Source organism: Elaeis guineensis, chromosome 9, assembly GCF_000442705.2.
Source record: "Elaeis guineensis isolate ETL-2024a chromosome 9, EG11, whole genome shotgun sequence".
In the NCBI taxonomy this organism is placed as follows: domain Eukaryota; kingdom Viridiplantae; phylum Streptophyta; class Magnoliopsida; order Arecales; family Arecaceae; genus Elaeis; species Elaeis guineensis.
The window spans coordinates 96,122,408-96,266,586 of record NC_026001.2 but is presented as its reverse complement, the minus strand read 5'-3'; the positions used below and the strand labels follow the sequence as shown (position 1 = coordinate 96,266,586).

At 37.1% G+C, this 144,179-nt stretch overlaps 7 protein-coding genes across 9 annotated transcripts; 3 read left to right on the top strand and 4 right to left on the bottom strand.

Moving 5' to 3' along the window:
* Positions 1-28,978: 28,978 nt before the first annotated feature.
* Positions 28,979-74,007, top strand: LOC105051107 (uncharacterized). 2 transcript variants are annotated; one of them, XM_010931401.4, is made up of 29 exons: positions 28,979-29,684; positions 30,896-31,070; positions 33,539-34,207; positions 35,146-35,289; positions 35,493-35,591; positions 35,695-35,820; positions 37,299-37,361; positions 38,561-38,653; positions 40,920-41,021; positions 44,316-44,479; positions 47,593-47,671; positions 47,816-47,917; positions 49,936-49,992; positions 53,258-53,302; positions 55,397-55,487; positions 58,191-58,273; positions 63,849-63,923; positions 64,026-64,113; positions 64,555-64,627; positions 64,772-64,831; positions 67,493-67,586; positions 67,978-68,076; positions 68,499-68,609; positions 70,186-70,263; positions 70,348-70,515; positions 72,309-72,389; positions 72,772-72,834; positions 72,919-73,008; positions 73,425-74,007. In XM_010931401.4, exons 1-29 carry the CDS (start codon positions 29,503-29,505, stop codon positions 73,533-73,535), a joined length of 3,465 nt encoding a protein of 1,154 aa, XP_010929703.1. In that variant the 5' UTR covers positions 28,979-29,502; the 3' UTR covers positions 73,536-74,007. The 2 variants fall into 2 exon arrangements, with proteins under 2 accessions (XP_010929703.1, XP_073099938.1); XM_073243837.1 differs by lacking the exons at positions 35,493-35,591; positions 35,695-35,820.
* Positions 74,008-74,817: 810 nt separating this feature from the next.
* LOC105051106 (uncharacterized) lies at positions 74,818-77,111 on the bottom strand. 2 transcript variants are annotated; one of them, XM_010931399.3, is made up of 5 exons: positions 76,806-77,111; positions 76,623-76,681; positions 75,708-75,825; positions 75,520-75,599; positions 74,818-75,121 (listed from the first exon to the last, which is right to left on the bottom strand). In XM_010931399.3, the coding sequence occupies exons 1-4, from the start codon at positions 77,054-77,056 to the stop codon at positions 75,521-75,523; spliced, it is 507 nt and encodes a 168-aa protein (XP_010929701.1). In that variant the 5' UTR covers positions 77,057-77,111; the 3' UTR covers positions 74,818-75,121; position 75,520. The 2 variants fall into 2 exon arrangements, with proteins under 2 accessions (XP_010929701.1, XP_073099940.1); XM_073243839.1 differs by lacking the exon at positions 74,818-75,121 and having other exon boundaries at positions 75,387-75,599; positions 76,806-77,110.
* A 1,330-nt stretch (positions 77,112-78,441) lies between these two features.
* Positions 78,442-85,872, top strand: LOC105051104 (protein COFACTOR ASSEMBLY OF COMPLEX C SUBUNIT B CCB1, chloroplastic). The gene is made up of 4 exons (XM_010931396.3): positions 78,442-78,812; positions 79,128-79,249; positions 85,255-85,407; positions 85,499-85,872. Exons 1-4 carry the CDS (start codon positions 78,489-78,491, stop codon positions 85,683-85,685), a joined length of 786 nt encoding a protein of 261 aa, XP_010929698.1. The 5' UTR covers positions 78,442-78,488; the 3' UTR covers positions 85,686-85,872.
* Positions 85,873-86,055: 183 nt separating this feature from the next.
* Positions 86,056-94,784, bottom strand: LOC105051105 (peptidyl-prolyl cis-trans isomerase FKBP19, chloroplastic). Its single transcript, XM_010931397.2, has 11 exons — positions 94,623-94,784; positions 94,434-94,527; positions 91,345-91,452; positions 90,645-90,730; positions 90,517-90,567; positions 90,071-90,151; positions 88,395-88,439; positions 87,400-87,455; positions 86,528-86,603; positions 86,347-86,453; positions 86,056-86,260 (listed from the first exon to the last, which is right to left on the bottom strand). The coding sequence occupies exons 1-10, from the start codon at positions 94,701-94,703 to the stop codon at positions 86,358-86,360; spliced, it is 774 nt and encodes a 257-aa protein (XP_010929699.2). The 5' UTR covers positions 94,704-94,784; the 3' UTR covers positions 86,056-86,260; positions 86,347-86,357.
* A 2,223-nt stretch (positions 94,785-97,007) lies between these two features.
* LOC105051103 (probable beta-1,4-xylosyltransferase IRX10) lies at positions 97,008-102,534 on the bottom strand. The gene is made up of 4 exons (XM_010931394.3): positions 102,159-102,534; positions 98,236-98,624; positions 97,870-98,111; positions 97,008-97,744 (listed from the first exon to the last, which is right to left on the bottom strand). The coding sequence occupies exons 1-4, from the start codon at positions 102,265-102,267 to the stop codon at positions 97,231-97,233; spliced, it is 1,254 nt and encodes a 417-aa protein (XP_010929696.1). The 5' UTR covers positions 102,268-102,534; the 3' UTR covers positions 97,008-97,230.
* A 7,723-nt stretch (positions 102,535-110,257) lies between these two features.
* LOC105051102 (uncharacterized) lies at positions 110,258-113,853 on the top strand. The gene is made up of 6 exons (XM_073243958.1): positions 110,258-110,494; positions 111,222-111,480; positions 111,575-111,611; positions 112,004-112,109; positions 113,172-113,282; positions 113,570-113,853. The coding sequence occupies exons 1-6, from the start codon at positions 110,381-110,383 to the stop codon at positions 113,687-113,689; spliced, it is 747 nt and encodes a 248-aa protein (XP_073100059.1). The 5' UTR covers positions 110,258-110,380; the 3' UTR covers positions 113,690-113,853.
* A 1,642-nt stretch (positions 113,854-115,495) lies between these two features.
* LOC105051101 (cytochrome b-c1 complex subunit Rieske-4, mitochondrial) lies at positions 115,496-118,890 on the bottom strand. The gene is made up of 2 exons (XM_010931392.4): positions 118,590-118,890; positions 115,496-116,389 (listed from the first exon to the last, which is right to left on the bottom strand). Exons 1-2 carry the CDS (start codon positions 118,783-118,785, stop codon positions 115,746-115,748), a joined length of 840 nt encoding a protein of 279 aa, XP_010929694.1. The 5' UTR covers positions 118,786-118,890; the 3' UTR covers positions 115,496-115,745.
* Between the last annotated feature and the right edge of the window lie 25,289 nt (positions 118,891-144,179).

Sequence of the window (144,179 nt, the reverse complement as noted above, 5' to 3'; positions counted from 1 at the left end):
CTAGACATAACCTACCCTGAACAAAGTATTCTCGATAAGAAATTCAGCTAGTGCGGGGGAAGTTGACTAAGGATCCGCTTCAACACCTCCTTCTTGGTGTCAGACAAAACTAGAGCCCTGACCGCCAACCTATAAAGTCTATCCCATGATGTGCAGAAGTCCTAGGATTGTTCGATCGAAATGAAGAAAAAATGTTCCTTCCAATTGTGAACTGAAGAAGAAGCATCTCGAAAGATACCACTGAGGAAAAACATACCACCAACCATTCTCTGTGGGATTCTTCTTTAATGTGAAGGAGGCCCGAAGAAGATGGGAGGTCGGCTCGATCCCGAGGAGAAGGCAATAAGCAAAGAAACTTACGATCTGGTGCTATGAATTCGGTGTGATACTACAGAAACTTATTCTATATAATTTAAAAAATTTCACTATGAGATAGTAAAAGAACAATCGAACTCCGACGTTCAGAGCTTCCTCGTACAAGCCAACTCGGTCTGGATGAGGAAGAGCTATTTTTTCACTCAGAACGGCGACCTCTAGTCTAAATTCTGTGGGGATTTGAAATTTCAATCTGATCATTTCCTAGTCCTTGGAGGTGAGGACAGAATCTACCCTATATGGACCAAAGTTCAGAACCTCGGATCCTTCCGAGGAATAAGCAATGTCAAATATGGGGTCTACACTCCTAATTTCATTCTCCAAGCTTAACATCTTAGGAGGAGCACTCCTAATGTCATCGCCCGAGCTTGATGCCTCAAGGCCCGCACTTCTAAAATCGTTACCTATGCTCCATCGGGAGAAAACCTAAATTCACTCATGGCTAAAGAAAGAGGGACTGACCTAAAAGTGAAACAGTCGAACAAGCAAGGGACGAGAAGTAGAGGAAGACCAACTAGCTCGACTTTATCCAAGCAAGTGTGCAGAATCACCAAAATGCCAGAGTTTCTCCTCCGAACAGTAGAAGTAGTAAAAAGAAAGTTCTGTGGCCCTATTTATAGAAGTCCGAAATGGCTTCGATCTATTGACGATTTACCTCCCATAGCCAATATTCGACAAGTGTCACCTGATGATTGATTGAAGCAGGGCTTCCATGGATCCAAAGAATCGATGCTCCAAATTCAAAGATGGTTCACCTTAGTCGTTCGATTCTTGATGCATGTCTTCAATGAACAGTTTGATCATCTCAGCCTCGACCTCGATTTAGGTACTCTCTTCAGTCAACCTATTTGCAGCTCGATCTTGAGAGTGGGAGATATCTGTTATAGATCTGTACCTCGACCTCGGCCTAAACAACCTCATCACCATTGAGCAAGTTATAGCTAAGCTACAGAAGATGGAATTTGTTGGATTGGACAGACACGGTGATCGCCTAGTATAATTTGTTGGATTAGCAGCAGTTCTTCTTCTTCAGTCTGATCCCTTCTTACCTCGACGGACGATCTAGTTCAAGCCGATCAACTTTGGTTAGTAAGATTCTATATTTTTCAACTTTAGCAACCTATTAGGTCAGTTGTTATCGAGGAAGACCTACTAGTTAGTCCTTACTGAACTATTACATCTGTCTACAGACTCTTCCTCTCCAGATAAGGTAAAACTCCTCACAATCGGATCTTTCGTAAAAAAAAAATCCTCCTCCGAATCTATCCATCCGATAAATCTAAAAATCATCAGGACTCCGAGTCGAATACATCTCAAACTCTTTTTCTAAAATAAAAGCTCCAAGATCCTCCAAAGTATGCAATTAATCAACTCTTAATTCTCTCCTCTCATTGTTCTCCATCTCCTCACTTGAGCATCGGAGGGTCTACACTGGAGCCAACCCCCCAATGTGGATTTGTTTTGTGGGTATTCGGACGAAGCTTCAATAGTGGATCTACATCGGCCATAGCTACTTTGGCGTCCGATCTCAAGTAGGGAGATCGGCAGCAATAGTATATATTTAGAAATTTTTCACATATTGGTAGGATTGAGGCAGGGATGTCCCCTTTCTCCTTATTTATTGTTCGTGCTGATGTTCTCTCTCGATCTTTGAAGGCAACTTCTTGAATTAACTTCTTGATGGGCTATCAATCAGGATAGGGAGGTCAAATTCTTATGCATCTTTTTCTCTTTTTTTTTTTAAGATGACTTTCTGTTACGTACTTGGGCTTCAATTAAGGATGTAGAGGTTTTTATGAGGATTATGGAGGAATACTATTTAGCTTCTGGTCAGAAGGTTAACTAAGATAAATCTTTAATTTGTTTTAGCCCAAGAATCAGGCATCAACTAAAGATTACCATAAAACAGATAATGAGTCTTTAAATAGGATGATTTATGGAGGTTGTAATACCCTAGCCTGTCAACCCAGCCTAGTGGCTCAAAATTTTGATTGCATGACTTTTAAAGTGAGGCTTAAAAAAAAATTGGCTAGTGCATGCTGGGTGGGAGGAACTAGACTCCCAATAGGAGTCCTCTTCCTCGTGATCTTTTAATAGAAATGGAAGATGGGGAGGACTTGGACTCCTCCTCCAACCTTATTTAAAAGAGGCCAAGCCTTCCTTCGAACCCCACCAACTTCGATCTCCTACTATCGATGGAAAAGTCGACTTTTTCTTCTTCTTTAGAGAAGTTTTTCCTAAGTTCGTTGAAATCGTAGATCAAGAATTGTCAGAAAATTAAGTATGAGGTCTGCCTCATTGATTAACCCTCCTCCCTTTCTTGTATGGCCTTTGGAGTGTAAGTTCTAGCTGACAATGCCAGAAAAAATTTTGAAAATTTAATCTATGATTTTTTTATTTTCTTTGATGACTATTGTAGGATTTCAATCACGTCCATTATCATTGACCACCAAATCAGAGACCCATGGCTGTGTTGTGTGGGCCGCATCCCCAACCATCCTTTATTGATCGGCACGGCATCTCCTTTAGATCAGGGAAGAAGGGGATCCAATGAATCCCTTGTTTCAACCCAAGTACATGAGGAAGAAGAAGAAGAAAAGAAAAAAAAGAAAAGAAAGAAAGAAAAGAAAAAAAGAAGAAAAAAGAAAGAAAGACTTTCTTTCTCTTCCTTCGCTCCTCTTTATTCCCTCTCTTTCTTTTTTTTTTTCTCTCCACCATCTCTCTTTATAATTTTTCTTTCTAGAATTGTATCTGTATTTAGAAGTCTATCTCTCTAAGATTGATCTAATGAAGAACTTTATTTCGATAAGTTTGAATGATTTTGATAAAAAGATTCTGATCTATGGTCGTCAGACCACGTGCCGGCATCCACTCTGACTAGATCAATATTACTAGAGTTGATCATCTATAATTTTTACTGAACCATCTGTATACCAATTTAATCATGATTTGATGGAAATCATCTTGCTCAGATTGATCGGGATGTCCTGTTACTGGATTAGCCATCTTCAACCTTATTAATATTTCTCCTCTGATATTATCTCTCCACTTAATTTATAAACTCAATGAAAAATGTTCAGTCCTACTATTTGAATATGATTTGATCTAGATAGTCAAACTCTGAACCACTTTATCAATTGAACAGTATGTCTATATCATCTGAGTTTTCATCTAATATCATAAAATCTGATCTTTATTGATTTCTATTAAATTCTTGTATTTTTAGTAATCTTGATTAAATAAAAATATTTAATCAAACTAACCTCTGATTATCAAATGACATGCCGACCTTCATTTTGACTCTTATCAGATAATACTGATTTAATCATCCTCGATCTCTATGGAACAATTTATATCCTAATTAGATCTTGATCGGATAAAATTGGATGATCAGACTAACTTAAACCATTGGATGTAACTACCATCATCCATTTTTATAATTATTCATATGCTTTTTAATTATTAGACTTGATCATGTATAGAATTATAGATGTCTAGTAATGGGATACTGTGATATGATTTATGCATCGAATATTTTGAAAAAAGAAATTAAAATTATACAGATTTATTAGAATGCATATGAGGTAAATAATACTTTAATTTTTTAGATTTAAGATAAATTATAAAATATTTTTTTGATATGATTTATAAAATAATGTATAAATTTGATGAATGATATTTTGTTATTGAAAATATCTTATTTTGAAATATTATGATGAAGCATAATTAAAAATATTGATCTTGTCATATATTATACTTGATTGATTTTGATGCCATATGATTATGTGTACTCTTATTAAACTAAAATATGAAATATGATTTATGAAAAAAATTCTGATTCAAGATGATTTAAACTCTCAACCTGACTATATAGAGGATCCTGCCAATGGGGCTAATACATTGACAAATAATTAATCCTAAGAATTTATGTCACCAGTAGATCTGTGATATATCACTAGTAGATCAACGATAAATCATCAACAAACCAGCGGTTCAAAAAATTTTGCTATCAGATTATTCACAGCATGCTGCAAGATGATATATAGCTTACCGCAAGATGATACGTGATGTTATGACCTTTTCATAAAGATAATGTAATCATAGCTCATGACTGATGAGAATTTGATAATTTAAAAAAAATTAGATTATTAAAAAAATTAAAATATTAAAAAAAATTAAATTTGACATAAATAATATTTTGATAATGCTATATAATAAAAATTAATTTTGAACTGATAAATTTTATATACTTATTTTTTATAAATAATATTTTTTTTATCTGATTTAATTTAATGAAAATGATCATTGCTTACTGAGCTATCTAGCTCATTATCCTAATTTTACTATTTTTATAGATATTGAGAACTAAATGATATGAAAATATATATGAAAGAGTGGTTAGAATTTGAACTTTGATACTTTTATTTTAGATTAAAAATTTTATTAAAATTGATGTAAGATCTTTTGAATATTATTAAATTTATTAAAATATTAAAGTTAAAATTTAAATTATTAAATTTGAACTTAATTTATTGACTAATTTCTCTACTGTTATTTATGATAGCTGGATGAAATGCCTTGCACGTTTGTGGAGAAAATTTTTTATAAGTGTGCAGCTATTGCCATGACCTCTGATTTATGATCTCAAATTGAAAGTGTGATAGATGTATTTAGGTGTCCCTATAATTGATAGAAGGTTGAGAAGGATAGAATGTGCTGAGATGGAATAATGCATTAGGGGAAGTTGGATGGATGAAAGTCCAAATATCTTTTTATGATGGGTAAAATTACTTTGGTAAAGTTTGTTTTTTCTTTATTCTTGATGTATCTTATAACTAATTGTCATATCCTGATTTGATAGCCTAAGCTGGGTGTATGACAGATGGTTGCACATCCCTAGTGTTTAACCCCATAAAATATGCATGGTATGCCTTCTCATTCATATATATTTATATCAATCCATACTCAGGCAATGGTAATGAAAACAAATCCTTTAAAATATTATTCAGTAAACGGATAATCATAAAGACTAATAAGGATAAATAACACAAAGTCCAAATTAAATACTATTAAAGTCAAAACTAAGTAAATGGCATCTAAAGTTCAATGTTCCTTACTGCTCAATCTCAAATCCTATATGTTCTTTCAGATTGGAAAAAAAAGAAAGAGAGAGTAAGCTTTATGGCTCATAAGTAATTAAATCTTTGAGGGATTAAGTATAAATTAAATTTTTGTTTCAATCATAACAATTTGACAAAAATAAGATGCATGCAATATATTATTTTTTCAATACATACTATGCATAATGTAAAACATAAAATTTTTTCTTAATCTTTGATGGGTATAGCCACTATCAGCCCTATGACAAGGTTCAGAAGAGATTAATCTCTAAATATAAAATATATAATTTATCAATATGTACCAGTGATAAATCCTGTTGGCCGGTTTGAAGGGAACTAACTTGATTTACATAGTCATGATAAATCCCATGATAGAACAAAGAGACTAGCCTTGAAAATAAATGTATGATACATCAATGTATACAGTGGTTAGCCCCATCAATTAGATCCAGAAGAGAACTAGCTTTGATTCATACGATCATGATTAATCCCATGATAGGGCAAAGAGACTAATCTAAAAAATAAACATGCGATACATCAGCGTGTGCCTACGATCCATCTCGATTGGCTAGGTTCAGAAGAAACTAGATTCTGATGTGTGGCAATGATCAATCCTATTGGCCAGACCTAGATCATAGTCTAACTAGAGATTTCTTTCATAATTTCAATAATGATCGGCATACTTATTTCTAAAATATTTTTAAATAAATTTTTATATTATATTTTTAAAATAAGAAAATAATTTTAATTCAAAATTTATACAAGAAAATAATTTTCATAGCCGACGGTACCGATTTCTAATGATAAAAAGGCCAAAAGCTCCTGGAAACAAAACAAAGAAAATTAGAGAAGAATGGATGGTTTTCGGGGTGATGATGCTCCATTGTGGCAGTATGCCGACCATGGAGGTAGTCGAGGTGGTGAAGGATTTTTGATGGTGGACTGATTGGAGTAGTGGGGTTTAAATAGGAAGGGGTTTGAAAGTGATAAGGCTGGCCTAATACCGGCCATTCATTGGTTACAGTCGCCTCCATTAATTGTTTTACTAGCATGCGATGCATACACTAGTCGTCGTTAGGCCTCCTTATCTCCCACAATGAGAGATTCGGGCAAGGGATCACGATTTCCTCTATTTCGATCTTCTTCATTTTTTTTGTTTTGGAGGGAGGGTGAGGGGCAGGCAAGGATTCACAGTTCACACTAATACATCATATCTAAACCTATCTTCTAGAGATATGATAGTTGTTTAAGAATTTCTTGTGGGATTCTCTACAGAGACTGATTGGATGTATTTGATAGCATGGGAGAAATTGTATCAGCCTATTCAAGAGGGTGGCTTGAAAAAATAGCCCTTGCTAAGAAGCAAAGAAATGATGTTAGTCAAGTATGTAGCAGATTTGTTATTGAGATAGATAATTAATGGAGCACGACTATGAGAGCCAAAAATGAGAGTCATCCGGTTCTTTCTTGGTCTCACTCTTGGAAGTTGGAATACTTCAAATTTCTAGAAAAAACTATGTAACTATGCTTCAGTGGTGCTATAAAATATAAGATAGAGAATAGGTAATTATAGAATAATTAAGGTATTAAATGATGCATGGTTAGTGAAAATTTCAATTGCTTACTGATCTATGATAGCAAACTCAGATGCTTTGAAGAATTTGACGGATTGTAAACTCTTCAACCTATGTGAGAGTACATGGCACTCCTCTCTTGTTAAATATTTACTTGAGAGCATCTGAGTGAGTTATTTAATATGCCTTATATGATGGTTTGGAAGACTAACTATAGCTCTAAAATCAAATCTAAAGATTTATATAAAATATTTAGGGAAGCTTTGTTGTTGGATGTCCCTCTTAATATGCAACCACAACTCTTTAAATTTAAAAAAAAAAAAAAAAAACAAGAGAGAAGAGTCCAAACAGAGCCTATTTAATATCGACAACAAAGCCTATGTAGTATAGTTGAAAGCCAGGAGAGATGTGAAAATCAACATAAAAAAAGCAAAGCATGAAAAGGGGCTGCGTAATGGAGAGAAAAAGAAGAAAAATAAAGAAAAAAATATGCTACTTTGCCAAATGATCAAATGGCTAATAGTATCTCAATTTTGATAAAATTTCAGTATGTTGTTCTTAATATCAAGAGCTACAAGTTAAATATTTTTATCTTTGAAAAGTTTCTCCAATAATTATTTTAAGCATCCATATATTTGGTAAGATCTGTCCCTATTATTGTTGAAATCTACTTTATTGGTGATAATTTTTATATTATGAAGGTCAAGATTTATTGATGATCATATATTTGTATAACCTCTAGTTAGGAGTGTAAGTGGATTGGAAAAAATTCAAAATCCGAATCGATCCAAACCGAACTAAAAAAGTGGATAGGATTTTCGAACTTGATTTTAGATTTGGAGTCAATTATTAAAATTTTTGAACTTTGAACTTAGATTTGGATCGAACGTTATAAAATCTAAATCCAATCCAAAATCCAAATTATGGATCCAAATCAAATCCAATCCATTCTTCTAGTTTGAACTTTTAGATTTTACATACACACACACATATATATAAATTAATATTATAAAATAATACTAATATAATAATATATATAATTTACTATATGTATATGTATATATATAATAATATAATATTGTAATATAATACTTATATAATAATACATATATATAATTTAATATACACAATATACCTTAATATAATAATATATATAATTTAATTTTATTAATATGATATGAAAATAGAAAAAGTATCATATATCGATATATAATATTTTTTTTCAAATATACAATAGATAAATATAATATAAACTAAATATAATATAAAATATAACAATCATATTTATAAAATTTTTAATAAATAATTATACATTTAATTTTTAACAATATAGTAATAATTAAGAATAATAAAAAAATAATAATTAAATATAAATTTAATAATAAAAGTAAGGATTAATTACATAAAAATTCTATACTTTTTTAAGATTTTTAATTTTAGCATAACCTTTTAATTTTTTCAATCAAGACATGTGTGCTATCCAATTTGTTACAATATTGGCCTATCATCAATCGATGTTAAAATTTACCGTTAAGATGCTGACGTGAAAATGAGGTGTTAACTTGATAAAAATTTTCGAACTAAGTTAGAATGGGAGTGGTAGTAAGAAGGAAGGATAAGATGCAATGTTGCTGTTCACATCCTGCACTACCACCCATGGCCCTGGGACTCCACCTGATGGAGGAGCTCGTCATGGAGGTAATCCCTTGTGGCCTCAAGGATGGTGAAGTCAAGGATGTGGATCCTGGGATAATCTTTCGTGGCCTTGAGGATGGTGAGATTCACAGTGAAGAGGGCATGCTTGAAGCATGGGGAGAGATCGTAGAGCATTTGAGTGGCTGTCAGTGCTTGGCACTGCAGAGCTTGGCAAACGGATGATGAAGCACCCCAGACAATTGTGATTGTGAAGGGAAGGAAACAGTTTTCCTCCAGAATATCCAGATTGCATCTAAAATTTTTTTTCTAATATTCTACTTGTTTAATGATCAAATTCTTACCTAAATTGCAGCAGAATTAGGGATCAAATTTAAATTATCTGATATAAACCTTCGCGGAGGCTAAATATACAGACCCTCTACTTCGCATGCACGTCAGATGCTGCAAGAAAGTAGGATAAACTCAATCCAATTGACTTCGCATACACAATCAATTGAGAGATGAGATGTGATAATGTGATATCTCACACCAGCAGGTAGGATGCTCAAGAAGGATTCACACCCAAGGAGAGGAGGCGGCAACAAAGGGAGAGATGTAGAAGATGAAGGACCTCTCTCTTCACACACCTCTCTCTCTCTTTTTCTCTTCTCTCAATTTGATTTGTTTGCTATTCTATTCTCTTCTCTCATCCATAGATAGAGATCCTCTCTATTTATAGATAATTCTTATGATCCAATGAGAGGAAGACTCTTTATTCAAATCTGATTTGAATTAGTCTAATACTCATGAAAGAAAGACTCCTACATGAGATATAATTGCCATCACTTATGACATCTACTTTGCATCCACTCCTACACCCACTTGGGATGCCCCAAATAGGCACCAAATCAATTTTTGATCGTACTTCATGAGTGGATATTTCCAGTGCAAGTAGAAATACTCATATCTCATCCAAAACAGGTCTGATTAAATCCGATTTGAAGTCGGTTCGAAACAATTTCGAAAGGCTATCAATCCTAAACTCTTTAGGACTTTTGTACCAAGTCTAATTTAGATTTTGGACCTATTTAAGTTTAATTAATTCAATCTAATATGAAATTAATTAGTACTTAAATCCAATCTTTATATATTCTATGGATCAAAGATAGAAATTGTTCATCTCCGAGATTGAATCTGAACCTCATGTGTAGTGCTAGCTAGACATAGTCAACTCTTCAATCCGTTTGACTCAACTCAATTCTCAATCAAGTTAGTTTATATGTTCAATCAAGTCAAGTACTTTCAGATTGAACATATAAACATAAGTCAATTCCTTTCTACTTTGTCTGACTTGTGTGCATGACTCCATAGGTTCAAACACTAAGTCGGTAGCACAGGAACTAATTTCTGCACTAATCGAGATACCATCTAGCAATAGTTTTCGACGTTCAAATAGGTCGAATTATCATAAAGAAATATTTCAGAATCCATACTTATGGTTATCGTATAATTCATTCTTTTGACCCTAGATACTCTAGGATGGTCTCAGGTTAACTGTCAATCGAGATTGCTTCATCCACATTGTATTTCAATCTTTCAAATCCATCTCATGATTATCCTGACCAAGGTTTTATTAAATTAAAATACAGTGATACATCAACTCTAATAATCTGGAGAGGTCAATACCATCTTAATCCATACACAGACTTCGTAAGTACTTGACTATACCCAGTAGCCTTCTGTCACTGCATTAAAAATTCAGGTAGTTGGCACCAAAGCACAGTGAGTTGCTTGTAAGTCACTATGGTGATCTCAGGTCTGAAAGATATTTATACCATGTATTTCACGAGCAGCTCTTGACAGCAGAATACTTAGTAGGTGAATCACTTATTCAGTGACGATGTACTCTTACATTTCACCTGTATGCCATACCAATATCACCACACTCCTTGGTTAAGAGGACAACCAACCTATATAGTATACAACGACTTTCACTCGATAAACGTCATTGTCCCGTAATGACGTATCATTTAGTCACAAACTTATTTAAGAACTATACGATAAATCCTCTCTTTATCGTACACTAGCATAGTTCTAGAAACTTCATCACAGTACAAGAGTTTAAAAAAGATGTCACTTTGTGATGAAAAATATCAGAATAACTATTATTCAATAATCAATAATTCATATATAAGGATAAACTCAATCATCACATGATTGGTTTTAGGACATAATTCCCAACAACTCCCACTTGGACTAAAGCCAATCGAGGTAGTATCTTATACCCATCTTCTATTTGAAGTCATCGAACTCTTTGATCCCGAGAGCTTTAGTGAAGGGGGAGGCTAGGTTCTCCTTTCCATCGATCTTCTAAAGCTCGACGTCACCTCAGTTCACAATCTCTCGCACTAGGTGATAGCAGTGCAGAATTTGTTTAGTGCGATGGTGCAACTTCGATTCTTTCGCCTGAGCTATGGCATTAAAGCTGTCACAATACAGCAGGATGGGACCATCAATGGAAGGTACAACTCTCAGTTCGATAATAAACTTTCGCAACCACACTGCCTCCTTTACAGCATCCGATGCAGTAATGTATTCCACTTCGCATACAAAATCGATCACAGTATGTTGCTTGGAACTTTTTTCACAAACACTTTTTCCATTCAAGGTAAATACGTAGTCCGACACACTTCTGCTGTCATCATAATCTGATTAAAAATTAAAATCAATATATCCCATAAGTTTTAGATTAGAGTCTCCATAGATAAGCCATTGCTCTTTAGTATTTCTCAAATACTTAAGAATTGCTTTTACAATCTTCTAATACTTCTCATCTGGATCTGACTGGTACCTACTCACTACCCTAGTGAATAGGCCACATCCGATCTTGTACATATCATAACGTACATGATAGATCCCACTATCGAAGCATATGGTATTCTACTCATGCGCTTTCTCTTCTCAAGAGTTGTCGGACAATCTTTCTTGGAAAGAGTAATTTCATGGCCTATCAGAAGATAGTCTTTCTTGAAATTATCCTTGTTGAACCGCTTCAACAAGATGTCAATGTACGTGGATTGGGACAATCAAGCAACCTTCTAGATCCATCCCTATAGATCTTCATCCCTAGGATGTAGGATGCTTCTCCCAAGTCCTTCATGGAGAACTGTGATAATAACCATAGCTTCACACTCTATAAAGTCAGGATGTCATTTTCTAGTAGCATATGTCATCCACATACAGTAAAAAAAAATGACCACAGAATTGGAAGCCCATTTGTAGATGCAAGGCTCTTCTCCATTCCTAACGAAGCCATATGTTTTGATTACTTTATTAAAAGCATGTTTCAACTCCTCGATACCTGCTTAAGTCCATAAATTGACCTTTTTAGCTTGTACACTTTCGACTCGTCTGTGAATGTGAACCCTTTAGGTTGTATCATATACACCTCTTCTTCCAGCTCTCCATTAAGAAAAGCGATTTTGACATCCATCTGTCAGATCTCATAATCTAAGTGTTGCCGACAACAAGCATAATCTAGATGGACTTGAGCATTGCCACAGGAGAGAACATCTCGTCATAGTCAATACCATAACGCTGATGGTAACCTTTAGAACTAGACGGGCCTTATAGGTCTCTACCTTCTCGTCCTCTCCTCTTTTTCTCTTGAAAATCCATTTACACCTATGAATTTTATCCCTTCAGATGGATCAACTAGTGTCCAGACACTATTGACTCCATGGACTCCATCTCAGACTTCATGCCTCAAGCTATTTTTGGGAGTCGGGCCTTTGCATGGCCTCCATATAAGTAATCGGATCCTCATCGTTCTCATCAAGTTCAATAAGATCACCATCCCAGATCAGAAAATCATAGTATCTGTCCGGCTGATACGATACTCTATCGGATCTTTTAATGGTACCTCTACTGGCTCCAGATTCGATTCACCAATCAAATCCAATTCTGTATGTGTCGGTCCTTCCACCTCATGAACTTCATCAAGTTAATTTTACATGCATTAGCTCCTTCACCAAAAATCTTTTTTCAAAAAGATTATCCGACTGCTGACAAACACCTTTTGTTCTGCAGTGAGGTAGAAGTAGTACCCTTTAATTTTCTTTGGGTACCCTATGAACAAGCATCTATCGAACTTCGTCCAAGCTTATCTGTTTTTAAATGCTTGACGTAAGCTGGACACCCCCAGACCCTAAGATGTGAGAGTACCGACTTGCGCCCAGTCCATATCTCATATGGAGTTTTATCGACATACTTTTGGGCACCTTATTCAAAATATAGCAAGCAATCTCTAGAGCATATTCCCAAAAAGATATTGGTAGACTAAAAAAGCCCATTATGGATTGGACCATGTCTAACAAGGTTTGATTCCTCCTCTCAGACACACCATATGTTGTGATATTCCAGGAGGGGTCTATTGTGAGAGAATCTCATTCTCTTCCAGATATGTTAGAAACTCACTGATGAGGTATTCATCTTCTTGGTTTGACCGAAGGATCTTAATACTCTTTCCAGTTTGTTTCTTTACTTCAGCACGAATCGTTTAAATATTTCAAATGATTCTGACTTATGCTTCATAAGATAGACATACCCATACCTCGATAGGTTATCTGTAAATGTAATGAAGTAGTAGTATCCTCCTCTGGCACTTATGTTTATAGATCCACATATATCAGTATGTATTAGACCTAGGACATCACTGGCCCTTTCACCTTTCTTTTAAAAGGTGACATAGTTATCTTACCAAGTAGATAAGATTCACAGGTAGGTAATGATTCACAATCTTCTATCTCAAGGATACATTCCTTGATCAACCTATCAATCCTATTCTTATTCACATGACCAAGCCTACAATGCCAAAGGTAGAATTCACTGACATTATCTATTTGGGACGTTTACTAGGTATGTATATTACATTAACAGGCCGTGATATTATGTATATGCCATATTTTAATTATCCACGCATAATTGCAGTATTATTCACAATGATATCATAAAAATCATCCTTTATTATAAACTTGTAATCAAGTTTGGCCAAAAGACCTACAGAGATAACATTCATCATAAAGGTGGACAATAATGAAATCATCTAACATGACACTACTGGACTCGAAGACAAGCTACAAATTTTCAAGATCAGAACTGAAACAAGGCTTCCATCTCCAATGTTAAGGAACCGCTCGTCCTCTCAAAATTTTCTACTTACATACAGTCTCTGCAACGAATTGCATATATTAATAGAACTTCCGGTATCCAATACCAATATAGTAGTATCACAAATAGAAAAATTTCAAGATGTTATCATATAAATACCTTATAAAGCAACCACTTGCCTCTTTCTCTTGTTCTTTGGCTGTTTGGATCAAGGGTGCTATATAAGCAGGATAATTTTTTTTTCAATGACCCAGCTTTTTATAGAAGAAGCACTTTGCCTGGCTCTTATCAACTTTTGACGGTTTGCTCTGCTTGGATCGGTGGCATAGGATTTTTGTATCTTTTTCTTCTTTCCTTTTCTAGAAGATCGACACCCTGCAGATGAATCTCCCACTAAATTTATTGGCTCCTTTTGGAGCTGGTGATCTTTCTCAAAAGTCTGCAGTAACCCTAGCAAATCATGGTAGTTTACTGTGAACTTCATCATTCTATAATGGCTGAGAAAGGTAGGTAGGATTTTGGTAGCGAATTGAGGATAGCATCCCTGCCTAACTGTTCATGCAACGGAAAGCAAGTTTGCTAAGGTGTTCAATCTGCTCAATCATGTATAATACATGATCGGTGACTAAAGTTTCCTCTCGCATACAGGCATTGAACACTGTGCAGGAGGTTTTATGTCTCTCCGCATCTTCAGAGATGTCGAAGGACTCATTCAACATTTAAATCATCTCCTCAGGCTGCGCATCCTCGAACTTACGACTAAGTTCATCGTTCATAGCTACCCTCATCATGCAACACACAGTCGTGCGATCATTGAGCTACTTCATGTAAGTATCTCTCGCAGCACGAGGAGCATTGGCTGTAGGTTTTTCAGGTGCCTAATCCATAAGGACATACAAAATTCTCTCGTACTTCAACATGATCTTCAACTTTCGATACCAGCTGTCGAAGTTGGATCCGATGAGCTTATCACTGTCCAATAACGAACGGAGGGATAGTGTGTTGGCCATAACTGAAAGAAAAAAATATTAGCCTATTAGTATATAAATTATTTTTTTTTAATCCTGAAGATATAGATTTTAGTCTAAAGATTTCCCATTATTTTTTGTGAATTGGTAGCTTCAACCTCCAACTCAAAAAATTATATTAATTCCTTAGCGAGTACTAGAATCCACACAGACTGTATTCGGGCTCGAATTGGTCGGCCAATCTTAGTCATCCATGGGTAGGTTCACAATCAATTATTTCTTCAAAAACTTTTAGTATTGGATTTTGCCCCAGACATCCCTTCAACAGGCATGTGGCGCCTCCACTGAAAATCCTGGTTAGGTCCAACCATTAACATGACATATCTAGTGCATCCAACAAACGATGTCCAGGCCTGAGTGTGGCTCGATCAACCTAAGCATTGATCTGAAGGTACATCATGATGGTCATATGATGAATGACAATTTCAATACTTAATAAACACCAGACGTGTGGCACCTCCAATACCTATTTGGAATATTGGACTCATTATCACACACCTTAATGGGAAGCAATGATCAAGTTATCTCATAATTTTATCACTTTATGGATCTAATAATTTAGAAGATTTGATTTCATTGACCTGAGAATAAGAGAAGAAGTCGACCTGCAAGCGCAAATCCTTCCACTGACTTCACCAAATCATGTAAAGGATTAAATGCAAGCTGGTCTAAAGACATCAAAATCAGTCATATTGATTCATCTTATTGGCATGGGTCTGCACGAATCGACTAGTGATCTAATCAAAACATAATCTACCATGTTGGCCAGATAAGTAGGATCAGCGGGAGGGATCTGTCCTTAACTCACCGTAGATGCATCTAGGTGAATAGCTCCCAATTAAAAATCACTTGATCAATCTGCTAAACTTACCTTAGACACCAACTAATTAATTAGTTTTGATTTGACACATCAGAAGATTCGAGCTCAACCATGGAGCCATGATCATGGTCCATTTATTAGGGTCAAACATATGAACTTGATCAAACTTTAACTATTAGATTGATTTAGAGAAATACTGATCTAATCTAATTAAACACTTGATTAAATTTAATTAATTTCTTTATTTGATCCATATGTATTCCTAACCCTAGGTCTAACCCATTAAAAGGATCTGATCCATGCTAACCCTTTGCTCATCATATTATATGGTATCTTAATGATCTTCAATTCTCAATTCTAAATTATTCAAGCTTAATTCAAAATTAAGTGTGTGAAACATATGTTTCAGTCTATAGAATAATTCTACAAGGATTTCAAGTGAAGCATACCATATGTTTCAATATATGAAAATAAATTTTTATAATATGTTTAATAATTAAACATACATAAGTATGATCTAAACTTCATTCATATATCTATGTATCATGATAATTTTTAGATCAATACCAATTACATCATATATAACATATAATTCAAATTTAAAATAATTTTATATTTAAATTTTATCCTATTATAATGAATCATTAATCACTTTAGATTTAATCTAAATATATTTATGATCAAAATAATACATAAAAGTCTGTTCACTTTTCTTCTTCATAAAACTGGATCACAGCGATACTTCTACACGTCATAAGAGAACCCATCGAATAGGCAAAAGAAGATTAATATCTTCAATCTCTTATGACCTAACGATCTGGTGATCTCATCAATTTGAGCACTAGGCTACTAAATCTAAAATCTAATTTCATATATAATTACATCAACATGCAATTATTGATAAAACTATTTTATGTCATGAACATATCCTTGATCTCATCAATTATGTTCTTCATCTAATCCAATTAGATATGATGTATCATATACATCATATCAAATCTAAAATTTATCTTATACTGATTATAAAATATTAATTTTAGATTTGATATCAAATAAAAAAATAATTAGATACAAATATGAATGCATAAGGAATTAATTTTTGATAATATCTATTTTCACGCAGTGCTAAATTATGATAGGATTCAGATCTAAATATCCATCAAAATAGATCCAATTTAAATTTGAGATAATTCTTACTTCATAAAAAATAATAAAATTAAAATTTTGTTAAAATAGATTTAAAATAAATTTTAATTCACGTTTTTTTCATCAAAAATTTAGCAACAGCAGAATTCTGTTATAACATATTTAAAACAATCTCAATCAACCATTGATTAGGCACCTCTAATCCAATCAAAATCAGATCAAAAATTTTATATAAATAGATTTAAATAAGATTTAATATCATATAAAAAATTTTAATTATATCTTATATAAATAATCATAAAAAATTTATTTTATATGTATATATTTCAAGCCTGCTCTGATACCAGTTGAAGGAAGGGAACGTTTCCCTCCAGAATACCCAGATTGCATCTAATTTTTTTTTAAATATTTTATTTATTTAATGATCAAATTTTTACCTGAATCATCATAGAATCAGAGATCAAATCTCAAATTATCTGATATAAACCTTCATAGAGGCCTGGATATGCAGATCCTCTACTTCGCATGCACGTCAGATGCCGTAAGAAACAGGATGAACTCCAATCTAATTGGCTTCACATACCCAATCAATCGAGGGATGAGATGTGATGGTGTGATACCTCACACTAGCAGATAAGATGTCCAAGAAGGATCCATACCCAAGGAGAGGAGGCGACAACAAAGGGAGAGATGTAGAAGATGAAGGACCTCTCTCTTCACAGACCTGTCTCTCTCTCTTTTTCTCTTCTCTTAATTTGATTTATTTACTATTCTATTCTCTTCTCTCATTCATAGGTAAAGATCCTCTCTATTTATAAATGATTCTTATGACCCAATGAGAGGAGGACTTTTTATTCAAATCTGATTTGAATTGATCCAATACTCATGAAAGAAAGACTCCTATGTGAGATATAATTGCCATCACTTATGAATTCATTTTGCATCCACTCTCATACTCACTTGGGACACCCCAAATAAGCACCAAACTAATTTTTGGTCGTACTTCATGAGTGGATATTCCTAGTGCAAGTAGGAATACTCATATCTCATCCAAAATAGGTCCGATTCGAATCCGATTCGAAGCCGGTTCGAAACAATTTTGAAAGACTGTCAATCCTAAACTCTTTAAATTTTTTACCAAATTTAACTTGAATTTTGAATCTATTTAAGTCTAATTAATTCAGATCTAATCTAAAATTAATTAATACTTAAATCCAATCTTTCATATGTTCCATGGATCATAGATAGAAATTGTTCATCCCCTGGATTGAACCTAAACCTCATGTGTTGTGCTAGCTAGACATAGTCAACTCTTCAATCTTATTTAACCCATAACTCAATTCTTAATCAAATTAGCTTATATATTCAATCAAGTCAAGTACTTTCAAATTGGACATATAAACATAGGTCAATTTCTTCCTACTTTGTCTAACTTGTGTGTGTGACTCCATAGGTTCAAACACTAAGCCGGTAGCACAGGAACCAATTTCTTACTAATGAGATACCATCTAGCAATAATTTCTGACATCAAGATAGATCGAATTATCACAAAGAAATATTTTAAAATCCATACTTATGGTTATCACATAATTCATCCTTTTGATCTTGGATGCTCTAGGATGGTCTTAGGTTAACTGTCAACTGAGATTGCTTATCCACATTGTATTTCAACCTTTCAAATCCATCCATGATTACTCTAGCTAAGACTTTACTAAATTAAAATACAGTGATATATCAACTCTAATAATTCGGAGGGTCAACCTTATCTTGATCCACACACAGACTTCGTAAGTACTTGACTATACCTGTAGCCTTCCATCACTGCATTAAAAATTCAGGTAGTTCGACACCAAAGCACAGTGAATTGCTTGAAGTCATTATGGTGATCTCAGATCTGAAGGATATTTATACCCATGTGTTTCGCGAGTAACTTTTGACAGCAGAACGCTCAGCAGGTGAATCACTTATTCAGTGATAATGTACTCTTATATCTACCTGTATGCCATACCAGTGTTATCACACTCCTTAGTTAAGAGGATAACCAATCCATATGGTACACAATGACCTTCACTTGATAAACGTCATCATCCCATAATGACGTATCATCTGATCGTGAACTTGTTTAAGAACTATACGATAAATCCTCTCTTTATTGTACACTAGCATAGTTCTAGGGACTTTATCACAGTATAAGAGTTTAAGGAAGATGTCACTTTATGATAAAAATATCAGAATAACTATTATTCAATAATCAATAATTTATATATAAGGATGAACTCAATCGTCATACGATTGATTTTAGGACATAATTCCAACAGATTGCTCTATCCGTGAGTATAGCGTGGCCACCATCATTGCCATGGGCCGTTATTCAGGATCACCATGAGAGTTTGCTGCCTACTTCAGCATAGAGAGATTCATAGCCGCCGTCTCCAGATTTTTATTCATGAGAGTTTACTGCCTGCCATGGTGTCGGAGAGCATCTGCCACAAGGGGATGGCCAAGGGAGGGGAGCAGGAGGTAGAGGATGATGTAGTGGAGGAGGAGGAGGTCGATGAAGGAGAGAGGTGGTTCTGGATTGCCGACACGACCGATGGAGGTGGGGAGATGAGCTGTGGCATTGTCTTGATCCACTCACTGATGGTCACCACTGAGCAGCCCGATGCACTGACCTCACCCTCATTGTCAAGGAGTCTATCCCATCGATCCCATCATCCCATGATCCTAGTATGATCCTACCAAGATAGGAGTCTATTTGTCTATGAAGGTTTTGGATCGATTTCTATTTTTTAGATCATAAAATCATGGGATCATAAGATCCGGATCGAGAGTTTAACAACAATGCTAGTATATATATATATATATATATATGTACACACACACATATATAATATACACTTTGACTAAGGTATTATTATTATTATAGAAAATTAGAAACATAGCATAAAATCAAATTTTTAGTAGTAGTACTAATATAATGAAATATTGAGATTACTAATAGTGCTAGGAGTAGTATTGAGCCTTAGCTGATCATATCAAAGACCAACCACCATCTTTCTTGAAAATTGTTTAAACTTCAAATCCAACAGCTCCCATCAATCTATTTGCCAAAGACCTAGAAGCCAAAAAGCCATCATTAATGTTGCACCCAAACATCACAAGTATCAGCCTCCCAAGTTCCCAATAACACAGGTAGTAATTTCTTAATCTTCTTTAACTCTTCGTCTCTTCTCATTCACTCTCCATGAACTAAGCAATCAATCAAACAACACCTGCACCACCACTACTATTCCTCTCAACAATACATACATTGAGCTCTTCATCTTTCTCTGTCTCTTGCTTTGCGACCTTATCCGATGCGCTGTTCACCTACCACCAAGGTCCAGGAAGGATGTCTCTCATCTGTTAAATCATAAGATAATGTAATCCTTTCATTCTTGCAAAATTTTTTATCTATCTATTTTCAGTTTCTGTGTAAGTCTTTGCAATTTCTATTACAATGTCGCAACTGACACTCAACAAGTCATTAACATCGAAGAGACTCTCTCCAACGGTCTTATCACTTCTCAATCTCCAAGTCTAGCTGACTTTGCACCCCTAACAATAGTAAAGCGGCCCAAGTCTAAGAAAAAGATGAAGGATGATCTGAGGTATGGAATCATTACTGGAAGAAAGATACTACAGATGGGGTAAGGGCTAAATGTACGTATTGTAATATGTTGTACAATTATGATCCTAAGAAAAATAGTACAAGCCTTCTATAGTCTCACATTAATAGATACAGAAGTATCCTTATAACAAGCCTAAGGACTCCAAACAAACACAGATAAATTTTGATCCTCCCTCAAAAGAAAATGAAGGCATAACTAGCTTGGCATATCAAAAGTATGATCCTGAGTAATTAGGAATGCACTTGCATACATAGTGGCTGTTGATGAACTAAGTTTCAAGTTTGTGGAGGGTCAAAGATTTAGATATTTTATGAGTGTTATGGAACCTAAGGCAGTCTTCAACTAGATTGTAAAGATTCAAATCATGTGTTGAGGCAAACAAGATTCAAAGCAAAAAATTGTTATGTCTTGATATGCCAACTAGGTGAAATTCCACCTATATGATGTTAGATACTGCTGCAAGTCTTAAAAAGGCTTTTGATAGTTATGATGAATGAGACCCCTACTATGCAAGTGAGCTTAGAGACAGGGATGGAAATGAAAAATCTGATGAAAATGATTAGAAGAATGTTAGGAGGTTAATTACTTTCTTAGAGAATTTTTATGATCTTACAATGTGTGTCTCGGATCATTGTATGTGACTACTAATATTTTTTTTATGAACTTGTTAACATAGCTGCTCTCTTGAAAGAATGGTTAGCAAGTTTTGGTATGGAATTTTGTATTATGGCTACTAGAATGAAAGAGAAACTCGACAAGTACTAGGGGAATGTTGAGAAAATTAATTTGATGATCTTTGTTGCTGTTGTGCTTGATCCTCATTATAAATTGGATTATGTTGAATGGATGTTGACTGAAGTTTATGATAGTGCCACTATTGTTGTGTTGGCTCGAAAGTTGAAGAGTACTTTAGATGATTTGTTTGAGGAGTATAAGAATTGTCTAATCCAAAATGATATTGGAAAGAAATTTGATTTTCTAATGCTAGCTCAAGTGAGGCAGATAGCTCACAACCCTTATAGAAAATAATTGAGATTTTGAAGACTAAATACAAAAAGCACAAGTCTGGAAAGAATGGCGAAACAAAATCAGAGTTGGAGAAGTATTTAGATGAAGAAACAGAAGCTGATAATAAGGATTTTGATATTTTGGCTTGGTGGAAGCATAATTCTTTGAGATTTTTTGTTATTTCGAAGATGGCTTGTAATGTGCTGGCCATGTCTCTCTCCACAGTTGCTTCAGAATATACTTTTAGCACTGAAAGACATATTTTTGAACTTTTTAAGAGCTCTTTAACTCCTAAAGTTATGGAGGTCCTTGTATATGTTCAAGATTGGTTGCATGCTTCCTCCTTTTCAATCAATATTGAAAAGTCCTTAGAAGATATTGAGAGACTAGAAGAAGATAAAGAAATATTTTTGTTAATTATTGCTTATAGTTTATATGACAAGCTTATATCATTTTATTCTAAAATTTAAATTATTTATCTTATTTATGATTTTTTCATGCAAGATTTATGCAAGATGTAATTATTGGAGCATGCACAAAATTGAGAAAATGGTAGAAGCCCTCTTAAGACTATAAAAAAGTATGCAACTTCACTGACTTTTATGTTTTAAAATTTTTTTTAGAAATATATATACTTTAATATTTTTTTAATCCTTATCCCTTTTTTAGATTCGATCGAAATTCAAGCTAGAAGTCTTTTTTGCTTTTCTTTCTCTTTAGATCATCTAAAAAAGACTTGAAGAAGCCGTTGCTGTGCTCCATGTGGAGATATTGTCCCATGTTGCTTTTTGTTATGTTGCTTATGTATTTCAAGTTTAGTTTTTTTTAAGTATTATAAAATTTATTATATTTTGGCAATGTAGTTTTTCTTAAAAATCTAGAATTTATATTTTTGACATGATGCTATTATAGCATGACTTACTGAGATCTTGGTATTGAAATTTATATTTTTTATTTTTTATCCATTGCTATTATAATATTACTTGTTAAATGTACGGTGATATTGTAGAGTATTTATAAGTAGTATATGTTTCGAATTCATATAATTTGCTTTTGAATTATGATCCAAATTGCGCTCTAATGTATGTAAAAGTCTAAAAATTTAGTCCAATTCAATCCAAATTTTTCGGACTGAATTGAATTAGACTAGTAGAGTATTTGATTCATTTTGGAGCTAAATTTTCGAGTCTAAAATATTTGAGATTGAAGTTAAATTTAAGTACAATCCAATCCAATCTAGTCCATTTACACCTCTACCTTTAGTATTTAGTGAAAATCTGCAATAATCTTATTATTTTAAATAGTTGAAGATTCATATCAAAATTATGATATATTTTTATGGGTTGCTTGATTATTTTTGCTTATTAATTATCTGAATAGATCATAAAGATTATTGTTGCTTTACGATGTCTCATTTAATTGCACAAAGAGGGAAAAGAAGTTTGTGGCTTTATTATTTATAATTGTAGTTTTCCCAACAAAGTGGTTTCATAGCAAGATTATTACTGGTTGAATTCTCTTGTATTGATTAAATGGAAGAACATATCGATGGAAGTATGGTTAAGCTTATATCTTCTAATTATTCAATTTGAAAATCTCGTATGGAATATTTATTATTCTGTAAAGATTTGTATGATCCCATTGAAGGAGATGCTACCAAATCAAGTGAGAAAACTCACAAGAGCAGTAAAAAATAAATAAGAAGATAGTTAGATTAATTACATAATGATAGATGATAGTATTTTTCATCAGCTATAGAGACTAATGCCTATAGTTTATGAAAGAAATTGGAGAGCCTCTATGAACGAAAGATCACATAGAACAAAATATTCATAATTAGAAAGTTGTAAATATGAAGTATAAGAAGAAAAGTTCAGTTGTCGAGCATCTGAGTAGATTTAGAATGTAGTAACTTAGTTGGTTATTATGAAGATGATACTGGATGATGAGTTGTAAGTATTGTTGTTGCTCAGTTTTCTGTCTGATAGTTAAGAAACTCTGATTGTGTCACTCAGTGATTCAACTCCTAATGGTATGATAACATTGAAAATAGTAAAGAATAGTATGCTTAATGAGGAGATCAAAAGAAAAAAATAGGGTGTGACTACATAGTTTGAGGTATTGGTCATAAAAAAAATAGGAAAAGGAGCAAAACCAAATATTTGCAAAATTTTAACCATCATGATAAGTCAAGGGGAGGTCCAAATTTAGAAAAGATATCAAATATTTTTATTGTAGTAAGTTCGGGCACATAGAAAAGGAGTGTAGAAAATTTAAAAAAGAGTAATAAAAAAAGAGATGAAGAAAGGAAGGAAGAAAAGATATCGCAACAGTTGCATCTAATGTTGATATCGCCATTATTTATGATGATGATACTGTAAACTTTAGATGTCATGATTGTACTTAGATTGTTGACTTAGGTACTTCTTTCATATTATTTCTCGAGGTGATTTTTTCACATCTTATACTAATGGTGATCTTGGTAGTGTCAGGATGAAAAATGATGAAGTAACTAAAATTATTGATATGAAAGATGTTTGCTTAGAAATCAGTATTGGATGCCAAGTATTGTGAAAAATGTGAGACATGTTTCACATATCTGCCCTCACTTGATCTCCACTGGAATACTTGATGATGAAGGTTATCACAGCTACTTTAGTGAAAAAAATAGAAGATTACCAAAGAATCTCTAGTGATAGCAAGAGAGAAGAAATCGAGCACACTTTACATGATATAGGCAAAATTATGCAAGATAAAGGTGAATACAGCAGAAGATTCTTCCACTGAATATGACATAAGTGGCTTGGCCACATGAGTGAGAAGGGACTTGACATTCTTGCTAGAAAGAAATTATTTCCTATCAAAGATACATCTTTAAAGATATGAATTGATTGTTTAATTGACAAATAACATAGAGTTGCATTTCATAAATCTCCTCTATATAGAAGATCACATATTGTGGATTTGATTCATACTGGTGTTTGCACTATGGATGCTAGAACTCTTGATGGTGCTTTATATTTTATTACTTTTATTAATGATCATGCTAAAAAAATATGGACTTTTATTTTAAAATCAAAAGATCAGATGCTCAATATGTTTCAGCATTTTCATGCTAATGTTGAAGGAGAAATGGGAAGGCAACTAAAGTATATTCTGAGCAGATAATGATGGTGAATACAAAGGTCTATTTAAAAAATATTACAGAGATCATGGAATCAAACTTGAGAAAACTATTCCTAAAATACATCAATATAATAGAGTTGCTGAGAGAATTAAATATACTATTTATGAAATAATTCAGTATATGCTCTCTCATACTAAATTACCTAAACCTTTTGAGGCGAAGCAATAAAAACTACAGTAGATTTGATCAACCTTTCTCCTTCAGTTTCTTTTCAAGATGATGTACTAAAAAGAGTATAGATTAAAAAAGATATTTCATATGATCACTTGAGGGTATTTGACTATAGGATATTTATTCACATCCCTAAAGATGAGAGATCCAAGTTTGATAAAAAGTTTAAAGAATGTATCTTCTTGGTTTATGCACATAAAAAGTTTGGTTACAGATTATGGGATCCAGTTGGTAAAAAGATTATCAGAAGCAGAGATGTTGTGTTTCTATAAGATCAGACTTTTGAAGATTTTGAAAATTTGAGAAGTTAAATCCTATCACTAAAAATTTTATTGATCTGAATTCAGTACCTCCTATCATGATGAATAATGATAACAAGAGATATGTATAGAAAGATAATGATAAAAAAATTGATGAGCCCATATCTGATAATGATATGCTAGATGAGCATGCTGAGCAAGCTCCTTTCAGAACCATCAGTTGAGTCTCAGTTGAAAAGATCTATTAAAGAGCATCTTTCTTTCCAGAAATAACTATTAAAGAGCATCGTTCTTTCCAGAGATATTCTCCTTATGAGTATGTGATGATCACTGAATAAATCATGAGCAAAAGAGTGGTTAAAAGCTATGCAGGAGGAGATAAAATCATTGCATAAAAATTGTACATTTGAATTGGTGAACCACTTAAAAGTAAGAGTACACTCAAGAATAGTAGGTATTCAAATTGAAGATTGAAGAGAAGAGCTTACAACCAACATACCAGGTTCAATTGGTTGTAAAGAGATTTAGTAAGAAAAAAGATATTAATTTTGAAAAAAATTTTCACTTGTGGTCAAGATGTTTTTAATCTGAGTTGTTCTTGGTTTAGCTGTAAGTATGAATTTGAAGATTGAACAATTTGATAGAAAAACTGTTTTTCTCCATAGAGATTTAGAGAAAAGTTACATGGAGCAACCAGAGGAATTTAAAAGATAAAGCATTTTGTATGCAAATTAAAAAAGGACTTATATGGAGTCAATCAGGCATCTCGGTAGTGGTCTAAAAAGTTTGATTCCTTCGTGATGGACCATAGGTATAGCAAATCACTTCTAATCATTGTATATTTATAAAAAAATTTATGATGAAGACTTTATTATTCTCTTACTTTATATAGATAATATACTAATATTGGCAATGATGCTAAAAGGATTGAAAGCTTGAAAAGAGAGTTGAGCAAATTCTTTACCATAAAGGACTTAGGGAGGCTAAATAAATTTTTGGCATGAGAATTATTCATGACAAGAAGAGCAAAAAATTTTAGTTATCTCAAGAGAGATATATCGAAAAAGTACTTGAAAGGTTGAACATGAGCAATTTAAACCAGTTTCTTCTCCACTTACAAGCTACTTCAAATTAAGTTCTATACAATATCCTACAAGTGAGAAAGATAAAGAAGAAATATAAAAAATTTCTTATACATCCGGGCTGGTAGTTTGGTGTACGTTATGATTTGCATAAGGTCAGATACTACTCATGCAGTTGGTGTTGTAAGTCAGTTTCTTTCTAGTCCTGGTAAGGAACATTGGACAGCTGTTAAATAGATTCTCAAATATCTCAGAGTCACTTATGCAGTCTCTTTGTGCTTTAGTAAAAGTAAACTTATGTTGGATGGGTATACAGATGCAGACATGGCTGGTGATATAAATTTTAGAAAGTCTATATCAGGATACTTGATGACTTTTCAGGGGGAGCAATGTCACAGCAATCTAAATTACAAAAATTGTTACTTTATCCACTACAGAGGTCGAGTATATTGTAGTTACAGAAGCTTACAAAGAATTTTTGTGGATGGGAATTGGACCTAGAATAAGAGAAGTATACACTTTATTATGACAGTCAAAATGCCATCTATCTTTCAAAGAATCCAACATTTCATTTGAGATCCAAGCTCATTGATGTGAGATTTTATTGGTTTGAGATGCCTTGGAGAGGAAGTTATTCTATCTTGAGAAAATTCATACTAATAACAATGGATTAGATATGATGACCAAAATCATGTCCATGAAAAAATTGATTACTTGTAGAGAGAAAGCGGGCTTGGTGAAACCTCTCGCATGAGTCGAGAGGAGAAGATTTGTTGGATTTCTCTCCTCATGTGGGATGACAACTTTTTAAATAAAAAAAAAGAAGAGAAGATCCAAATAGGACTTCAATGATTGGACCTATTTCATATGGGCAAGAAAGCTTTTATGGTGTACGTGAAAGTTAGGAGAGATGCAAAAATTAATATGAAAAAAGCAAAGCACAAAAAGAGGCTATGGTAATGGAGAGAAGAAGAAGAAAAATAAAGAAAAATTATGCTGATGATCAGATGGTTGATCATATTCTAATTTTGATAAAATTTCAGTATATTGTTCTGATATCGAGAGCTACAAGTTGAATAATTTTTATTTTTGAAAAATTTTCTCTAATAATTATTTCAAGCATCCACATATTTGGTGAGATCTGTCCTTATTTATTATTGAAATCTACTCTATTGGTGATGATTTTCTTTATTGTGGAAATCAAGATTTATTCTTTATGATCATATATTTATGTAATCTCTAGTTGATTCAGAGAAGACCTACAGTAATCTCATTATTTTAAATAGTAGAAGATTCACATCAAAATTGTGACGTATTTTTGTGGATTGTTTGATTATTTTTGCTTATTAATTGCATGAGTAGATTGTAGAGATTATTGTTGTTTTATGATATTCTATTTAATTACACAAAGAAGAAAAAGAAGCATACGATTTTATTGTTCGTGACTGCAATTTTTTCCAATACTTGTTAATATGAAGAATGGTGTTTGGGTTTGAAAGATTGATGTGTACCTAAGGGTGGCCTTTTTCTTATGGAAGATTACATGGAATCGGATCCCATACTGGGAAGTGCTTGTTAGAAGAGGATTTAAATTCCCTTATGTTGTGATCATTGTTTAGGTATGTGGTGGAGGACCATCTCTCATGTTCTTTTCCAAGTGCCCAGATGCCTAATAGCGATGGACTCTATCTAATATCTCAACTACATTGCTCATGGATCAGTCTCTCATGTTCTTTTCCAAGTGCCCAGAGGCCTAATAGCTATGGACTCTATCTAATATCTCAACTACATTGCTCATGGATCAGTCTCCTATAGAGGCATTTCTTGGATTTTTGAAGTATAACAGGGATAAACTCCCAAGAAGAGGGATCTACATCAGGGCTTGGTATATGAATTATCATGGCTGGCTTGTCGAAAACAGTAGGGCATTTGAGAATATGATGCTTCCATCAAGATTTATTTTACAAAGGATTGTTGTACAACTAAATGAGTTTATGGACTACTCTCCTCATACGAAACCTTGACAGCAAGAGATATTCGAGTCTCATTTTTAGCTCATGCTACAACTTAGATGGTATTCATTACTTGGGAGCTCTCACTTTCGGGCTCTTTAAACTTAATTTTGATCGTAGTGTAATGGATGGTGGAGCCAGAGATGGTGCTAGTTTCAGAGTTCATAACTATTAGCGGAGCTCAGTTGTTCAAAATGTCAGTGTCTGATGTTGAGTTACAATAACATAAAAGGTCATGAGATATATAAAACTAATTTTGAATGTAATGTATATATTATTTTGGAGGATGATTCTTCGACTCTGATTAGTTGGATATTGAAAAACTCCAACAACATCATTTATTTTCCCCACTTATTATATGGAGATTAGTCAAGCAATGTGTATTGTTCCGCATGATGGATTAGGTGGCATCATTTGCAGCAGATCATCTTGATGGCAAGACTTAGCATGTGATTATAGTCTTCAGATATAGTTTCACAATATTTTATTTTTTAATTTTATTAAAAATATTTACTTTAAATTTATGCGAGTAGTTTGATTTATAAAAATAAAAATAGATGATATTTTTAGAGCATTGTGCCCAGAACCGTTGGATTATCGACTGCATAGATTTCAAAGTGCTTGGAACTCCACGGATCTGAGATGTCAAGGCGAAATCCGGATGATTCAGCAAATTATATTTACTATATTTTATTATTATGACAGGAAGTATGTTTTCCAACTTGGAAGACTAGGACATAGCATGTGTGAAGGCTTTCCATGTAGAAGAAACTAGAGCTCTGGCTTACAACCCGCAAGCCTTCTTCGTGAAGACGTGCTTGAAAGCATTGTTGTTTCTCCTCTTCCTTGAATCACTCCTTCCACTCTACCACATTTTCTATCGTTTCTTATACATCTTTCCATCCATTTTTCTTCACTCTTTTCATGAGATTTGGTCGCGTAATGTGGAAAGAAAAAAGTGGGATAATCTTCTAGGTTGGTCGCATCGATGAAGCGGGGTAGCAAGGGTTTGGCCAAGCATCTTGTGAGATAGGAGTTGGGAATTTGGGAGATTTGAAAATCTTACGCAACCACTTCGATGATGGCCGGCGGTGCTCTCCATCTCTTATGCCCTTTTACTACTTCTCTTCGTCCTTGTCCTCTTCTTCTGGATTCCATGGTGAACCTTCAGTCGCTCCCGAAACCCTAATTTCCGAGCTCTCGCCGAACCATAACCTCCGAGCTCCCCCACGTGCCGGCAGGGAATGGAGTCGTCGAAGAACCGCGCAGGGTCGGGGGAAGACGACGACACGGTAGCCTCCTTCCCCGAGCTGCTCAACTTCTGTGCCAGAGCCCAAACCCTAATCGCCGAGCTCCTCCTCCTCTCCGATCGGATCCCCTCCGAGTTCCTCGATCGCCGCTTTGACGCCGTGCTCTTCGACCTCAGGTGCGCCAGTTTCTGAGAGCCGTTTAATTGCATTCGAACCACCTTTTTTTTCGTAAAATGTCTCTTCTTTCATTTATCTTTGAGTGGATCCTTAAAAAGTTAACATTGGGCGGATTTTGTCTTCTACAAACACGAAATATATGAGTTTTGGTCACTTCCTCTCTCTCTCTCTCTCTTCATTGGCTTGTTTTTCTAATGTATTTTAACATTTAATTTCTCAGCAAGTACATTACTTGTCTGAAAGTGCATAAAATTTAATTTCTGATCTATCATAATATTTCTAGCACTGAAATAATGAGGAATAGTTTTAGTGAGACTGAAGTGCTCCAATTGTTCGTAGGCCGAGACCAAGGGTTGGCTTGGGATTTATTTATTTGCTTGCTGTAATTAGGCTAATTAAACCATGAGGATCCATAGGTGTGACTGACAATCTGGAAATGTTCTTACCTGTTCGTAAGTTATTCTTTTGAGGAGAAAGAAGGAGGGAGGGGGGGGGGGGGTGTTGAGAGAGAACTATTCTGTTAGATTTGAACAGGGATTTCAGAATTTTGTAATGCTCTGCCAGCATGTACGTCGATGGCAAGCAAAGTGGAAGTTAACATTACACTTATGGATGTTGTGGAAATATGTGTCATTGCTCTGGAGCTGGGGGTATTGGGTAGTAAAATTTATTGAATGTCCACCGTATGTACTCATTAGATTGGAATTCAGAAAAAGGAACTTCTGCACTTATAAAATTGCCTTTTCTTGAATATTAACATGCAAAGCAGGTTTCTAGGTCATAGGCTATTATCAGTCAACTAGGCAGTCACCTGAAAGCCCAGGTGCCTGCTCTATGGTTCATGGATAATTGGGCATTGTTTCCATGGATGCCCGTAGCGATGTTGCTTCAGAATAATGGTCAGAGAAAGGATTTTGTTCATCTCTTTGCTGGAAAGGTGGGGTTCTGACATGCTGTAGGAGTGGGGGCAGGAGTATATGTGGCCCATTGGAGGCCCTTTGTAACTCTTCTTGTATTTGGTTGCATTCTAGTTACTAATTCATGGCATATGAGTAGCACGGTCATAATCATCTTTGACTTAAGCGTCCCCCCTTTCTTTTAATAAGAGAAGGCAACAAAGGCAATTGCCATTTTTATTTTTTACTTTGTGGAATAAGACATCTATTCTTCATTCAGTTTGAATGTCTTGTTTCCAATTTAATATTCTTAGGTATTTTGACTCCCCCAATGATTTCGAGTCAAGGATTGAAGGGAATGAGGAACTGGAAGCTCTTGAAGATTGTCTTCGTGAATCTTGTTCTGCATATATGCAGAGATTTTTTCTTCTGATGAATGGTGCTGTTATTTACCATTTGGAGCTACTTAAATACCTAAATGACCTTCAGGTATGCTCTTACTTTATCCTGGATGAGTGACAAAAACCTTCCAAGGGCATCGGCAAGCATATATTTTTTATATTTGGAATCTATAACTGTTTCTAGTCACCTATGGCTTTAAAATTGCTTGCTGTGTGATCCACTTCATCTTATGATTCAAATATGTAAACTTTGAACTGGAACAGAGAACCATGGTTTAATTGCTACTTGATAGTTTGATCGGTAATTTCATTGAGTTTCATGTGCCTGCTGGCTAAGTAAGCTCCAGCCAAACAATACATTTGGTGGAAGCGAAACTTATTGCCAGTCATGCATTAAATTTCTCTCTTATCAATACATGAATGTTCTTAAACTTTTGTCCTATAAGAATTTTTCTTCAGAACTTATCGAAATTGTTTATGATTAGACTCAGCAAATAAAAACTGCTGAACAAGTGTGTTGGATGTTACTGAAGATGTGAATAGATCATATTTTTTAAAGCCACATGCTAGATACACTTGGAGTTTTAGAGATATTGATGAATAATGCAAGAGAAGAATTGCAAGGCTTGTGATCTAAACAGTAAAAACTTTGGATCACTCTGATTTAGGAAAGCAAGAATTGGTCATATAAAAGTAGAGATCTAGGCTAGTTTTAGGAAATTTTAGATGCTACCTGCTGTGCCCCTGTAAAATGTTGTAAAAGAATCTGAAATACCTTCTTCTACCTGCTTCTCTTCTTTACTGTCTTCAATATTCTTCTTATGCACTTTAATATTGTTTTATTTTAATGAATCCTAAAGTTTTTTTCCCCTCTAATCTTAGTTACTGTTGAGCCTTAGAAAGTTTAGGAGTAGGAACTAAGCAATGATGGAGGTGAAGGACATCTAACACCTTAGCCCATCTTTTTTATGGTCCTTATCTCCTCTAGGTTGGTGGGACTGGATAGGAGTCTGAAGTGTATTACCTCTAGGTATGTCATTTTTGTAGGTTTAGGCCTTTGTGTAGTTGTTGGCTCCACCTTCTTTGTAGCAATGTTAGCAGTGCTGGTTGTTTTCACATATTGTTAGGAGCCTGAATTGTGTGACTATTTGGATCGCCATTTATTGATCCAACCATTGATTTTCAAGCTTTGATATAGGTGATTAAAATATGTTGCATTTGGTTGGCAAGTTGCAACCTCTTGGAATGCCATTTTTCATTTGAAGTGACCTTGCCCAGTGCTGCTGCTTATGATGCTTTCCTTTGTTATTTGCTTTATGCTTCCTTGCCATGATTAAACAATAGGACCCAAGTCAAATTTGTGATTCTCATTCTGTGTGATCACTCTTTTCCTAACACTTCTTGAAAACCTTTCATACCAACTATCTCAGTGGTCTTAGTCTAACTCATTTTTGCTTTTTGTATGTTTAGGCCCTTTGTTGGCTCCGCCTTTTGTGTAGCAATGTTAATAGTGTCAGTTGTTTCCAAATATTGTTAAGAGCCTGAATTGTGTTACTAGGGATATAGGCTCTTGTCCCCAATGGCATATTATTGCATCTTTGGATCACTGTCTATTGATCCAACCCCTGATCCTCAAGTTTGATATGGGTGATGAAATATGTTGCATTGGTTTGCAACATCTAAGAATGCCATTTTTCATTGGAAGCAACCTTGCCCATTGTTGCTGCTTCTGATGCTTTCCTTTGCTATTTGCTTTAGCTCCCTTCTTATGATTAAACAACAGGACCCATGTCCAAATTTGTGATTCTCATTCTGTGAGCATTCCTTTCCTAACACTTCTTGAAAACCTATCAACTATCTCAGCGGTCTTATCCTAACTCATTTTTGCTAAATTTGCAAATGTTACCCCATCCATTTTGGCCAAACACTTTCTGCTGTTTGTCATAGAATTTTTCTAAGTTTCATATTCCTTTTTCCCTTAAATGATAATTATTAGAGTAAAAACTCTCTGCATTTCCTTGAGTTCTAATGGATCTTCCCTAATCTTTTCCTATATAAATTTACCACTAAGTAGCCTTGTGGTGGTGGCACTTAAATTGCTTGTGCCTTTTAGGGAAGAATTGTGCATGTCTAACATTTCACGTAATTGATTATAAATGCCTAAGCAACTATGTGATAGAGAATAAATGTTTTTTCTCTCTTTGTTTCATGACATATAAAAACAATGACATATAAACTATGTGATTGATTTCAAGGACTCTGCAGGAGAAGACTACTTTTAAGTGCTATCATGAGGTATTCAGTTGCTTGGATGAGTCAATAAAGCACTTCATGCTTACTGCCAAGTCCACTTGCGGCAGATCTAAATTTGATAGATTTATTGTTGATGCTGCTTGGTGTCAGATAAAATGTTAAGAAGTTAAATATAATTTTGCCATCATTGTGTTGTATTGAATTAGTTCTGTAATTTAATGGAGAAAAAAAAAATAAATAAAAGAAACATTACTTATGTTGGTCGTCAAGTCTATTTTTATATGGATGCATTTTGTCATACAGGAAGGTTTGTACGTGCAATGTACGCTGGATAGAGTATTGGATAATGAATATGGACGACAATTGCTGACGGAATCAATAGCACTGTTTGGATGCATGCTGATACTGACGGAGCACTGTATGAGTGGGCATTTGCGAGAGAAGCTTCTTGTGGCACATCTACGCCATGACTGCTGTTTCGATTCTCCGAATCTAGAGCACATATGCTTGCTTTGTCGTGCCCATGTGCCTCCATCTGGCCTATTTCATCATACCACTTCACCTTTTATAAACTCTGGTATGGTTTCTGTACAGAAGACTGAAGATCTCTTTGCAAGATTTCCATTTCCCAAACTTGTGGTGGATGCTGTTATACATCGTTTGCGGAATGATGACTTGTACAATCAAGTACATCACTATCCAGATCCACAGAACCGAACCGTGGCATTATCATTACAGAGTGGATACCTGTATATTCTGTTATTCTATTCTCCAGAGTTTCTATGCAATGGTTTTGTTATGCGAGAGATTGTTGATCGGTTCTTTAAAGATTGTTGGGTGGTTCCCATATTTTTACATTTTGTGGTAGATCTGTTTGTGTCATGGGATGCATATAGAGAAGCAAAAGCATCATTATCCTCTTGTGTTTCTTCAACATTTATACGGGACCGCTGTCAATATCATTGCACCAAGGTTGGTATCATGTACATTTGAAATACGATGCCTAATAGCTGACTATGGTTACCCTGTTTTTCTCATTTGAGTTTTTGACAGCAGATTTGTCACACATTTTTCCTATCTAAGTTGGTCTTAACTTAATAAGAAGAATATCTTGTAGTTTCCTTGTTAACTTGATCCTATAAAAGCATCAAATTCCTTCTTCAACAGAAAGTGACCCTAGCAAGTTTTTAAATCTTGTGGGACGGAGGTGTCCCAGTTTCTCAATGGAATGGGGCACCCCATTGTCCCATTCGATCCTGGTAGAGGTCCTTATTATGCATCTCGGTGGATATCCTTTATATCTCTTCCCTTCTTCTTTCTTTACCTTTCTTTCTTTCTTTTTTTTTTCTTTCCTTCTTTTTTTTTTTCTTTTTGTTCTACCTTCCTTTCCTTTTCTTTCTTTTCTATCCCTTGCTTTCTTTCTTTCTTTCTTTTTTTTTTTCATTTTTTTCTTCTTTATCTTTCCTTTCTTTCTTCTTTCCTTCCTTTCTTTTATTTTCTTCTTCTTTCCTTTCACTTTTCCTTTTCTTCATCTTTCCTTCCTTTCTTTCTTTCCACTTTCTTCTTCTCTCCTTGCGTGGATGTGTTTCATAGTTCCAACCTTATCCTTGTCCCATTTTCTCAGAGGAACAGGGCGGGACGATTAGGACGCCCCCATTCCATACGGATGTAAAATCTTGGACTGTAGTGCATCACTTTGATTTTCATGCATCTTTCTATTCTATTTATTGTAAAATTATGTTTTATTTGCTTCTGGACTAAATTATATGCATCATTATGTTGTTTATTGAACCTTGCCGCTTCCATAACTCCAGATATAATTTTGTTTATGTGATTATTTGTTTGTTCATTGTTACAGAATTTTCTTTTTCCTCCATAGTCTTTTTGAATTTGGTCATTTTTTCTTGCAGGTTACACATCTCTCATCAGAAATGGGTTCAGTTCTCTCAAATTGTGTTTTAACCAAAGATTATGTACTGGATAACTCTGAATATCTAGTTTCCTTGATCAGAGATTGCAATATTACATTGCGCTGGCTTTTGCTTCACAGAGCTGTGAGTCCTGAGTCAGATTTGTCAATCTTCTTCATTAAACCATGTTAACTGCAGCTTGAAAAAAATTGAACAACATCTTGGACTGGGTTTTTTTTTAGCACCTTACAAGTTACAGCCCCATATTTGCTTGTCACTGTGGTACTTAAGGTTGTTATGTTTTTGGTCTCTTCTGACTTGATGATGCCATATTCATGAACTTGTAGAGTGGCGACAAAAGATCCAGGGACATAGTAACTTCTGTAGGATTCGCACTGCAAGTTGATGAAAACAATCTGTTACAGCTTCTACTGAAGACCTCCCAAGTGATGATTTATTTTCACAGAAATTTCTTTGGTGGATTTATTTGTCTTGATGAAGTTCCATTTCAGATATTTGACATTGATCACCAAATCTTAAATACCACAGCTTGAGTTCAAGGTGAAGCAGCTCTATGTAGAGCTTTTGGAAAGCAAAGAAGTTTTGTGGCTTGAAAAAAAGCACTGTATTTCTAACCGCATAGAAGAATTATCTGCGCACTGTTTTGGCTCTTGGGTGAGCAGTGAGCACTGATATGCTTTTATAATAACTTAATGATTTAAGCATGTTATTTCTGTGAACTTTCTTGGGAGTACTACTATTTGGAGGGACAATGTTTCAGTTTGGATCTTTGGCTTACGATTTATGTCTTAGAGATGGATGTGGTTGTGTATTTAAACCATTCTCTCTTCCCTTTACCAGACACCTATCTCATTTGAGGAATCCTTGATGGTTGGTTTCCTCTTGCATGAGCTCAAACACTGACACCGATAAGATAGGCATTCATGTCACTATGCTATTTAACAACAATCCCCTCTCTCTTTAAAAAGTTCTTGCCAGAAAATTCCACACCAATTTAAAGGATTGAAATCATGTTCACATCTGGTCATAAATCATTCTCATGGATTGACCAATCATATCATGATCCTCAAAGCCAAACCCCTTTAGACTTTTTCTGATTCTTTCTAATCCTTGCACAGAGAGCTGCTTTTCAAGGAGAGCTATTGCTCGTACTTGTTGGGTATTTTGGTTTAACACTGCTTCACACTCAAAAAGAAGCGTGCTATGTCCGAGCTAAGCTTGGATATGGAAGTCTTCCTTCGCTTCTTGACAATGAAGTAAGACCAAACTTATGAGCTTATCATCCTCGGTCGAAACAAGTTAGTTGATAGGATCCTCTTTTTTACATCCTCATGCTGTCACACAGGAGGGACATGGGAGCACAAAACAAAAAGGAAAGAGAGGGATGTGGTTTTTCTCACTTTTGGCATAGAGAAGCATCTTAACTGGAGGTCCACACGATGGTCTATGAGCTTAGTGGTAAAGCGCGCCCCTGATAATTCCATCTTTGTGCTTGGGCTTAGAAGGCTCTTAGCTATATGGATAGTTCAATATGCTCAGCAACACCTGACTTGGAGATGTGGATCATCCAAGGCGGACTACATGGCATTCTCCTCCTGTACGAATAGGCCAGTTTAATTTTTAGGTTCATTCCCAACTTTTCGTCCATGTGAACATGTGTAATCTTTGCTGCTGAACTTTTTAATCCATCCAAAGGTAGCGGTCTTAGTATTCGAACATGAAATGTTCCTCAGATCTCACCTTCAAATGACAATGTTTTGGCACTTCTAAGCACATCATAATTTCATCTGTTGGTTGGGCATGTTGTCATCTAAGTCTCACTTCTAAACAAAAGAATCACTCAACATCTTAGTATTCTGGTTATGAGATAACAAACTAAATCACGATGGGGTACAGACATGTGGCACCATTTCTTGGAAATGATGGCAATCTGGGTCTCTTCTGAAGTAGGAGAATCGAAGAAAATTTCTCTTTTGAATGCAAAAATATATCTTTAACTAATCTTTTATACTTTTGCCTGTTAAATTATGGCTGAGTTATTGAAATGCGCTTGTATGTATTTCCTTAATATAGAATAAATTAACCCATTCCTTAACTGTTGCAAGTATTAATTGATTTTCATGTGAATATAGGCTTCATCATGCAAAATCAAGAATGAAAACCTGAACGATTGGTTTCGAAAATTGTCAACAGAGGTTAGTGGTCCCATTTTAGTTATTGCTCCCCTCATTTTCATTTATTAAATATCAGTTTATTCATATTTCGTTATTTCATGGCCCATATGTACAAGAACATTAAAGAGGGTGAGCCTTGGTGCAATAATAAGGTTGCTCCGTTGCGACTTGCGTGTCGCGGGTTTGAAACACAAATACTGCCTATCCGCACATAGGGTTAAAGTTGTGTACATCTGACCCTCCTGAGATCTTACTGTTACTGCATCACCTGCAGTGCCAGGAACCTTGTTCACTAGCCTATCTCTTTATGTATGTACAAAAAATATAATGAAGTAACCCTGCAACATGCACATTGTGTAATGAGGAAACTAACAAAAAATTCAACAGAATAATCCATTGGACTTTTCCCATTCCTTTGATGCATTATAGAAAGTTGTAATATGTTAATAATCATTAAAGAAAGGACATAAAGGTGAATATGTTAACTCTGTTGTTTTCTGAGACAAGTTGTGATTTCTAGCTAAGATCTGGAAGTTATTCTTGATTATTCTGGACATCGTTGGAGTTATGATATGGAGCTTCTTGCCATTTGATTCCATAGTAAATAGTACTTAGGATAACAATGTAGACCTAAGAATTGGGGTGCAGGATTAGTTTAATAATAGATGTGCTCGATCATGTACATCCATGCTATATATATATATATATATATATATATATATATATATATATATATATATATATATATATATATATATATATATATATGTACGTACGTACATATGTATGTATGTATGCATATATATATATAATATATGCATGCATGTATATGTTGTATGTGTTTCGTGTGTGCATGCGTGAGTGCATGCGCGAGCGTGTGCAGGCTTTATGTGAAGTACTTAAAGCATATAATTGAGCAACCTGCAATTTACTGTAACTATTGAATACCTTACAAAGAATAATTCCTGTGCATTGGCAAATGTTTGATGTCAATAGCTGACATTAGCATAAGCACCTACAATCACAGGTCTTATTTTGATTTATCTTCGCTTGTCTTTGATTTCATCATCTTTTCTTCTTGTTGTGGAGGAGAGATCCTTGAGCTCATACACCATTATTTAGCAATTTCTTTTTCATAAAAAATATTGAAAAAAAACTTCTATTTTTGCAGTTATTTTATGCTGGATGTTAGGATTGATCGTGACTATTTTCTTTTGCAGATTCAGTCATTAGACTGTACAAGAACTGGAAGTTCAAGCAGAGCAATCTATCGTGTATTATCTGCACTGAAAGACGTTGAGCAATCTTGTCCAGTAAAATCTTTTCCCCTAATAACATTGAATGAAGAAAACTTATAATGCAATACTAAACTTGTCAGCATCCTTAATATGTGACTACATCTTTATATTGTCATGTTTATATCTGTATTGCAATTGTTAGTTCGATGATTTCATTGGGTTCAATGTGCAAATCAGTCTCTTGCTAGGTTTGTTGTACTAGCAGTACTACTATAGTGGTACCTTACCAAAATGGTACATATAAATTACTCAGTATCGAAATAGGGTTAGGAGACATTTTTCTCATGTGCAGCCATGGTATAACCTGAAATCAGGCGGTATGGGTTGGTACAACATGAAACCAGGTGGAACTGCGTGCTCCACATAGTATAGGCTTGTTCGGCCCCTATGCCATACCAAAAATCTTGGTATTGTATCAGTACCTTACGGGCTTAGTATAGTATGCCTAGTACGGGATGGTACAAGTCGATATAGTGAACCATGGTTACATATTTAAATTATTAAGAAATCACTATTCTTCAAAAAGACAGTTCATTTTAGTTTTTTTTCCCATTGCAATTGCAAAGTTTAGTGGTTTGCTGAAGCAAATGCTATGCATGAAATGATTTTGCCCTGGTGGTCCTCAACATGTGCAAGGCAGTCACTCAACCTTGTTGGCACTTGAGGAGAATGGTACGTTAGGAAGTTTGTAGAGCTCTATAATTCTCTTAGTTATTCTAGTCCTGCTATAATTGCTTGATTGGTATACTATTTGTTTTTATTGCTTGAATTTTAAAAAAATTATGGGACCCTAAGAAGAATTTAACCATCTCATGAACAGTTTAGCTGGCATAGTGATGGCCTTTGGTATTTGTAGGAGATGCCTTCCATATATCCGCTCTTCTACTTCATAGGCAAGAACAATTCTTTTGCATGCTTTGTTTCTATTTTAGTGAACTAACTGGATGAACATCCTGAGTCACCAAAAAGCGTCCAATAGTTAATGCTACTTTGATAGCAAGTCCCAACTTAGAGAGTGGGAAAAAAGAAACTCTGTTGACATGTGTTCCTAAGTTGACATGCATTAAACTTGTCAAAAATAGGGCCTAATTGGCAAGTCTTCTGTTTTGGTTGGGTTGGTTTAAGTAAAACAAAAGATCAGCAGCAAAGTTTATTAGGTCCTTATATGCTGTCCAGGGTATTGGTGGTCATGTGTTAAAGATGAATATGAAGACCTACCTTCCAATCTCTTGGTTTTCTTGCAAGACAAAACCAGAGTGTACAAAATAATTTCTGTCAAAATGTTTCTTCAATCAGCTCTGAAGTCTACTTTGTTGTATTTTGAGTTATTACTTATTTAGATGTTTGTATTTGTTCTAGTTAAATCTTAAATATGCTTCGGACTTTAGTTCTGCAGCTTCTGCTTCATGTTTTCAACACATGGAAATTATATATTCAACTAAAGATCTCATTAGCCACAAGTGTTCACCACCTGACCTTTGCCTTCGTCATTTGCTGTAATGACTTCTTTCCTTGTTTGCTACCACCCATGGTTGCATTGCTCCATGCTCCCTAGCCACCACTTTCTACTTTGTGGCTTGTGCCACCACCACCATCACAACCCACGGCCGCCCATTCATGGTGATAATATTAAAGAGGAGTGGAGCAGTATAAGTCTCTTAGTCTCCCTTTCATAGAATTGCTGAATGCCCTAAAAAGATAAATGGCACCCAAATATATTTTCTTTATTAATCCATTTTGTGATCATCATGGAGCCTACAGATTTCTATTTTCCCTTTTTCTTTCTATTTACTGTGATAAATTTTCATTTAGAGAACAAATGGTAGGTGAGGAGGTTGGGTGGTAGCGATTTTATCCAAATACATATGCTATTCTTTTAGTAGGCCAAGTACAAGGCTTGACCCAGAATAATGCAACATCATTAAAGGAGACTTGAGTCTGACGCATTGTTCCCCACAATAAATATTGAATATATTGCACATCTGAGTTATAATCAGTGATTAAGTTATTTTCTAGTCTTACATTATACAGGAATATTGTTATTATTAAAAGCTCATATTATTGGATATCTTATAAAATGTGGCTAACCTTTCCTCTGCTTTTTTTCATCTTTCCTGCCTTGATAGTGACGTGATGATCTTGCTAGTGAGTGAAACTATGAATACAACAGTCAAAAATCTCTTTACTCAATCATGCATTGGCATCACGTTAGAATTCTGTCAGTCTTCGTCAAATGAATTTCTGTTATGTTGACATGGTTCTTTATGATCAAATATTTCAGATTGATCAAATCAAGCAATGGCTATTTGAAGCTCAAAAGTATCTCCAGGATATGATCAAAGTTCTCAGTTTAGATGATGGAGCAATGTCTACATTCTCTGTGGTAACTCTGAAACCCTTATCACCTGGCAACTGTTATTGCAAAATTCAAGGCATGGAGTAGTATAGCTCCTTATGTCATGGCTAAAGTCCTCTCTGATCACGCGTAAATATGTCAAATACCACCATATCATATCATTTTTTCCCATATGTGAATGCGGTGTCTTACTTATAAGATAAATCTTTTCTTCTCTGCTTCCTTTGCTTTCATTCTAGAGGGTTCACCGCTGAATATAGTAACCTAAAAGGAATTCGATTTTTCATGACCATCCGTGAATTTAACTTTCAAAGAGAGGCTGCAAATGCTTCAACATTCTTTTCCAAACACTAGTAATAAAATAGGAGACCTGAGACCTGTTTGTAAAGGTCTCCATTTTTCTTCTGGGTAATTAGTATTCCATAGTCACCTTAAAAAGATTTCACCTTTTACCATCTAACTTTTTAGAATTTATTTAAGCTAGGTCCGACTCCTTGATTCCCAGTATCCCAACCTCCATTTTGACTTAGCAAGGTCAAAGTAGTTTTACTAGGATGCATAAGAGGGTTCTAATTTCGGTTTCCTTGGTCTTCTCATGACTACTGATAGGACCATAAAAAGTAGAAAGACAATTGATGCCAGGTAATGTTTGTAGTGCCAGTTTCGGTGCCCACACTGGTACCATTTTGGCAGTGTTGTTATGGGTTGGTTCATGGTATCGGCACTGGGTACACCCCTGCACCAAATATTGGTTTACCATCAGTACCGTATCTATGCCCAGTATGACAAACCATAATGCTAAGATTGGTAAATGCAATATTGAACAAAGTAATTTGGCCATTAGAGGATTGCTTTTCACCTTCCATTTAGCTTGTATTCTGATGTGTCTCCATAATCAGCACCTCAATATTCAAACTTGTTTGGGAAAAAGGCAACCCTTAGAAACAAGGATTTAAATGTTGGTACCGAATCCCATACTATTTTATTATCGGAGTGATACGATACTGTTAGTCTGAAACTAATGGTCAACACCCTCAAAAAGTGCGAAAAATTGTCTGTATTAACCAATACAGTTGGTATGGTCCCATTGATATGCACTACTAGATATTGGTACTTTACCAGAATTGATGGTTTTGTCATCTGTATTGGTGCCGATTTTGTGTTAGAACAGTACAGTACAATACCATACCAACCCATGGGTTTTAAACTTGTGGTAAATAATGACCTTGGGAGGTCACTAAGTGCTTTACAATGTGATGCACTATATGATAATTAGTTCATCTCTAATTCTGATTTCTTCCCCAATCTTGTTCTTTTCAAATTCTCAAACTAAAAACTTGGAATAATCTTTTAGTTAGCCACTTGGTAAAGGCCGACAATGCTGAGTGTCCTAGGTTGTACTAACAAACGTTTAACCTAATTAAGCTCCAATTTAGTGAACCATCCTGATATAATCTTGATTATAGAGTTGCATGATTTTGTAGTGAAGTGGAAAGAAAATAGGCGTAGAAGGAGAACAAGATGGAAAAAACAAAAAGAAAGTAAGACATGGATGTGAATCCTGCATAGTAGAAATCTTTTTACTGAAAATTTAACCTTAATTCTTTTTGATCATGATAATGATCCACTCATTAACCAACTGAATTGGTGTTTGTCTGCATTGGAATTTTAAACTTTTAGCTCTCAGTAAACTCAACTCAACTAAACCTTAATCCCAAACTAGGTGGGGTTGGCTGCATCCTTTTCCTTCATTCCCCTTGATATAGGGCCATGCTTTCTAAAAGATGTTGAGATATTAAGTCTTTCCTTATTACTTCATTCTGTGTGTTTTTCAGTCTACCTTTGCCTTCGTCATTCCTTCTACATGTATCAAATCACTCTTCATACTGGTGCATTCCTTGGCCTATGTTGTATATGTCCAAACCATGTAAGTCGTTCTTGTCTTAATTTTTGTCAATTGGGGTTATCTTCAGCTTTTTAACAAACTATCAAGTTATCTTTCTCTCAATCTGTCCTCAATTGGTGCTACTTTCAACTTTTTTTTACAAATGAGTTCATTTTTTATTCAATCTTTTCTTATGTTACTACATATCCATTTCAATATTCTCGCTTCAGCTACATTCATCTTGTGTATATATTGTTTTCTAGTTGTGCAACATTCTATATCATAAAGTATAGCTGACCTTATAGTTGTCTTAGAAAATTTTTCCTTCAACTTGGTAGGTATCCTATGATCACATAATATTTCAATTGTACTTCTCCATGTCATCCAACCCGCTTCAATCCTATGGCTAACATCCTCTTCAATCTCTCCTTATAAATAATCGATCTTGAATACCAAAATGGTCACTCTTAGGAACTTCATGATCCTCAATTTTCTCCATCATTATCTCTTTTTCTAATTTTACTACAACTACATTTCATGTATTTTATTTTGGCACTCCTAGCCTAAAACCCTTGGATTCTAATGCGCTCCTCCAAAATTCCAATTTACAGTTAATCCCGGTCTTAGTTTCATCTACTAAGGCTATATCATCCATGAAAAAAGCATGCATCAAGAAATAACATTCTGAATTTGTCCAGTAAGCGGTTCATAACTTCCGCAAAATGATCATTTTTAGCTTGAAGTAAACAATGATGAAACATGGAAGTTTGTACTGTCTTGCACCATCTGGTTCGAGGCACACCATCTAGTTTGAGAAATTTGGGGAGGGAGGGGGAGAGGGAGAAGGAGAGAGAGGAAGAGGGAGAGCGATGGAGGGAGAGGGAGAGGGAGGGGAAGCCGGGAGAGGTAGAGGGAGGGCTGCCGACCCCCCTTTTTTTATTTTGCCTCACTTAAGTGAAGTTGGCATTTTATTTTGCCGCACTTGCCAACTTCACTTAAGTGAGGCAAAATAAAAAACGGGGTGGGCAGCTCCTGTTTTGTTCGAAATAAGGGAACCAACAGTAGAATGGAACGGCTTGGTGCCATACTGTCGGGCAATCAGTACGGATCCTGTTATCCGCATAGCATGCCTCGGATGAAAATAAATTACTTTAGGTTAGCTGCAATTAAAGGATATACTTTGAGGTATGTAGAATTCTATAAGTCAATCATAGACTTGAATCAAGAGCTTCTGAGCGTAGTTCACTTTTCTATGAGAATATTATAAGTAGACAACAATTTTTAGCTAACCTCTGCAATACATTAGCAGTAACATGTAGCTGGAAATACATCAAATTGCTGCTACATGATTATTCTAACTTTTAATTTAATTCTTTATGGGTAATTCTAGAAGTAAATTTGGTTTTTCATTTAAGTTATTTGATACTTTTTTGTAGATTACTGATGCTCTCTATGCTTGGGGATATGTTGCAAGATTTGGTGAACTACTGGGCAAGATTATTGAGCGAGATCCGTCAGTTGTGCTGAGTCTGCATACATATTTTCTAAAATTTTGGCTGTTGTTGAATGTACCATTACGACGGATTGAACAAAATCAGAGGTTCTGTTTAAAATAAACTAATTGTCTCCCTCCACCGATGCTTTAGTTTCTTATTCTTCTCTGTAATTTCAGTTATTTGGCTTCTAAGTTGTGATTATCTTGCGAGTAGATCACATGCATTAAGCTACAAAGAACTAAAACATAGGGACTTATTTGACCTCTCTGTCAGTAGTTGGTTTTTCAATTTAGTTTTTTTCATTCCATTTGGCTTGATTTGATATATCATTTGGATACTTAACCACAAGGATCTCTTTTGGAGTAGAAACTCCTGCAACTTATGTTAGAATTTAAGAGTGTGGTTCTTTCTAAAAACCCATTAGCACTTAGCAGAACTAAAGATTTGTATACTGCTTTGAAGCAGAAGCAGATCTGACAAGCAGTAATTTAGAAGCGAGTTGGTTATTATTCTTCATCTATATGCAAACATCAAGGCTACATAACCTCCTATTGCTCATTGATGTTAAGGTATAACTCAATTTGCTATATGAGTCTATCAAAGCTTTGTTCAGCTTGTTGTTTGCCTTGTGAATGTTTTGAGTATATGGGGAATATACAAAGAAATGAGAAGATGAGATTGCATGCCAACCAATGACATGGATTTACATAAGGTGCTAAGAATCATCTTTTTATGTGCTATCTGTCATTTCCAAATGAAGAGACATCAGTGATTTTTACAGAAAAATATTTAACTCATCACACTTTATTAATAGTTCTCACAAGCTATTGTATACATTATGCACATAGATACATATGCATATAGTTGTTTATGATTGATTGTGATCTGTAACATCTGAAATGGACAGTAAAAGAAAGGAGAAAACATATGCATCCAGTAGCCATACAGTGATCAAATTTTAATGGAAAGATATGATGATCTAATATGCTTTATTGTTTAGAAATGTCTAAACCACTTAATTTTGGTTCATATGCATGATAACAGAGGTAGATTATTGGCAAATGGTGTAGGTTTTTGATTACACTGGGCTCAACCAGTACTATCCATTTTGTGACAACCTGAGTATGTTGAAATGTGTCTTTTTCAGATATAATGAACAATGTAAATTCTCACTGTAGCTGGCTTATCAAATAATTTGCACTAGTTTGATTAATCCAATCTAAATTCCACTTAGTAGAGTTTTGGTCCCTCCCTCCCTCTCTTGTGTAAAACAGACATGCGCACATTCATATGAGCACAAACATATACATTTAAGAGGATCATACAACATTAGAAATTGAACCAAATTGCATGCGATAGCTCATCTTATGATACAGATATATACATCTTCTTGCAATTCATGCAACTTTGATGTTTCAAGAGTTTGAACATAAGCATAGACAATATTGCGCTCAAGGTTTAAAATATGGATATTGAGATCCATACTGCTATTTCCTTGAGATAGTATAATTGTAGGATATATCATCCTATCTTATATGGCCTTAGGATTCAGGTCCCAGCAGAACATCCCATAAGACACCGGGATGGGGTACCATCCCATGTGTCCGGATAGGATCGTCAGCTAGTGTCTTAACATTGATCGAGACGTCTTGGGACATCCTTTGTTCCAAGTATTGGGACGAGATAAGATGGCGGCGTGTCTCGTTCCATTGAAAAATTGGGATAATCCCGTCCCATGAGATTTAAAACCTATCTATGATCCCATATCCTGGTACAGTTGCAGGGTGTTTTTTTTTTTGATTTTTTTTTTGTATTTTTCAAATTTATTTTTTATCTTAAATGAATTTTTAGGGAATATTTTTTTCCATGTTCATGTGTTTTTTAAGGAAATGATTGCCGATATGGGTATCGAAGCTTCAGAATTCAATAATATTTAAAAAGTTTGGCATTAGTTCACCATTTTCCTTATTCTTCGGCCATTAGTGGAGAAAAAGGAAGGTGGCAAAAGAACTTTTTTTTTTTTTTTCTGAAGGGGGAGTGTTGGGGTGGGGGTGGTGGGAGTGGGGGATGAAGCGTTACTGGATGGATGACGTTTCTAGTATCAAAGAGACTGGATGGAAATCATGGATAGGCTGGATTTACCCTTCTTCCCTTCTCCTTTCCCGTCCTCCTATTTCTCACCGGCTCTTTATCCCTCTCTCTTTCTTGGTCTCCATCTATAGGAAACTCTTGTGATGAAAGCAAAGGAGAAGCGGGTGGTCCTCCTAGCTTTCTCTCTCTTTATGTTTTTCCTTAGTGGGTCAACTTGGTCATGTCGTGCTCAGTACTGACCTAACTGGCTTTGGTTACCATTCCATCCTGATTGGATTTGGATGGAACTTCTGGATCCAATTAAGGATTGATGTCCCGCACGCCATGTTGGTCTTGTCGCCCGTCATGATGGTACGGTACTGATTGTACAGTCTTATTTTCGCCAGTCTTTAACCCTTGATTAAGCTCATAGTTTTCGTAGATGCCTTGTGGCTGTTCTTGTTCTTTAGAAGGAATAGACCTTAAAGGTTTATCATGTATATAGCGAATGTCAGAGTGTACTTATATCCCCTTTATATCCAAGGAAACATCTTTGCTTTTCTTGATCTGTGTTGTCAAGTTATGCAATCTGCTCTATGATTTTTCATGAATCCATATTTAGTTGTGAGAGACAAATTAAACTAGTTTACTTAAAGAGTCATACATGGCAGATCCATGCATATGAGACGACCAAATTTTGGATGCTATTTACTTGCTTTAGGTGATTTGCATGGTCATGACCCCAGTCAACACAATTCATGACCATCTCTTCAAATCATGATTTAAAGAAATTTTGCTTTTAACACGGACAGTTTCTTCTAAAAAGAAATTTGATATCTGACCTTACCTTTATTTCCCTTCAGTTTGACACTGTCGCGAACAAGCAAGAGGAAAATGTTTCACTCTAGTGTTTAAATGTTATCACGCACTTCAATATTCTTTTCAGTGCTTGCTGATGTGTTTATATCTTTATGACTTTCTTCTTGAAGTTCTTTTAAGGCTGAAATGATTCGGTCTTCTATCAATTATTTAGTTTGTGAATCTTAAATCTTGATCGATGTCTTTATCCACCAAGACTTGGTTAGATGATTTTTAATGTATAAGAAGTTAATTTGCTGTGCTTTTGCTTTTACTGTTGAACTTACAGTTCTGATCTTCTTTGCGTCTCAAATTACTATTCCTCAAAATATGCAGCTCAGATATGTGCAACTTTGGAGATTATACCTGTGAGTTCCTTTTCAATATGAGGCCCCAATACACACCATTATAGTTAGATCTTAAATCTTTATCATATCATTTTCCTGATATTCCCATTTCATCAATGAATACAAAACTTGTCAGTTACTCTTTCATTTCTTTAACTTTTATAGGTCATTCTGCTTGGAATATGTAATGATGATGACTTACAAGCTCAGCAGCCATTTCACCTATTGAGTCGTATTGCTAAAGATAGTCTTCCAGAATTCATGCAGGTATTAGTGCATCTGTTTGATGTATGATGGATTTTCCTTTCTCATATTTTTATATGAATTATTATTGCTGTAATTGGATATAGTGATGAGGGGATTGAAATTTGATGGCTTATTTCCAGACTACTGGTGCTCTTATGTTTATAATTCTTCTCATATATCCATGCTCTCGTTCGGTTATCTATCCAAATTTACATTTATGGTATGTCCTATTGTTTTGCATTACAAGGAGTTAAGGACCAAGATTGTCATCGTTTTGATGCAATGGAATTGCATGGAAAAAATATTGAGGAAGTTTAATTGTTGGAAGGGCAATTGAACTCACGTTGTCATGCATTGCAGTTGCTATGCTTAGCCTATATACAACCAATATAGTGGAGCAATGAAGCAACTGAAGGGCACCATTGACGTGGGATTGAGCTATCCTAATACTTTAGTTCTCGTAGAAAGTATTAAGATGCCAATTGAAATTTAATCATGATAGTTCAACTGGTGATTATGTCTTCACCCCTGGAGTAGCTTGAATCTTGAAAGTTGTGAAAAGAGACTTGCAGATTGAAGTCGACAGTAGGGTATCTTATAGCAAGGATGGCAAGGTGACTAGGCTGGACGGTTAAAATTAAATGTCAGGTCTTTATAAAATCTTCTCATCATGGCTTCAATAATTCCAACAAACTCAGCAGATCTGCTTGTCTTGAAGCCCTATGACCCTGTTCTATGAGATTCTAGGGTTTCTTATAGTAATGGGTTTGATTAGTAAACCAAAAGGGGATAATATGGAAAAGGAAAAAGAGAAGGCAGAAAAGAAACCTGTTTTGGGAAAAGAAAGAAAGGAATCTACAGCTGAAGAATGACTTGAGGGAGAGTATTGAGTGCACATCTAGAAAAAAAATAGAAAAACATAAAGGGGCCGACCCTCTTTATGTTCCATGCTGTCCTATCACTTAAATTAGATCGTCTCCCTTAAGTGCTGTTGGATGGCCTTTTTTCTCATCCAATCTTGACCATTGAAAGGTGTCAACTAAAGCCATAAAAAACATATAAAATTTAAGCCCAAATTATGTAGCGAAAGAAGCGTCACACAACAAGTCAATTGTAAATAAGAACTATCCATTACCCAACAAAAGAAAGTGGGCCCTACTACCCGAATGCAAAATTTAACTGCAGCAGGATGTGGGGAAAAACTTTGACTTTGGATTCAATGATATGATCTAATATGCTAACATACTAACAACCAGTTTGCACCGTGGCATTGGAATTTTGGATCTAATAACACAACTAAATTGATGTTTGGCTTGTGGTTGCTACATAAATTAGAAATTGCAAGTACTTGACGTAGCAACAATTTTATCTAAAGGTTCCGGCTGCTCTTTAAAATAAATAAATAAATAAATAAACTCCTTATATTTTTCAGATTCATTTGTGATTCTGATTGGGCTTGATCAAGTACACATGCTGTTCTTCAGATTTACGAGTGATTCACTAATATTTTAAATCATTTATTGTAGTTTGTGTATATATTCATATGTTGGACCATTTATATGCTTCATGTGTAGAAAACTGTGCTGTGGGATTTACTAATTCACCTTTATGTAATCCTATACTTACATTTAAGGTGAGAACTTGATAAAATATGATGGAAAAGGATTGATCAGGCTGCAAATAAGTAGCTCCTTTTCACATGACTGTTGCTTATATCATACCTGTTTTGGGACCTGATATCATCTTTCGCTAATATCAAAGTGCTGCCAGATTAGGATTCCTGAATTCTGGTCAAACATGGTTCCTAGTATCAGAAATTGTATGAGTTGTATGTTGTCTCGGACTTGAGTATGGCATGTCAATTACCATCCAATTCAGCAAGTCATTATGCTTGATGCACGCAGGGTTAATTTTGTATTGACAAGTGACCAGATTCAAGAATATTTGTGTGCTTGCTCTTGCTCTGTCAACTTATGCTTTTGTATTTCTGTATTTTATCATTTTATGTTGATGGTTCACTTGTACTATTGATTCTGTAGTTGGATCGGCAGCTCAATTTAGCAAGGGCAGCAAATAAAATATCTATTATCTCGGAGGTAATTTTAAATAATACATAATTTTGCTTTAGAATTTTCAACTAATTAGATATGCATGATATAGGGAAAATGTTATACATTAGTATCTGCTAAAAATCAGGTAAAACTCAGGCATTCCGCATGCTACAACTCAGGTTCACATGTGATTGTCTGTCCGGTATGATAGCATGTTATGAGAAACTGTCGTGACTATCTACTATGAGAAAGTTATCGATGGCCATTGACTGTAATATTAGATTCATCTCCTAATGCACTGAAGTGTCTCATTTTTATGCATTTATGTTCCATGGTATACATTTATTGAGTGCAGAAACAAATCATAACCCTCTTATTTTGTGTTCTTGGATTCACTACATGATCTGTGACCTGTCATGATATATTGTACAGCACTTTAACATATGAATTTCTACAATACCATGATTATGTGCTTCCTGTAGGCCCTGTTTGGATGCTAGAGTAACTTGTCTAGTGATGAGATGTGTTTTAATCTATAAAGAGTCAAATGATCACGAGTTTGAGGATGCCTTAGGCAATGGGATGAGAGAATGTAACCACAATGGGAAACTTTAATCCATATTAGCTCATATAATAAAAATCAGCTTTCGAAATTGGCACGTATCCTAATTTTGGGGAGAGCGCAATCAGCCGCTTCCTTGGTCATCGGAAATTCTTCTCCTCTGGCACTTTCCCTTCCTTTCCATCATCTACTATAGAAGGCGTTTATTCATGGACAACTTAGTGGAGCTTCCAAGCTGGGCCATGCTAAGGAATTTGTGTGGTGCAATTTAAGAATCTCGGATGGTGCTCTCGTCTGATAGTTATTTTGACACTTTATATTCTTTGACTAATGAATAACTTTTCACAAGATCACCTTATTAAGCTCCTGTCCTGCATTCAATCAACAATTGCATCATTAAAAATCGTAGCTGTGGAAAAGGAGAAAGATGGGCAGTGATATGAATTGTTTATGAGGTCCTTTCTCTACTTCATGGTTGATTGTGATGCTTAAAAAAATGGCTAGTAGTATTGCTGAAGGTCTAGCTCTTTTTCTCACTCTCCTTGGAGTGCTATTGTACGAATAATCTTAATCATTGATTATTATCAAAATGAAGGCCGTTCTGGTGCGACATCCCACAGGACATTATGACAGGATACCATCCTAAGTGTTGGGATAGGACCATTCCACCATTGTTCCAACATCCTGACCGATGTGTATTGGGACATCTCTTACCCCAAGTGTCGGGATAGTGTGAGATAGCGATGCATCCCATTCCATACGCAAACCAGTACAGCCTTGTCCTGCGGGATTTAAAACTTTGATTGTAGTTAGAACTTAGAACCTCATTTAACTACATTTTCTTGTAACACATTGATTAGCCCCAGTATGGATGGTTTGTGCCCAGAAAATTATACTAAGGGCCCTTGATACACTTTACTTTTCACTATTTTGTAGTGGATCAAACAATTTGAAATTTCACAAAGAAGATAATCTGGACAAGAGAGTTCTAGCCAAGGTTTGCTGAATCGACCTGAACTAGACAATTCAGGGCCTGCCAAACTGTACCGATAGCTTACTAGTACGATTTTGGCGTGGAATCTGAAATGTCGAAGGAAAGAGAGGAAAAGAGAGAGGGGGGAGGAAAGGAGAGGGAAAAGCCGGGGCGGCCGTTAGAGTTCGTTGGAGGCAGTCGGGTGGCTGTGGACGAGCGTACTATGTGGGATAGGATGAACTGGAGAGAGAAAATGAGAGAGAGGGGGAGGGAGCGGAGGAAGGGAAGGAGAGGGAGAGCCAGTGGTGGCTGTCGGTTGGCTGGGAGGCCCCCGAAGAGCCCTTCCCCTCCGCCTGATTGAAGCAAGGAAAAGAAATTCCTGTTTCGATCGCAATTTGCGATCTTTTTTTTTCACCGCTTCGCGGTGAAGCTGGAGCAGTGAAAAAAAGAAGGATCACGAATCGCGGGCTTCTCGTCTCTGTTTTAACTGGATAGAGGGGGAGGGCTCTCTGAGGGCCTCCTGAGCCACTCGGTGGTCATTGCTGGCCACGGTCGGCTCTCCCTTTCCTTCCCTCCCTCCTCCTTTCTCTCTCTGTTTCTCTCTCCGATTCATCCTATTCCACACACCATAGTCGTTCACGGCCCTCCAACGGCTATCGCCATGGCCGGTCGGTCTCTCGCTATCCTTCCCTCCTCCCTCTCGTTTTCTCTCCGGTTCTTCCTCTCTCTACTTTTTTTGCTGTGTTGGTTTTGACCCGATATGGTCTGGCATGGGGACGTATTGAACCGTACTATTGGCCGGCTGGCACGGGATCCGATTGCAGTTCGACGAACCTTGAATGTAGCCAAAATAGGTCAAAATTTAAGTTCAATCTGGATTGAGCAACTATCCATTACTTGCAGGAGCACTAAGAGAGGAGACACTCATCCACAAATGCAAAAGTTACCGGATCATTTAGAGTAAGCCCTGATCAACATTAGATATTTGTTTGTTCTCTTTTACAGTCTGTATCTCTTTTCAGCTTAGTATACATTAATTGATATTGGCACAAATGGTAATACTTTAAATATTGGATGGTTGGTGAGTGTCAATTACAAGACATTGTATGAAGAATACACTAATGCTTGAGAGGTAGTTCAGTTGACATTAATGTCGTCTTTGTCTCCATCTCTTGTTACTTCTGCTAAATGTTTCTTCTTTTCTCACTCTTTCAAGACATCTAGTTTAAGAGCATAACCATACCCCTTGTATTTAGGAGTCCATTGATGTAAAGGGTCTGGGGAGAGCCTGAACTCAATTCCTACAATGATGGATGTAAGCGCAATTGAAATTCCTGGGAAGTTATACATTTGTGCATTAATAAGACTATTCACTATTTCTTGAAGCTTGGTCTTTACCCTCCCCCTTCCAACCCAAATACACCATATAGCCATGAGAAACTATGAACCAGAATTGAAGAGCTTGCCCCACCCATGAGTAAATATTTAGTTGTGGCCTCACTAGACCGTACATCTCTTTTGGTATATCTAGATAATAGGTAGGAACGTAAATTAAAACATTTTGGAGCTACAAAAATAGTTATTAAATTGTTAGCTCCACAGTCAAAAAAAAAATGAATGGCAAAGATTAATATAGATTTGTTATTTATTGTCAAAATGGATAGCATCCATTTCAGATGTATTGAAATTTCCTTTTGTCTATGTTTTTCTATGTTTAAAAACTGCATGAAATGAAAATTAGGCTTTGGATTTAATGATGATAATTGTTGCTGCAGGGAGTGCTGGTCATGTCGAGGAATTTTCGTGGCCTTATAAGTCTGGTACATGTTTCTCTTGATTTAAATCTTCTGAGAATATCTTTACTAATTACTTTCTTATCAGGGAATAATCAATTAAAATTTAGGAATTAAATTTACTCGGCATGTTTATTCAGGGATACTAAATTTGTGATAAGAGAATCAAACATATGGGTCTTAACATTTTGTATTGTCAATTGATTAGTTTCTTTCTTTTTTTTTGGAAAATGCATTGGTGTTATAAGCATGATAACAGCTGGTTTAATCTGGATCTAAATCTCAAGATCTTATGTTGCTATTGGTTGATGTAGACTTATCACTTAATGGTGTTCAACTTTACCCTTGCATATATATTTTTTTAATACACACATCTAGGTGGGCATCAGACCATGAGCTTGGGTAATTATATATTGGAGATGAACCAAGACATCTATAAAATATGGGAGGAGACTGCAACTATAATAACAACATAATTATAGGAGCACATTGTTGTCATTCACCCAGGACTTTAACCCTGTTAAAATAATTTGTCTGAATCAAGCTGTTTTGCTGCAATCTTCCTAGTCACAGGGATATTATTGCCTAATGATCTTTAATTTTTAAGGCACACGATACACTATTTCTTTCGATTTTACATAATGCATGTTATAGCAATCGACCAAGATGGAACGGTAACTTTATTTGAATTTCTTCCAAGCTCGATAGGGTCAACAACTCAACATCTTTTGGTCTTTCCAATTATTTATATATCTGGATTGCATTATCGAAGATCTAATAGTAGAAAATTCTCAGTGCGTTCATTTTATTTAAGCAGAAAATCTAATTTATAACTTTGTAACGTCAATAGTGAACATTGCAGTGGCATTCCTTTCTCAAATCTCTTAGAGAATTCTCTTTACATGATGAGTTCCTTGCTGCTGCATACATAATGGACTGGCAGATGACTAAGAGAGAATATACCATGTAATTGTTGTCTATGCTGGTGCCAGTAACGTTTATTTTAGCAGAAGGTATGATGGTGAAGGTCTACGAAAAATTTCTAAATTCATGTAAGATTGGTTGAAAGCTCTGGAAGAATTTAACCTTAGTTCTTTGGTGTTAATTTTTGGACTATTATATAGCTTACCAGCCGAGATCTTCTATCTAAGGTAATGGACCAGCTTTGCCACTTCCTGGAATCATGAACCTGTGCTGGCTTCCTAAATGCTTCCTTACTAAGGGTGTTTCTAAAATATCTGCTTCCTTGCATCTGCACCTGCGTTTTCTCCTGCTATTCCCAACTCTGGCAACTAAGTTTTGTCGCAATATTTGAAAGAATTTAAGAACGAGAAGGGTTTTATAGCTGATAACTATACTGACAACAGAGGACATGCCTTTTAGCAATCGGAGGGCTTTGGGCGTTACCATTGCTGGGAGAGAAGATTTAAGTTTAATCTACTTGAAAAATAACAAAGCCTAGCATTTTGAGCCCTCAAGGGGCAAATCAAAACTGAAGACCACAAAACAGCTTTGAAGCACTTTTATGAAGTCAATTATTTATTCTCTTGAAGGAGGAAATGAAGAGAGCTCCAAAGGAAGTTCTTCATCATCATGAGTTATATTTTATTTCTCCAAGAAGTTAATCCTCATCTTCTGGGGGAGGATATGCTTGATGATAATTTTGGGGTTCTGCATCGGTGATTATGGATGCCTTGCAAAAGTTGGCTGGTATTCTTATTATTTTGGATGAGATGAATCCCAACTTATGAGTGGTCTTTCTTTATTAAATCAAATGACCTATTAGGTTATGCTCACTTGGGAGGACCTTTTGTAACGATAAAGAAGTGCCTTTGTCCTTGGTTTCTTTAGGCCACTGGAATGTCTCAACATCATGTTTGGAGAATAAGGGGACCTCCAAGGTGAAGTATGAGTACCTATTGCAGTTCTTTTTTGAATCTATCTGTCCTCTGAAGTCTGAACTGTGTACTGGGGAATCACTTGGTTGAGCAACTAATTTTGTTGAATCTCTAATTATTTTCCCACAAACTGCAATCTTCCAATTCCAGCTTTTGTGGTTCCTATGCACCTTTTTTTTTTTGAATTCTCAAGTATGTTGACTTTTTGTTTTCTATGGTACAGGATTTGAAGGACTGGCTAGAGGGGCAAGTGCGGAAGGAACTATCAAAACGACTAGAGAACAAACTGAAAAGTTTTTTCTTGTTGCCCAATGGTATCTAGCTGCAAGTTACATTCTGATATTATTGTAGCTAGGTAGCTGCAATTTTTTCTCTGCTCCATCTCAGCAGCAATGCGAATGACATTATGTCTATTGGATTACAGTACTCCCCTTTTGTAGAATCACATGGATAAATAGTATCTAGTACTACTAATTTTTTAGTTATTGCAAATTGTCTAGCAATGTTTAAGATCTTGGTACCATGGTACCAGTACCCATACAGGTTGTGTGCTGGTCCAGTGCAGTGTGGGTATGCACCTTATCATATTGGTACATGGTTTTATAGTTGGTGCCGGTACAGCAGGCAGAAACTTTTTTTCCTTTTTTGCTACAGGTATAAAGGGCATTCTGAGTACCATTCCAGTCTGATATGGCCAGTTCAGACTGGTTCAGTGTGGTACTGAAGTCCTTGTGCTTTGGTTTTATTACCTTGTAAAATGGTAATATCATCTTCCAGAAAGCTGACTTTAGCATACATGAATATCTACTATTATTGCTCTATTATCCTAAAATGAAAATGAAGTCTACATGATGATTATCATGGGGCCACAGACAATTATGTTCTTCATCAGCAAATTTGGGACAATATATGTTGGAAACTGATGTGTGCCCTTTATACCAGTCTAGGCAGTATAAGCCATATGGTGTTGTTGGAATTCTCTCTTGGTTTCAGGATCTATCAGTGGTTTTGCTTAATATACTTTTTGTCCTATTTAAAAAGCACTCCTTGGTGGTAACAGAAATATCCTTCTTTGGTATTTTGTCAAGGCTGTAATGTATAGCAAGAAGTTCAATTTCTTCAGAACAAATTATTACCTACCGGTTTAGATCATACTCTTTTGACTTATAATGAAGTTCAAAGTGGTGGTTCCCAAAAATAAATTTCTATTCATGCAAGCTCAGGGTTACTTGCTCTTCTAGAATTATGTGGAAAATTTACATTTAGGATGACCATATAGGATCTTGATGATTAGACAATTAGTCAAAATGGGAAACATGCAATTTAAAAAACTTTTATAATTCAACATGCGAATCTGAGTAAACACTCACAAAATGTAACCTCACTGATAGAGTAAATAAAGTTCCTGACTATCCCTTTGAAGTTTTAACTGTTGATGAATTAAGAATACTACTGATTGCTTGCTTAAACAAAACGTGCGTGAAAATAAGAAAAAAATGTAAACAAATCTTTTTGGGGGCTGTGTAATTTTCAACGTTTAGAAATGCTTATTTGGAGTTTGTGGTGTCTCATGTGTTGAGGCTTGGCAATCGAATGACATGTTGAGGTTCATGGGCACCTGACTTATATCCTATACCATACCTTTTATGGTAGGTATGCACATTAATCATTGATTATGTCCGAACTATTAAAGGGAAGTGATGTTCATTTATTTATTTACACCATTTTGCACATCATGGACTTGGGTGCTACACCTGGGTATAGGTGTGTAACTATTATTTTGTGCTACATGTTCCATTATACTAGAATGTCGCCACTCTAATCAAAGCATGTTTTCTTAATAGACTTTCTTTACGTTTTGTGCATATCTGGTATATCAATGCTATGACATTACCCTACCAAATCAATCTATAATTGTAAATACAACATCCAGAATCATGCATAGCTTTTCCCTTTTTTTAACTTAAAAAAGAAAATTCATCTATCGTATCTTTCAGTCCTTACACCTCAGGATTTACATCTAGCTTGACTATTCCACCTTGCTAAAGACTGGTAGTGAAGTTTCATCATCTTACATTTACTATATGAATGAAAGTTTTAGGCTTTGGTTAGAATCAGTAGGTAATAGATACTATGATGTGATCTTTTTAACTTGGATCTACCACACAATAGTATGGACAGGAAGATGAAACTACATCAAGTGAATTATAGCGAGGTGGATGGGTGAAAGGAAGTCTCTAGTGTGTTGGGTGATCAACATATGACATCTTGAAGTAAAATTTTACAGTTTAGGAGTAAGGCCTGCAAAATGTTGTATGATTAGGGTATTTGGAAGTAAAGAGGGTCCATCAGATAAGATGGATGTGACCAAGATGTCATTGCTGTGATGGATGTGTTCATTATTAGAGGTATAGGGTTGCATCATTTGAGGACAAATTGAAAGAGGAAGTCAATTAAGATGCTATGGACATTTGCAATGAAAAACCAAGGAGGTCCTTGCTAAAATTTGTGTAAAAGGAATAGCAGAAGGAAAAACCTAGGATGGATATTGTGAGAAATGTTTTTTTTTTTTTTTTTTTGCTTGTAGGTAAATTTAGAGGGAACTCAGGGAACCATTAATAGGAATAATTGTCATATAAGTGTCAGTGTATCCACCTCATATTTGGGGCAAGGTTGGATGGTTCTATTTGAGTACGTATTCCTTTTTTTGTTAAACGAAAAAATATAGAACGTACATGATCGATCTCCATACAGGTGCCAAGCTGTCACTATATTGGTACACCCGGTATGGGGGCCTTTTCGACATACTGAGTGTTGGTACACCCCTGTATAGTGTATTGGTGCCGAACCAGTATGGTACAGTATGCCCAGCATCATCTGGTTTGGTACGGTATGGCATATGTTGCTAATGAATGTTATGTATTTTCACCAATATATTCATATCCAATTTAGCCTAAGCAGCTATATTTACAACAATTCTGATCATCTAATTGATAACCTTGTTTAACTTTCCACAGTTGGATATGATATTTTGGAAGTCAATCTGAGGACATTATCAGCTTATATACTTTCACAATTGCAAATGATGGAATCCTTTCAGGTGATGATTTGTAATATTTGCTATTAGTTTTGACAATCATATTATGTTCTTCCAGTGCTTGTCTTGTTGTCCATATTAAGTATCGCCAATTTTTTTTATCTTGGGTTTTGATGTCATTTTTATGACAGATGTGGAGTAGCATATACTTAATATGTTTGTGGTTGTCTTTGCTAGCAATATGATTACTTAGTTATCAAGAATGTAAAAGATCAACTTCAACTGATGATAAATGCCTTTTTAAGCTTCATATCTTATTATGGGAATCATATCCTTGTCCTTTGGAGTGACAGTGAAGTTAGAATCTTGTGCAGGCCAGTGTGCTCTCTTGAAGAGATTTTTAGATAGGAGATGATGTAGCATTACATTCTCCTACTATTACTTGTCTCTTCAATCAACTTCTCTCCTCAAATTCAAGTTTATGTTTATGGCTGGTTGTTGTGAGGTCACATGGGACTACAATCTACATCAATTGTCACAAAACATACCACTGCTTTCTCTAATTTGGTTTTCTAAATTCTTAAGTTTTGTTTTATTATCATGTTTGGGATGTGGATTAGTGGTTAGATGAGGAAGTCGTCATCGTTATCACTCATCATCACCATCATCTGAACCTTTCGTTGTCAAACTAGTGGACCAAGGAATGTGAATTTTAATTTGAAAAGGCCCTATGAAAATTTTGATCAAGATTTAGAATTGACCATCAGCCTTATGTCAATCCTCAAAAATTGGTGCTGAGGCAACTTTAGGCAAGAGGAGCCCAATTTGAAACCTAGAAGGTCAGCTAGCTGGTAAAATAAAGTCTACTTATTTATTACAAGTAAAACTCGTGTAACTTTGGAGCAACCCTGCAAAATTCCTATAGACATTGAAAGAATTAACTGAAGAGGTAAGATAATGATGTTGATATATTGAAAGATTTTGTTGCATATAGAAGTATCCTATATAGTTTTCTAGTAACTTCAATCATAGTTTCTGAAATCTAATTTATGATGCCACACATTCTTTTCTTTTTTCAGTGCTTGGATTCCTTACTAAAAACATATTCCATTATTTATAGATATTTTTTCAGCTATTTGTTAATGGATTTTGCATACTTATTTAATTGTTTGTGTCGCATGTTTCTTAAATGACAATGATTATTGTTTTAATTATTTCCATGTCAATAGGTGGAGGGAGGGAGGGAGTGATACTTGCTGCTTTGTATATTAGGCTACTAAATGTTGAAGTGCTTAAAATATTTTCATTTTATTACATAAAGAATCTGTAGCATTAATAGAAGTAAAAGAGATCACCCATAAAAAAGGGTCAATCTATAATGGTGAGATTGCATTTTTTCCTTCTTTGCTTGGTTTCCTTTTCATTTTTTCAGAGGCAGAGGGGGAGGGGGAGGGGGAGGGTGCTGGGGTGGTGTTTCTTTGCTAGCAGGGACATCCTCATACATCTCTTCATCCTTATAAATCCAAGTTAGCTGAAGTGGTTTATTTAGAATATCTTTTCCTCATGCTGACTACAGTTGGAGTTCTTTTTGTTTATAAAATGCATTGCTATTTATAGTGCCAATCTCCAAATTCCAAATGCTAGCTCTCCATGTACATCCTTATATACTGAATAACAATTTCTTGTTCAGCCATTCTGGTTTCTCCAGCTAGCATATGTTCTTCTTTTGCATGCCTTGATGCCCCCCTCCCTTTCGAATATTTCCTTCATGCACTACAATGAACTGGTTGTTCCTGTACTTAAAAGATCTTCGACCTAGCACTTATGTCTTTACTTCCATTATTATATACCATTAAAGCTGCTTCTTTTCTATTATGGTCCTTTCCCATATGAAGAAGCTTGTTATCAGATATCATCTTGATCTTATTGTTATAGCTGTTCTCTCAATACTTTTAGTGGTCAAAATCACCACATTCCGATCGGCGAGAAGGTTACGATTCCACTCAGTGTGGTTGATGTTGGTTGTTGATGCAACTAGATGCCATTGCATTATATTGCTAAAGGAGGCCCAAATGAAGGCAAAAAATGTCAATATGAAGCAGAAAGGCTATCTGTCTACCAGAGAGAATCGTAGGATTTGACTGCTGAACTGACTCAGGTGTTTAGACACAAAAAGGTGATAATTCTTATGGAAAAGCAAGAGAAAAATTGATTTTAGCCTCTTGAGGGAACAACATAAGTCGAATATGAAGTTGTGGAAGATCTTCAGTTGTTGAACTTGGGTGAAATAATGGATGGTCAGAAAACTGGCTCATCTCCACTATAAATTCAGAAATAAGTTAAGTTGGTTTGTTAAGCAGCAAATGCAGATTGATGGTGACAAGTCCTTCCGAGTTGGTCAAGATCTAGCATCTTTTGCACTACTTTGGGGTGGGTTATAATTAGCAAGATGTAGCAAAGTCTAGACCAGGGTTCGCTGAATCGCCCCGGCGTTCCGACGGCTAATAGGTGTGGTTTGGACATTTGATTCGGATTGCCGGCGAAAACAAAGCAAGGGAGAAGCAAAGAGAGAGAGAGGGAGAGAAGAGGGGAAGGAAAGAAAGGGAAAGGCCAGCAGGAGCCCGTCGAGGCTGTCGAGGCTCCATGAGATGCGAGAAGAGAGAGAGATAGAGAGACAGGGGAAGGGAGAGAAGCTTAGCGAGGGGAAGACAGTGGAGAGGCCGTTGAGGGGCCGCCGTGGCCACCGGATGATCCAAAATTTCTCATTTTTTTTTGAAAAATGCATTGTCAGCTTCATTATTTATTGTCTTTTCGAAAAAATATGCCGAAACAGGGGCGTTCGAACCTGCAGCAGTTGTGGGGCGGTTTTGGGCTATTTGACGGCCATGGTTGCCTCCTCGCCCCTTCCCTTCACCCTTCTTCTCTCCCTTCTCCTCTCTCGTTATCTCTCTTTGCTTTCATTTTCTCTCACAGAGGATCATGGAGTCCGGGAGGCTCGGCAGCCCTTTGGTAGCCTCTGCAGACCTCCAATGGCCACCACTGATGTCTCCGCTAGCCTCTCTTTCCTTCCCTCTCTCTCCCTCCCCCCTCTCTTTCTCTCTCTCTTCTCCTCGATTCATCCCTCGTTTTCATGTCAGTTAGGGTTCGGTACAGTACGGTATGGGGTGTACCGACTTGTACCATCGGCCCATGGGCATGGGATCTGGTTTCGAGTCAACAATCCTTATTCTAGACTATTGATAGGGTTTGCCAACTGATGAGCCAATATCACATGGAGGTGTCCAAGTTTATTATCTAGAGCCTAGAAGCTAATGCTATGTTCTGATGCAACATGCCTTGAATAAGAAGTATTCGAAGTATGAAATAATGCAGAAAAGACTGGCTAATCAAGCCAATAACCTAACATAAGCACTCAGAGTAGGCTATGGGCTTGTTTGGCCAAGCTTTTGGGGAGGAAGAAGCTGCTTATTTTTCAAAAAAGTACTTATTTTGAAAAAATAGGATGTTTGGCCAAGCTTATTTTAAAAAATAATCTGCTTCTGAGTGGTAGCGAAAGCAGTTTTTCTGCTGCGGGGAGGAAGCAGAAAATTGGAGCTTCTCCTTGGAAGCAGAAGCAGAAAATTATTTTTTTCAAGACAAAAATATCCTTACTCAAAATCATTATTTACCATAATTTTTTCTATTATCATATAAAAATTATCATATAAAAATTATGTAAAATGTTTAATATGTATTATCTTTGATTCAACTGTATTTATCAAGGTTTGCCATACCGTGCCGAACCGGTCGGTACACCCCATCTCGTACCGGACCGGCAGGGATCCGGCACGATTCGGTCGGTAAAATCGGTCCACCGGCGGTACCGAAGAAAAAAGAACGGAAAGTGAGAGAAAGAGAAAGGGGAGGGGAGGGAGGGAGGTGAGAGCCGCTGGAGGCCGACGGTGGCCGGCTGCGGCCGTCGGAGGGCTTTCGAGCTCCGTATCGCCCGATAGGACTTTCAAGAGAGTAAAAAAGAGAGAAAGAGCGCTCGGAGGGGGGCGGAGAACCTACCGGACGGACGGTGCCTCCGTTGCGAGGTTCCTGGTGGCCGACGAGCCGATGCCGACGGTTTGAGGGCGGTCGAGCGGGTGGAGCCCCTCCGCGGCTCCGCCCCCTTCTTTTTCGAAACAGACGATGTTTGTTTCGATTTTTTCTTTTTTTTTTTTTTAACTTATGAAGTCGGCAACTGGGTTGCCGATTTAAGAATTTAAAAAAAAAAAACAAAAATCGTGAAGCCAGCAAATCATTTGCCAACTTCACTTAAAACCATGTTTTTTAAAAAAATTTGTGAAACAGGGGCGATGCCCCTGTTTCACGCCTGCGGCGCCGTGCGCGTGGACTACTCCTTCCGACGGCCACGGCGGCCAATCGAAGGTCGTTCGGCGGCCCCGCCGGCTCCTTCCTCTCCCTTTTTTTTTCTTCCTCTTTCTCTTTCTATTTCTCTCTATTTCTCTCTTTTTTTCTTCCGATTCCGATCGTCGGTTCGGTACGGTATGAAACCATACCGAACCATACCGCCGGCTGGCCGAAACGGCCGATGGTACCGGTTCAGCATACCTTGGTATTTATGTTGATTAAAATTTTTAATGTATTTTTTGTTATTTTATTTTTATATTTTAATTAAAAAAAACTTAATTAAAATTAATCATAATGAATATTTAAAATCATTTATCTATTTAAATAATATTAATTATAAAGTAAATCTATACATATCTTTTTTCATAATTGACAGTCAAAAGTATTTTTTTTGAAAGATTTGCCAAATACAAACTGCTTCTCAAATACTGATAAAAGCGTTTATCAAATGATTTTGTCCAACACAAACTGCTTCTCTCTCACAGTACTTTATCTGAAACTCCATTTGAAAAGAAGTCATTTCAAAATAAGCTGATTTTCACAGCTTGGCCAAACAGGCCCTATATCTCCTCAAGTGGACATAATAAATGAGCTGACTGTGAAAATTTATTTTTGTTTTATTAAAGTAAAGAACATATGTAAGAATCATAATTAATTTTATGAGATTGTTCATCTTGTGTAAATTGGAGCCAAGTGTTGAGCAAGTATGGTAAATCTGACTTGGGCAGCTATATGATTGGAATCGTGTTAAAACGTGGGTCTATAAATGCTTTTTAAATTTACGGTCACTGGCTACCTTAGACCATCTAAGTAAACATCTTGTCATCCATCCTTATTAAAGTTCAAGCCCCCCAATTAGACCTACTTACTTCAGATTCATGTTCAAAATTTCTGTCTAGCTCATTTTAAGTGCCGTGCTGCTCCCCCTTATTTCTGTCTTTTCTGTCATCATTCCCTCTCCTTGCCAACACATGTTCTAGCATCCGGTGCATATGACCATATAGTCTTAACCAATGGACTGTTATTTTATCCCTAGCTAATGTAATTCTTGAGGCAAATTTATTTTCGATCCTTACTAACACATCCGTGCATCTTCCTCCACAATTTCTGATGTAAGCACATCTTACCTCCTTGAGTCATTGTATTGCTAGATGGTCAAACAGCATTCAAGAAAGAACGTTATTGTATGCATTTGGTTCTATGCCTTTCCTCTTGCAGAAATGATGATGAATAATCATTGTAGGATTTACTTCATATACCTGGGAATCGTATTTGGGAAGAAACTTTTACCAAAGTTTTGAAGCAGTGTGCTGAAAAGGTATATCATAGGCTGCTATTTTCTTCATTCTTTTTTTTTTCCTTTGGCTATAGAACTGTCGAAATATATCGTATGCGGTTTTTATTCATTTGGTTTTGACAGGAACATGCTGCATTTATTAAAAGAAAGCAAGCATCCATAGTTTCGGTTGCACAATTGAATGACTTCTCCAAAGCACCAACCTTCTATGGTAAGCTCTCCACTACCACTATCATAGGCAATGTTTGCTATACTAGTCGGTACCGTACCATGCTGATGCGCAGTCTCATATCGTACCAACACTTGGTATGCCTCACCCTCTTGTACCATACTGCATATTGTCACTATAATAGGATGATACTGGTATAGGATCCGATACCGAGATGGCGAACCTTGATCATAAGTGTTGTCATTTTCTATCTGAGACTTTGTATGTAGTTCACTCTGAAAGCATGCAAAACATGAAATTTAAATAAAAATGAATGACTTCATTAAGATATTTTTGCAATAAGAAGGCCTTCGAGGCTTTTTAACTACTACATGTCAAAAGTTTTGATTGAAATTAACCCTGGTAGCCATAAAAGTATCTGACTAAAGGTCATGTCAGTCTTGCCCACAGCAATTTATCATTGCACTGTTTAACTATTTTCAGGACATTTGTTGCGCCATCTATTACAATTGACGGATCCTTCTCAGTCAATGTTTATAGAGCCTATGAGTGGCTGGTGAGTATCTCTTGAACATAACAGAATTACCGCATATGTGACTTAAACAAGATATTCTTAGTTCCTATTTTTATTAGCTTTGAATTATGGGATTTGTATAAGATCCGATAAGTGGGAATCATATGTCTTTTGTTTGTTGTTTAGGTTTGATGCTGAAGGACATGAATTACTAGGATTGCACTTTATCAATCTAATTGAGTCATGGTATGCAACTACCTGCTTTCATTTATTACCGGAGTTGTAGTGTTTTTGGATAGGGGAACAATATGCAGATTGTATCTAGCTGTAATACAGTTTCTGTAACTTGTCTCATCATGTTATATGAAAAAAAATTTGTAATAGGATAATGAAATTAGGTTCATTCATCTGACGCATCTTTAATTCATTTTTAAATCTGCTCTCATAATTAACTTATCTATTCTTATTATTTACGTAAATTTGTTATTTACTGGCCCATGATGAAGGAACATCTGCAGATATTTGTTTTAAACATTGTTTGTACTATTTCTTTGCTTCACTCAATTGATGGTTTTAACTTTAACAGTATTTCTAGGAGTCACAAACATGAGAGAAAAGGATGATGAGCATCAGCCTCGCAGCCATTTCTACAAGAATTGTTGAATACAAAACTAAAATCCATTTTTAGATATATTATTACTATTACTATTACTATTATTATTATTATTATTATTATTATTATTTGCATATATGCTCCTCAAAGCTTCTGATTTTGTATGAATGTCGGTTAAATTTGCATTTTGCACAAATACCATTCCAATTATGATTCTTTGCACCAATGTCCTTGCTGTTAGCTACTGTTAGCAGCGATTCATCCAACCTGGGGTCTTATTCATTGTTTTATGATTTAAACATAATTTATTTGCAAAAATGACATAAATTCCCTTAGTTTTGACTGGAGGCAAACCATCTTCTCTTGATACCAGACAATTGTCAAGGGCACATGCATCATTTCATAAAAAATAACGACACCGTTCAACCAATAACTAAGAACAAGGGCATTGGCATAAAAAATGATATTTTGAAGGGCGCCCATGCAAAATGAAAGATTACAGGGCATATATACAAAATCAGAAGTTTTGAGGGATATATATTACAAAAACCCCTTTTAAATATGCTCATGCTCTGACATTAGCTGGTTTTTTTCCAACTCATCACTACTTTTGCACTTAGTCATTGTCAGAAATGGGTGTTGGGTGGTTAGGCCACACCTTGGATAATGAGAAAGCAGTACTGTTATAGAACATCAGTCTGATTTGATGAAATTCATTTGTCATTTTCATAAACAAGCATTGCAAGTGTTACCAGCAGTAAATGCTACACAACTCAATATATACAATTTCAATATGCAATTGCCTTTTATATATAAGTTGTGTTCGCTTCAACAAGAGTGTTACATTTATGTAGATTATAGGGGTGCTGAAAGGATTTGATTTCTTTGGTATTTGGCTTCTTCCTGACCAGATGAAAAAGCTTTACTTAATGCTTGCGTGGAATGACAAAGCCATCTTATCACCTAAATTAAGAAATCAGGCCTTTCTTTGTAGTTAATATTTTTTTCCTCTTCAGAGTTTCTGCTCTCTGATGAGTGCTTGAGACAAACACATCCATTGCATGTACGATCTAGTAGTTTATGATCTATAACTACTGTTGATGATTCATTATTGTTTGTATGTTTAAATTTGTGTAACCAGAAGATTAAACTTTTAAATTTATGCTTTAAAATCTCTTAAGCTGACAACTAAGTACATTTGAAGCAAACAAGACAAATGAAGATGTATAGAAGCGGTTATAGTATTTATGAGCACCATTCTCATTCTGAATTATTGTACTCTGAAGAAGCATTGTATATCGACATGTCTTTTACTGCTGCCCAATTTTGCTTCCAATACTGCTACATATTTATACTTTTCCAAGTATTTCACCAACCTTCTTTTTTGAAAAATAAGAAGAAAAAAAGATAATTAATGCTTCATATGCATATCATTGGTTCACTGTTCCATGTAGTTTCTTTAACTTCACACTGATGGCCTTCTTTAGGAGATCTATCTTAGGAACCCATTATATTATCACAAGTTTTTGCTCTTCAAACTTAACTATAAACTTTGTCTCAAGGCATCTGTTTAAGCAAGCAAGATGAGGTATGTGGGGATGGTGAAGTCAACGAGCTTCTATTTTATATGTACTTTTTGACACAATTTTTTAGCTTGTAGGTTATGCTGAACTTTATTTCTATGGTTGTGTTTTCTCCACTTCTAATTTTTCCAGAGCATGTTAGTTGTTACAATAATGCCAAAAATTCTTTGGAATCTTTCTGAAAACTTGCTCCTGCACTGGCTTCCTAAGCACTTGTTAATTTTTTGAGAGATCTGCTTCCCCTTGTTTGCATCTGAATCTTTTCCTTTGGTGCTTTTGATTTTTGAGTAAGTATGGATCTACTATCAACTCATTGAAAATTTATACTCAGCCGCAATTTGCATGTTGGCTATTTTTCTAAGAGATGGATAATATCCATGCTTTCTCAAGTCCACTCAGTCTTTATTTTAGATAGAACTTAATTTTCCCTTCAAACCTTGTTTGAGATAGATTCCAGGTAGTCATCCTAACCTCCTACCACAATTCATTATCACAAAAAGCACACAGAAAATATTCCCTGAGTTAGTATTATCTACGTGTTGAAAACAACTTGGTCCTTGTGTTATTATTTCCGGTATTACTGGTTAATTTCATTTCAAAACTGATTCATAATTTTTTATCAAAGATTTTCTGGAGATGAATCCTACTGTTATTTATTTGATCACTGGATGATTATTTAAAGATAATGAATAAATACATTATGTTCTTCAGTGTTGGGCAGGTTGGTTTAGCCAGGTTGGATTCTCTATTAACTGCACTTATTAAGGAGAATTTAGAGTATGCATTGAAGGGTTTCAACAATTTGGTGAGTTTCAGAATGATATATTTGTGAATTGCAATGATTTTTTGCCATCTATTTAGAAGATTAATGAACCATAGTCAGGAGTGAGCATGTACTTGTACATATATGCTGATTTATTTGAGTTGTAATAGATTAATAAAAAATTGATAAGGTAGCAATGATGATGTTGAAATTTTCTTCTTAGCATTGTCTGCTCATGATCTATTCCATGAGGCAACTCATATTAGACTGGGTTTACAGTAAATGCATATGTAATCATTTTGCAGGTTGAGCATGATGGGGTATTTCTCAACAAAATTAAACATCTTTATAAAGAAGAATATTTTTCTTATGAATGTTTTCAGATTGTTTTAGGCAAGTCACTGTTTAATGAAATAAGTGGATTTTGTTTCAGTTAAACTCAAGATGCTTGGAAGAACTACATAAGCTTGATGATTCTTTGGGCCCTCCTACATCCCTACCTTTGCTGGGTTGGGCATCATATATGCAGATGGTATGAATGTTTAAATTTTTTATGAGAATGTCTTTAGTTTAATTTGGATCCTTTAGAATTTTTTAAAAGCTGACGTTTAGTTGTTTCGCACAATTTTCGAAAACCAAAAGTTTTCATGCATATCAATTTCCTGTATCTTGCTTGTAGATAACCTGTTATATATGATTCAATAGGTTTGTAGGATCAGTGAGTTCGAAAACAAAAGTTGTATGCCAATAGCACAGACAGTTTACTTGCCATTGGCTTGCAACCATCTTTGTTTTTTAGTTTCAATTGTTTTCTCGATTTAACTAGCAAAGGATGCTTAGGGTTCAAATTATCTTTAGTACTAATGGTATTAAGTGTTCGTTCTTGTGAAACTCATTATCAGATATGCAAGTGCTATTTCTTATTATCTATATAATTTAAAATGTCTTCAATAGGGCAAGGTTTTCAATGCATCATGGGAGCCATTGGTCGAGTGCTTGGCAACTATTGGACAACTTCAACTACTACGGTGCCTTATTTCCTTTAAATTGAAGTCTACCTGTAAGGTAATGATGCCCGAATGTCCACATTGACATCTAAACCAATAGATTATTGTATTGGTCTATCCTACTTTAGTCATTTTTGTTATACAACAGGTTTTCATAACAAACAACACAATACCTTTCTCATCCTAGCTTAGCATCAGCACCACTGCTATCACCCCAAAAAAATAAGATTCTACTGAACTCTATCCATATGTTCATTCTGAATATTATGTAAACTTACAGGAGCAAGTAATGAAGCATATCATAATGAAAAATACATTTTCATAATTCATATGATATTGATGCTTACGAAAGTCTCTACCCTCTAACTGTGATAGATAGACTTCCATAATAGAGAAGAAATTTCAATTGGATAATAGATAATAGTTTTGCCTTGCAAACCCAGAATACATAGCAGATGAAAAATCTCTGTAATTGGTGACCAGACTAGAGCTGAAGAAGCAAGAGTGTATTAACTGGAATGATGGCAACCTGATGGTTGATCTCAATGTGCTTCTTCCATTAATGGAAACTGGAAAGCCGTATTGCTGGCAGTCTGACTAGAATTTCTCCTTGCTAAAATAGAGATGGGGAAGCACTAATTGTTATCAACTATGAAAGAACTTTATAGAGCTCTATGAGTCTTGCTGCTATAAGTCATAGAATATGCTTGGCCTTGGTGCCAAAGTGGGAGATGTCCTCCTTGTTTCTTTAGGAGATTTAGAGTCTTCAAAGTGGATGAGAATCTGTTGGTGGAATATTGGTCGATAAGATCACCAGCTTGATGAAACAGCAGGAAAGGTTCTTCAAAGTAATAAAGAAAGTGGTCAAAAGAGTTTAGTCTCAGAGTTATCAGGTGATGCAAAAAAAGGGCAACATAATGAATGAAGTGAAAAGCACTAGCATACTACTGCATATTTTCAATATTAGGCATCATGTGTGCATGACTGATGGTCCTGTAGGCAAGAGCGTGAGACTAGTAGTAACAATACTAATTGCATCCTATTAAGGCTTACCATGGGCAGGATAAGGCTTCTTATGGAACTCTTGAGTAGTAGGGATGGGCTATCAATTTAGTTTTCTTGTATATTTGCACTTGCTGTCCAAATTTGGCATGCAAAAGCACTATTCCTACCATACATGCAACCAGAACGTTATGAATTCTCCAATAAATATTTTAATCAAAGCATGTGAATACATATATAAACAAAGAAATTTATGGAAATATATGCAAATATTTTTACATGTCGATTGATAAGTTTAGAGGGTCAATCGATCCTCATTGTTGTCTGCCAGTAAATGTATGGTATTCCTTTATGTCTGTTAATCTTCACTTTTGCTGTATTCACTTGAAGCTGATAGCCTGGCAAACTGCTTGGCCAAGAAATAGTGGTTGAAAGATCGTGCTACCTTTATAGGTTGTCTATTCAGTTTTGCTGTTCGAACCTTTCGAGGACACAATATAAAATAAAATGAAATCTTTCTGACGGTCTTTTTTTTCTGTCTTAAATTTTTAACAACATAAAACTACTTTACAAATCTATCAACTAAGATCATATTCAACAGGGCCGTACTGAAGGCATGTTATATGTGGCAGGTTAAAGCTGCTTTTATAACTTCTGCTGCTGAAGGTATGCTTTCGTCAATATATTGTCAGAGACAAAGAATACTTGAGGTTAGTAGATGATAATATTTATTGATTATTAGTTACAGATATAAGAATAATGACAGGTTATGAAATGATTTTCTGTGAAAGTAGTGCATGGAAGAGAAAGATAAGGATGATGCAAATTTAGGACTCTTTCTCCAAGCATTGGATGAGCAACGAAAAATAGTTGGTTTATTGTCTCCTCTTCAAGCTATCTACATCTCAAGCGATCCTCCTATCTTTTTGGGACGATGTGCATTCATCTTTTCAATATCACAGGTTTTCGTCTTTATCTTCCATCGAAGTTATCATGCATTGATCTGGATTTTTTTATGGGAAAAATGGCAATAGCTTTTTTTTTTCTAAATTGAATTTTATTTTCTTGAACTGAGTCTCTTTTTGTTCAAGTGGGAGTGTGAGAAGTTAGTGCCCTTATTATTAAGTAGGCAAGGATTTTTATTTGAAAATTTATTTGGATGAAATATAAAAATGCGTAGATAAGTAATCTTGTCAAGTACATGCAAGCATACATGCATACATACATACGTACCATGTGCATGCATGTTTGTATGTATTGCATAAGGACCTTGTTACTTCTTTAACCCAAGTTATGATCCCTAGAATTCTCAATAGCTTTTATCAAAATAAATAAATAAATAAATAAATAAAAGAATTCTCGATACCCAACTCATCTCCTGATCATTAATCTTTTATTTTATTTTCTCACCTGCTGCCATCACAAGAAGTGGTAAAGGTTAGTTGGACCTCCTGTTCCTTGTCTGCATTGATGGCTGTACTGTTTCACCTCTCTTATTAAGAAGAGACAGGACTTTCACAATATTCCAAGTTTGGTCCTTAGCTCAAAGTATGGTTGCATAAATCTTTAAACCATCGTATAGTTGGGCTTTTAAATTAAGTGTAGACAAATGTTGGCACAAGCTCCTATATCTAGCTTTCTCCTTGACTTGAAGCATTTCTGTTTTTTCCTTATTTCCTGTACTGGTATTTTCACACTTCAAATGGCTAGACTTCGGTATAAATGTGCTTTTTCCTTCTATGAGATATGTGATACTCTACTTTCAATGGAAACTTATTATTTTAAAAATATTTATTATTTATCAGTAACTTGTTTAACTAGTATTCATGAGTGGGCGCATCCCATGCAAACTTGAAAGACAAAAGAACTTCCAGTTCTGTGCAAAGAGCTGCTAACATAACAAAACCATGGAAACTTGCTACGCCAAACAACTTATATTTACAATTACAAAATAAGGTGATCATAAAATCTACTTAAGGTCATCTAAAATTGTTCTGATGATTGTGCATATCACCTCTTTTGATGTGCATAAGAAACTGACCTAAACTTTTATTACATGTATGGTGGTTAGGCTTTTATCCACCAAACTGACATGGTTTAATGTATGCTGCATCGACAGAAGATTACTGCTACTATTATTATTATTCATCACTCTGATCTTGTCACATAAGATGGCTCATTCTCATAAGAAAATTGTAAGAAAATTATACTGAAATCACCGTGATCACCTATCTCTCAAGGTAGATGTTTTCCTAATCATAGTAAGTTGCAGAGTTTATAGTATCCAAATGAGTTATAGTGATGGCCTTATATTTCCACTTGGAAAGTTCTTATGGCAATTTCTCTGGGACTAACCTTTGAATTTATTCTATAATATAATATACAAGTGGTTTTGTAACATGGAGCATATCTGTCTCGTCCTGACTTTTGAGGTGAATCTGAAACACCTCCTGACTTTTGAGGTGAATCTGAAACAATTCACATTGCCGCATGCCTAGCAAGCCAATCACGAGGGATTTATGTGCTGTGGATGTTGTTGTAACTTTTGTTTGATATACTTGTTTAGTAGATTGATCAAACTTTATTTTTGAAGTTACACAATTAGCATGACAGAACCCTTCCACTTTCTGTAGGAGTACAGACCAGTGCTCCCGATAGGAATACACTACTATTCAACCACCCAAACAGAGAAGAATTCTTGCATGATGCAGGCCCCTTTTTGACTTAAATTAATTTGAGTGTTTTTTGCATGCAGTTGTCACGCTATGTGCTTGATTCTCATTTGGGCACTTTGACTAGTCGATTGAAGAAGTCCATAATAGATTTTTCTCCTGTGGTAAGTTGTTCATTTTGTGAAATACATATAGTTCTTTCATTACTACTGCCTTCATGACAATCTACATAGCTCTCTCCATGATCTTGATGTGAAGCATCTTCCCAATAGCCATGCACATCATCTTGAAATCTATGGCTAAATTCTATCCTAGTTATCAAAAATGTATCACAATGCTTGTGTAAATTACAGAAGATTGCTTGCAAATCCATCATATACAGGTCTAGCATGAAATACTGGCTTTGTTACACATTGTTTCTAAAACATCACTCTCAAGCATAGAAATAATTATTATCCAAATTCTCTGATGAAGGTTAGTTGGCATTCTAATATCATTATTTTTGCTAGTTATCGTGGCATGTAGAAGTTAATGCTGTTTTTTCAGGTCATTGGGATCGGAACCTTTCTCAGGCAATTTCATCCTTCTCATATGAACCAGTATGTTCAGGTAACAATCAAACTGCCAAGTTGGTCTGCCATCCCTATAAATTTTATTGAACAAAAAGTTTATATGTTGATCTATCACATGCAGTACATGGGTCAGTATGTACGCACAATAGCAGAAACAGCATTTGGGACGGTCTCTGGACCTCACAAAGGATCCCCTGATCCAGCATCAGAGGTTATAACTTTCACACCTGATAATTTTTTCAGTTAGCATGTGAGTTGTATTCTTCATGGTGTGCCTACCAGAATTTGTCCATGCTTGTGAAAAACTTTCTACATTCTCTGGGCTTCCCTTGATGCTGCTTTTTGATGCCAATGACCTCTTTCAGGCAACTTTGTTCCATGTGATATAAATTTTGTGTTAGACTTGATTTACTTTAAAATTGTATTTACAGTGTTGAGCATCTGTATATGTTCTTTTTGCCTTATTTTTAAGAATTTGGTCGTTAGTTACATTCTGATTTCTCAGCCTTCAAAAAACTGGAACCTTCCTTTTGAATTGTGATTTTTGCATTTTTGTTATCCCATCCATTTCATGTCCACAGATCTACATATGGATTCACTAATTTGTTGTTGACTATATGTTTTTAGGTGCTAAAGTCAGCGTTCTGGTTGATGTGTTTCTGCAAATATATGGATGTTTCAGAGGATTTAGCCAACTCATGCCTACCACCTTCTCTTATTAGTATTCTCCAAACTTGAAAAGCACCAAGCTGATTAAATTGAACTTCAAAAGCATGACAAGTCTTTGTTTGATCAATCTACAAGCATCCAAGGGTTGAACTGGAAAAGCTGTATCAGGAAAAATTCAACAGCACTTGCATTTGCATTGTAAATTATGATGTGATTTTTTCCGATAACAGTCTGTAGACCAAGTCAAAGTTGCAGCAGTTCTCCTGAGTAGATTCGATGTACAACAGATCCTGGTCTACCTCATGCTGCCTGAATGATCCATCCTGCCAAAAAGGGCTTCTTGTTTTAAGATTTAAGGCAGATCTGTGAAGATAAGCTGTATTTTCTTTCACTTTTCATCTTGAGTCCTTACGTCCTACAATTGGGCTTGGGAATGAATGGTTGGATCTATACTTGTATAAACAATCTTAATATGGAGCGGATCTGCCAAAATTTTGCTGATATTAAAATTAATCTAGCCATGTCCATGCTATTTTCTGCATGAATCTTGTGGACGCAAGTTTGTTTGTGACAGAAAAACTTGTATATTGGTATGTGCTGCTCGTGAATGACTTGATTTAATTATTTTGTGGTCTTTATTTTCTTGTAGAGGCAATTTAAGATATCAGTGATAATGAGTTACAAAAGGATGGAGTGGTCTGGATGGCTGTAGGGATGCACTTTATCACATGACGAAATGGGACGGTGGATGGAATTCTCACAGCATTCCAAGAAGAAGAGACGTGAGGATGGTGCACTGAATTCTGATATATCTATGAGGTCCACATAATGATCTTCTCATGCCTCTGGTTCAGACAGCCAGATCACCAATACTTCATTAGGATCTGAGTAATCAAAGAAGAAAAGAAGAAGAAGATCCAGGTCAGGAGTAGGTACTTGCTGCACACTGAAGCCTAAGAAAGTTTGGAGATGTTTTGAGTGCGACTCTTAAGAGCTTGCAAGTCAGAATTTCTCAGCCATTCAGACAATGTACCTGGCCTTTTGTTGCACAGCAATTCCAATTTTGTTTTACCTTTCCATCATTAGCGAGATTATTCACTACTAAATCACACCAGGAATGATCCAATGCCACTTGTTTTCTTTTGCCAAAGCTAGAACAGGAATCTTGGAGCTCTCAAGAACATTAATTATGTTTATCAAATGTTTGTGATATTGCGTAAGATGACAAATATCAGGGATGCTGACTGTTTTTTCTTATGGTTAGTTGCTTTGGGAGTGAAGGTTCATATCAGTAATGTCGATCTGCATGAGTTTTAATGAGAAGCTCTTTGATGCCAATAAGATGTTTCACTTGTAGTGGGTAAATATGTGCACCCTCTGTAATTTTTTGATATCATGTAATTTCATGAATGAAAATCATTTTATCTGTGCACAATGCAGTCCCTTTCCTTTAACATTGCATTCCTGAGGCTGCAGATATTGGATCGAACATAAGATGCAAAACTGGTAGTATATGCTTCCTTCAGGTACTCAGGAATTATTATTCCCCAATCCTTGATCTATTTCTTTTTCTAGGAACAAAGGATTTACCGGCTGTCAAAGAAAATTGAATGACGTCAAGACAGCTTTTGGAGGGTGATTTCCATCCTGTGAACCTGAGAAGAGTTGCATAGAAGTATCAGATCGCTTTATGTGCTTTTTCATTTCATTCAAGTTTATTATATTATTTAGCTTGCCTCATACGACATTGATTTGAGAAATTTGATGTGCAAATATTTGCAAATGCAGTCATTAACCTCTCACAGTTCTCTGCTGACAGGCATGTATTTTGTTGTTCAGATCATAAGCTAGTTGAATTTTATTTCTTGGTCTTCTTCATCACAGAAATATGATTTTTTTGCTTGTTCAACAATAACCTCATAACTTGAAATTGGAAACATAAGTACATTTACTCATTCTGTTTTTATAAATGACAGTACATTATGAATACTAATATTGACTCAACTAGTTTCAGAAGGAAGAAAAGAGGAGCCTTATATTGCTCCTTGCTCACCCTAGTAGGCATTGTTGAGGTAGAAATACAAGCCAGCTAGCCCTGCAACTCCAAGCACTATTGCAACAGGTAATGCTTTCCTGAGAGCACAAGCATCAAGAATGATAGATACAAGTGAGATATGCTTCCGAACACTCGGGATCCAGCCAAATTTATTTGCAGTGAGGCAATTTTTTGGAGACAATTACCCGATGTTTTCATCTCTCTTCATCTGAGCCTTCCTGGCTTTACGGACATCTGTGGCATTTGCATTCTTGGTTACTGCAGGTTCATATGGCCTGAATCTCCGTTTGGGAGCCCCACAGACTATAAAAAATTAATTGGATGTCAGGAAAAGATCAGTTTCTTTTGGTGGATGAGTACTGGTCTTTTCACCATAAACCGATATTGAGGAAAAGTTTGGTCAAACTATGCAGAAATGTATAAGGATCATGTTGCTTGCAGTTTACGTTGGTGAATGTATAGAACATCTTCTTATGATGGTATTCTAAAATGCCATGGGTTGAAATGTGTAAAGAAATATGTAAGATTTCTTTACATATTCTCTCTTCAATTTTATCCAATTCAACATGGAAAGAAATATGTAAGATTTCAACTGCCGAGGATAAAAGATCAGTTTCTTTTGGCGGATGAGTACTGAGGATAAGTACTGATCTTTTTATCTTGATCTGGTGTTTGAGGAAAAGTTTTGTCAAACTATGTAGAAATCTATAAAGATCATGCTGCTTGCAGTCTACTCTGGTGAATGTATAGAGCATCTTCTTATGAAGCAATTAGATGGTATTTTAAAATGCCAAGGGGTTGGAAAGAAGAAGACAGCGGGATGCTTAGAGAAGAGATCTGAAACCAAGCAAAAAAACAGATCAAATGTTTAAGGAATGGAGTGTCAAGATCCATCAAGGTGAAGCCAAATATATCAGGGACAAGGCATGAAGTAATTATCTATTAAAGATGATACTATTTTAGCACATATTAACATCCTTAGCTTGACTAGATAAAATGATTCAGAACAGTCAAAGAGCTTCATTGATTTAATCTCATACAAGACACATGAATAAAAAAGGAAGGAAACTGAACATGGAGAAGAAAAGGATGCAACTCACCAGGGCAGAAATACTTATCTGAAAGCTTCTCAAAGGGTGTTCTATCATTGTATATGTAACTGCACATAGTTTAGAAACAAATGACAGTTAAGACATCTGAATGCAATAGTAGTCAATGTGGTACAAGTAAAAAGAAAGGTGAGGAGAATGGAGAATTGGGTTGGTGGGGAGAAGGGATATGACCCGCAGTCGCGGCAGATGTAGGCCTGCTTGGAGGCGACGCGCATGGAGAACCTCGGGGCAGTGGCAGGAGCTTGTCCAAGGGGTGACAGCAGGAGCTGGACCGAGGGAGAGGAGAAGGCTGATCGAAGGGCATGGCGATCGGAGGGTGCTCGTAGGCCAGTATGGTTTGGTGGTGGAGATAGCAGGGATGGAATGATCCTTCTGGGGGTTGTGGTGGTGGACCTGAGCGCTGCTGGTGCTTGAAGGGCCATTGCTCTCTTCTGTTTTCCTCCTCTCTCTCTTGGGCTCTTTTGAAGGGATAAGAGAAGGGAGTAGAAGAGTGGGGGTAATTGTCATTTGACAATGAACTTTTTGTTTGTGTGAAGTGCATATAAGTAGAAGAGATATGTGGAAGCGTGGCTTCCATGCTCCCTTTCACTCTTTATCTTTGTTTCTTTTTTTCATATTTAGGCCCTCAAATCTTTATGTTTATGTTTAGACACCTTTCCCATATCATTACACCTCATAATCCTTACTTATAAGGTCTTTTATCTAAGGGCTATGCTTGTGGGGGGAGTTGGGCATCTTCACAGCCATACCTCTGAAGCTAGGATTCTGAGTTCAAGTCCTCTATGGTGTGGTTAGAAGTATTCAATCTTCGGTAATTATAGTATCAGGTCTCACCCTTTTGAAAAAATGAAATTTAAAAAACAATCAAGGGCTTTATTTTAGAATTTGCTATTTTCTTAGCTTTCAATAATCTTGCTACTAAATAAATTTACTATAGTATAATGTATTATGACTCCATTTGAATCCTTTTGAGAATATATAATAAGCAATTTAGGTAACATTTAACTGGGAGGAAAAACCTTAATTTGTTGTACGCACATCCATGTGCATTAGCAAATAAGAAGAAAAGAAGGAAAATACATAATATTATACTTATTTTTTTGTTACGGGTGGATGCTCATACTAATCTAGCATGAAAATATTTCAAAAGATCAAAAAATAAAATATTCTGTAGAAATAATATTATATTATTTTAAATATTCTTTGTGCACCACGCATGGTGATTAGATCATGCGAGCGGCCACGAAATTTTTTTTTTCCGCACTCGTCTCCGATTCCATGTGTAATCTAATCACAACACACAATGCACGATTTTTTGCACCATATATGGTGCATAAAGAATTCCTTAAATACCATATCATCACTTCCAAAGATCCAATGCCTTCCTCGTGTTTTTGTTGTCCATTGTAACTTTGGAGATCAAATTTTGAATCTAGAAATCATTGAAGTGAGTTTGTTGTTTGCTTTTTTTTTTTTTTAAGCAAACAATTAGTTTTGTAAGGATTATAAATATAAATTTGGTTAATTTAAAAAGGCTCAAGCAAGATCATTATTTTTGTTAAAGGAACAATTGTTTTTATACCTTAAATCCTCAAGCCAATATCATAATTAAGGTGTAAAGTTCTGGTTTCGGAGACTTATCCCTACATCCCAAACGCTGTGGATACCGAATCAATAGCACCCCACTTAGAGGACAAAACTACTTCCACGTGTCCCTCTATGGACCCCATCTTGGAAAGAACGAGGGCTTTTCCCAAATAAAAATTTATCCAAGGGCCTTTTAATAACTTTCCCCGGGAACCCGGTGGAGAAGGGGGAGAGAGCCAGCGAAAGAAATCTGCTCTCTTATCTTCTATGTTGCAGTTAGTAATGGCAGCGGCCAAGCCTCTCCTCCCTTCGCCACTTCTCACCGCCTTCTCCCACCGGCTCGAACCGTGCCGGTTCGGGTCCGGTCGAGCCGCTCCATGGCTCCGGCCTACGGGGAGACCCAGGGTCTCGCCGGCGGTCCGCCTCTCTCTCCTCCACGACCCCATGTTCCTCCTCGAGGTAGCACCGACCGCGACGATGGCGGCGGCCGAGGTGGGGTACTCGCCGGCGAGCTACTACACGTCGCTGGGGCTGTTTGTGATCTCGGTTCCCGGTCTCTGGTCCCTCATCAAGCGCTCCGTCAAGTCCAAGGTCCCCATGCTCCTCTGTTCCGATACTGACAAATTCTTCCTTTGTCTTCGAATTGTTGGATTTTCGATCTAAAGTTGAGTTTTTTATTGCTTTTCCTTTGGTAATCCTTCCATCTTTGATCTAAAGTTGAGATTTTTATTCCTTTTTCTTTGATAATTGTAGAATTTTTTATCATTATTTTTCTTTTGGAATTCTTCTTTCTTCCTTTGTCTTTTTGCTCATGGTTCGGTCTTCGATTTAAAGTCGATATTTTTATTTCATTTTCTTTGGTAGTTGTTTGGTTTCTGATAAAAAGGCTGCCATTTTGGATGGCAGATAGTACAGAAGACGTTTGTGAGGGAGGCGGCGGCGGCGGCGCCAAATCAGGTGGCGGGAGAGATTCTCTCCTTCTTCACCCGCAACAACTTCTCCGTCTCCGACCGTGGGGAGACCATCACGTAAGACTAAGACCTCTCTCTCTCTCTCTCTCTCTCTCTCTCTCTCTGCTGTGTGTCATGAATTTTGAGCCATTTACTTGTAATGGAAAGCAGGCAAGCAACAGCTCGTCAGGAAAAAGTGATTCCTTTTCTCCTAGATAAGCTGTGAATAATATTTCATAATTACAGTCAACAATAAAAATTAATAATTTAAATAAAAATAGAAAATCAAACAGGAGAATGAAAATATTAAATTTTTACGTGAAAAATTTTTCAAAAAAAAAAAAATCACATGACACCAAATGGGAATCCAGTAATCATTATAATGATATGAAAAGTATAAGAGATCCACGGTAATAAAATAATACAAGAGCACAAAAAAGTCTCTACAAAAAAATTATCAACAAGCTTCTAACTTACAAAGTTTGTAGACACACATCTAAAGAGAGAAATCTTTAACTTTTCAGAAGCACTAAATATTTTTGTAGATAAAATGAGTGAAAAGAATCAAATCCTTGTATCTTGAACTTCAATCTAAGAAGAATGAGAAATTTTTATTGTATAAAAAAAATTAAAACTCTATCTATTCTCTTTGTCTCTCTCTTTTTTTTTTCTTCTATAGGCTACCATATAAAAATATATGCCCGATAAATAAGACTCATGCCTCACACCTATTAGTATGGTGTGGGCCACTTCACATGGGACTAGCCAAAATATAAATAGTAAGCTCAACAATTTCTCCCTCTAGACCCATGAGGTGGACTCCCATTGCTTAGTGAACCCCATGCCCAAGTGCCTATGCTCACCATGCACCTACACCCACCAAGTCCCTATAAAGTTCTTGCTTCTCCTTTATAAGAGGCTTGGTCATCATGCCCGATGGATTGTGATCCATTGAGATCTTCATAATCTTTATCCACTGCTTCTCCAAGATATCTCAGATCTAATGGTAGCGAACATCAATATGCTTTGTCCTAGTATGATAAGTTGTATTCTTACTAAGATCAACAGCATTTTGACTATCACAATAGATTACATACCCATCTTGCTCCAAGTCCAATTTCTGCAAAAAATCCATCAACCATATCATTTCTTTGCTAGCTTCGGTGATGGCTATATAATTTGCTTCGGTGGTGGAACGAGCAACATATTTTTGAGGATCGCCATAATATAGGTCCTCCTCCAAAATGAATAAGTAATCCGAAATAGATCTCTTAGTGTTAACATCACTGGCCATATTGAATCCGTATAACCCACCAAGAGTGGTTTTGTGCTACCGAAGCATAAATATAAATCGGATGTATCTTTCAAGTATCTTATTATTCACTTCACTGCTATCCAATACTCTTTACTAAGTCTGTAAGGAATCTACTTACGACACCAACTGCATGTACTATATCCGATCTTGTATAAACCATGGCATACATCCCGCTTCCTACGGTGGAGGAATAGAGAATATTCTTCATTTATTTCTTTTTATTTCATTTGAAGGACTTTGCTTCAAACTCAACTTAAAATAGCTCGCAAGTGGTATTCCAACTGATTTAGCATTTTTCATATTAAACTTGTCAAGTACCTGTTCAATATACTTTGTTTGTTAACTTTCTTGCTTCTCTATCATGCTTGATTTTCATGCCCAAGATTTTTTTTGTCAGACCCAAATCCTTCATGTCAAAAGACTTACTTAAATCTTTCTTCAACGTTCAAATCTTTCCAATATTCTTATTAATTAAAAGTATATCATTAATATAGAGCAAAAGAATAATAAAGTCATCATTCTCAAATCTTTTAGCATAGATACAATGATCTATTTTTATCCTTTTGTATCCATGACTCATCGTAAATGCATTAAATTTTTTGAACCATTGACAAGGGACTTGTTTCAAACCATGTAAGCTCTTCTTGAGTTTGCAAATTAAGTGCTCTTTGCCTTTGACAACAAAATCTTGAGGTTGCTCCATGTAGATTTTCTCCTTTAAGTCATCATGAAGGAAAGTAGTCTTGACATCTAGTTGCTCTAGCTCTAGATTTAAACATGCAACAAGGCCTAGAATAATCCAGATAGAGGACATCTTAACAATCGAAAAGAAAATCTTATCAAAATCAATACTATTTTGTTGCTCAAAGCTTTTTACAACTAGCCGAGCCTTGTACCTGACTTGCTTGTCACTATCATTTTTCAATCAGAATATCCATTTATTTTTCAAAGCTTTTTATCTCTTTGGTAGCTTTATCAAGTCAATTTCTTTTTGCGTAGCCACTTGTCTCTTTGTTCATGAACCCATGCTTCTTGAAAATTTTTACATCACTAAATATCACATACTCGCTAGAAGAGTACTTCTTTGAAGGTTGATGCATTTTATAGACCTTCTTAGTTGCGACATTGATGGTAGTTATTCTTGGGGATGTTGCTTTTCTTGATCATCACCAATTTCAAGAGAGGATCTTTATAAATTATTTCACCTTGGTCTTCTAGGACATCTCTCCCTTCATCATGAATCATTAGAGGAGAAATAGGCTTTAAATCAACAAGTTCATCTTCACTAACTTGTATTGTTTTCACTTTTTCAAAATCTTTAATAGTTTGGTTTTCAAAGAAAATAACATCTCAGTTTTTAACCGACTTCTTTGCTTTCGGATCTCAAAGTTTGTAACTAAACTCTTCACTTTCATATCCCAAGAAAATGCATGGCTTTGACTTATTATTAAGCTTGATTTTTTGACCTTTTGGCACATGAACAAATGCTTTGCATCTGAACACCCTCAAGTGCTTGAAAGAGGCATCATTTCTGGTCCAACTTTTTCTAGATAATTTTCATTCAATGATTTTGAAGGAGATCGATTAAGTAGCAAGCGGAGTGCGTAGCCTCTCCTCAAAAAGATTTTGATAACTTGGCATGTGACGACATATACCAAATCTTCTTACAAATTATATGATTCATCCTCTCTGCCACATCATCATGTTGAGGAGTATGGATTGTGTTTTCTCACATCGAATATCATAGTCAATACAATATTCTGCAAATAGACCTTTATATTTTCTACTATTATTGATATGGATACACTTCAAAGGCTTTCCAGTCTCCCTTTCAACTTTAGCATGAAAGTGCTTGAAAATGCTAAGAACTTCATCTTTGTTCTTCATAGTATATGCCCATATCTTTCTAGAAGCAGCATTTACAAAAGTCACAAAGTAAGTAGCACCACCAATGGATTTTATTCTCATGGATCCACAAACATCAGAATGAACTGATTCCAATAAATCATACTTTCTAGAAGTATGTATAAAGGAAATTCTATGTTGTTTGCCAAGAATACCGTGAATGCATCAGTTCAAAGACACACCTTTGACTTCTATAACAAATTCTTTCTTTGCAAGAACTTGACGACCTTTCTCACTCATATGACCAAGTCGTTTGTGCCATAAATCCATAGTAGTTTCTTTCTCCAAGACATTAATTTGGTTCTTGCACATTTTAGCTTGTATTCGATAAAGTGTAAAATATTTTCTCCCTCTTGCTATAATGATAGCATCCTTGATAAGTTTCCAACACTCATTAATAAATCAATTTTGAAAGCCTTCATCATCCAATTTTTCGATGGAGATCTAGTTCAAAGGAGCTTTAGAATATGCTTCACATCTTTGAGTATCAACTTGGTACCCAAACTAGTTTCAAGACATACATCATCTATCCCTACAATTTTTGAAATACCACTATTACCCATCTTCACAAAGTCAAAATCACTCATTTTGTAAGAAGTAAAGAAATTGAATCATGGGGTCGCATGATATGAAGCACCACTATCAATGACCCAATCCAAGTCTTAGTTTGTAATGCCAAGGCAAGTTTCATCACAAATGAATAAAATAATTAACTCTTCATCGAAAGAAATCATGGTGGTCCTTATCCTCTTGCTTGCTTTCACCTTTTTCTTCTTCTTCATAAGAAATTTACAATTCCTCTTTATATAGCTGGGTTTACTATAATTATAATAATGTATGCCTTTTTTAGACTTGGATCTTCCTTTAGATTTTTTTTGATAGTGAGAATTACAACTTTTACTCCTCCCTCTATTATCCGAGACAAGAATTTGTAATTGTGAAGAATCTATATTCTTCCTTCTAGTCTCATTCTCAAGCAAACTAGTTTAGTCATGCTCATTGTTACTATCAAAGTCTCATAACTATCCAGAAGTGAATTTAGGAGTAGTAATGCTTGGAACTCATCTTCCTATACCATTTTCATGATTGTAAGTTAATTCACCAAACTTTGTATCTCATTCAAATGGTCCACCATTGGTGTGCCCTCCTTGTACTTCAAATTAACAAATCTTTTAAATATGTAAAGCTTGTTGTTAGTAGTTTTCCTCTCATACAAATCTTCAAGCTTCTTCTAAAGTACACTAGTCGATGTTTCATTCTCTACATAGTGATAAATAATGTCATCCAACCATTGCTAAATGAAGCCAACACATTGTCGATTCAAAAGTTTCTACTTCTCATCGGTCATATCTTTAGGCTTGGCATCATTACCCTCCAAGGGAGCATACATCTCCTTATAATAAAGTAAGTCTAGTATCTTGCCCTTCTATGTTCTCTAATTGCCACCATTTAAACTCATCATTCTAATTGTATTCAACTCCATAACTTATTCAAAAATTTTATCAATTACCTTGTAGGCACCAACCATAGCTTTGATACCACTTCTTAGGAAGAAGTGATTCTTTCTTCCTTCTCTCATAGGCAAGCTATGGATAATATTTCATAAGCACAATCAACAATGGCAAATAATAATCTAATATAAGTAGAAAATTAAATAACCAAGAGAATGAAAACACCAAACTTTTACATGGAAAACCCTTTAAGAAAAGAAAAAATCATGGAGCACCAAACGGGAATCCACTAATCAATGATATGAAGGATACAAGAGGTCCATAACAACAAGATAATGCAAGAGAATAAGAAAGCCTCTACAAACAAAAGCATCAACAAATTTTCAACTTATAAAGTTCGTAGACACACCCCCAAAGAGAGAAATCTCCAATTTTTTGGAAGCACCAAACACTCTTGTAGATGAGATAAATAAAGAGAATCAAATCCTTATGCCTTGGACTTCCATCCAAGAGGAATCTTGTATGAGAAACCCTTCTTGTGTCTAAAAAATCAAAGCTCCACCTTTTCTCCTTTTTCTCTTATGTAGGCAACCACTTAAAAATATATGCTCCATAAACAAGATGCATGCCCAACACCTATTAGTATGGTGTGGGCCACTCCACGTGGGGCTAGCCCAAAATATAAGTAGTAAGCCCAACACTGCTTTATTTGATTGATGGATGGTTATGGATCAGGAAGACTTTTTAACAAAACATTCAAAATTAATGAAATCGATCAAAGTAGCAAAATTAGTGGCCTAAAGTATGGGTCTGGGTCCCATTTTTATTTTGTTAGCTCTGCTTATTCTTTAATATGGCTTCTATAGATACTCTGGTTAGCATTATTTATGTTTTTTTAACATACATACATATATGTATGTATGTATGTACCTGTGTGTGTGTGTGTTTTTGGCTGTCAATAGAGAAGAACGGGATTAATCAACAGTTGGAAATAATTTTGGTGAAGAACAAATTTTATTTATTTAATTGATATGGCAAAAATATATATATATATTTAATTTGATCCTACCCTTACCCTGAGCTTTAGTCGAGCTTCCACTTGTCCTGGATCTCCCTAAACTAGACCACCAAAAAAAAAAAAAAAAAACAAACATGAAGTACATCTTGAACTAAAGGGATTGCCAATTGGCCGGTAATATGTGCTTGTATCATACATGACTCATAGCCGAGTAGTCATCATAATTTCTAGAAGAAGCATAACCATTGTATGTTCTTCGTTCATAGCTGCATCTGGCAAATTCAGGTGTTGAATACTTTTTAATTTATCATGTCAAACGCATTTACAATTCGAGATTCAGCTGTCCTTCAAAGCTATATCTTGATTGAGGAAATGTATGCTTGTATTGTAAAAGGTTTGAAGGAATGATGGTCCCTAGCAGAGGCCAAGCAGCACTGCTCACCTTCTGCACATGCATTAGCCTCGCCAGCGTCGCCCTCGTCCTCTCCATTGCAGTCCCGGAAGGAGGCAACAACTGGTTTTGGCTGATGGTTTTAAGCCCATTAGCGTAAGTTAACCAAGAAATTTATCATAAAGATTATAATTAGGATTTCAGTTATGAAAATGGAAGTAATATTGTTTTGTTTGTGATGGATTAGGGGAGCATATTACTGGAAACGGGCATCAAGGAAGGAAGAGATCGAGGTCAAGATGATGGTAGCTGAAGATGGAAACATCTCGGAGATTGTTGTTCGTGGTGATGACCAGCAAGTAGAGCAAATGAGGAAGGAGCTTCAGCTAAGTGAGAAAGGAATGATATATGTAAAAGGAATTTTTGAAACATAGTATGGAGACTTGCATGAAATGAAAGGCAATTAGAGATCACACAGCCAGAGGAAGGAAGAAAAGAATCATTGAACTCCCATACCAATTTTGTAGCATGATTATTTAAGTGAAGACTTGGAGTTTTTATAATATTCACATGTCAATTTTGGTGGCACCCATCAATAAGATCTTTCTACATCATCTCAAAGCACATGCCTTTTTTTATTTCTTTTTTCAATACCTACTCCAGTGGATGCTGAAGCTATTAGATATGCAAAAATCCAGCCCAAAGTCTGACCTGCAAACTAGCTGCATGGGAGTAAAGCTAGATATGAAAATTGTCTAAAATAATATTTTCCATGCAAAAATACTAATAAGCATGACAAGCAACTATTCTGAAACACTGTTACTTTAGAAAAGTTATCACATTCTTCTTGGAAGTAATGCAGCCTGCAAGTCACATCAAATGCAAAATCAATGGTATATGTTCTGAGTCCTCTGGTATGACAAAATCCCAAGCGCCATAGAGAAGATTGTGCCTTTCTTGTAATGTCAAATATCTTGTCCCATATACAAAAGGTTCATCAGATGTCTCCCTGCAATTGCGTAGATTTGACATCTTAGACCTGTGAAAAGGCACTGTTCTAAGAAACAACATTAAAAGAGTTAATACACAACAAACCTGGAGGGAGACTAGTTTTGAACAATTTTAAGAAGCTCTATATCAAACAAGAGAGTTTTGTCTATCAAGCCCTGATTCCTCAGAACAAAATCAAGAGCTCTCTGGCCCTGTGAAAGAAACAAAGTAATCAGCAGGTCCATTCGTTTCAGAAATAGCACCAACCATTCAGAAGCTAGAGTACCGAAAAAGTTGTTGGTCTGGGGCCAAGTTTGTTGAAGTCATTATCTGGATATCCCAGCTCTGGGGGTACTATTATCCTGCATTTCTGTGGGGTAATCTGTTAGTCTTGAGAGGAAAATAAGCACAAATATCATATCAGGTCAAATATATATCCACCTGACACTACCTATCTAGGATTAATTGCATGTGAAGTTATACAAGATGCTGCATAGACCACATAAAATTGAATCTAAAAGTAGCACAAATAGATGTCAACCTTCAACTGGAACTGCCTTTACCATTACAGGTTATGTAGCGAGAACCACATACCTTGGCCATGAACATCCTATGCTAATGAGTCATAAATAATATTGTAGCACCAAACACATTTGCATCTCTACATCTATGATATGCTAAAAACATTATATTGATGCAATGCAAGTTCCATAGATGACTGGAGGCATCTAGCCATATGCATTACAGAGCATATCATGATTCATGTTGAAGATCAAGAAATCAGATCCAGATCCAGGCATGTAGTAAGTTCAGTGAACTTTATACATCACCAAATAAATGTGATCCTCATATTTTATTTACAGACAGTAGTGTGTGATTCAATATTTCTCGTGTCTTCTAAAATTACTATAAATTTATTTTTTTTAAATGAAAGAAAAAAAGGGGGACTCAGGTTACCGATATGCAAGGAATGTGGACTTGTGTAGGACAGACACATTACATACACATTGCTGATGCACTTATACATGACTAAAATGCAGATGCACATATGTACTTAGTAATCTTTGAACAGGAAAGAGAACAACTATTTTTTGAATACTGATAATTTCATAGAGTGTAAATATGAAACATTTAGTATTGGGAGGACTGCTACTTCACCTCCTAATACCTCCTAGAGCCATGCCCACAATAGCTTCCTCAAAAGCTGGTATGACCTGAATGAGAGAAAAATGATGCCGCATCAAAAACAAAAAAATTGTGAACCGACATTTTCAATAGCAGAAAATATTCCACTTGAGAGAAAATATCACTTTAGCAATATAGTACTTTAATGAATCAGAATGTAATAATTTTAAACAAACTAAATTTATCCATCTCTAAAACAAGTATCTGATTGTGTGATGGAATACTTCACCTACAGTTACTTTTTTGGTGAGAGATACTGCAACTACCCTTATTATCATGGAATAGTTTAGTTTCATGACATCACTAAAAGGAAAAGAAAGAAGATATATACCAATGTGCTTTCTTAAAATATTATGTCATAACTGAAAAATTTGCCACCAAATGGGATCCAAATCATTAGAATCCTCACTATACCATTCTGCCATACACTAGGCCTTTCAAACTATATCAGGAGCACAACATCACAACGAAGAGCATCAATTGAGGATCCTTAATGAAATAGGCAAAATGCCATAGTCCAATGGCGCCATAAGCTTGCCTCCCTTTCTTTTGAAATTTAAATTCAATCAATCAAATATAAAAATGAAGAGTTAAAACGAGCACGTATAGATCATGATCACCAACCCCAACTGGTTGGCTCTAATATGAACATTTCATCAGGAAAGCCAACTTCCTGTAGGGGCATTTCTGTCTATAGCAGATGAGTAAATATGAATCTTAATTAGAGAATTACAAGTGCAGTATCATAACACAAAACAAAATTTGATGCCCAAACAACATATGTGGAAGCAATTGAACGACAAAAAACAGAATTTCAACAAACGGAGATGATTCAACTCAAACCAGATGAGGAAGCATTTGAACAACAGAATTTTGATGCCCAAACAGAAAAAGACAACTATTTTGTTCATCACCTCTAATTCCACAGATGCATAAATTACTTTTTGAGTGATCAACTAGTCAATCACCTGTCCTGATCCAAGCTTAAATTTGAAAAAATTTTTATCATCTCCCTGCATGTTGGCAGAATAAAATGTAAGAGCTTTGAGTCATATGCGGACATGCAAAATTCAACATGTAATGCACTACTAAAAAATGTTAATCTTGAGTTTCATATAATAGTTCTTCTTTGAAAAAGACAGATTAGAGTGGGGGGAAAAAAAAAGAGGTGCCCATATGTCTTTGACTGATAGAAAAACAAAGAAAAGAAACACTAAGTATCTTTTTTTGACATAAAAGAAACACAAAGTATCACCAACTATAATCCATATTTCTTTCTTTTCAACATGACTGACTCCAGCAGTCAAAATAACCTGATAATCCTGAAATGCCTACATTACAATGCTCTTTCCCAAGTTTGGATCTCAATAACACCAGCAGCCAGATAAAATATATCAACTCTCGTACCTAGCACTTATTACATCAAGTAAACAATTGAATCTGAGCATGGTTAATAATGTCATTTTTCCCTCATTTCCTTTCACATATGGAAATAATTTATTCTCCTTCAGTATCAAGAGGCAAGCCTACCAGACTCATGAATATGGGCATATGATGCATGTGGTTATATGTAGAAAGAATGGGACATATAACCTTCCCTGGCCCTGAGATAGAAAACAGTCTTTTGTTCTGACTTTACCGTCCACAATGAATTTATCCAACACAAGGATCTACCATATTACCTTGACATGTTAATACCTAAGACCCATATATTGAAATATATCTTCTCACCATACATCCCTTTTACCAAGCCCCCCAGACCAAAGAATCATCCGAACCAGCCCTATCAGTAGCACTCTATTATTCCCAATAATAAGATTTATAACCCTTTAAACACATAATAAACTTCCTATTCTTGAGCTACTTAACCTCCAGCCTCCCCAAAATCAAGGTGTCATCAAGATTGAACAGCTTTAATAGAATACTGGGACCTATATAATAATTCTACATCATTTGTAATAGAAAATTATCATTTACTACAAGCACAACCTTCTTAAAATTCCTTCGGAAATCATTAAGAAAAATTCCCTGATAATATCATGTCTAACAACCTTCATATCTTTGGAAGTGATCTGATAATGATTTACTACTCCTTGAAAAACACCTGAGAAACCTCAAAATTCATCCCCTAATTTTATCCCTGCCAATGAATTTCTTCCTCCTACAACCATTTGTCATTTTATAAAACAAAGTATTGCTTCCATTTATATCATTATCCACACTGCAATTGCCACCAAACAATTTCCTCTCTTTTGAACTACCACAAACCCCCTTTCAACAGAAAGTCTTTCACAACCTCACACCATAAAAGAAGTATGATCAAGAGTTGATTCATGAAGACTGAATAATGATTTTCTTCATCTACCTCCAAGAAGCATCATTATTTCTGATCCTGCCTAGCTAGTAGTGACTCCTTGCTGTCTAATTATGTCAAATTTAGATGCAAATTTTAGCAATGAAGAACAGCTGGGAAAGGCTCTTCTTTTTCACCCTCTGCTTGGAAACACTAACTTGATGTTAAAGGAAATTCATAGTTTTGGTAAAGTGATAAGCAAAGTTTACAGCTTTACATTTCTTGTTTGAAAGAATGATACCTCATGAAAATTATAAGATCAATAACTAAGATAAAGAATATAGGCAATACCTCAAAGGAACCGCCTTTTGCCTTGTTTCGAGCTTCAAAGATGCGACCATAGTATCCGATTGTATAACCATCCCAATCAACCTTAAATGCATTCACAATTTCAAATCTGCATCAGAGTTTGTCCAACTCAACTAAAATAAATCACCAAAGCTTATATACAGAAAGCAGATAACCCAATAATTAGGTAGAGTGCACTTTAGTGAATGAAAGATCTCATAAACTGGATATTTTGCCAGTTGATAGGCCTAGAGGTTAGGGCTGCATTTATTGACTTTTTTGATCCAGGAGAAATCATTAACATGGATAAAATTTCTTGCTTAATTTTGGGCTTCAATCCCTGGGCAATCTCAGAGCTAATTTGACTGCAGAAAGTTTGTCTTTCATGTGTGCAGAACAGTCAAAGTTATGACGCAAATATACATAGTAGAATTGAACTTCATTCTCACCACTACAGTCTCACCCATTTTTGGTGCAGGACCATCACCTACTCGCAAATCCTGCATTGATAATAAAAATCCCGATGAATGTGTTTGATAGCAATTACAGGCATGAGAGCTATCTGATAATGGATAACCTTGTACTGAAGGCCTGATTGCGTCTCAGTGTAATCTGGATATCGCATTTTTGTTTTACCATAGTCCTTTCCACGAAGTGCTGGCACTGAACATTTCAATCACTAAAGTAAGTTTAACATTCAATATACTAAAATGGTTGTTAGAAAAAAAATGATGATACTCATGATAGTATATAACTCTGCACAAATCAATAGATGATAAAGGTAAACAAGAAAATCAATGCATAAAATGGCAAATACTGGTAAGCTCTATTACACCTAAAAGCAGTCAGCTCTCCAAATCAAGGTATCCATCCAAGTTTAGAAACATTCATGATGCCTCTCAACCTAACATTAATCCTTTGAATTGCTACAGAGTTCTTGTTCAAGGCATTACGAGCAAACTGGAGCTTGCTGTGAAACCTTGGACAGTTAGCAGCTATAAAACTTAATCTATTGGTAACATAAATTAGGCTCATGCAGTCAGGAAGCAAACCCTCCAAGGTCACTTGGATGTGGGAAGGAGACAAGTCAAGGAGGAACAAATGCAAAATTTGGCAAAAGAATAGCATTATCTTTAAGAGATAAATAATTATCCATGGTGCCAGTAAAAGGAGTCAAAAAGAATTAAAAGGGAGAATTAAAACCATAAAGTACTTAAAGAAAATAACAAGGTTAGCAACCAATTAAAAGAACAAGAAACAGATCATGAAAGACTTACTATCAGTAAATTCAGATGCACCAGCCTTTCCATCATCCAGAGCATGTTGCAGAGTACCGATAGTAAACCCAATTGTGGAAACCAACAGTAGTTTCCTTCTTGTCTCTCCTACACCCATCAAATACATTATGCATCAAATACGCAAAGTATGCACCACCTACCTTGCGTAAAACATATGAATATAACCTGATTTCATCAACACAAACAAGGCTCTCATCAACACTCAGGAAACAATAATATACTACTTCATATGATTTTTGTGGCTATGATTTATGTTAGAGACAAGTGCCATAATAATACTTGCAAAAGTTGTCCTACAAACACCGTGCCATATCTTTTGGGATCAGGACATGGAGTATACTTCAATTAGGTTCCTACATGAGGGCTTCTAGGGTACAAGTTGATACCAGACAACTAGAAAGATTTAATATTCCAGAAGATATTGACTTGAAGATGAGAAAGAACAGGTTCGCATTTTTTCCCTTTCACATGATTTGGAAACAAAAAGACTATTTAGAACAAAACACAAGATGTTGCATCTAGCACTTGACCATTTCCTTTCATGCCGGAGCAATACCTAGATGATCATTGTTACTCCAATATATTTAAATGGAGCTATGCCGTAAGAAGATAAAACTCCGGTGAATAACCATCTTTACTCAGTAGTTAAAAAATCTCTACGATATATAATTATATATATTTCATGAAAGAGATTAACACTGAGCCACTTGAATTTCTTATCAAATAAGTGCAACAAAACATAAATAACTAAATATTTACAAGTAATTAACCTGATATATAAATGCTACAAAAGAAAATTTTCTTGTCCATCAAGGCTAAATTCCACTAAAAATACATATCTCAAAATTCTCATCCCTTTGTATTATATTAGATGACATAATATTACTTGAATACTTGTATTTGCTCCCTACTACTACAATAACCAGCTAAGGTCTTTTACCATGTGAAAAAATGATAGCAATAACTAGAGCTGTTTCACAGATGCAAAACGACTTGAGTTTATGTTCAATAGGGGTACTTAGATTTTGTCATGTGGGCAAGCAAGATATATTCCCATATAAGAAGTGAAAGACAAAACAGCTACCTGATGAAAAGGCTGATATGCAATATAATCAACGTTTAGAACTCAGAACTCAATCACAACTTCAGTACCACTTTATTGTAAGTTATACCCCTAATATGCATTACAATCCCATAGGATAGTGCAAATTATGCATGCAGATGTAAACATGAAAATGACAGTAGAAATTTACAGCTTGCCAAAATTGATCAGTTTACACTTTGAAAAAAGGATATATGGTGACATGAAGCCTAGGGATGTTAGCAAACTAGGCTTGAATCAAGCAAACCCTGACACCAAGGACCAACTGACCAGAGTTATCCTAGGCTTGTCAAAGCCTAAACTATCAGTTGCCATACTGCATACAATAACTCTATAATTCTTTCTTGAATTTCGTAATCTTAGATATTAATTAAAGCAAGATTTTAAATCCCGTGAGACAAAGGTGTCCCGATTTCTTCATGGAATGGAAGTCCATTGTCCTGTTCCATCCTGACATCACTCTTGATCATGCATCTCAATGGATATCCTCCATTTTTCACCATTCTTCTTTCCTTTTTTTCTTTCTTTTCTTCTTTTTTCTTTATTCCTTCTTTTCATTCTTTCCCTCTACTTTCATTTCTTTTCTTTCCTTTTTCATTCTTTTTTTCTCTTTTCCTTTCTTTTTTACATTTTTCTTCTTCTTTTCTTTCATTTTTTTCTTTTCTTCATCCTTCTTTCCTTTCTTCTTCTCTCCCTGCATGAATGATTTCGGAGTCTCAATCCCATCCCAATCCCATTTTCTTATAGGAATAAAATGGGATAGCTGGGACACCCCCCAACCACCCGGACATAAAATCTTGAATAATGATGAGTTTGAACCTCAATAGCTCTGTGATATCCCTCCTTTTAATGCTTTCCTGAATTCTGTAATCTTAGATATTATTATAGTTAAAGTGACTGATGCAGCATAATGGTGATTCCGAGCCCAACCAAATGTCAAGTGTTCTTAAGTCAAGCACATAAATATTCTGGATCCATTTTCATGAATTCACTGGGACCTGGCTTGAACTTCACCAATAGTAATCTGAGTTTAATTTTTAGATGGCTCTCATAAACAATGTTTCATGGTTCACCTCAAATTTTATTTAGGTAAATGATGATTGACATATAAAATAGTCTTCATAGGACAAAAATAAGAGAAATGTAATTTTTTTTTCGTTCAGTGATGATTCCACATAAGATAACAGTACGTACTTCTGCCAAAGAGAAGTCCTGGACATCAGAGTCATAACAGTATGTGCTTCTGCCAAAGAGAAGTCCTAGACATAAGAGTCACTGTGGATCTTCATTTAGCGTTATCATAGTAAATGGCTAACTTTCATCATACTACTGAGGTAAAATAAGAATTAATGCAAATACTTTTAGAAACAATCCAATTTAGCTAAGATGTTAGAAACTCAAGTCATTCATTGGTACAAGGACAAAGTTTGATGGCCATAGTTTACAGTGACATTCAGTGTAGCCCCTCTATACTGAGTACAAATTTTTTCAGAAACACGGTGAAAATGCCACCCCCATGATGCTGATGCATGGCTGAGGAGAATGGTGTGACTACAGGACCCAAGTCCACTCGGCCTACCACTATGACATGATTATAACAGTCATATTGTCCCTTCAATCCAGTTTCCCACCGCCTTTTCCATTACAGCGTTGACTGAGATTGCACAGACCAAGAAGAAATTCATTACTGATACACCAACTTATCATTAAACTAATAATATTATATATATATATATATATATATATATATATATATATATATATATATATATATATATATCAAGGTAAACTATCTCCAACACAGTTCCAAAATAGCATCATCAACGCAACAAAACTTCATTAATAGGCATCAGAAACGCTAATCATGCCCTCTATTACTAAAAATAGGAAAAGGGAAAGGACTATCAAACGATCCAGGAACACCAAGAAAGCACTTTTATAGAACAGGAATCAACCAAGAGCTCACCGCCCAAGTTGGAGACTTCTGAGTCGACGATCCCATCGCTTTCGAGCGAAGATTTCCTTGCAATCTGAGGCGCGCCCCTCCTAAAACCCCTACCCTAATGATCGGTAAAAACCACGCAAAATCGAAGAAATTTCAAGCCAACAGCTTCAGGAAACCGTAGAAGAGCATCGAATTGTTAACGAGTCGAACCTCAGGAGGAAGAAGGCAAGGAGAACCTCTTGCGATTTTGGTCAGGTTCGGAAAGAACCCTAGAGCGGAGATCGACGCCATTTGCGTTCTTAGGAGAAGGAGAGAAGCGAAGCGGGAGGGCGCTCAGCGCGAAATAGGAGAGGTAGAAGGCCGGAAGCATACGAAAAGACTATTATGCTCAAAGGTCATTGGAAGTTAAGTGGGCTGAAGCGCCGAAAGCTGAGGACTTTTTGGTCATTTTGAATATTGGTGGTTGCCCGGAGATATCCGGAGCGTGGAATGGGATAAAGCAGGACCATACAACAAGACCATCGAATAGCAGTCAGAAGAACATTTTATTTATACTTGCAGGGCTGGTTATTGGTGATCCACTTGATGGTTATTTGATCGGACAAGGGGTTAGCCCTTACTAAATATCCCTAAATCCCTAACTTCTATGTAAGCACATAAATAGGTCTCCAATACAATCACCATGCTAAAAAAGGAAATGTTATCAAATCATTGCTAAATAAGGAGAATTGTTTGCATACTTTGATGTGGGTGCGAAAATGAGGCTAGAATGCAAGCGCTGTGGCGCCGATGAGGTTATGTATGCGGCGGAGGCGATGACTGATTTATTAGGTATGTACTAGATGATGGTGCCTGGCAACCACTAGGAGGATCAATGTTCGGTGGTACTCCTGACGAGCACGATGGAGAACTATATAAAATTCAATCCAATCAAAATCATGCTCTGTAATACTCACCCAGGATGGCAACCTGCTCTTCAATACCTACGGGCCAATGCCCTTGGCTTCATCATCGATGAGCCATGAATGGCATGCGGCTCACAATGCTAACAATGATCATGTTGCATGCCTACGTTAATAAAATAATAATTATATATAATAATAATAATAATAATGAAAGCATGGCTATGTGCATGCAGGTTAGATATTTTTCATCTTATGAGATGTGTATGTGCTCTATATGACAAGTGGTTTTGTATCCATCCAAGTTAATGCCTACAATTTAATATGAGCCGGTTCTTCCTATCATCTGCAATGTCTTTTATATTATTTTCTATTATTATTGTAGCAATGATTATCAAGGGTTCAAGGCCTAGTTTGGCCGCTAAAGCTTAGGTGCTAATCCTGCTGTTGGGTTGGCTGGATTCAAGATCCATAACACCAAAATTTTTAATCTTCTTCACATTTGGCTGGGATATGAAAATCTACATTGGAATCATGCAAATCACACAACAATGCACGTAGCACCCTTAAATCACGGGTGCTATGTGTATTGAATGGAACCAAAGGTGGGATTTGTATTGAACGAAGGGCACCTTTTTGTGGTTCATTTTGATGAGCGCTGCAAGCTCTTACATATATGTTGCAGCCATATCCGATGTTAATTGAGAGAGTTGTTTTTGAGATTTATGGGTTGTATGCAGAGACACTGGAAATTTGGCTAAGTTTGGGTTAGGAAAGTCAGAATTATCAATAAGTCCAATCAAAAGCCCAATCCATATGAATGTAAAATTAGGTCTATTGGGGGGCCTATTTTCAGTTCTAGTTATTTCACGCATTTGATAGATGGAGAAGAATTCATATTTGTCAGCTAATCACGCATTTCACAAAGAGAATCATGCTAATTAGAATTTATATTTGATAGATGGAGAAGAAAAGAGAGAGGAACAGAGACAGACTAGCATAAAAATTTAACAACACAAGAAACAAAAGAAGGAAGAGGAGGAGAAAGATGAAGCCTAATGGCTTACAACGTTCCAGACATATGCTATTTTATATCCAAAGATTTTTTTTTTCTGTTTCATTTGTTTTACTAAATTTTTGAGCTATTTTAATGAGAACTTATTGTCTGTTTCTTATTACTTAACACACACCTTTTTAACATTCCAACTAAGCATTGCCTGTAGTCAGATGTTCTCATTACAAACTTCCTCTGATCACATCTGCAATTATGATCTGAATGATGGACACACTGAGAAGGGATTACAGAAGGGCCAAGACCCAAGCTTACAAGGGCACTGATGGTCAAGTTTGGGGCAACTTGTCAATGTGTATTATACTTGTATGACAAATATCTAAAACAACTCTGTTCATAAATTTCTTAGGATCAGTTGATGATTGCATCCCAATAAAAAACAATTCATGATATCATAAATCCATTAAATAGATCTGTCATTTTCAACAGCGAATGATTCTAATAACTTGCCTCTGCTGATTAATAAGATATCCAACACACAAGCACCTCATTTTCTACCCATTCCAGATCAAGTTTACCATACTTCTCAAATAAGTCATTCATGTCTTGAACAAGCCATGAGCAGCTGACAGTCAAATAGGATTAACATAATGACACCCCTGCAATATATTGGCCTCCTCATCGGATGAAAGTAAATGCTAATATTGAAACCTTTGCTTATAATATCAATTTATGACCATGTAAAAAGGCAGCATAATTGTGCCTTAATTCATGCTACAAAAAATTATGTAACACAATAGCTTAACAGCAAAACAAAAATGTACAGTTCAAGTAATTGTGCGCGCCAGTGGTGCAGCTTTGGTGGCAGAAAGGAAGCAATAACAGCAGTGGCCTCAAGCTACTGCTACCAAGGTTTCAGATCACCTACCGGACCAGCAGTCCAGTTCAGAATCTGCTCACCTGGTTTTAAGAAAGCTTTCTCATCATGTGGAAGCTTGCGAGCCAGCCCATTCAGTATTTGATGGAAAGCATCTCCTGGTTGGGCAGGTTGTGGGAAAAGCATAGCCTGCTTCATTGAAGGGTTAGCAAGTAATCTCTGCTTCCTTAATATGACCTCTGTTGGTATCGATGTGAGGATAGCATCCAGCTTTGGAACATCCTTCTCAGCCACAAATACACCAATTTCCTCCCAGGGAATAGCATCAGCAAAGGGTAGCACGATGTCGTCGGCTATGACTACTGGTATGCAACCAAAGACCACTGCTTCCACTAATCTGGGACTCCATGGGGCCCAACCCAAGGGACACAAGCAGAAAACAGCCCGTTGCATGTCTTCATAGTAGGTAGTTGGGTGTTCAGTAGAGATGTCAAAAAGAGGATTGTTCTTGAAGTTCTCCCAAACTGATGCCCGAGCACCTCTGAGCAACAAAGATTAGGGAATGAATAAGGACGACTACAATTAAGCAGGCAAAGTTGGATTCAAGTGATTAATAAGCATAGTGAATGACATAATTTGGCTTGCTATAAGATTCTGGAGGTTTACCTTGCATAGTATCCACCCTCAGGATCATTTCCCACATCATAAAACAAACCCCGGAAGTAAACAAAGATAGAACGAGGAGTGTCAGGAGGAATCAAGTGAGCCTGCATCTTCTGTGGGGGAGCATATGGAGGAATGGTGATGGAACCATCCTTCAAGCAAACATGATTTCGTTGCCCAAAAGTTTGAACCAGCGTGGCTCGTTTAAGCAAATGGAGAATTCCCCGCTCAATTGCTTTCTCTTCCTGCACCACATTAGGGAAAAAAAAACTCTATGATATGAGAATGAGTTTTAACAAAAAGGAGCGCTATTTTACATCTTACCAGTGCAAATATAGAATGAAGAAAAATGGGCACTATTTTTCTTACCTGATAGTGAAAGCATGCCCCAAAATCATGTGGAACAACGAAAAAGTGGTCTGCCCCTTCTGTTCTATTCCAGTAAGGCCAATTTGTGGAGATTAGCTGTATAGCACTTCTCATCATTCGTGGTGATTTAAAGGGCAAGGGAAGTCCATTAGGAGTTAGGTCACAAGTTGTGTATACAGGCGTGTAGAACCAATCAGCTTCTTCAGGGTTAAGAGTTCGGACAGGACTTGACAACAAGAAACGATGCATGAAAATCTCTGCAGCAAACATGTGGGTGAGGCATCTGGGATCCTTTTGGAGGATCTTCTTGTTGTATTTGCTAGGCAGCTCATACACAAACACCTTCAACCTTCCAACAGGATCATCTTCCAGAACATCACCAGCACTCCCTGCATTAGGAAGTTTCATGACATTAAAATAACTGCATTCGCTCATACACATAAGATCCTAAGACAAAACTCAACATGCAAAGCATGGATTAAAGATCCAACAGGGAACCAAAGGACAAAGCAGCAAAACCATCAAGTTTATACTTTATGTATGTCGTAGGAATGGAACACCTGAACTCTAGCGAGACAAACTTTTATTTGTTATAGATGAACAAAGCTCACAAGGAGACAATAAGTAGCTAAATATGCATCTATTAAAGAATAAATCTTCATTAGTATTTGATCGCGAAAATTCACAATGAACCTAATCTACTAGCAGCTAGTCTAATGTTGAGCATAGTTCTCTAGGCTCAAGTTTGTATGGCTATTTCAATTGAAAAATAAAAATTGAAAAAACAAATTACTATGACCATGCTTTGATGGCCCAAACTAGAAAAAATGCATTATATACTGTTCAACCAAGGTTTGCTGACTCAATGGGCTCGTATCAGCTGGCGACTGGTTCGGTACAGTACAAATCCATACCATGCCATTCCAGAACATATCGAAACAGCAAAAGGGAGGAGGACAGGAGAACAAGAGGGAGGGAGAGGGGGAGAGGAAGAAGGAGAGGGAGGAAGAGAGAGAGGCTGAGGCCTCTAGGGAACTTCGAGAGCTTCGGATTCGACAATGGGGACCGAGAGAGGGGGAGAGAGATGGAGAGGGAGGGACAAGAGAGAGAGAGAGAGAGGGAGGGAGGGACAGAGAGGCTCACTTAGATCTTCCACCACCCCCGCGACCGGGACCTAGGGTTTCAAACAAGAACGGAGCACTTTGAATAGGGACAGAGCATTGAACAAAGCTTCAAAAGGGCTGGAGGAGGTGGGAAGAGGAGAGAGAGGCTACAAGTTTTGGATCCGGCCTTCCAGCGAATCTTGAGAGAGAGAGAGGGGGGTTCACATAGAACAAGGAATGGTCGAAGGAGGAAGCTTCAAACACGTCAGGTGCAACAAGAGTAGTAGAAGGATTCGAACATGTCAAGAGGGGAGTGATGAGGCCATAGGGGCGGTAGGGTTCATGTACAAATCAATGAGATGAACCATGCCAGTAACCGACTTGTCTAATTCAATACACTCCAAATCGGCTAGTTCGGCATGGTTCACCAAACCTTGGTTCAAATCTTAGATCACAAAATTAATGTTAAGCCTCATACACATTGTTGAGCCTTTCTTTATTAGCTTAAGCTTTTTTGGTCAACTGATCAATCAAAATGGTACAACAGCTTAAGTTTCCTAGAGGTCATGAGTTCAAACCCCTCAATTCAGTTTTATTTATTATCCTATTTATCTGTTATCCTTATGCTTATCTATCTCTGATTGAGCCATTCCTCCATGTGCATGGTCCAGGATGCAAGCTGGGATTTTGTTGGGGGAGGGGGCGTTCGAGTAAGCCTAATGTACATTGTTGACCCTTTCCCTATCAACTTAAGCTTTTGAGGTCAATTGGTTAGTTAAAAATATAAAGAATGAGCAAAATCAAGCTAGCTAATATACATTACAATTAAATGTTACTGGTTATTGAGTTTTTTTCTTTTGTTTTTTTCTTACTTACACCAGACACAATAAGCAGAACCAGGCTGGCCAAGATACACCGCAATTAAAGGTTATTGGTTAGGAGAAACCCAAACTTCAAATAAATAACCTTGCTTAACTTGAGAACGTACTTCAGAAAATTACATCATGAGAGAATAAAATCCAACAAGTATGATGGACTTTACTTCCAATATTATTAGAGAATCTTAATGTATCATCCAAATGACACTCATGTCCTTCCCATACCCTCACTATCAAAAGACCCTATCAACTAGCTAGGACTCCAAAGATGAGCGAAAGTAACAATACCATGACAATATATCGCCAAAATGAAAGTGGAGGGCTGAAGTTCTTATCCCCAAGCCATGAGTACTTTAAGTTACTTTTGTTAGTTTCTTGTAACATTTTGACCAATCTTGAAGTGCCAGTCTTTGCTTGAGCTTATAATTATAATTAAATTGCTATAATCTCCAACCATAAGTTGGATACATGAAGTTTTCCAACCAACAAATTAGCTTTAACAGCATGTTATCAGAAGCATCCATAGTATATGTAGGCTTGTATGTGAAAGTCATAAGATTTAGGCTTGCATCAAATTAAGCTCTTTCATGCATTCAACTAAAACTCAAAGGGTAAATTTAACTAATTAAAATTATGATAATAATCTTTATCTTCTCTATATTTCTCCCTTGCTAATGTTGTATCCTAAAAGATCCTGTAATTTCTTTCCTTTCAACCATCCCATCACCCCTTTGTTATGCTAACTAAGAAGATTGTGGTGGATGCTAAAACCACACCCATTAACATGATGTAATTCCCAATAAGCCTCGAAACTTCACATTATGCATGAATAATTAGCTATGCATTTGTCAGTCATGCGAATAAGAAAAAAAGGTTGGTAAAAGGAATATATCATTGTGATTTCACTTCATTTCAATATCACTTGTGAGTAAATATTTTGTTTTCACTGACCACCCATCTAAGTAGATCCATACTTACTAAGGCACAGACTCTCATCATGGAATAAGATAAGCATCAAAAACTCAAAATCACCAACGAATTTACTTAAGCAAAATTAATTTTTTCCTAGGAAGCGAGTTAGCCAATCTTAACCAACACATTCCCATTATAGACTTTAAGAAAAAAAAAAAAAAAATCCCTGTTTGCTGCTTTCAGATGATATCACCGACTCAGTAAACGTATAATGGATGACACAAGGTCTATATCTAAGAGATGCATTAAGAAAAAAAAAACTTTGATGTTTTTGGCACATAGAGTTATTTATGAACTTGCCAGGACTAACAACACTTTAACCCATTAAGTAAAGATCTGGCCACAATTCTCGCTGAATCTCCAACATGTATGCTTGAGAAGTCAAGGGGAAACAGTGAATACAGAAATCCAATTCTGTGTGATCCAGGGATAATGATGTCTCGGATCCATATTCCAGGCATAACTAGAATCCACAAACGCCCATAAGACTGAACTACTACATCTCAACCATGCAAACACACATATCAACCTCGGAATGGCAACTTACAGAATTAGGAACCGGTATAGTTTCACCAAAAAAATAACCATACACTCCTAGTTCCTCCACACCCACAGTTCTAACACACTGAGAAGCATAAAAGCAATCTCTATAAAGAAAATAAAAATATACAGAGGCGATAAAAGAAAGACCTTCATCATGAAGCCATCATGGCATATAAAGCAAAAGGCGCCAACAAAATCCGAAAAAGTCTCCATCCATCTTTTCCTATCAGCAACTTTAACGAATTACAATACAAAAAAGGAACGCCACAATGCAATTCAAACCGAATCTCACACAGAAACCAAGGAAAAACCCAATCAAAACTCCAAAAACACAATTTTTGAAGCATTCAACCCCAGATTTCATCCAATCCAGATCAAAACCAAAACTTATTCAACACCAAACAACAAAATTAACACCCAAACACACCTGAAATCCGCTCCGTCTTGCGATTCAGCTCCGCCGCCCGAACGCCAATCCCATCAAAGAGAAGGGAAAGAAGAAGAAAAAGAGCAAGGATCCACATCTTCGCTTCCATTGTTCCAAAACCTCCAATTTCCAGCTGTAGAAGCCTAGAGAGATCGAAAAGAAGAGAAATAGAAACTGGGTGCAATTGATAGAGGAGAGATCGGGGGAAAATTGTCTATAAAGGCGATTGAGAATGGTTGGGGGGTCAGTGAGGGAGTAGTTGGGGAGTTGGGGAGAGGGGGAGGTTTTTCTTAGGAATTGGGCTTCGGAAAGAAGAGAAGAGAAGCGAAGGTGAGATTAACGTAAGAAATTTAGAGAGAGCATGTTGGCTTCAACAGGACTTAGTTGATGAGAAGGAGAAAAAGAGAGAAGCTTTAATAAAGGTGGGGGGGGGAGGAGGGGAGGATGGGCTTTGGGTGTCTGATGGGAGGTCAACCTCACCGACCCGGAAAGCTGTGGGGTTTCTTTCAGTCACCCTTCTTTCCTCCACTCCGCCATTTTCGTGTTCATCGTGTTATTATATATTTTTTTGGCTGTATTCCCCTGGGTAAGATTTTTTTTTTTTTTTTTAATTTGTTACGTTTTGTTAGTTTACGACTTTAGTTGGATTTGGTGGGCAGTTGGGGCATTGAAGATTCACATGGATGTCTTTACTGGTAGGCCAGCAGGGGAGTGATTGAGCACTGTATAATGGGACCAACTTAGATTTTGTTAGACATTGGGATTTAAATATCCAATATAAGAACACTTAAGGTGAAAAATCTGTCTTTTTTGTTGTAATTTAGCTTCTATATTACATATTTCGAAGCTCCATAGATGAGCAAATAAAGAGGGATATAGCTTGATAATTAAAAAATCTTATATTTGAAGATTGAAAAGTTGAACATTTGATAATCAAAGCCATGAATTAATTGAATAAATTAAGTTAATGAAATGACTTATTTATTTTGAATTTCATAAAGAAACTTCAACATATAATCCTCCACCCAAGCTTGATGTATACAAGTCGAGCTAAAAAATATTCTAAAAAAAATAAAAATCTTTCTTTTTTGTACTCTAAAATTTTTAGGTTGTGAATTTGTGCAACGCATTGTAATAGCATAAATCATCGTGATGAAATTCTACTCCGAAGATTACTAATGTATTAATCCAAGTTTTTAAAATTAATTGATTGTTCAAAAGACATATAAAGCACTGTGTGAAAAGCCCTTTCAAGGATTCTAAGTAGCCGATTTCATGCAAGTGAAGTATATGTTGTTTTCTCTCTTTTTTTTTTTTTTGATATAAAGAACATGTGAGTGGTTTGGTTTGCAGGTGTTGGAGTGAAAATCGAAGGCTGTTATGTCTAGGATTCAGAATTTGAGTAAAAGATTGAGCTTGTCCGATACCAATTAATTACACTTGCTATTTATGATCTCAAAGGATTAAAATACATTCTTCTTTCATTAATACATGTACCAATGACATTTCATCTATTCAATCCTCTTCTCACAACATGCATGTCACTTGTTAACAGCGGGTTACAAATGACAATGCAGCAATGAGGCATAACTAAAGAAAAGGTCAATACAAATAAATAATAAAATAATAATGATTTAATAATTTTAATTACCTTGAGATAAATTAATGTGGATCATCTTCTCAATCAATTCAACTATGGATTTAACCATAGATTTGAACCTGATCTTCTTGAGTCGATCTTGATAGTCTGTATTGTGGCCAAGGGCTCATAGCTCAGCACATGAGATATTATCCATTCTAGTCAACGGATCTCACAATTTTATTTTTCAAAAGATGTCTCGTGTAAAAAAAAATAGTCCATTCCTATATAAAGCAGAGTTCTCCGACTCACAACGAATATGAAACTAATGATGTCCTTCCTTCTATATTATAATAATCTGTATCCTAATTGGTAATCCTAGTTTATGGGCTCTATTTCCAGTGGCTATATCGAATCTTGCAAGAATTAGACCAACTAAACTAGCAGCTTTGTTACCCCAAAACAAATCCGTGAGACAAATCATCACCCACAGAAAAATTATATGTGGATCATCTAGAATTTCAAGACGAGCAATCAAGTAGATCAAGATCTAATCATAAATCTACTTTCAAGTTAGGTGAAAATTAGAGACTGGATAATCAATGGAACTAAATTAGGATGGATCAAGCTCTGGCCTGCATACCTTATTTAACTTATGAAATGAAGGTGGAGTTCAGTCCATGTTTTATTCAAGAATGATGTATTGGGTCCCTAGGTATGAAATGACCTTAACTTTAATCTGGTGCATCCTTCATCAAGAATAATAAGGTGGATGAAAGCAGGCACAGTTAATTCTATGCTCAACTCTGTTGCCAAATATTGATTGAGCAATGCTGATGACAATTATAGCAAAAATCTCAAAACTCTCTCCTTCGCAAAGCCTCATCACATTCCGGCGGCTAGGTCCCCAAAAGCAAAGGGTTGTAATGGTTCCATTCAAAGGTCGACATTATAGCATTCTACATAGTATTTTACTCTTTTTGATTGAGTATATTTCTGTATGGACTTCCACAAAAGGATCAGATAGTCGCATGGATCTTTTATAAAAGTATGCACATCATGCCTTACTTTATGTATGAATATATATATATATATATATATAGCATTCATAATTCTGTCATGAATATCCATGGAAACATGACAGACATTTAAAACTTCATCTGATACAAGTCAAGGAGGCAAGGCCATGTGTAATAAGTTACATTGCTTTCCACAACAAATTTAGTAACAACCCTAATGTTAGCTAACCCCTTTTATCTAAATTTCTTCAAATTTTCATCCAAAAACATTAGATAGAAAATATGTTAGAGGAACTAGTTATTTCCATGATGCCAAGTTTTTGCTGCCCCTTATATTTTAATTCTAAAAAAACGTAGATAGAAGTTCTAAATTCATCAACCACAATCCAAGCTATGCACTGGACCCGAACTTGGAGATAGGGGTCTTAATGGTTAATGGTCCATGATTAGGCGTGGCTGAACCAACCATGGGGACCAGACCTACATGAGAGCCATAAAATTTTATAAGACCCTTGTTGTTCTTGTTAGGCATGGTTGGCATATTTACTCAAACTCTAGCAAAAAAAGTCACAAGAAGACAAGACATGATATTTGGCACGTGCGACTGCATGCATGAGATGTCAAATAATAACTTTGACGTAGAACTATAATGCCAGGGTTGCAACAGATCATGGCCAACCAACAGTATATGTAGATTCCATGTGCTGCCTAATTTTAATGGTGACACCGCGTCCTTGCAAGGTGGCTGGTGGCTTTCAGGCAGACGACTTCAGCACGCTATCTTTTCCAATGGGAAGTAGACCGAAAGGTTAGGTTCCAATGTCCCAAGTCTTAATCTTAATTTATGGCCGGGTTGTTGGGTGTCAACCACCGAGTAGGCAGGATTTGGCCGGGGAAATTGACCTCCAACCTCTCTTTCCTACCATCTTATTGGAATTTATGGTTCTCGTTGGCACGACTCATTTCGATTCGTGATTTCGACATCATGCATCGAAGGTTTCCTTGGATTTTTGTGTTTAATTTGGACGAAGACTAGTGTTTGGCGATTGTGATTAGCATGACTTGTTTGAGATGGATTGAAGCAAAAGATGTTGAAATATATTAAAGCTGGCTTCTTGTCTTCTGGGATAAGGGAGGGTGGGGTGATTTTGGGTTTTTCTTATCTCCAACTGATCCTTTGCTTCTTCTTTGCATTTTGATGCAACTCAGATTGTGTACATGGATATCCTGCCATCTTATGACCAAATATAGTGGTTGTATGACCATTTCAAATTAATCAAAAAACCTAAAAATGGAAAAACAAAAGAGGATGATAAACAATAGGTTAGACAAGAGGTGGAGAGCAAGGAACAATTGGGAGGAGTGAGATCTCTTATTCCATGGATAGATCACCTTTATTCATCTTTGTTGTTTCGACCGATCAGCCTCTGCAATACAATATACGAGCTTATTAATTATTAAAACAATAGCTTTGCAGTTGAAGAATGCGATGCATAATTAATTTCGCTTTATTGCAAGTTGGTCCATCTCTGAGCATAAGAAGCAATACACTCGTCACAGAAAGTTTATGATCGTAAGAATAATTATTAAATTGGACATGGAGAAAGCACATAACAGAGAGGATTGGTGTTATCCAGAAGTCATCTTAACCAATAATAAATCTCCATAGAATCCTTCAAATCCGTTAAGAAAGGATGCCCAATTTCTCCATATCCATACATATTATGTGCAGAGATGCCCACTAGGGCTCTAAATCTAAAGAGGTAAACTGGACATACTTGTGGTTATAAACCTAACTAAAATGGTCCAATAATTAGTCATCTTCTAGTTGTGGGGATGATGATTGCCCATCGTTATCATGAGTAAAGCGAGTAGGCTGCTATACCTTTCATTGAGTACATAGGACTATTCTGAGCAATCATGGCAGATGGTGAACTTGGATAAATCAGTAGTTATTTTTAGCCCGCAGACCCATCCGTTCGACAAATTCGAACATGGCCGGGATCGAACCAAGCCAAGGACTGAATTAACCAAATGTCATGCAAGTTATCCTTCGCTGGCCAGGCTACACACAATTTCATGGTGGATCTACTCATAAGCAGCACACAATTTTTTGGGAAGTCATAAGCAAAATTGAGCAAAAGCCACAATTACAAGCTTGAGCATATGGTGGGCAGCTCTGTTTGGGTAAATCTGCAGGTAGATTAATTGTGGAAGGACTACTTGTCGGCTTGCTTAGTGGCGGCTAAGTATATGCTTTAATGGTGAGCCAACGAAAGATTAGTCAAGAGTCTGAAAGGTCTTCCCTACAGTTGGTAACTGCATTGCTTTTCAATCCAGTGATCGACCGACGGTAGAAATGCAATGGATACTGCCACTGAACCATGGTTTGGGTGTATACCAATATCTAAAATGGATACAACCATCAACATGGAGGAGCTTAGTATCAATCCCAATGTAAACCGTTTCTTTGATGCTCGAGGGAGTTGGAACCTTCAACTATTGCAGCATTGTGGTTCTCGGTTCGATGATTCACCAAATTATGGAAGCACTTAGAGTTGCAGGTTGTAGGATGTGTTTTGCTGAGGAGACGAGCTCAGATATCAAATCTGTGTTCAGGAGCTGCACCACCGGCGTTAAAATCCAATGATAATGTTGCTCGGGTTGTGGCGATGTAAAGCTCGCAAAAGGGTCTAATTTTCCCTACGAAAGCTTGCCTTGGAAAGGTTACATATTGGCCAATTACTGCAGTAATATGGTTTAAGTTTCTCATCATGCCCACATTGTAGACCTAGCTAACAGATATTTGATTCGCTTCATGGGTAAGGTTGACTGCAGGAGGAAAGGGCTTCACTTGCATCTAAATCAGTTTTGGAAAGCCAATATAAATTAAGCAAAAAAAAAAAAAAAAAAAATTCTTGGAACTATGATCAAATAAGATTAATATTATTAAATCTAGATGTTGTGGTGTAGAAGGGAGGATATCATTGGTCCCACATTGACTGTGAATCAAGAGGGACTCTGACTTATATAGGAAGTGACTATCCTTCCTATATGAGGTGCCTTTTGAAAAGTAAAACTGTGGGTTCATGGGACAGAAGGGACAATACCTTACATGCTGAGCTATGAGCCTTTGGCCGCAACATTAGCACATCAGAAGGAACATTCAAAGGACTCCATTCGTACACAAACTCCTCTTTTACAAGAGGACTGTGGTAAAAATAAGGAAGGCACCTTCTGTCCATACATAGACTTCTCCTTGAGTGGGGCGCTATGTTATAGTTAAAAGGGATGGCATCATTAGTCACACATTGATTGTGAATTAAGAAAAACTCTTACTTATATAGGACCATCTTTTGTATATGAGACGTCTTTTAAAGGGAAAAACTCTTGCTTATATAGGACCATCCTTTCTATGAGATATATTTTTAAAGGACAAAACATAAGATCTATGGATCAGAACGGACAATACTTCACATGTCGAGCGATGAGCCTTTGGCCGCAACACTATAAATTTAGAAAGACTCAATATTAAGATCAATTAGATATCCCATCCAATCCCAAAAATCATTTTCCATAATTAATGTATCCTAGCAGATTATAGGGAAGATTCTTTCTACAATTATGTTCCTTATTTGTAAAGTCATCACCTCTTTAGCAAGCAATGAATGCGAAGAATTCATGAATAGGTTCAACAAGTCCTACAAAAATAAATAGGGATGCCTAGCTACCATAAATGAGCATCTTAAATTAAATAAAATTTCCATTTCTCTTTTCCATTATTCTATAAGTTTGAAAGTTCTTTATTGTTGCTTTTACTCCTATCTTGCTACTAGGTTATTCCATGGCAAGATCACCATGTGCACTATGAAACTATTGATGTCCAAAAGTCTGAGTTGTTTAATTGGGAGTGAACCGCCAACTTATAACAGTGTCATAGATTGGAACAATGCAAAACCTTCCTCCAATCATCTCTGATGATAATTGATGCCTCTACTGCACAAACAAAGCTCATTTACTTATTATGGCAGACTTGGAAATTCAACGGAACAATGACATATTTCAAGACACGCAATCTTCACCACATCAGGTAGCTAGATATACTCTTCTGGCTGCTGGATTCTGGAACACGATAACAAAAGGAAGCTGATATTCTATCTAGCAACCAGAGCTCCTCTTCCAGTTCTTGATTAGTAGAAGCTAATTCCTATCTAAGACTTGTTCACTGGCAACCACCACAACCACGTTATCTTAAACTCAGTTTCCATGGATCGATGCATCACTGCATCAGTAAGTGCTAGATCCACAATTCAAGACACAGTCGGTTGACCTCTACTGGCTGCTACCATCCCTCTCCGACCTTGCTCGCCATGCAAGTCAGAGCTCACTACAGCCTATATGGGTATGACCTTTGCTACTTCCATTTTGGGCATTGAACAGCTATGGATCAAAGGTGGCTTTGCAACTATGATGTCATAGCTCCATAGATCTATTTCTTTATCCCATCCTATGTTGCAAAATCCTTGCCAATTATTCAGATGTTTCCGACATGTCCACCTGCTTCCCAAATATTGTGAGGATTTGCGCATGTATTTAGTCCCATATTGATTGTGTATTAAATAGGCCTTGGATGCTTATGCAGAACAAAGAAATTCAAAATATAATTTTTAGATTTTTTTTTTTTGAGTGAGATTCCGGTATCAAAATGGATCCATCCTACAATTTTTAATGTAGTCTTTTTAGATGAGATCTTAATCCTGACAAACAAAAGTATAAAGTATCAGAAAAAAAAATATAAATATTTATATATTTAATTGTACTATAAAAATGTATGAGATAAGAACAATAAATATTAGTTACAAATACCAGTAGCAACAATAATCCAAAAACCTGTATTTCTAAATGATATCCTATGCTAGGTATGACTTTATTCAAGATTGAGACTTTGTATTTTACCCTTTGTTTAATATGGGTAGGTAGCTTTTACCAATCTATCTCAATAGCCTCCATCAATCTATCTCAGCAATCTCTATGTTAGAAGTAACATGTTGCCAGTTAGATCATGAATTAAAAATATTTGAAAAATCCTATTACTATTTCTTGAGATGATCCATATTGATGTAATGAAAGGAAAGGCCGACTGTATTTTATCATAAATTTCTTACACATGATGAAATTTCTTCGCTACTCTCTCAAAAAATTTTAAATAAATTGTGAACAATTTGCGTGTAAATGTTAAAGTTCATAATGAAATAATTCTCAGTCAATTGAATTAATTGGGAATGATTAGGAGAATCATTGAGCTAAGGTGAAAAGATGTGGATGATTCAAAAAAAAATAAATTGGGGAATGAGTATTATAACCCTAGCCAGAGTCTGGACAAGGAAGGCTAGATCTTTGTCGGCTATGGATTTTCACTATTATGTTCCCAACCACCCCAGCTACTATTGGCACCCTCATCCTACTATTTCTTCCTTATTCTCGGGGACCAAGTAGCCAACCGTTTCATTTAACCTTCTTTTTTTTTGTATATATACATATGCCTGTACCTCAGTTTAAACCTCTGGGGTTTAAGTTCGAGTCCAGAAGGGATCTCTTCTTTAAGGTTCCAGTCAAGGGAGAAAATGGAATCAGAAGGCCAGCCTTCAGGAGGTGACTGCTCTGGAAGCAATGACACAGAGAGGAAGAAGGTGGCCCAGCTGAGGGCCATAGTGGAGGAAAAAGACCCCGTTGCCCAGGTGTTGCTTTCCATCATCCCTTGCTCCCCTGCTCTTGTTTTGATTGACTGGTTAACTTTTCATTTATGGGTTTGTGTTGGATGTCTTGGTTCCACTTCAAGTTTTATTTTACATGTAATTTTTTTGGGATTTGTTAGCTTTTCTTTTTATGTGTTTGCATTAACTTTCTTTTTATTTTTCTTTCTCATATTTTCCGTTGTACCTGACATTCTTTTATTACTTTCTTTTTCAGACTGCAACTTTGCTCTCCCTCTCTCTCTCTCTCTCCACCCCCCCACCCCCCCTCTTCATATTTCTATCATTTATTTGTTGTGTTTTATTGGTTTGTCAAGTCCTGATGCTGATGTATATCTATCTGCTCTTCTTGTGGTTTTACTAATTTGTTCGTCAGTTGTTTACCTAAATCAAGTTAGCATTGGTTTCAGCTATCTTCCAGCTGCATGCTAATATGTAGATAGATCACTTGAGTTTACACACACACACCCACATACACAATATATATATATACATATAGAGAGAGAGAGAGAGAGAGAGAGAGAGAGAGAGTCTTTCACCATAAAGTTCAGTACTCTCTCATAATCAGCAATTGTTGAAGCATTCTTCTGTATTATTTAAATGTTTCAGCTTCCTATATCTCTTTTGACAGTGGCTAATCCTTCATTCTCTTTCAAACAGAATTAACTTTGTATTCGTGAACTTTACTTTTTTGGTGGTGGTGGGGGTGCAGGAGTTCGACAATTTAACCCTCAGAAGATTTTTACGTGCATGCGATCTCGATGTCAAGAAGGCTTCTACCTTCCTCCTGAAACACCTGAAATGGAGGCAATCAATGATTCCAAATGGTTTCATCTCAGAAGCAGAGATCCAGTATGAGCTTTCCCAGAAGAAGGCATTTTCTCAGGGATTCGACAAGATGGGGCGCCCTATAGGAGTTATCATTAATGCTAGACATAATGCCTCTAAAAGAAATATGCATGAGTTTAAGTGTGAGTTCTTCCAACTGGATTGAAGTATAGAAAGCATTGACAGAACCAGCATGTCCCAGTCCTTATGAATGCATTCCATCTAAACTTATTGCAGGTTTTGTTGTGTATGTTATGGACAAGCTATGCGCCAGGTACGTATCCATATTTAGCTCTTATTTTAGAGTAAAAGAGGAGGAGAACAATTATGTCATAAAAGGGACAAATTCTTGCTAATTTCAAATTTGATAATCTATATGCTTGAAGAAATGCAGGCATCTTCACACGTCTGAAGGTCATGAGCAAATCACAAATCACTCACCAGAAGAAAAAATGACTTGAATTCTAATGTTTGAACTTAACATAGGATGTTTAAAGATATATACAAATTAGAAAACTAAGAAATTAGACATTTCTACCAATGAGGTTTATAAATAGGAGAAAAGATATGGAGGAAACTGGCGGCATGTTTATGATAAGGCTAGGTGTTATGGGTTTTATTGATAATGAAACCCAACCATTCATTCAACCTACATTTGCCTTGCAGAATGGCAGGAGGTCAGGAGAAGTTCTGCATCATTGGAGATTTTCAGGGCTGGGGATTATCGAACTGTGACATTCAGGGGTTCTTTGCAGCTCTAAGTATCTTTCAGGTCTGTTAGTACAAAAGCTCTGGTCATTAAAGTGGTATCTACAGCTACTAGGAGTTAACCCTTTGCCTGTTTGTTGCAGTATATGATGATTTGGGAAAAGAAAACTACTACAAATGTGAACCTAGATAACAAGAACTTTGCTTATTTACATTTAACTAGATGCTCTGCAAGACTTAAGCAGCAATCGAACAAGACATTGGAATTATTCTGGAAGGACAGAAAGAAGGGATATTTGTGATGTGAACACAGCATCTATGGTTAAACCACAGAAAAAATTGTGAATATCATCTATAAATGACTTTATGGAAATATAGAGTTCATAAATTCCCCATGTAAACAAAAGTAGATGACAAAAGGAGTCTGTTCCTGAGTGAGATGAGATATTGGTGTTTGTAGACAGAGGGTAGAATGAATGAATGACAGTCCGAAAGAATAGAGTGAAATTACATGATTGACTAAATAATTCGCAACCGTGGAAATTCGGAGATAAGCTGTATATAGGATACCAGACCTGAGCATTTCTTTCTAGTGTTGTTTCATACCAGTGCTATGTCTGAGCCCTTCTATTTATCCAAAACTAGATCGATATTTATATACCCTCATTTCAAAACATATAGTTTGAAAGAGGGAAAAAAAATTGCGAACTGCTCAAGTCCACTCTAAAACAGTATTAATGATAAAAGTTTGATAGCTGGAAGATCTAAAAGTTTACAAAAAGCCAGTCTTCAACTATGTTGTGATTTACATGGAGTTTTTAAGTAACAAAGACTGGAAGTTTGCCATTTGTCAGATCATGTAACTCCACCATTGCATGTGCAATCAAAATAGTGTTACTTCACATTGCAATCAGTCAAATTCCCAATATCTCACAATTTTATTAACCATGTTAGTAATTCATGTCCCTTCTCCCTGGTCTTCTCTTCTTATCTGGTTGCATTCATTACCTTATTTTAAACATATTTTTATAATATGCTTTACTAAGGTAAATCTGTATTTAACTGCACCACAGTTAGTTAATAGCATGAAATATAATTACTCCTGTCCCTATGCCTACAATGACAGAACAATTACCCAGAAAGGCTTGGCAAGGCGCTTATGGTCCATGTGCCAAATATATTCATGAAGGCATGGAAGACAATATACCCATTTATTGACAGCAATACCAAAAATAAGGTATCATCAGAAAATTTGTTTTTCCTTGCTATAATGTGAAAGTTGGCCTATGCATTCTTTTTAGAAATTTCATCTAATGTCTCCAAAGAGACAATTATTTATAGTAATTGATAAATGAAGAAGATCACAATTGTTCAATACAAGCACAGATTTTAATAATTTCAAAGTTGTTATCTGCATGGTTTTCCATTGCAAATTAAGAAATAAAGTTTCCAAATAACATGCTCACATGGTTTTACATTCTCTGTTTTGATCTCTCATGAAATTTTTGATTTGGTTTGTTATAGTATGTGTTTGTTGATGAGAAGAATTCGAAGGACAAACTGTTGGAAGAGATCGACGAGAGCCAACTTCCAGAGATATATGGTGGGAAGCTGCCACTGGTTCCCATTGAAGAGTCCATCTAGTTCACCTCAACTAACTTGTCTTGCTTTTTCCCTGAAGTTGGTCTCCAATTCTAGATGGGATGTAGCAAATAAAAAAGTTTTATTGTATCAAAAGCCATAGTTTATGCTCTCAAGATGTCGACACACACTTATAGAAGTAATGAAATATGAAAAAAAATTCTACACTCTGTGTTACCATCACGCCTAGTGGTCAAATAACTCCAGCTTATACGAGTTTCACTCCATAAGCTGTTATTGTAAACTGTGGGTGCCCAAGGTAGAAGTATTGAATCGATGCATTAAGTATACCAAACTAGTGCAGAAGTCCATGCCATCAAAATACAATGATGATGTTGTGAAAATATTTGTTAAGCAGATTTTCAAGGCTTTTGCTCCAAAATCATGTCCACTGCGAATCTTGTTCCTTTCCTTTTTAAATCTTTAGAAGTCCATGTTTGTTTGATTGCTGAAAGGGGATTATCTGCAATAAGGTGAAGAGAGAGTTTTTTAACTTCAAGCTCACCAAAAGCCATTCAAAAACTGATTTGCGTTATCCTGAAAATATTTCTAAAAGCCAAAATACAATTAACACCAACGAGGAGAAGAAGAGAACGAGAAAAAACAAAAAGATGGGGAAGAAGGAAGGAGGAGAAACATCGATATCAACGGTGGAGAAGGAACGCAATCGGAGAGGAAAGAAGAGAGAAAAGATCGGGATAAAGATAGTTCGATTATTTTATAAAATAATGATATCATGATATTATTTCGTTAATAAAGATAAATGATAGGATCGTATTAAAACATCTTGAAAATTTGAAAGACTAGTTTGATACTTTTTAAAGTTAAGCATGTAAGTGAAATTGAACTAAAATTAAGAAGATATTTCTGTAATTTATTCTAATTTTTTATATAATTTTTTTTAAAAAATATATATTTGATAAAATATAAATTATTTGAAAATAAACTATTTTTTTATAATCAATCAAATATATCAAAATTATATTTTTAAACATTATATTTTTATAAATAATTTTTCAAAAAAAAAAAATCGAAAATCAAACGAATCCTTATATAAATGATTAGGATATCCTATTCATGGCCTTTGCCGATGCTTTTAAGCATCATAATTTGCCAGCGCTTCAAAGCATCGTAACCTGCTATAAGCATTGATAGGTGGATGCACTTCAAAGCATCGTAACCTGCTATAAGCATTGATAGGTGGATGCAAAATTTAATTTTATCGACGCTTTCTCCTAACATCAGCAAAATTAAATCTATAATTTTCCTATCTCCTGTAGTAGATATACCCTTATTACAAGAATAAGATATATTATATAAATTAATCTCAATTGATATCAAGTGCGGCCGTCAGAATAATGGTCATATGGACATGGCAGCTTTTCCGAATCATTTTTTGATTCAAGGGATCCTGGCTATCTAGATCTAGATCAGGAACTTTGGAAGTTCGGGTAACAGTTTCCCATCTAATTAACAGGCCATTTAACATAATCATAGAACTTATTCAAGAGAAAAAAGGATTCTCCCATCCATCATATGATAGCTTGTGCATCGCACCATCATTAAACTTGACCCGGATACTCGTCATGCTTTAATCATCAAACCACAAATCAGCGATAAAAGGAGAGCAGAAAATATAGACTTTGTATGTATATCTACCAAACAATTAATTATTGATGACAAAAATATGTGCAAGAAATTATGATCGCCAGAAAGCATATGAATGCAGGTTTCCCATAATAAAAGCAGACCATGAATTTGTTATCTCTGCAACATTACACAGATTACAAAGAGAAAAAACTAACCAGATTCAGACAACCCGACAGTAAAATAAAATTATAAAATACATAAGAGAATTGTTGCTTATGATCCTGTGGCGGCAATACAACATGCCTCAAAATAAGTCCAACGAAAGGAACAGAATTATTCATAGTTTGGAGCCAGAATCACACTGGCAGGCGAACATCAATATTTAAAAACAAACTGACCAGGCAAAAATATCGGTCTTAGTGAAATGAAAAATTTAGACCATGACACCTATACTCTTGACAGGATGAGCTCAACCAATCAATAACTTGTTCTCGTCCAAGAAGGTGTATGTGGGTACCTCCAAGTTGAATGGTGCAGGGCCCTTGCGGATTCTGCCAGATATATCATAGTGAGAACCATGGCACGGGCAAAACCAGCCCCCAAAATCTCCAGCATTGGGTAGAGGAATGCAACCCAGATGAGTACAGACACCAACAACCACGAGCCACTCTGGGTTTTTCACCCTAGCCGAATCCTCCTGCGGATCACGAAGAGATGCCACATCCACACTGTTTGCCAGGTTGATATCATCCTCTGTTCTACGCCTTATGAACACTGGCTTCCCACGCCACTTCACAGTCACTGTGCTCCCAGGTTCAATGCTAGAGAGATCGACCTCCAGAGAGGCCAGGGCCAGCACATCTTTGCTAGCAGACATGCTCAACACGAACTTGAGAATAAGGAGGCGAAGCAAAGATGCATAGACAAATCTGCCACCACTCAAAACAAAGTAGGCAAAAGCTCTCTTGCTAGGATCCCCGGGAGGAAAACGCTCATGATTGTGTTCATCATAGACAATCTTAGAGGTTGGGTTCTTCACAGCTGCCACTGTTGCAGGAAGGTCAGCTAACCCCACATCCTGATGTCTGGGGATAAGAGATTCAGTAGAAAACCCTGAACAGTCAAAAAATCAAGAAAAAACATGTTACTGAACATACTCTATCTTCATCAACTATGGATACAAATCCTAGATCACTGTAATTTACAGCACCAAGCACTGTAGTTAATGATATGTATGATGGATGCAGCCTTTCCTGAAATCATCCTCACAAAACGAAAAAAGGAAATACCAGAGTTTGCACGAGACTGAGAAGCATACAAGTAATTTGAACCGAAGACAGGCAAGAATATATTGCAGATGATACCAGGCTACAGTAAGGTACATTTTGCACATAGAAGATTACCATCAAAGCTGCAAGAAAAGAAATAAGTATTGCAAAACATGATCTTGTCGAGCATGCATGAATTTATGATTCAGCACTCAATCCAATCCAACAAACATGCTATGATAAAAAGGAAACTCTTCGAGTTGGGAACACCAGTCTGACACTGAGAGCAGCATTTTTTTTTTGTAACATTTATATGAGCAACTCAGTGGGACCTATATACTAAATACATGAGAGAAAACAGCAGATTGAGAGAAGAAAAGAGAGAGATGCCATTCTTCCTTGTCTCTCAATGTGAGAGAGAGAGAGAGAGAGAGAGAGAGAGAGAGAGAGAGAGAGAGATTTATCAGTACTGCCTCATGCACTATTTAGTTCGCCAGTCCAATGAAGGATAGGGACTGGAACAGTACACAAGGGTAGGTGGTGACAATCAGGCCTCCAAGTACAGCTCAAGCAATCACCAACTTCCACATAGGATCGGTAAACTGAGCAGTGATATGGTGGGTGATCTATAGCATTTTTACTTTTTTTTTATTCTGCCATCTCTCTCCCCCTTCCCTGAAAATCATGTGCAAAGCATGTAAGTAATGCTAGTTGAAGATAATGGATATGGTTAAGATCCATTGAACACAAGTTGACCTGCTTCAGATAAGAAGCAACATGACTTCACAGGCATTTCCTATATCACAAAAATCACTCAAACAATCAGCTTTTATCTTCTCCATCGATTTGACCAGGTTGTGCTGGTAATCAAAATACTTCTATGTACATGTCAAACTCTTGAATAAGAAGAAGATAGACAGACATCTTTTACTCTCTGGAAAACACCAAGGTTTAAGAGAAATCTGAAATAGCAGATTTGGAACTTAGTGCACAAAATCTAATACCTAAAGCCTAAACAGCCCTAGGTAAATAAAAGTTCCGGCTTATCCCAAATATAAACATCAAGGCCTTAGACTGAATCAGACACCATTATAGGCCTGCAACATCAAGCCCTTGACCAAAACTCAATCCTTAATGATGACAATTAACATCTGTTCTCAAATCCACTTGAAGAAGTCCAAAGAAAACTAAGCTTCGTTCAATAACTTAAGACTTGAAGGCAATGACATCTAAATAAACATAGCCCTAGTCTCTCCACCCACCTATACATCCATTAGAACAAAATACATAAACATATTAATTGATTAAAAACAAAAACAATCTCCTTTTTCCTAATGGATTCGATAAATGTCGTAAGAATAGGTTCAAGATTTAATTACAAACCGAAATTCAATCACTTCAGCACATCCTGAGAACCTAGTAGAGCAGCCTGGGACATTTTGTATTCAAATACAGTTATAGACTTATATGATATCGTGATACAACGTAGGTTTACGGCCTTATCAGGCCTTATCAAGTAACAGCACATTTAACCATCAATGTGACCTATAATGTTTGGCATGTCGGCGTCGCAAAATGCTGCAAAGTAGTAACCCCACTCGATAGTAGATTATCTTTAAAGCTAGACTAATGTTTCGATATCACTAATTGGATCTATGGGCACCATAAGTCGAAATTTTGACGAGAAAACTTTGAAAGCCAATGTGAAGGACATGAACTATCAAGATAAACATCTGCACATGAAAGCAACACAATAAATTATCAATTTACAGCCATTTCCACAATATTAACGTAATATCTACGGCAAATATTATATAGAATCGGACGAAACCTATCCAAAAACCAAAATAATACAGCAAGCAGTGATCTTTCCATCTCTCTATGGGAATCCAATGGTCTTCAAAAAAAAAAAAAAAATGTAACCACAGATCCTCGAAACAGTGGGTTTCATCCGCGAAACGAGAAGCGTGAATTAAAAGATGAAAGGAAACCCTAGAGATTCAGACGCGAAGGAAAGACGATCTTCTGAGATGGGGAACCCGAACCTCTGGTGGCACCGAGAAGGCCCGATTCGAAGGCGATGCGGGCGGGGGAGGCGGCGGGAGATCGGGCATCGTCCCGGGCGGAGAGGGGGTCGCCATGGATCGGATTCCGGGAAAGCAGGGACGAGGAGGCGGTGGCGGCGGCGCTCGGCCTCAACGAGGACGCAGCGACGAGCCTTCTTCCGGCGAGCCTCAGCATCTCGCGGCGAGCCTTCTCCTCCTTTCAAATCGCAGCTCCGCGGTAATTTCTAGGGTTTCTTCGGATCGATCGATTTCGGAGGCGAGCGAGAGGAGAAGAAGGGGGAATGCGAAGAAATAGGAGCGAAGAGAAAGATCACCGATCTGGACCGTTCAAAATAATGAATACAGAATCGGACGGTCAATGCCACTCAACTAGGATGGTCGTTTCCGTAGATGAGCAGACCGTGATGGAAATTGGACCGACAAGATTTAGACTGGGCAGATACAGGCCATCCCAGAATAGCCTAATCGGATCCACCAATTCTATAATAAATCCATTATGCAAAAAAGGCTCTAATCCTCGTTGGGAGAGAAGAATCGGAGAGAAAAGAAAAAGATGAGAGAGAAAATTAATTTTTTTCATAAGTTGAGATATTTTTTATTAAAAAAATAAAAAAATATAAATTTTTTTAAATCTATAATTTTTTTTTAAAATCGAACGGAATCGGAGAGAAAAAAAATAAGAATTAATAAATTTTTTATAATTCTCATCTTATCTTTTTAATAATAAAGATCAAAATTAATATTATATTTTAATCCTAAAGTCCAAGTCTCTCGTTCGATTGAACTCTCGTGGATAAAAAAAATCAATGAAAATAAAAGAAAGTGAAAAAATTAAGGGATAAGATTTTTTCTTGATATTTTTTTTGAGTTTATTGGATTTCTTTCAAAAATATAATAATAAAAAAAATCATAATATTTTTTTTTCTTTCCTTCTTTGCTTTCAATCAAAAAGGGAAGAAATAATTTTTTTTTCTCCCTTTACTAATATTTTTTTTTCTCAAACTCCCAACCAAGGCTAAAAGAGCAGTGAGGGATTCGATTTCAGTTTTTTGCTTCTCAGATGTTTAATGTTTAATCATATCATATATAAATATAAATATAAATATATATATATATATATATAAAGTAATTCTCTGGGAGGAGTATTATAGTATTGACAACTCAGCTTCTTCAAATATTATGGTATTGCTAACTCAGATTGCTACCTCACACAGACCTCCTTCCTGCTCTGCTTGGATCTCCTCCCTCTCTGCTTGTAGTCACCTCTCGTTGGTCTTCACTGATCTCTTTCCTTGTCGAGCTCTCACGAACGGCCATCTCTGCCATCACCTTCGTTCATCACAAATCTCTGCCCACCTCCATCCACCTCAGGTACTTTCCTTCCCATATGCCTGAAAAAGAGAGAAAAAAAAAGAAAAAAAAAAAACTTGCCAACACAAAACCCCAGCCACCACTATCGAAGCTTTCATATCTGCTCCAAGCCTCCCAACCAGGACTCCTGATGGCCCTCCACACCCTCTGTAGCCCTACCCCGTTGCTGTCCCCTCTTGTTCCCTTCCCAGGCCCTAGCGAACCCAAGCTCCAATGGCTCTGCATGAGCACCGACGATCGCCTGCGCCCCTCTGTTCGCACTCCTCCCTCAAGTGCTTTCCTTTCCTTCTATTTTTTTTCTCTGATAGCATTTTTATTTTCATTTTTTTTGCTTCGAGCGTTATAGATGCCCACTTTCACAATGAGTGAGGTGAAGCCACAAAGCCCGGGGTGGGGGAGGTGTGGGAGATGCCTGGCTTTAGGGAGGGGAGGCGAGGGGGGTTGGTGGTGCCGGAGCCGGGTGCGACACGGACGGCGGGTGCGGCATGGACGATGGTGGGCAGGGCCATAGAAGGGGCGGTGCGGACGGCCGTGACCTGGGTCTCATGCGTAGGCCTGCAAATGGGTCGGGTCAGACCGGATCCTAAGTGATCCCGATCCGATTTCTTGATCGGATCTTAATATTGGACCCATTCCCATCTAGATAAAAAATCGAATCGGATCGGGTCGGATCCATGGCCGAATTTATTGACCCATTAGATCATTCGGGTCGGATCGGATCCATAAATAATCCGGCCCCAATCAATGAAACGTGGGTCCAGTTCGGATTCAGTTCGGGTCAGGTCAAGTCATGGGTTTAATTTCTTTGAAACCTACTATCAGTGAATACTAATGCTACATGACAACTAAGAAAGACCTCCTTTCTTTTTTTTCTCCAATCCTCCAACTGTAACTTCTAATAATTAATTGTATTGGATAGCAGAGGGAAACAAACGATTTTAAAGAAGTGTCAAGATTTCAAAAGTCCACACAAAAGAAGAAAAGTAAAAAAAAAATATAAATTTTATATAGTGATATAATTGTTCCAATCTAAAATATCATAAAAGAGGAATACTTATACATGATTAAAAATGAGACTGCATATACTATGGATGACATAACATCTATACACATTAGAGCATACTTTAAAATTTTTTAAAGTCAACAAAATGAATTGGAATTCAAGAAGCCCTCTTGCTTTTGTAACTCATGGAACAATAAATATAAATCAGAAGGTTTAGAAAACTGAGTCCAGTAAGAAACCAGAAAAAATAATCGAGATATCCTTCATTTAAATTATCAGAAATCCATCCAATCTTTCCTCCTTGGGTTGTTATAGATATTACAACAGTCAAAATAAAAAAATTTAAGGGTTTGAAAAAATTTTAATTTTGGAGATTTTTAGTTTGAGAATCAAATGGGAAAGATCGAAGAGTTTGAAAAATTTTGGTCCAAGCCCAAATTCCTATTTGGGTGAGTCACTCTAACTGGGTTCAGATCCTATGTTTAGGTCCGGATCGGGTCAGGTCGAATCGGGTCATGTATCTTAAGATGTAAATTAATCCAAAAGTCTCCACGGATCGGATCGGATCGGATCCAAATTCAGAATATCCAGACCCGGCCCTAAAAAGAGAATGGTCCAATTTTTGAATCCGACCCGGCTCTATGGATCTTTTAAATGGATCCGGATCGAGTCTAATCGGATCAAGTCGGGTCGGATCACAGATCAACCCGATCCATTTGCAGCCTTACTAATGCGATAGGGGTGGGGAGTGGGGGGAGGCAGCAGGAGGAAGGAAAGGGAAGGAGAAAAAAGATAGGGAGGGAGAGGAAAAAAAATATTATTATTTTATAATTAATAATAATTAAAAATATTATTTTTCAACTTGGTTTTGGCAGGATATTAAAAAAGGGATGGTCAACTGTGCATGGTGAGAGGGATGGTGGAGAGCTTGGATTAGACATGAGAGAAGAAGATGCATCCTATGCTGTACCGAAAAATAGAAGAAAAAAAGGGATTTGATAGGGAATTAAATGAAAGAATGGTGTGAGTGGGCAAACAAGGTGATATGTCCGTGTTTTGTTCTACTGTATCATAATGAGTGAGAAAAAAAAGAGAAGAAAATAGAAAAAAATTATGGAACGGGATAATTATAACATCTCCAAGGGTCAACCCCACCATCCCAAACCCCCGGTACTATTTTACTTTCAAAAAAAAAATCTGATTTTGATAATAATTTTAATAATTCTTCTGTTGAAATTAATCATTCACTGATATTAGATAATAAAATTTGAGAAAAAATTATTATTTCGTAGGCTTATGCATATATGCACGTCTGTAATAAAAAATTCTCTTGGGATATATTTTGTTATCTTTCTTTTTTTCTTTTTCTAAATGATTGTTATGATAATCAATGTTTTATTTTTTATATTATGTAATCATCATCTATGAAAATCGATGGAAAAATTTGAGGCCAGCATAATGCATATCTTTTAAATATTGAAAATGCTTCTTTTGATATGTTGTTGATGTTTACTTGATCCTTTTGCATAATGTTGAGTAACTATGTTGATATTTTCTAAGTTGTTATTTCATAAATCCATTTTTTTAATTGTTTGAGTAAACCATGAGGTTAGGGGCAGACCACACTAACTTTTACAGAGGGCCAAGATAATATAAAAATAAAAAAATTAATAAATAATTAAAATTAATTTAAATATTTTTTTTCGATCATGATGTACTATCATATATATAAAATCATAGACGATTAAATCTAGTAGTTCATAATATGGTCAAGGTGGATATTGGTACACTGTCTGCTGATCACAGATTAGGATCTTTTTATCAAAATCAGTCAAACTCATCAAAATAAAGTTCTTTTTAAGATCAATCTCAAAGAGATAAACTTTTAGAGAGAGACACAATTTTAGAGAGAAAAAATTTTAGAGAAAGAAAGTAGAGAGAAAAGTAGAGAGAGAAAGTGGAAAGAGAAAATAGAGAAAGAAAGAGAGAAGAGAGGGAAGAGAAAGAATAGAGAAGAGAGAGAAAAAGTTTTTTTTCTTTCTTTTTTTTTCTCTTTTTTTTTCTTTTTCTTTTCTCTTTCTCCATTCTTCTTCTTCCTTTGGTTTGGGCGCAGAATAGGGGATTCATTCGAATCCCCCCTTTTCCCCCAAAATAGGAGTCCTTGCACTGACAAATGGACGGTGGGGGATGCACTTATGGCGGTGCAACTACAGCTTCCGATCCGACAGCCGACGGCTATGGATGGCACCGAACGGCATCAGAAGAATAATGAACACGGATGGTCAAACAAAAAACAGAGCACTTCGAGCATCCAATTTTTTCTCAAGAAATCAGCAAATAAAACTCAAAAATCTCGATCTACGTTCAAGAAGAAATCAAAGAGAAAGTTTTCTTAAAAAATCATCTAACTCTTAGGAGTGTTTGGGCCATAAATCTGCTACCGCAATGCCTTCAAACCGAGAACAGGTAACAAGGAAAAAATAGAAGAAAGTAGGGAGAGGAAGAGAGACTTTCTGGCGATGAACGGTGACCGGAGATAGTAGGAATTTCAAGGGGGCCAAACACCTATATATACGAAATTTTACCTAAAAAATATAACTTATATATAGAAGTTGTGGAAAAGCTGGGGGGCTAAGGCCTCCTGCCCCTCCGACGGTGCACTTCTGCATGAGGCCATGTATTGTGTATTGAAAACTCAAAGTTATTTGTTTATAATTAACATTTGTAGTCTACCAAAAATACATATTAACTTTCATTTAATAGATGCATGGCGCTTCGTCCTTATATATAAGATGTGAAATTATTTTTTCTTATTCACTGTTATTTCTTTTTGTACTGTTGCAGAGGTCTGTATTTTTTTGATTCCATGTTAATTAGTTATTTCATATTATTTTTTTCATCAGTAAATGATACCACTTAGTCCACCATATTATCCGTTTCTCAATATATGTGTGGGACAGAATAAAGTATATTGTCCTAATCTCTGCACGTCAATCACCACAGGATGATAAATAGTCTTGCTAAATTTTTTCAAGGGCTTGTCTATGGAGAGCATGTTTTTCTACCATCAGATCATCACTGACAATCGAATTTTGATGGAATTCATGAGCAACCTAATAGTGGAAAGTTCTTTTTTCAATACCCAACTAATCACAGTCAAAAAATCATTCTCACTTTGTGCATTTAAAGCTTGGGCCTCCATTACGTTTGTATGGAAGGTTGAGCAAAACTAGTAGTGATGGTGAAGGTTGGTGAAGGTACAGCGGACAAAAGGGTAGGATTATTCCCTCATAGTCTCAAAGGGGGGAAAAAAATGGTGATTAATGTAGATATAGTACGATCTATATTTTAAACATGTATGAAAATAATTATAATAAATTCCTTTCTACGTACAAATTCAGAAATTATATTAATCTTTCATGCGAAAAGCCCCAAGGCCCCAACTAGGAAATATCAGCATTTCCTTTCCATTGCTGATTGCATCTTCAACTCTTGTGCAAGATTTAACGCATTTTTTTATATAAACACATTGTTGATCTAAGATAAAAGTAAATAACCTAGATCCAATTTACGTATTCTACAATGCCTCTAGACTTCACTTCTGTTAGACCAATCAATTCAGATAAGGTTTTCTTTCGTGAACTCCCATCCATAAATGTTGATTAAATCTAGGGCTGCAAATAAGTCGAACTACTCGCAAGTTATTCGAGCTCAACTCTCGACTCGAGTCTGAGCTCGATTCGATTCGATTATTATCAAGTTCGAATCGAGCTCGAGTAGTCGAGTCGAGTTTGAGTAATTTTTCAAGTCAAACTCGATAGTAGCATATTCGACTCGAAAGCTAGCGAACGTACTCAAATATATATATATATATATATATATATATATATTATATATAATATATATATATATTTTTATAATATATATTAATATATATATTATTAATAGGCTAAAGCTTGATTTCGAGCTTGAATCCGAACTCGAGTATGGCTCGATTAATATTCGAGTCGAGCCGTGTCAATCGTGAGCTTTGCTTATTTTTTATCGAGCTGAGCTCGATCTTGAGATGTTAAGGCTCGGTTGATCTTAAATCGAATTTGATTCTAAATATTTTAAATCGAATCGAGTTCGAGTTTTCAGCTACTCAACTCGATTCAACTCGATTGCGCCCCTTAGTTAAACCACAATCTTGTAGATGGCAACCCTTTCTCAAATTAGGATTCAGAAATCCCACTAGCTGCTTTAGTAACCACACAGAGACAAGCTTAAGACATGGAAGTCTCTAACCTATCATTTTAAATCCATGTTATTCTTTACTCTTATTTCTTGATGCCTGTTTATTTCCAATATTTTTTTTAAATGGTCGATAACTAAGGTTTGGAACTGCTAGTGGCATTTTAGTAGTGGCAAATTATGTTTGGATGTATGATATAATTGTTTCTATGGTAAAATTGTGTGCCACATGGGATGTTATTCAAGTATTGAAGGTAACCAATAATTGTTTGGAAGGAAACTTGTAGATAGTTACGAGATGGAGTTCAAATTCATTGTCTACTAAACTTGGGCTTCATCATTTTCTGTTAGATTGCTGGAGATTGTTGCATTTATTGCTATCTTTTGAGGTTATTTATGATTATAGAGAAGCTAACTGGATGGTATTTTATGTAGTCAACCATATATATTCAATTTTATGAAATTTTACAATATATTTTTATTTATTTTATCAAAAAAAATCAACTAAAGTGAGAAATTTTCCATGCATCTCTTTGATATTCTTATTTCTTCCCGATGCTTCTCTTATTTATTTATTTATTTTTTTTACAAGCGGGTGCTTACACCAATCTAACATGAGTACACTCTAAAAGGTTAAAAAATAAAATATCCTATAAATCTCGGGGGTAGGTCTAATCCTGACATCAGGTCCAATTGTCGATGTGCTCAGCCACATAAGAAGAGATCCAATTAGCGGTACTGTTTGCCTTTCAGAAGACATACTGTGTAGAAACTACAATGAAGTCATGAAGGCAGGACCAAATATCGTGAATAAGCAGGTGGTCCTCTGACTGCATCGTGTCACTCTGAATACAGCCTATCATAGTAGTTGAGTCTCCCACAATAATGATCCTCTCAACTCGAAGCTCCTGTCAGGCATAGACAATGCCCGCCCAGACAGCACGAAGCTCAGCTCCTAGGGTGAAAGGCTCAAAAAGATATGATCCTCCTACTACCAGCAATCTAGCATCAGATCCTCGAATGACAAATCAAGCACACCCCAAGGAGGGGCCCCCCAGAAAATAAAGATAACCTTCTAGATCGCTGCAGGAGCAGCATGAGAGCCTGAGGAATCGAAGACATCAAAGAGCGGGCCAGCAGCATTGAAGTGACTGTACTCAGTAGCCAAGGAATAAGCTCTCTCCAGTACACTGTGAGTGGGAATCACCTCAGTTTCAAAGATTAAGTTGTTCTTGGAGAGCTAGATTTGGTAGGCGATATATGCCATCATACGTCCCAAGGCACAGGTAGATCTCTCAACAGTACTCTGATGAATCGCATCCAGAAAGTGATCCAGTCGGAAACCATTACTCACCTCCCACAATTGACCATCCGCTCTCCTCCATATCATCCTCACTCTTGGACATCATACGAGGGCATGCTCTATTGACTCATCCTAAAACCTATAGACAGGATAGGAAACTGCTAGCTCCATACTCATATCCTTGAGTAAAGTGCGCATCAGAAGTTAGTCCCAGGCAATATTCTAGAGAAAAAGCCATACCCTAGAATGAGTAGCCACTCTTCAAATTCGGACTGCCTCAATCCTAGTACTTGCTGTAGGCCTACAAATCTCGGATAGATCTCTTATCGGGGCTCTTGGGTAGCATGGCCCCACACCCTCAAGTCGTGGCAACGTTGGATAGGAACCGGGATGGTGAAAATCTGATCTGTAAGCTGGCCACCAAGCAGATGGGTGATGTCTCGTGCTCTCCAACCCCTACCATCGGCAATGATCAGATCACAAATACGAAGCTAGTCGTCCACCTTTGTGCTGATGAAGGTCGACCATCGGATAAGAGGCAAGTGAAAATTCAGGCATCCTTGCTCACATCCACTGACCTCCCATCCCCAATCAGCAATTTATCTTGGGCCAAAGCTGCTGAGGTGCAAGCACATATCTCCTACCAGATGAAGGAGCAACCACAATCAGTCTGGACCTCGGTCCCCTGACTCCATGCCCAGTATCGAGCCCTCATCATCATACTCCCAAACAGTCTGAGCGAGTAAGAAATCTGATAGCATGCTTAGTAATCAGAATCTTCCTCCTGATGAATAGAGACTGAATCCTAAGATCTCTATCCTCCACCGACTGGCAGACCACCTCCCAAGACAGCAAGTGGAGCCCATGACCATCGTGCCCTGAGCCCCACAGGAATTGCCAAAAAGCTGCTCCAACTACGTAAGACAAGAGCTTGGCACAATCGTATTCGCCAGGAGGTAAATAGGTATGGAATTCAGGATCGATCTCAGGAGTGTCATCCTACCCATCATGGAGAAGGCGTTGGCATGCTAGCCCCTCGAGATGATCCTGGATCCACTACTCGACGAACCTACAATCAACCCTCCAAAGATGCCGACCAGTGAGAAAAACCCCCACATAGATCAGGGCTCTGATTTGCTCCTAGATCCTTAATCTCTCCCAAATTGCTTGCTTCACCTGGGCCTTCATTTTGAGACTGAAGATAATAGTGGACTTCTGCAGATTCATCAGTTGATCTGAAGTCCGACAATAAGCCTCAACGATAGAAGCAAAACATCTCACATTTTGAACCGATGCCCGACCAATCAAAGGCAGCCATCTGCAAAAAGGAGATGCGAGAAAGGTTATGCCCCAGGGGTGGGCCAATAGGGCTCCAGCTTCAACCCCTGAACTGCCACTCTCAATGCCCAGTACACACTTTGTAAAGAGTGGTATAAAGGCTGATCGGTCTGAAGTGTCCTAGAGTGGATACATCTAGGTGTTTTGAGATGAGAGTGATCAAAATCTTTTTTCACTTCTTCGAAATACCCTTGGAGTCGAACACCACCTGTACAACCTCCACCACCTCACTTCGGACGATAGGCCAATACTGACGGAAGAAGAGGAGGGGAAATCCATACAGCCCCAAGGCCTTATTCTCTCCAAAAAAATCAGAGGGCCCCTCGAACCTCCTCAGCAAATATCGGGCAAGCCAGAGCCTCATTCTCCTGATTGGTGATATGGATCACAGGCCGAGACCCCTGGAGGGTGTATCCTCACCTAAGGGCACCATCTAATATGATCTGAAGAACTTGAAGATCTGTTCTTTGATCTCCTCACTGTCATCCACCTTTCTACCATCGCTCTTCTTCAGCTATCTATTGTGGTTGGCGGACCTTCGAGTCTTGGTGGACTGGTGAAAAAATTTGATTTATCTGTTATCTTCTCTGATCCGTTGCACTTTCGACTTCTGCCTCCATAGTGTCTCCTACTGTCTCAACAAAGAATGGTGCTCTGAGAGCTTGTGGCGAAACTCCATCCAGTCAAGCTCCTTGAGACCCTCTTTCCGATCCTCTCTTCTTCGCAACTCCATAATGTCTGCCAAGATCCTCTCAATCTGTCTAAAGATGTCACCAACCTCAAGTCAATTCCACTGGAGGAGTCTGCGTCTGACAAGCTCCAGCCTCCAGAAGATCCAATGCTATGCATCTCTATGGACTGACATCCTCCAAACCTCCCTAATCAGATCCCATGACCTCGAGTAAAGAGTTCAGAACTTTTCAAACCTGAACGGGCCCCTAGACAGGAGCAGTTCATTAGTAAAAATGAGAAACAACTATGATTCAAAACAATCCTTAGAAGATGTTGGACCTGATGCCCCGAAAAGCACTGAAGCCAGTCAGCAATAGCAAGAGCCTGATTAATCCTCTCCCAAACCCTAGTCATACCCTCATGATTGTTACACAAGGTGAACCTAGGTTCAGAGTAGCCAAGATCAATTAGGTATGTACTGTCGATGAACTTCCTGAACTCTCTAAAATCAATATACGCATATTGCCTACCACTCATCTTCTTATGGGGCCTCATAATGCAGTTGAAATCCCTAGCGACAAGGAAGGGCAAGCCCTATAACACCATTCTAAAAATCTTAGACCACAGCACCCTCCGCTCCGTAGTTAATACTCACGTACATCCTAGACAGAAGCCAAAGCCCTCCTGTCTGCTTGGAAATAACTAAGGCCACATGCTGCTCCCATCTATAGAAGACATCCACCCTGACTGACTAATGCCTCCACATTATCAGGATTCCTCCTGATAGGCCCCTAGATTCCACCTTGTAGGTGCTCCACGTCACCGGAATCCACCATCAAGCATGAGCAAGACTAGTCCTAGAAAGTCAGGTCTCAAATAATACACAGATGTCTGGACCATGCTATTGGATCAATCTGCTAAAGGTCGATCGAAAAGAGGACTTTCCCACCCCCTGAGTGATCCAAATCAACATCCGCATCAGACATCTAGTGGGGAAGAGAGTCCGCACTAGGACCCCCCTCAGCCTGAACATCTCTTTTCGATCGAGCAATTGCCAAGTCCATCGCAGATGGGCTCTCTCCCTCCCTCTGGATGGCCTATATTAATCGGACAACAACATCCTCGTGGTCTCGGACTAGGCTTTCCCTTGTCACATCCATCTGCATCGAAGTCTCTCCCCTAAAGAGCGACGAGTCATGCTCCATCAGAGGCCCTAGCCCCTGATCTGATTGCCCCTTCTCAGCTAGGGCCCCCGGATCAGACCCCACCTCCTTTGGCTGGACCAAGGCCCTTCCCTCCATCTTTGAGGTCGTGGCAGAAAAGACGAAGACCCCAAGGCCTCCAACATTATCTATCGATGGGCCTCCAAGAAAATCAATATCTTATCTTTACCCTTGCTTGACTTGATGGGCACTTTTCTAGACCCACTAAATCCAGAATGCTATCCACTGGGCTTCATAAGAGCCCAGCCCCTATCAAATTTCAAGGGCTGGGCCCTCTTGGGCTGGCAAGAGCCCACTCCAAAAACTCCCACCCATGTTAGGATCTTCTCTTGATGCGTGATGATCGTGGAACCAGCAACAAGGATTTGAAAAAATTTTGATCTTTGATCTATCACCTAGAACAAAACAATCTACAAGAAAATTCAGCAATCTTGTAGATCTAGGGGATTTACTTTGGAAGGACCTTAGATCAATTCCTTTTGCTTCTAGATCTGAAACTCCACCTTGAGAATCTTCAAACCATAGGATTAAAGATGAAAAATCATCTTTTGATGGCAGCAATCTCGTGGAACCCCTTTGAGATGGGGCGGCAAACCAAGGAAGGAAGGCTAGCGCCTTCGAACCTTCCTATTTTGAAGGTGGCGGCCAAAAAAACCTAGGAATGGCTGCTAGTGGCGTGGAGAAGATAAAGAGATAGAGAGAGAGGAAGAGAGAGAAAATTTGAGAGAAAATGGCTTTATATTCAACTTGGTTCAACCAAAATCACAATACAATGTATATATATACAGGATCAATGTGACCCAACCTAAAAACTCCCATGGCTAACCCAATGTGAGATTGTGTTCATCCAAGTCCATGTACACCCATGACTTAACCCAATCTCATCTCTCTTGGACTCAATGCTAGTCCAATACAAGTTAGCTCCTCAAAGCCCAAATCTTCTGGACCTCGAAACTGTGAAGGCTGACAGCCTTTCACCTTAGGGCCAAAACTAGCCCTAGAACTCCCATGAATGCCTCATGGGCTTTGGACCTTGAACTTTTTCTTGATCCTTTAAGCCTTGAAAGCACCACACCAGGTCCTACAATCTCCATCTTGATGTCTCAAGACCTCAGCAAACTCCATCCTATCGATCAAGCCCATCAGTCCCACACAATAGTGAAAGCTATCTCGTGGAAATACCTTCATAAGTGCATCAGCTAAATTCTCCTTAGCATGAACCTTCACCAGCTTCATCTCACCATCTTCGATGAGTTCTCTGACCTGATGGTACCTGACATTGATGTGCTTCATCCTCGCATGATAAACGGAGTTCTGTGCAAGCAACAGTACACTCTGACTGTCGTAGTGCACTCTGATGGCCTCTTGTGGGATGCCCATCTCCAGTGCCAAGCCCTTCAGCCATAGGGCCTCCTTTGCTGCCTCTGTGATACCAATATACTCAGCTTTAGTGGTGGATAAGGCCGTTATAGGTTGTAAGTAAGATCTCCATGAAACAGAACCTCCATATAGGTTGAACACAAAATCTGTTGTTGAACACCGGGTGTCCACATCTTCACCAAAATCTGTATCTACAAACCCTTGTATTTGCCCATGAGCTTCCTTGGATATATTGAAGTGTCCCTCAGCATCTCATAGCTGTCTATAGCAGATGCCAACTCCAACAGAACTCATCAAGTATCTGAAGATACTCTTCAGTGCTCGCCAGTGCTCCTTGTCAGGCTATGCCATAAATTTGCTCACCTGACTCACTGCATAGGCTAAATCCGGCCTACAATATACCATGAGTATATAATGCTCCCCACACCAGAGGCATATGGTACTCTTTTCATCTTCTAAGCTTCCACCTCAGTCTGTGGCGACATGATCTTTGAAAGGCTGATGTGCCCAGCAAGTGGTAGCACTGCCGGTTTGGCTTCCTTCATCCCATACCTTTCTAAGACATTTTGTATGTAGCCTCCTTAAGATAAATGCAGCAACCCCTTGGCTCAATTTTTGAAAATTTTCATGCCTAGGATCTTCCTCGCAGGCCCCAAATCTTTCATTTCAAACTCCCGAGACAAGGCTATTTTCAATTCCTACACAACTTCTTTACTCTTGCATGCTATCAGCATGTCATCTACATACAAGAGTAAGTACAATCAAGATCCATCTTCTAGAGATTTAACATACACACATGGGTCATAATCACACTTGAAAAGTTCTATACTTCTCACATAAGTGTTGAATCGTTTGTACCACTACCTTGGTGATTGCTTCAGTCCGTACAGTGACTTCTTCAGCAAACAGACCTCCCCCTCTATTCCAGACTCTCGAAACCCCTGTGGCTGCTCCATGTAGATGCTCTCTTCTAGATGTCCATGGAAAAATACCATCTTGACATCCATCCGCTCCAGTTCCAGATCCTGAGCTGCAACTATACTCAACAGCACCCTGATGGATGTATGCCTGACGACTGGAGAAAAAATCACTGAATAATCAACTCCTTCCCTCTGTGAGTATCCTTTGGATATAAGTCTAGTCTTGTACCTCACTCCACCTTACTTTGAAAGTGTCTCCTTTTTTATGAAAATTCATTTGGAGCCAATGGGTCGAGCACTTTCTAGTAGATCCACTAGCTACCATGTCCGATTCTTCTTGAGGGACTCCATCTCCTCCATCATGACCTGCATCCATGACTTTCGATTCGGACTCTCCATGACCTCCTCAAAGATCTCTGGATCTCCATTGGCAATGATGAGAGAATAAGAAATGATCTCATCAATGCCATATCGCACCGATTTGCGAACAGTGCACTTTGGCTTGTGCAGTACCACTCTCCTTGTGCTGTCCTGCAAGTGTACTGTATGTGGCTGCCTCTGCACCTCCTCCTGGATAGATTGCCCTCCTCACTGGTCCTCCATAGGTGTGGGAACATGCCTTCCCATCTCCACCTCAAAATGAACACGATGAGAGGTAGAAGTTGATGGTAAATCACTTGTATGTGAGTGCTGTCCAATGCTGTCTTGTGTTGATTTTTTAGCTTCATCAGCACCTTCCGACTTCTTCAAGATACTCTTCTCATCAAAAATTATATTTCTACTGATCATAGACCTCTGAGAATGAGGATGCATCAGTAGGTAACCCTTCACGCCCTTTGAATACTCGATGAAGATCAGCTTCTGTGACTTCGGGTCCAACTTATTCTTTTCGGCTCCCTCCACCAATGTATAAGCTGGACAGCCGAACACCTTCAGGTGGCCAAGCTCCACCTTCTTCCCACTCCAAACCTTCTTTGGAATGCCTCCATTGAGTTTTCTATAGGGAGACCTGTTAATCAAAAAATATGCAAAAGTTAGAGCATCACCCCAAAAAGATTTGGGCAGTGATGCTTGCAGCCTCAAGCTTCTGGCTTTTTCCATCAGTGTTTGGTTCATCCTCTCCACAACATTATTCTGTTGAGGGATCATCTTTACTGTATAATGGCATTTGATGCCATTCTCCTCACAGTACCTCCTAAACTCTAGGCTTGTGTATTCTCCTCCATTATCAGACCTCAGGTACTTCACTAGCTGTCCTACTTCCATCTCGACCTCAGCTCTCCAGGCTTTAAATCGGGCAAATACCTCTGACTTTTTTCTGATCAGATATACCCATACTCTCCTAGAGAAGTCATCTATGAAGGTAACAAGGTACCTAGCTCCACCTTGAGTTGAAACAAGTGCCGATCTCCATACATTCGAGTGAACTAGCTCCAGAATACCTTCACTTTGCTTGGTACTGTTGGCAAACTTTACTCTATGCTGTTTGTCGTAGGTGCAAGGCTCACATAGGTTATTTCTCTCCTTTTTGAGTGCTGGAATCAGACCTCTCCTACTCAACTCAGTGAGCCCCCTGTCACTCATGTGACCCATACGATAGTGCCACAGCTGGTAGGCAAGCTGCTCCTCCTGTGCTACTGCAGACACCTTTGCACTATCTGTAACCACTGAGCCCTCCATCCTATATAGATTGTTGCTCAGTCTTCTTCCTTTCATCACCACTAAAGCCCCTTTGATATCTTCAAACATCCACTACTCGGTTGGCTACCAAAAGCATACCTCTGCTTCTCCAAATATCCCAGAGAGATCAGGCTCTTCTTTAACTCTAGCACATGCTTGACATTTGTGAGTGTCCGTATGATCCCATCATACATCCTCACTCTAATGGTACCAATACCAGCAACTTGACATGGATGATAATCTCCAAGACTCACACTTTCTCCATCCAATTTCTCATATGTCGCAAACCACTCCCGATGTGCAGTGTAGTGGTGGGAACATGCTGAATCCAGTGTCCAGTGGCTATCAACCTCTATGGTCCTATCTGATACAACTAGTAAGTCATCTCCACTATTCTCAGATGATAGAGCACCACTCCCGCTGGTTGAACCACCCTTGAAAAAGCCCTCCTCCTTCTCATTCTTCAGAAGTAGGCAATTCCTCTTCAGATGACCAAGCTACTGACATTTGCAGCACTTAGGAGCTTTTTGATTCCCTCGAGACTTTGATCTGCCCTTAAACTTATCTCGAGCCCTCTCTTTAGGCCTCCCTTGTCTCTCATTTACAACAAGAATCTCTGTACTTGGGCCTCCTTTACATAGCTTTTTCCACTGCTCATTGGACCTGAGAATCCCAACCACATCTTCGAAGTTCAAGATCTCTTTTCCATACACCAATGTAGTAATGAGACCATCATATGAAACTGAGAGTGAACACAACAATAGGAGAGCTCTATCCTCCTCATCTATCTTCACATCAAGGCCCATAATATCCGAGCAAACTTGATTGAATTTCTGGATGTGAGCAATCAAGTCTCCTCCCTCAGGCATCCTCAAGCTGTACAACTGTTTCTTCAACCACAGCTTGTTTGTCATATTTTTGCCCATGTATGTGTTCTCTAATTTCTTCCAAAATCCCTTCAAAGTGGTTTCTGTACTTATCTCAGGTAGGACTTCATCAGCAAGGCACATTCTAATTGTGCTAAAAGCAATTTCCTCTAACTCCTCCAGTCTTCAACACTAATCTTCTTAGGCATTTTTCAAACCAATACCTTATAGATCCTATTATGAACCAAAAGATCCTTCATCTTTTGCTGTCAAAGACTGAAGTTCTCCTTACCATCAAACTTCTCAAAGTCCGCCTTGATGCTACTCGATACCATCACAACCAGATCTCCAAAAATAAACACCAAAAATTGAAACAGTGTTCTAAAAAAATCTGTTCAACACCTTACCACAATCCAGGCGAGACTTTGATCTTTCCTCCACCAGATCTATCCCCAAAGCTCTGATACCAGATGTTGGGATCTTCCCTTGATGCACGATGATCGTGGAACCAGCAACAAGGGTTGGAAGAATGCTTTGATCTTTGATCTATCACCTAGAACAAAACGATCTACAAGAAAATTCAGCAATCTTGTAGATCTAGGGGATTACCTTTGGAAGGGCCTTAGATCAATTTTTTTTGCTTCTAGATCTGAAACTCCACCTTGAAAACCTTCAAACCAAAGGATTAAAGATAAGAAATCATCTTTTGATGGCAGCAATCTTGTGCAACCCTTTTGAGATGGGACGGTAAACCAAGGTAGGAAGGCTAGCACCTTCAAACCTTCCTATTTTGAAGGTGGCGGCCAAAAAAACCCTAGAAACCCTAGGAATGGCTACTGGTGGCATGGAGAAGAAAAGAGATAGATAGAGAGAGGAAGAGAGAAAAAATTTGAGAAAAAATGATTTTGTATTCAGCTTGGTTCAACCAGAATCACAATACAATGTATATATATACAGAGTCAATGTGACCCAACCCAAAAACTCTCATGGCTAACCCAATGTGAGATTGTGTTCACCCAAGCCCATATACACCCATGACTTAACCCAATCTTACCTCTTTGGACTCAATGCTAGCGCAATACAAGTTAGCCCTTTAAGGCCCAAATCCTCTGGACCTCGAAACTGTGAAGGCTGACAGCCTTTCACCCTAGGGCTCAAACTAGCCCTAGAACTCCCATGAATGCCTCAAGGGCTTTGGACCTTGACCTTTTTCTTGATCTCTTGAGCCTTGGGCACACCACACCAAGTCCTACAACTTCCGCACCTCATTGGGCCCCAATGGGCCCTCGCACGTGTCACAGCTCGGCACTAGCGGGCCAAAGCATTTCACAATCCCCCACACAAATCTTGGCACCCATTCCTCCCTCTCTGACCGTAGGATTAGGCTTGGAGCAGATGGACGATCGTCGCTGTGCGATCCTAGTGGGCTTGATCCAACTGTCCACTCTTGCCCCCGAGTCCGCCTGATTCACCTTCGGACCAGGCTCAGTTGGCTGAGTTGACTCAAGCTTCTTCTTCCTTGAGTCAGCTGATCTCTCTGACCTAGGCTACCACTGACGAATCGCCACCATCCACGATCCCAGGTGTGGGCCGATCGAAGCTACGTCCAGCTCTTTTTCTTCGACTGACATACTTGTGTCCGAGCATGAGCCCATCGAAGCATCCCCCTTCCCCACTTGTCGGGCACACCTCCACCGACCTGTGCAACTGTCCGCAATGGAGACCGAAGTTGTCGAGGCTCTCATAGGCAAACCATTGCTGGAAGGCCCCCTCTAGACCCATGATTTGCACTCCCGATCTCAATGGCCGAGAGAAATCAACCTTGACGTAGGCCCAGGCGAATTTGACTCTCTTCTCCACCATGCAGTCGTCCACGAAGGAGAACTCTCCGGCCAGACGAAGGAGTCTCTGCAGCGCCGCCTCACCCCAGAACTCCATCAAGAGCTGCGGCAGCCTGACTTAAATAAAAACCAAGCTGATCGCCCCCTCCATCGAAAAGAATCCAGGGCGCCAAGACTCCACTGCCACCACCTGTCCGGCCATCACTCATGGCCAGTTGTGAACCCGATCCCTCTCCTCTGCCTTCTTGAACTTAAAAAGAAGGAACCCCCTATCGAGCCCATACCCCACCACCTCACTCTTTTATTAGAAAATATATCTTGAGATTTGGTCCACATTGACAGCGAGATCCAAGATGACGAATGGAGTCCAACAAGTCCAAGAATAGTCCAAACAGAGTCCAAACGGCAAAGATACGTACGAAAGAAGGACGACACGATGCACGAGATAGCGGCGATGGCGTGCCGGCGGAGGCACCGATGGGCCCGAAGGAGATCGCACATGGCCCAGCACGTGGGTGGGCCCAGCATGCATGACACAGGCCGGCCCAGCATGCGTAGGCGACCCAGCACCCCTGTGTAGTCCATCGTGGACCGTGGGATGCTGGAAGGTCCATGAGACCGACGTGGATCGAACACCTGGTCCACCCATGGTTCAGGCTATGTTTTGCACGATCTGATGGCCCAGATCGCAGTCGATCATGATCGAACGACTGAGGTTGATTCTAGATTTGATCAGATGAGCTGTGGCCCTAATGTGTATGATCGGACGGCTCTGATGTGAGCTGGTCACGATCAGACGGCCACGAATAATTCTAGGCTTGATTGGGACTTGTTTGCTAGTATAACAGTATTTTAGAGTTTTTGGAGTCTATATAACTCCGATTGACAAGCTGTCAGTTGCGTTGGAGAGCTGGTGATATTTTAGAGGTAGAAAGATTTCAATAAAGATTTCAAAAAGTTTTTATGAGGATTTTGAGATTTTTTCTTGAGAGACTCTTGTACAGAAGTTGAGTGGTGAGTTTCTCTTGTATTGATTTTATTTTATTCTCTCATAGTGAAGCTTGCATGCCCCCTAGAGGTAGGCTTAAGGCTGATCTATGTATTTATATTGTGTTTCTTATTTCATTTCTTCTTTCTTCCTGCTGCACTGTGTGGTACCGGATCTTGGGTGCAACAATTGGTATCAGAGTAAGGTGGTGCCAGAGTATAGGTTGCAGCGGTGGTGATCGAGATAAAAGATGGAGAAGACAAACATAATCAAGATGGAGATCAACAAGTTTGATGAAAAGAACAATTTCTCTTGTGGCAGGTAAGGGTGAAAGACGTGCTCATCCAGCAAGGGTTGATAGATGCTCTCTTATGCGATGAGAAACCGATCACCATGGAGGTGCAGGATTGGAGGCGGCTTTAGATGCAGACGGTGAGTATGATCTGCTTATATCTAGCAGATGAGATGGTGATCCATATGCTTGGCGAGACTTCCCCGATAATACTGTGGTTAAAGCTCAAGGAGTTATACATGGCGAAGTCTCTCACCAACATTCTCTTCTTCTGAAGGCAGTTCTACCAACTGTGAATGACTGAGGGACAGAGCATGCAAGAGCATCTCAGTCACTTCCAAAAGATCCTCACCAACCTCCTCAGTATTGATGAGAAAGTTGAGGAGAAAATCAGGATGCTGATCTTGCTAGCGTCACTTCCCCCTTCATATAAGTCTTTGATGATTGTTCTTCTAGTAGGGAAGAGCACCATTAAGATGGATGAGGTTACCGTAGTGATTCTTCAGAATAAGATTCTCAGGAGAGAGAACCCAACTTCGAGCTTTAGTGGTAGCTCAGCTTTGGTGGTTTCTGGAGGAGCAGGAGGTGACAGATAAGGCAACAGGAGATCGCGGCGAGGGCGGTCCAAGTTCAGGATGAGGAACTTGAGCAAAATCAGATGTTATCGGTGTGACGAATGAGGCATCTAGCCAGAGATTGCTCTTAACTCAGAGATAGGACGAGGACTACTGTAGCGACGGTGAGTAACGACTCAGAGGGTGATGCCTTGGAGATATCTGATGAGGTATCTACTTTTTTCCAGCAATGATTTTAGATTCTGCATGTACCTATCATGTATGTTACAGAGAGGAGCAGTGAAGGTACTATTTATCTATCGGATGGATCGAGCTATACGATCAGAGATATCGAGATAGTCAGTTGGAGGACACATGATGATGCAATGAGGAGATTGGGGGAGGTCCGATACATACTCGATTTTAGATGAAATCTTATCTCATTGAGCAGACTGGATTTGAGAGGATGGTAGTTGGTCGAGAAATCTTGAAAGTGTTGCATGGCGATAGGATTATTCTGAAGGAGAAAAAGAGGATGAGAGACATTATTACCTGGTGAGGAGCCCAGTGCGAGATGGAGCTTCAGGAGCTAGAAGAAGCCCAAAGAAAGGTAGTGCTTCTGATGGAGATGGATCGGGCATAAGACGGGAGACTCGGAAGAACGAGAGGCGATATCGCAGGATGAGATTTCTATTGCCATAGGAGTCTTTTTTAAGCAGATCTTTGGTCAGAGTGGATACAGCCTATGATGAAGGTGTGGGTGAGGGTGAGACAGCAGGCTTGTCCCAGTACATGAGGGTGAGACGGATCACAGGCTCTCAGAGATAGGTGAAGGTCGAATATTGAATCGAGGTGGAGATTGTTAGAAAATATATCTCGAGATTTGATCCACATTAAGCTCACAACGAGGTCTAAAATGACGAATGGACTCCAACGAGCTCAAAAATAGTCCAAACAGAGTCCAAACGATGAAGATACGCGTGAAAGAAGGATGGCATGGTGCACGAGGTGACGGCAACCGACGACAGGCCGATGGTGGTGCCACTGGGCCTGACGGATACGCACGCTCACAGGCGCGATCGGGTGGGCCCAGTATGGGCACGTGTGCGGGTCGGCCCGGCACCCTTGCACGGTCCATCGTGGACTGTGGGGCACTGGACGGTCCATGGGATCGGCGTGGATCGAACACGCGGTCCACGCATGGTTCAGGTTATTTTTTACGCGATATGACACCCCAGATCGTAGGCGATCGTGATTGGATCACTGAGGTTGATTTCGAATTTGATCAGGTGATCTATGGCCTTGATGTGCACGATCGGATGGCTCTGGTGTGAGTCGATCACGATCGGACGGCCACGGGTGATTCTAGACTTGATTGAGACTTTGTTTCCTAGTGTAACAGTATTTTGGAGTTTCTGATATCTATATAACTCCGATTGACGAGCTGTCAGTTGCGTTGGAGAGTTGATGACATTCTGAAGGTGCAAAAAGGTTTTAACAAAGATTTTAAATAGTTTTTATGAGATTTTGAGATTTTTTCTTGAGAGATTTTTGTACAAAGATTGAGTGGTGAGTTCCTCTTGTATTGATTTTATTTTATTCTCTTATAGTGAAGCTTGCATGCCCTGTGGAGATAGGCTTGAGGCTGATTTACGTATTTATATTATATTTTTTATTTTGTTTCTTCTTTCTTCTTGCTACACTGTATGGTATCGGATCCTGGGTGCAACACCTTTAGCCCCACTTGCAGTCGGGACTCCCTTACGATACCTTCGACCGCCACTCTCCAGCCAAAACTCCGAGCCACCACTGTCGAAGTCGCTCAGCTCACCGCTTCGTCCCTCAACTCCTCCAAGAATCGGATGATCTCTAAGAATCACTCACTACTGGAATTTGAGTTTTTCATGACGTTTAAAAATTGAAATATCATGAAAATATAAATTATTTGATGATGTTATGAAATGTCGTTGATGAGATGGATCATGTATGATATTTGGATAAACATCGTGGATTGTAACATCTTTGTGCGATGTTTGAGGCTAAAACGTCACGTTTTGACCTAATTTTTTTTTTGCATTTAAGTTTTTTTTTTTGTTTTGCCCATTGTTTACCCCTGCCCCAAAATAAATGTACCTCTCTTATACCCATGCCCCAAAATAAATGCGGCGATCCTTGTTCTCCCGATTGATGCCACCGCCTCTTCCCCTCGTGACGCACACTGCGGCCGGCCATTCGCCTCCTCCGACGGATCGCCGTTCGCCACCACACCACCTCCATTCTCCCGATGCCACCGCTTCTCACCCTCGTGAAGCATGCTGTGGCCGTTCGCCTCCTCTCTGCATGGACTGTTGTTCGCCACCACCATCGTTCACAGCCTCTCATGGACCATCGTTCACCACCTCTCACGGACCATCGTTCATCTCCTCTCACCCACACCACGTCGTTCAAAGTCACTGACCTCTCATTCATCTCCGTTCGTCACCGACCTTCGTGGTCTATTCGGACTTTGCATCTGTTGGCCATCGTCGTCTTTCTGAGGCCTCGTCATCATCCCAACGACACTTCCTCCATCACCGTCATCGTTGTCAGTCTTTATCTTCTTCCTCCATCATCGTCGCCATCTTCGGTCTTCCTATCTTCGCTCATTGCCATCACCATCGCCGATCTTTCCGTCTTTGCTCGCCACCATCGTCGTCGCCATCCCTATTGCTGGTTCAGGTATTGCTTTCGGTATTGCTCCCTGATCATTTTCATGGGATATTGCTGGTCTGATCTGATAATTTTCCTATTCATATTCCCTGTGGACTGTAGTGATAGGTACCAATCAAATAAAAAAAATAATTTATATATTTTAACATTGGATTGTGGATATGTTTCCTCAAGTTAACATTAGATTGTAAATAATTTACATGCTTTGAGGTATTTGTTGGTTGCTAATTAATTAAGAAGGTGAAAGAAAATAAATTTATTATGTGAGATTATCCTTTATCTATTATTTGTCACTAAAGTATGATTCAGGGAGGGAATAAAAAAGAAAACAATGCAAGAATCTCTTTTTTCTATTGTTTATCACTAAAGTATGATTCAGGAAGAGAATCAAAAAGAAAATAATGGAGAACGCAAGTAGGCATTGTTAGTTCAAAAAAAAAAAATCATAGTATATGGTAGCTAGGTCACATTGCAGGACTGCCAATGTGGGTGGTTTGCCAGGGTCAAAATCATATTTTTTAAAAAATATATATATATCAAAGCTTGTTCAAATAATGTAAATTTTCTTAATTAAATTAGCAAGAATATAAGTTGACCATTCTCTGGTGCCACATGGGGTGTGTGTGTACATATACATATATGTATACATATACATATGTATGTATGCATGTATGTCTATGCAGGCGAGAGAGAGAGAGAGAGAAAGCGAGGTATTATAAAAAAGTAAAAAAATATTTAGATGTGAGTTCTAGGAGACTGTAAATATTTAAAGGTTTAATTCAGACTAGACCAATACTTGACCCAAACAAATAATTCATGTTTTCCTGTGTTAATGCCTGCTCTGCTGCTTTTCTTTCTTTGCACTTTTTTTCTTGTCATTTCTTTTGTAAAGACATAATTTAAATGGCATATTTGCTAAAGTTTGTTTGGATTTTAATGATAGGTATTTATATGTAACATGGATAAGCATTGGATGAATTGTGTTAAGTTCTCTCGTGAATACATAGAGGGTGTCAAATCGTTTATGACTTTTGTGGCTCAAAATAAGAGCAAAGATTGTAAAATTCGATGTCCTTGTTCATATTGCCTGAACATTTATACGAAGCCTCAAGAGAATATCTTCGATCATCTATTAAGATTTGGCATGGATCAATTATATACCCGATGGATATTTCATGATGAATGGGCAGAATTTCAATTTTTCAATAATCAAGATAGATTTCTATTTGTAGATACAGAAAGTGACAAGTTAGATAATGACTCAAATGAGGATGATGATGATGATGGGATAAGAGACTTGCTACGTGACATCGGTAGTTTCTTAACGATGGTCCTATTGAGAAAAATTTGGGGGCTTCTACAGGTGCTAGCCATTCTTGTACTGATGTCTTTAATAATTTATTGATGGAAGCTACTGAAGAGTTGTATCCGAGATATATAAACTTTTTAAAATTATCATTTATTATAAAGTTGCTCCATTTGAAAGTATACAACAAATGGAGTCATAAGTCTTTTGATATGCTATTGTCATTGATAAGAGATGCCTTGCCTAATAATCAATCCTTACCAAAATTTTACTATGTATCAAATCACTTTATACGAAACTTGGGCTTGGGTTATGTGCCAATACATGCATGTAAATATGATTGTGCTCTGTTTTGGAAAGAGTACGAAAACTGTGACAGTTGTCCAAAGTGTGAAACATCAAGATGGATGATTAATGATGGTAAGGGTAAGAAAATCCCTTATAAAGCGTTACGGTACTTTTCATTGAAGTTTAGACTGTAATGATTATTTATGTTAAGAAAAATAACTAAAAAAATGAGATGGCATAAAGATAGACCTAGAAGTAAGAGTAATACCATGATTCATCCGTCTGATGGTGAAGCTTGGAAGAGCTTTGACAAACAATATCCAGAGTTTGCTAGAGAATCCCATAATGTGAGGCTTGGCCTAGCAACAGATGGATTCAATCTATTTAGTAATATATCTAATGCCTATAGTATATGGCCTGTTATTCTTTTGGCATATAATTTATCCTCTTGGATGTGCATGGATGAGTCATTCTTTATGCTGTCACTGCTTATTTTGGATCTGAAAGCATCAGGTAGAGACATTGATGTCTACTTAAAGCCATTAGTAGATGAGTTGAATGAGTTATGGGATAAGAGTATTGATGTTCTCGATGCTTTATATGGCCAAAATTTTTGAATGCATGCAATTCTATTATGGATTATTAATGATTTTTCAGCCTATGATAATATTTTTGGATAGATTACTAAAGGGTATATGACATGTCCTGTTTGTAATAAGCATACCCCTTCTCGTAAATTGAAAAGCAAGATTGGTTATCTGAGCCATCGGTGTTTTCTTTCTCATGACCATGCATGGAGAAAGAGCAAGAGGTTTGATGGTAAGGTGGACTATCGACCCTCATCTATCTTAACAAAGGGAGATGATGTAATGCAACAACTATCTCATTTGAAGAACATAAACTATGGATAGCATCTTAATAATAAAAAGAGATCGAGATCAGTAGAAGAGTTGAATTGGACAAAAAAAGTATCCTTTTTGAGTTGCTATATTGGTGTAAGTTGAGATTGAGGTATAATCTTGATGTCATGCATATTGAAAAGAATATTTATGATAATATCTTTGATACCTTGTTAAATTTTGAAGGTAAAATGAAGGATACTATCAAGGCTAGACTCAACTTGGAAGACATAAAAATTCGAAAAGAATTGTACTTGATGAAGAGAAAAATGGATCCTACATAATTCCTCCTGCATGCTACACAATGTCGAACACTGAAAAGAAGAATTTCTGTGAGTTTCTTAAAGGGATAAAGTTTCTGAATGGGTATGCATCTAACATATCTCGAAGTGTCAATGTTGAAGAAAAGAAGATTATGGGACTGAAAATTCATGATTGTTATGTTCTCCTATAAAGTGTTCATCCTATAGGCACGCGTGGAATCTTAAAGAAGGATATGACAGCTGCATTGATGGAGTTAGACGACTTCTTCCATCGAATATATCGTCGAACTTTGATTGTGGATGACATCGAGAATATGTGTACAGACATATCCTTGATACTATACAAACTTAAAATAATTTTTTTGTCAGTTTTTTTTTATGTGATGGTATATTTGGCTGTTCATTTGCCAAATGAAGCCTTGCTAGGTGGATCAGTGGCA

Bases quoted from the DNA above. Each gene is read 5' to 3' on its own strand.
- LOC105051105 (XM_010931397.2), bottom strand. From the start codon at position 94,703: ATGGCGTCGATCTCCGCTCTAGGGTTCTTTCCGAACCTGACCAAAATC. The intron at 90,731-91,344 runs GTAAGTCTTTCA...TGAAATGTTCAG, and splicing joins TGCATCTGAATTTACTGATA to TGCCAGCACTTCGTGGAAAG. The intron at 90,152-90,516 runs GTGAGAATGAAG...AATGCATTTAAG, and splicing joins AAATGGGTGAGACTGTAGTG to GTTGATTGGGATGGTTATAC.
- LOC105051104 (XM_010931396.3), top strand. From the start codon at position 78,489: ATGTTGCAGTTAGTAATGGCAGCGGCCAAGCCTCTCCTCCCTTCGCCA. The intron at 78,813-79,127 runs GTCCCCATGCTC...TTTGGATGGCAG, and splicing joins AGCGCTCCGTCAAGTCCAAG to ATAGTACAGAAGACGTTTGT. The intron at 85,408-85,498 runs GTAAGTTAACCA...GTGATGGATTAG, and splicing joins ATGGTTTTAAGCCCATTAGC to GGGAGCATATTACTGGAAAC.
- LOC105051101 (XM_010931392.4), bottom strand. From the start codon at position 118,785: ATGCTGAGGCTCGCCGGAAGAAGGCTCGTCGCTGCGTCCTCGTTGAGG. The intron at 116,390-118,589 runs GTTCGGGTTCCC...TTGACTGTTCAG, and splicing joins CCTTCTCGGTGCCACCAGAG to GGTTTTCTACTGAATCTCTT.
- LOC105051106 (XM_010931399.3), bottom strand. From the start codon at position 77,056: ATGGCCCTTCAAGCACCAGCAGCGCTCAGGTCCACCACCACAACCCCC. The intron at 76,682-76,805 runs GTCATATCCCTT...AACTATGTGCAG, and splicing joins TACATCTGCCGCGACTGCGG to TTACATATACAATGATAGAA. The intron at 75,600-75,707 runs GTAATTGTCTCC...TTGTGCTCTCAG, and splicing joins AAGAGAGATGAAAACATCGG to GAAAGCATTACCTGTTGCAA.
- LOC105051103 (XM_010931394.3), bottom strand. From the start codon at position 102,267: ATGGAAGCGAAGATGTGGATCCTTGCTCTTTTTCTTCTTCTTTCCCTT. The intron at 98,625-102,158 runs GTGTGTTTGGGT...TTCCTAATGCAG, and splicing joins CAAGACGGAGCGGATTTCAG to GGAGTGCTGGTGATGTTCTG. The intron at 98,112-98,235 runs GTAAGAAAAATA...AATGTGGTGCAG, and splicing joins GGGCATGCTTTCACTATCAG to GAAGAGAAAGCAATTGAGCG.
- LOC105051107 (XM_010931401.4), top strand. From the start codon at position 29,503: ATGGAGTCGTCGAAGAACCGCGCAGGGTCGGGGGAAGACGACGACACG. The intron at 41,022-44,315 runs GTAACTCTGAAA...ACTTTTTTGTAG, and splicing joins CAATGTCTACATTCTCTGTG to ATTACTGATGCTCTCTATGC. The intron at 64,832-67,492 runs GTATGCAACTAC...TATGTTCTTCAG, and splicing joins ATCAATCTAATTGAGTCATG to TGTTGGGCAGGTTGGTTTAG.
- LOC105051102 (XM_073243958.1), top strand. From the start codon at position 110,381: ATGGAATCAGAAGGCCAGCCTTCAGGAGGTGACTGCTCTGGAAGCAAT. The intron at 110,495-111,221 runs GTGTTGCTTTCC...GTGGGGGTGCAG, and splicing joins AAAAAGACCCCGTTGCCCAG to GAGTTCGACAATTTAACCCT. The intron at 113,283-113,569 runs GTATCATCAGAA...GGTTTGTTATAG, and splicing joins ACAGCAATACCAAAAATAAG to TATGTGTTTGTTGATGAGAA.